This window comes from Lates calcarifer, linkage group LG20, assembly GCF_001640805.2.
Source record: "Lates calcarifer isolate ASB-BC8 linkage group LG20, TLL_Latcal_v3, whole genome shotgun sequence".
Classification (NCBI taxonomy): domain Eukaryota; kingdom Metazoa; phylum Chordata; class Actinopteri; family Centropomidae; genus Lates; species Lates calcarifer.
The window spans coordinates 6,858,380-6,980,275 of record NC_066852.1 but is presented as its reverse complement, the minus strand read 5'-3'; the positions used below and the strand labels follow the sequence as shown (position 1 = coordinate 6,980,275).

The 121,896-nt window shown below is 40.4% G+C and overlaps 2 protein-coding genes across 2 annotated transcripts; both read left to right on the top strand.

The window, feature by feature from the left end:
* Positions 1–467: 467 nt before the first annotated feature.
* On the top strand, positions 468–10,977 carry dgat2 (diacylglycerol O-acyltransferase 2). The gene is made up of 8 exons (XM_018692148.2): positions 468–782; positions 2,328–2,456; positions 2,689–2,796; positions 3,697–3,767; positions 6,394–6,598; positions 7,193–7,367; positions 9,019–9,221; positions 9,517–10,977. The coding sequence occupies exons 1-8, from the start codon at positions 743–745 to the stop codon at positions 9,669–9,671; spliced, it is 1,086 nt and encodes a 361-aa protein (XP_018547664.1). The 5' UTR covers positions 468–742; the 3' UTR covers positions 9,672–10,977.
* A 2,311-nt stretch (positions 10,978–13,288) lies between these two features.
* On the top strand, positions 13,289–94,762 carry uvrag (UV radiation resistance associated gene). The gene is made up of 15 exons (XM_018692092.2): positions 13,289–13,461; positions 18,034–18,151; positions 18,644–18,678; positions 19,924–20,085; positions 21,256–21,330; positions 21,456–21,529; positions 28,643–28,760; positions 32,557–32,683; positions 39,544–39,628; positions 42,500–42,587; positions 42,920–42,980; positions 45,848–46,013; positions 59,964–60,039; positions 83,893–83,984; positions 92,087–94,762. The coding sequence occupies exons 1-15, from the start codon at positions 13,357–13,359 to the stop codon at positions 92,904–92,906; spliced, it is 2,202 nt and encodes a 733-aa protein (XP_018547608.1). The 5' UTR covers positions 13,289–13,356; the 3' UTR covers positions 92,907–94,762.
* The last annotated feature ends 27,134 nt before the right edge of the window (positions 94,763–121,896 follow it).

The following is a 121,896-nucleotide window of genomic DNA, read 5'->3' as shown; positions in this document are numbered from 1 at the left end:
GTATATTTAGGTATTATCGGATCAATGGGAACATACTGTACCACAGGCAAAGGATGCAGCAACAACATACAGAATAATAACAAATAAATATATAATATATAATAAATAAATAAATACCAGCTGTTGTATACCTGACCTGACCATGTCCTCATAGGAAGCAAATGATTTTCATGGTGATGAAACAGATAAAGTATCAGAGTAACCTGCATCCTGAATATTACATTTAGCAAATCAGGGAAAACTGACTTCTCATCCAGAGATATGACAGAGTAATATAGAACAGTATACAACATTACAGACTGCCCAAATCTGACACTGCATGTTTGAAACACAGTGAGACTTCTCCTCCAACTCAAAGACTCAGGTGTTCACCTGGTGCAGAGGTGAACTAGAGATGGTCAATACACGCTTCATGTTTTTCACTGTTGACCCACGTGACAGTCCCAATAAATAAAAGGGGAGAGGCGCATGACCCTCAGTGTTGCAGGCCTGCGTGTTGCTGAACAGGGAGTACGTCCTCACCTCCACAGGTTCCCCGGCTGCTGAGACAGTCTCCTTCACTGTGTCCGGATCTCTTGGCTCCTCCCCGCACTGATTAAATGCCCGCTGTGCGCCTCAGCCTGCTGCAGATGACGGCAGTCATGACTGAGAAGCAGTAGGTTGGACTTTTATCATCCTGACAGCAAGCGAACATCAGAGTGTTTTTTCTTCTCCGGCACCCTCAACCATCCAACGAGCCGCCATGAAGACCATCCTTGCTGCTTACTCTGGTGTCCTCAAAGGTAAGACGGCTCGGGATTGAAGAGTGTAACAGGGCAGCTGCAGGCAAACAAACACCAAATACAGGTAGTTAAACAAATGAAGAGTATTTCGTGGAAGAGGTCAGCGAGACATGAGACACACGGCACGCGCCAGTTTGGATCTGACAGGGTGTGTTTGGAAAACACTTTTTTACTGAGTTTAGAGGGAAACTGTAGAACTGTAGAAATGGCACAAAAACCCTTTAAAACATAGCATGCTGTTAAAGATTCAAATGTCATTCATTTTCAGAAGCAACCCCCCCCCCCGCCCCAAAGATTTAAAAAGCGGGGTGAATAACATATTCTTTATTTTATTTGCAACTTATTATGTCTACAAAGACACAACATTATACGACAGAAGATAAGTTAGCACTGTTTTCTCCATCTGATATCATTATTGCAGTTTATCATCAAAGCAAACTGAGGATTTATTTTTCATTGTCAAATGTGAACAAATAGAGGTTTTCTAATGCAAAGCAGCCCCTCTTCTGCTCTGTGTCAGAAACCCAGACTTTTAATTTGAAAGTGAAGCGTAAGTGAATTGATTTCAGGATCAGCCCAGAGACTGTCACAATGGAAGTTAAAATGATGGAGTCACATTTTAATACAGCACATTAGAACTGATATGCTTGGAAAAAGGTGAATTTATCCTTTAAGTTGATTCTACAACAGTAGATGAGTGTGTCAGTGCAGTTACAGAATCACTGAGGCTGTTATATTGACAAGCACATGGTCTGCTTCGGCTACAGGACCTGACAGTTTTAGTTTACCTCTGTGTTTGGTGACCAGTTTGATTTGGCTCACAGCAGGACTTTGAGCATGTACTGTAAATTGGCAGATTGAGCCATGAACTGGTCTCCAAGTGTATCCTGGCCAGCTCTCTCCGTCAGCTACTGGCTCACACTCAAGCAGTGACAGTCTTAAACAGTCATAGCTTCATAGTTTACAGGTATTACCACCATCAGCTCGGTGCTGGGTTATTTTCAGTGTGCACAGATGGGATTAGACGACGGCGTTTTCCTGGAGGGGGGATCTTCTTCTTACTGGCTCTCAGTGGTACGAGCTTGACTAGCTTTAGTCTCTCTTAATGTGTCCCGTTACTGGATGCTCCATCTTTGCACACTGTCTCCTCACATGTACTGTGGCTGTGTGGCTTCGCTTTTATGGGCTGGTGACTGGAAAGAGCTGGTGAGTTGCTGAGGCTCTCTCTCTCTGTGTGTGTGTGTGTGTGTGTGTGTGTGTCTGTGGCTTAAGTGTGCATCAAGTTTGCATGGTTTGACACAGTTTTCTAGGAAATCATTAATCTCTTTGTTGTGTTTGCTGTTCGCGTACAGGTTGGTTTAACACAAACCAGGACTAGGAAAATATTACTACTATGAGTGTGTTACCTTTTCAGTTTGATTTCTGACCAAGTGATTTTCTTCCTCATCTACTTAAGCTTCTGTAACTGTCTCTAATCCACTGGTGAGCTTCAATAAAACTTTCCTTTTCTGATCATGTTTCTCCTCTTGCTCATGTTGTCTCCAGGCACAGGCTCCAGCATCCTCTCTGCCCTGCAGGACCTGCCGGTGGCGTTCTGGCCCTGCAGATCCAAGATGGAAAAACATCTGCAGGTTATCTCTGTGCTGCAGTGGGTCATCAGCTTCTTAGCCATGGGTAAGTGACAGTGTTTGTGTGTGTGGGCGCCCCTATGCATTTCACTTAAGCTGTAAAGACGGCAAAGAAACCTAGAAGAGTTAGTCTCATTAGTCTCATAATAAGGAGGTCAAGGCACTAAGCTGCACACCCACTGGTTCATGACTTCTGGGTGTTGTTAAATCCTCCAGCCTTTAACAGAATATTTAGCCTTTAGATGATTTTAGATAAATTATTTTTCTTTCCTCTCCAGGTGCTGCCTGCACTGTGTTGTTGATCTACATGTTCTGCACTGATTGCTGGCTGATTGCTGCCATTTACACTGCCTGGCTCATCATCGACTGGAACACCCCAAAACAAGGTAGCACACTGAAGATGTCAAAAATAGCTGTTACTTAAGAAGTGATTTTTCTCAAAACTTAAATTGGAAGAAGCATTTTTGAGTCTAAAAATGTTTAAATAATAATAATGCTTTTATCAGCAGTGTTTGTAGTCTATCTATCTATCTATCTATCTATCTATCTATCTATCTATCTATCTATCTATCTATCTATCAGCGTGACAGCATATAAGACTAACTACTGGTTTTTAGGCCAATAAAAGGAGCCATTTGAAGATGTTAATTGATTACAATTGTTAATTGATTATACATTATATACAGGAATGTAAATGGGAATGTTGGCCCTCACTCTTTAAAAATGAACTGGTGGGGGGGGGGGGGTGTTTACTGCACCTTTGTCTCAAGATTTATGGACTTCTCAGACCCATTTAGCAGCTTTTTTGTTCCTAAAAGCACCTAGTGGCAATGACGTGACAAATATACTAATTAGAGTATTACATTATCCATCAAGTTTTCAGTTATGTCTTCAATTTCACACACTGACCCTGCACCATTCAGCCATATACAAGGTTTTTACTTAGTCTTGTTGATTTTAAGGATGGAAGCTCTTTGCAGCCAATATAGATAACAGGAACAATTACAGCAACCACAACCTGATTCAGTGTGTCCTAAGATTGATTTTTTTTAAATTTAAATTTATTTAAATGTCAAATGGCTTAAAATTATTTCAGTATAATACTAAGAAAAGCAGCAAATCCTTACACTGGAGATGTTTGAATGATTACAGTCACAGTGACAAAAGACGCAAATGTGACAGACTTAAAGAAACTTGAACCTGTCCTTTAATCAAAGATGTACACTGGAGTGATTTTGGTTTTTTTTTGTTTGTTTTTTCTTTTAAATCTGTGATGTTGTCCTCAGGTGGAAGAAGGTCTTCTTGGGTGAGGGGCTGGACAGTGTGGACATATTTCCGAGACTACTTCCCGATCAGGGTAAGTTAGTTAGTCAGTTTCTTGGTCTATCAGAACAGAGGAATGGAGGGACGGGGATTGCAGTCATTCAACAAATGAACCATGAACCTGCTTGACTCTTAGGTAAATGTCTCTGTCCATGAATACATGTAAAAATGGACTGTATAATTAAGCTAGTTCATCAGTTTTGCAGCCATGCACAGGTCTGACATTATAGATAACCTTATCAGGGGTGGATCAGGTATCAGCTGTCTGCTCCATGCTGTTCCTTGTCCTGTGTTGATTATGATGAGGGACTGACGCTGGTTGGGACTTTTAGACTTTGTTCTACGTGATAGGCTAAAGAGCAGTGCTAAGCTTGTTGTGTTTCAGGTATTCCCCCTGAGCATCTTTAGATCTTTGGTTCAGGCCAAAAAGTGTTTTCACAAAGGCAAACGAGCACACACACACTGGTACAGAACAGTAGCTGTGCATGCCTCAAATGTCACTGCAGAAGTCAAGGTTAGTGTGTTTAAAGGGAGGAGATGTGTCATTGGATATATTCAGCATGATTCATTCAGTAGTCACAGGAATCCCCACTTTTATACAGACTAGAGCAGCAACTAGTCAACTAATCAATCACCAACAAATAATCAATAACAATTTTTTTTATAATTTATCAATTAACAGTGATTTTATTGATTTTCTAACCAAAAATGCCAAACACTGTCTGGATTCAGCTTCTCCAGTGAGATGATTTGCTGCTTTTATTTTATTATAAACTTGAATATCTGTGGGCTTTTGTTGGTCGAACAAAATAATACATTTGATGACTTCGCTTAGCACCTTGGGATAATGTGATGGAAATTTTTTCCAATATTTTATGACTGATTGATTACTCAAAAATAATCAACAGATTAATCAATGATGAAGATAACTATTAGTTTCAGCTCTAGTATAAACAGATCTGGCAGTTCTTGCATTATTGCCTGTCATTGCAGTCACCTACAATAAGGTTGATCCATGTAACAAATGTCACATTTAGTATTTGTACAGATCACATTGTGTGATATCAAGGAAAATCTTAACCACTGACTGTGTTTAAATGTATGAAGTCACTTCAGTTGAAGGAGAAGTAGTCCCTGTATTCAGGAACTGATGAGTTTATTGACTGCACTGAGAGCAGAAGCTAAAGAAGGCTGCAGGCTGAATTTGAAATCCTACTCATTGCAGCTGAACTTTGTTCGTCACATTGATCTGTACTGTGTGTACCATGTAGCTTCTTGTCTCTGTGAGTTGATGAGATCATTCTTTTATTACCCAGAGGCTTGATGCCCACTGGCTCTCCATGTTTCTCTCATTAAAAAAAAAAAATCTCAGTGTTGCAAAATTTTAGCTCTCTGTCAGTGTGGAAATGATAGTTATTAGCTAACATGTGCCGAGGTGTGTAGATGAAAGTTCATCTATTGTGACAGTGTTGAACAAGTCACTTAAAAGTGCATTCAGTGACGTTTTTACTGTCTCATAGCTCAGAATGACCAGAATATATCTACAGGGACATTAGCTGTCTGTAGGGCAGGAATTCTCTATCTATCATCAACCTATGACTATTCTTTATATGAGTTGGCAGCCAACTGGTCAAAGTCTGAACCAGCCTTAAAATCAAAACGATGACTGCAAGTCTGGACTGTGACTGTTCGTGAACAAGTGTGTAGATCTGCTTCAACACCAGATACAAAGACTCCTCTGGGCTTTTTTTTTAGCCGCAACCAGTGAATCTTGTCGAGTCTCCATCTCTTTACCATCTCCTACAGACAAAGTGATAAATGCAGCAGTCTCCCTGATCCCACTGTAACCCTCCACATCTGCCAACAACAGCCAGCCAGGTGTTGTCCTCTGATACTATGGGGATCTTTAATGTGATCTCCTTTGCTAATGTGGTTATGCAACTGTTGTTTGACTAGCTACCAAGGGAACTTTGTGTACACTTTGTTACACGGTTAAAATGTTGCAGTTTCACAGACTCAACATGAAACCAAGTGGTTAAAAAAATGCTGGCTGGTTTGAACTGTACTTTATTGCTGCCAGCCTGAACAGGTGTCTATTGTGTATGGACAGAGGAGTTGTGTCTGGTTTGAGCTGATAAGGATGTCCTATTTCTACACAAACCCAAGCGGTGTCCCAAATCCATTCTGCATACTAACAAATAAAACAAATTGTGGATGGTGGTGAATCAAGTATGAATGCCTCAGTAAACCAAACTTAAAAAAACATTTTACCCTAATACGTTTAATTATAAGTGTCATTCTAAAATTGCAGTTTGATTATATTTGTACAGAGCATGTATAGCATCATTTTAGAGCTTAAACAACCAGCCACCGATTAATGGATCAGTATTCAACAGAGTTTTTCAAGCAGAAATGATCTAGTTGTAAAGATGTACTTATACTATTTTTCTCCTTTTATAAAAAACAACAACAACAACAAAAAAACACTGTAAATTGAATTAAAGTTGTACATTGTATACAGTGTGTATTTGCTATGGATAGGACACTGCTTCTGTCCTCAAGCCTTTTCCCCCCTCTGAGATGTTCCTGGTGTGTGTGCACTGTGTTCCTCATATTGAAATCAGCCTCTCACTGGTCGTCTTTGTGCTATTGTCCCTCAGCTAATTAAAACCCACAACCTGCTGCCCAGCCGGAACTACATATTTGGCTACCACCCCCATGGCATCTTCTGTTTTGGTGCTTTCTGCAACTTTGGGACTGAAGCCACCGGCTTCTCCAAGAAATTCCCGGGCATCAAGCCCTCCCTGGCGACCCTGGCAGGCAACTTCCGCTTGCCCGTGCTTCGAGACTACCTGATGTCTGGAGGTGAGGGGATTAGAGAAGCCGTGAGGTCTTGTTTGAGCTCTTGAAATGTCTGATAACAATGATAACTGTATCTGAAGAGACCAGACCTTTGTCCTATTGCACAGCTGATACAGCTTCTGTTTACTTGGAAGTCCTGATTTTACTGATTTATGGAGCTTTAGCTGTTCTGTTGTAAGTGGCTGTTTGCCTATACATACTGTACTTACTTACACAGGTTACTGTAGGATATTGTACATGTTATTTCAAGATGGCCCTCATTGGTTTTTCTCTGTGCAACAATCTCAGCAAAACGTTTTGAGACAACAATTTTAGTTTTTGGCTGCAGTGAGTCAGATGTTTGTTGTTTTTTCATGTTTAACATGCTTTGACAAATGATGCTTTTTTAAGCTGAAACACTCATAATATTTGCAGCCAGCTTTTGACAAGGTCTGACAGGGAAAATGTCAAAATATTCTTTATAGATGTATATAAAAAGACAACATTGCACTTGTGTAGTATTGCAGATGTTGACAGGTCTAACAACTTAATAAATTTGCCTCTGGAGCACTGCTTATCAACTATAATTTTAAGTATCATTCCTATTTTCCCCCTCAGGTATCTGTCCAGTGAACAAGAACTCTATCGACTACCTGCTATCTTGTAACGGGACGGGAAATGCTGTGGTCATTGTTGTCGGAGGTGCGGCGGAGTCTCTGCATTGCGCGCCAGGCATGAATGCTGTCACCCTGAAGAATCGCAAAGGCTTCGTGAAGCTGGCCCTGCAGAAAGGGTGAGCTGGCTGCACATCATTCAGACACAAGGACACGTGCAGCGGCAGCGACTAAACATAGCCTTGACTAAATCTGTTTTTAACACGTAAATGTCATTTTCAGGGCTGTAGTGACTCATTGGAATGATTAAACCCCTTAATTATTACTCCCAGAAAGGTTGAAATTGACCTCACAAAGAGCATTACCAAATCTTTTATGAATGTGTAGTGTTGTCCCTCATGAAGCTTGGCGCTCCTTGTGGCATGCCGTTCCCATTTGGACGGGTCAGACTGTGTGAGCTGGCATCAGGCTGTACACAGCGGGGCGTTAATCACTATAAAGGGACACAGCCGCTGGTCTGTGTTGCGAACCCAAACAAACCTGAACCCTCTCAGATATTCTGTGGATTATCATGGTATGCACCTTGTCCAAAGAAGCTTAGAGCCTGTTAGAAAAGACATGCAGTTATGCACAACATATTCAGAACAACCACTTTAGCTTTAGAAATAAGCCTAGACTGTGAATTGAGGTCACTTTGGGTCCACTTGAGGAACTATTACAGCTTTGTTTTAATGCTTATAGAATCAAAGCCAGTTGTGTAACGAGTGACACTCATTTTATTTTATAAATGAAATAGAGTAGTTGTATGCTTTATATTCACAATGTATCAAACATAAGCCTTTCACCTTGCCAACATAGATATGTTTACAGTGTACCTGTATTCACAGGTCGCTATCTTTAAATCCATGTTTCAGATGGTAAACATTACAGAATAATGGTTCCTGACTCAGGAGTTTTAAGATGATCAACAAGTCAGGAAAGAAGAACAAAAACCTTTTCTGCTTCATAAAATTATTTGTATTTTTTTTATGATTATTGTTGAGGCTTAACTTCTCTTAACTTCTCATGCTTTATATGATACTGGACAGTTTTTGTTTTTTTTTGGCTTTAAATAAGAAGAGAAGGTAAAGATCACTCTCTGCAGTGCTCACGGCTCACAGAAATATCTAACCTTTGATAAGGGGTTGTCAACTTTATATTGTTTCAAAGGGCCAAAAAGCCAAAAGCCAAAAAAGGTTTGGAATCCCTGGTGTTGATGATGCTCCATGCAAGAACTGGTCAATGAAAAAGTACATAAAACATCCTCAAGTGGTGATATAGAGGAAATGTTTTCTAGGTAAAAAAAAATGTAATTTTTTTTCTAGGTCAAAAAATGTTTTAAGCCACTGATCAAATGTTAAATTTCAGGATTGGCTACAGATGCAGGTAGATTTAGAACAATCCACAGTGTTTCCAGAATACATAATACATTTTCATACTTGCTGGCCACAAGAAAAACTTGGCTACTCACCAACAGTAACAGTAATTATAGATCCACACAAAAATGAGTCATGTCTGCTTTCACAAATGGGAACTCCCATAATCTGTGTACGTGACCAGTAACCTGAACTGGTTCATGATGATTGGCACGTTGCCTCCATAAAACAGTGACGTAACAGGTCTGCAGAGTTTATGTTACAGTGATGAGTTGTTAAAAAAAAAAGAAGGTTTGTTAAATAGGCTTTTTGCAAACAGGGGTATTATCCTTATTCATTTCTTTTTAATCTCCACCATTAAAAACCACTTGTTTTGCTGACTGATGTTTGACTGACCTCCTCTGTGTCCCCTCAGGTCTGACCTGGTTCCTGTGTATTCCTTTGGAGAGAACGATGCCTACAAACAGGTGATCTTTGAGGAGGGAACCTGGTGGAGATCTCTCCAAAAGAGATTACAGAAGATCTTAGGCTTCGCCCCATGCCTTTTCCATGGATGTGGTCTCTTCTTTGGCAACTCCTGGGGCATTGTGCCTTTTTGCAACCCTATCACCACCATAGGCAAGTTTGTCTGCTGATGTTTATTTTGATTGTGTGATTAGATCTAAAGAGGTACAGATTAGAGTTAGGTTTAAAATGTCAATACTCCTCAAAGACTCTGCTGTATCAGTACAGGTTATCACAGGACAGTGATGAACACACTTAGCAGAACAGACAAGTTCAGTGTTTGATTCTTCCTGCCTCAAGAGTGTACTAATGGTCAACACTTGACACTGGTGCTAGCGAATTTCAATTCAGGGTTTGTTTGATTGGTTCTTTCTTTTAACCCCCTCCTGTTTTTTTATTGTTATTATAGTTGGGGAACCAATCACAGTGCCAAAAATTGAGGATCCAACTGAAGAGATGGTGGATCTGTACCATGCAATGTATATCAAGTCTCTCCGGTGCCTTTTTGACAAGTACAAGACCCGCTTTGGCCTAAAAGAGAGCGATGTCCTGTACATCCAGTGAAAGGACGAAGGAAGCCCTGTTGAAGCTCTGAACTGTGGCAGCATCTTCAGACCCCTCCGCTCCCTTCCGCCCTCCCCCAATTTTGGTGCCTGGGGTTGGATTATCTCTCTGGACTGCAAACTCTACTCACGAGCATGTTTGCTACAGAAATCTTTACTCTCTACATTTGTCCCTCTTATAATCATATTTCCTTTTCAGGAAATGGCAGGTATGAAGAATAGTACAGTTGGACAAAGTTGCACAAAAGATGTGCCTTTCTTGTTTCTATTTCCATTTTCTCAGTGAAGGCATCAAGTTTGGGGGCTGGAAGGTAACATGCAGGACTTTAAAGAAGTGCCAATGTTTTCTTTCATTCATACATTCATATAATTTTCCCTAAGCTCTTTAAGATCCTGTTAATATGCTAAACGCACAAACAATGCAAATGGAAGGTACCACTTTATTACTGGGATAATAAGCCTAAAGGTTAATTGAGCCAAAGACCTATGTTGTCCCCCCACACACATGTATTTCTACTGTATGAAAGGAATTCTACACAGTGGATTCACATTATGAATGCACACCTGTGCCTTTTGATTGTATAATGCCATAAAGTATTAATTGTATTCTGTAGAGAGGAAAAAGCCTTATTTTAGTGCTTGTCTCTCAATGAATATCTCTGATGCACTTTTTGTATTGCCGATTACCTTCTGAGGTTTTTGTCTCAAGAAAAATGCCTTTGATATGAGAATTTTTCCAAGACCATCAGTGTGCTGGTTGGCTTGGTTTCCTTTTCTTGTCCCACAGATGTCCAGGTCTGGATGGGTGTGTTCTGACTATGCAGTAAAAACTACAGCAAAGTCTTGTATGTTCAGGTGGTGTTAGCCAACTATCTTAAGTTTTGAGCAGCAGTTGAAGATGATAAAGTAGTTTTGTGGGTGAAAATGATTCCAGTGTTGAGTGCATCATGGGTGATTGCTGAATAAGAAGGAATCACACTGGGTAATGCCTTATTACTGGGAATATGTTGTATTTGAGGGTGTCACTAGTACTTATGTAAAGAAAGAGTATGAGAATAGATGAGGTATCCTTGGAATCATCAAAATAAGTGAGTTTGTGTCATGTTGGAGATAGGCAGTAAATTATAGGATTGTCATTTGAAGAGCAATTTTCCTCTGTTCTCAGCAATGTGATGTCTTACAAAAAGCAGTGTAATCCCTGTGCAGTAAATTTGCAAGCAATAAACACAGTGAGACCTGTCTATATAATGAATGGCATCATCTGTCTGCCAATATTTAAATTAAACTTTTGTATGTTTTCAGAAGGACTTGTGTGTGTTGTGTCTTGTCTTTGGACACTTCTCCAATGTGTCATCTTTGTCACAAATTGAATAATAACACCTGTGAAGCCACTGTAACACAAAAAAGTTCAGGCTTCTCCAACAATATATATATATATATATATATATATATATATATATATATAATCACTGCATTGTCAGTATTAACCTACAAATTTACCCATGTAGTCACAAAACACTGGTTTTATGCCCATTGTACTTAAGTACAGTTTTGAAAAACACTGGTTTTATGACTACGTCATTCTGTTAAATAGAAATGCTCCAGATGATTTCAGCTAAATCTAACTGCAGCTAGCTTTTGCCTAAAATTCAGTCTGTAATATTTGGTATCTATTGAAACTAAATATTGTACAATATTGTTTGGATTTGAGGACCAGCTGCACAGCATGAGTTTTTGACCTTAACAATTCTAAAACTGGCTGTAGCGAATGAAGTACCCAGATTCTTTACCTAAGAAAAATAATAGTATCATGAAGTACAAATACTTTTGCATGTACTTTTTTCATTCAAAATTTTACTTTAAAGCAGAGAAATATTACAGGTGAAATGTATTAGTGTTATAGACAGGTGACCTGTTTAAGGTGTACCCCGCTTCTCGCCCAATGTCAACTGGGATTGGCTCCAGCCACCCGTGATCCTTAAGGATAAGTGGCATAGATAATGGATGGACGGATGAATGAATATATTAGGATGTGTGTGATGTCGACTGGCCCCTCACAGTGTTATTGTGTTATGCTTGGGTTGGAGACAATTTATAATTATCATTATAGAGTGATGTATAATTTTATCTATGACGCATCATATTTTGGAGGTTGGTGATGTTTGGGACGAAAAATCTTAATTTGCAAAGTAGCCAGTAGCTGTAGCTGTATGTTAACTGTGGGGCATAAAAAGTACAATATTTCTGAAATAGTGGAGGAGAAGAGTAAATTTGTGGAACAAAATGTTGAAATAAATTACAAGCACCTCAAAACTGTACTTAAGTAAATGTACTTAGTTACTCTCCTCTGTTGGAAACTAGTCAACATTGGAACTGATCCATAAAGAAAGAAAAAATTCAGTTTAATATAAATATATATATGACAGTTTGGCCATCTCAGATTAAGTATTTTTGAAATTCTTATTTTGTAGGTCAATAGGTCTGTTACCAGGCATGACATGTTTTAAATACACACGACAGCCAAAAAGCTTAAAATAATCCATTCTTTTTTTAATGTGCAGTGGTCCTGTGGACTCAGATCTCCTGTATTTGGCGGATCATGCCCCCTTGTGGTTTTATTTATATTCTGCAGTCAGGATATCAAAGACTCACAAATCATTCATTAACTAGGGTAAGCAGAAAATCCAACAGTGGCAGAAAATAAAGTACAATTACTGAGATAATGTACTTATGTTCAATTCTGAGGTATTAAAGTACTTGTATTCTGAGTTATTCTGTGGTACTTGAACTTAAGTATTTTCACATCATACCATTCAATACGATGGAAACAATACGATTATATTGCGCTAGATTTATTGATATCTGTAGTTAAAAATACATTGCAGATTCATTGCAGATTTTCATACTAAACACACAATCATCTTACAAAATACGACACATTGTTATGTATATAAAGTAGTTATGGCCTAACCATTACTTAGACTGCAATTATAATAATCAAATAGTATAACGGAATGCGTCTTGTGCACAGAAAATATTCCAGAGAGCGCAGTTTGGTAACTATCGATCAGATGTCTCACTAGTGTCACTAAGGCCGCATCTTCTATTTGCTCTCGCTGTATAGTCTATTGTTTGTGTACTTTAAGGTCAGAGGTTCACGAGAGCCCCTGATACACCAGAACAATAAAAGTTTGAATTGTTTTTGTCACTTTTTGTACTGGCTCTAATGGAGATTGTTAGTGAGAAATTACTTGTACATTACTGTCACCTGCATGTCACGCTGTGCTAAGCAACTTCCTTATATTTTGCAGCTTTGACAGATTTCAACGAACTCCCGCCTCATCCGAAAAGATAAACAGATAAGAAAACCAATAGCAATGTGAATTTTAAGTAGTAGGGACCGCCTCCAGGTGACGGACGTTAGTTTAAGCCAATAAGAAGCCTAACTGTCGCGCCTCCCGACCGGAGACGGATTTCCGAACCAAGTGTAGCAAATAGCCTGTACTTTGTTTACGTCCCGTTGGTTAGCTGACAGCTGTTGTAGCGCTTTCTCTATACAAACAGTCCGTGTCTGCATGTCTCTGGATGGTTGTTCCGAGCTTCGTAAAATTTAAAGCGATTATCCTGGATGCCGAGGATGGGATGTTTTGTTGAATGAGGGGGACCCATTAGATGCCGACAGGAGGATGAACTCCATCACCGGTCGGGTTCTTGCCATCCCCGCCGCCTCTGTCACCAACTCTGGAGCTTCATCCTCTCGAGCCTTACATGTAGAGCTCACATCCCAGCAGGTAAATTTAAAGCCTCTGAGACCATGTTGATACCAACTGCATCCAAACGAACCCAGGAGAACGTGGACCGGTGGCGTCAATGTGTTATATACTAGTTTACAACGTCAGGAACAACTGCTGCACACGGCAGGCCTGTCAGGCTAGCTAGTTAGCTAACAACTGCTAACTAATAGTTAGCTAGCTGAAAAATAATGTAGCCAACTAGACTGACAGCCCAGACAGATTGAAACCAGTTAGGCTGGTGTTGGTCATTTCAGAGCCCGACTTTTTCAACGTGTTGCCTTCTTTTGCGATAGTATCTATCATTCTACACGAGTAATTGTGTACGAAGCTAGTGTGCTGATGCTAATGGTAACCTAACTTGGTTTTGTGTCAGCACTCAGGTGACAGCTAAGTTGAAGGGAATCAGTAGCATATGTTATTACAGTTCTCACAGCTGTTTTACTGTGATTTGAAAAATGTCTAAATCATGTACTAATTTCATTTATGCTTAGTTAAGCCGGGGAATTCGTTGGACACCTGAAAAATGAATCTCATATCCATTCATTCATTCATTTTGACACTACATGTAAAATGCTAACAGTTAACTTCAGCCCACTCCAGGAAACAAAATGTCTACAGCAGAGAATTGCTGTCCAGTCAAACTGTGAGTGCAGCTGTCAAATGAACAAGATTAAAAAAATCTTATGTTCATGCAAGAACATGTTTTCATCAAGCTGTCCTGCTGGAGTTTGCATCCTGTTGGGGTTACAGTGTGGATCTCAGTGACACAGCATGAGCTTCAGCTTTCCAGCCTTCTCTGCTCTACATGACCTACTCCCTATATTGAACATTATAAGGGAGACAAAATGAAAAGTTATATCAACACTTTAATTTCCTCTTGCACTAAAAAATCTAACCCTTTGACCCTTGTCCATCGTTTAAGTGTGTGATTGCATTAGATGGACATTTAGATAATGTAGTTAGTGTGAACGTGTGTCACTGTAAACTGTGTCAACAGTTCTGTTCAATAAACAAAGTTAGCACATTTAATTCTTATTCAGATTAAAACAAGATAACTTATATATAAATATGAATGGTTTTCCACCATGAGTTATTTTCAGAGGTAAAGTATGAAAGTTTGACATGCTGTTTTTAGTAGTATTGTTGTATTAACTAAGGTAAAATAGCTTTATTTTCTGTCACCATTACAACCTCTTTTGCTCTTTAAGTAATCAGTTTCCCCCAAAACACAATGTTTTGCCACTTACTCTTAGTGGTGTCTAGCCATGCAAATAATTTCAGTGTTGTGTTGAGGTTTCAAGATAAATTATATGCTTCTGATCTTCTGGAGCCACCCAATGACAATGGAGATGAATTTTCTTTTGTTTGTGATCCCCAAAGCATTGAAAATGTGCATTTGAAAAACTTATTTGCAGTGAAATTCCAATTATCTCCACTGTGTTGGCTGTGAAAAACAATTTGCATCTCTAAATATTGTTATTATTAAAAAGCAGAAAATACTGCATGTTCATTTAGTTATTCCTTTAAAAATTACTCTGCATTTTAGCTCTTGTTTTGTTTCATGTGCTCTCTCCCATGATTAATCGGTCACCATGAATATTACAGAAGCATAAGACTGATGACCAGTGCAGGTCATTACAGGTTGCATTTTGGTGATATGAGAAATCTTACAGCTGTACTACTTGGAAATATCTGTGGACACACACATCAGCTAAATGCTTAAATATAGATGTAGAACTATAATAGATCAAGTTTGATTGTATATTTTTCTACACCCCTCAGTACAAGATCTCTAACTCTATGGTAAAACAGAGTCCCAGCAGCACAGCACTACTGGCCCTTTGGCTAACAGTACAGATACACTGAGACCTAAAAAAAAAAAAAAAAAAAGATACAAGCAATACCTTCAAAGATGCAGCACTACAGATATACCCAACCCTCAACAATACTCAATAAAACTCAATCAGTACTCAATGCAGTACTGATGCTGTGCACTGAGAGTGCTTGCTCTGGTGAAGGTCAGTGCGATATGGACAGAATCTCAAAAAAAAAAAAAAATAAATAAATATCATGAACTGTTGACCAGATGTGTATATGTATATACACGACTGGATGACCAGATGTAAAGGTAAACCAATATAAAAACTCCAGAGCAGCTTCAATGGCAAAGATTCTACAAGTGTCTTAAGCTCTACTGGAGGGTTGAACATTGTTCTTCTAAAAGATATTCCTTCATTTGGTGTTAAGTGATGTTGGAGAATACTGTCTAACACCGTTAGTAAAAAATCTCCCATAGGTGTTCAGCTGAGAGATCTGGTGACTGCAAAGGCCATATGATTCACACAATTCTCATACTCAAATCGATTATCACACCACATGCTCTGTCTAAAATTATCTGCATTTGTTAGGTTAATCCACTCTTTTAACCTTTTTCACGCATCTTATATCGCTGTAATGTGAGTGCATTTGGGGATATGTGTGGTGCTCTCAGAGGCCATGCACATATAACAAATATGACCCCAGATCATATAAACCTTTTTTCAGTCATCAATAATGAATCAGTATTATTCCTCTATATCAACCAGCTCTGCTTTGCTGTAGTGTTAATTTATCAGAAGTAAACTTGCTAACCAATCACAAGTTGATTCACTGGTCTCAACCTCAGGAAAGACCTTTTAATTCTAAAGAGATCAGTTCTCTTCATGTGTTCTTATTTTTTGTGGAAACAGTCTTAGATTCTGAGATGTGTACCTATGTGGTTGAAAAGGATTAAACTTAAAGTTTAATTAATAGTATTTGTGCAATACAAAAATGAAAGTGGTTGTCTGTTGTTTATTTTATTCCAAAAGATGAAAGATGTATGACTCAATTGATAGTATGCAGTGATAAATACAAGTGTGAATCTTGAACAAAATCACAGTCACAGTTAGTCAAGTTAGCCATAATTGTGTAACCTGTGCTAGTGGATCACACAGTCAAATAATTCGTCACTATCATAATCCAGTTATGTAAATTGCTAAAATGCACAATTAAGAAGCCCATGCAGAATTAAGTTTTTCATTTTGTCTCCCTGAGACAGCCAAAAATGGTGACACTCAGTGTTCCAATAATATGTTTTTGTGTTGACATATACTGTATATTATTTTATTTAAAGAGGCACTTTGAGACAGCATCTGCCAAATTTGACACAAAGTTGAAAGACTTTAGTGGAGTTGGAGAGATTTATTAAATTAGTAATGCTAAGTTATGCACAATGACAGCAATACTGTACACTTAGCTAATAGCTTTTTTTAGTTAAGCAGATTTAATTTATTTCAGGCCTGTTCTGACTGCATTAGTTTTAGCTAGGTGACACTGATAAACTGGAATTAATATTCATATCAGTTCTACTCACTTAAAATGCAGCTCTGTGTTGCTAACTGCTTGTCCAGTTTCTATGGAAATGGGATGTCTGCATGTTCAGCACAAGGTTTGTGACCAACTAATCACTTTGTCACACTAATCACTATGTCACATACCGCCATCTTGATCAATTTATGACACGCGATCAACTAATACTGATCCTAACTTTAATCTTTGTCTGAGCTTGCAGTTTACAGTAAGGGCTCTGATATGTGTGTAGTTTTTCTGGATAGGCTGACCTGCCACAGTATTTTTATTCTACACATATATTCACAACCATTTCTCTCTGCCTGTGGTCCACATTATCCCATTCAGAAATGTACGCTGACATTTAAAAGGGGGGAGGAGGTTAAAAGTCCCCTGTGGAACAATCAGTGTTTTTGTTTCTGGGGCCCTTAATCTTATAGGGAATCCCATGACTCAGATTTAGTCTCAGTATGGCTGCAGGAGAGGGGCCAGGCCTGCTGGTCAAGAGAGAAACTGTGCTGTGTTGACGTGTTTGCCTGAAGCGGGAACTTGTGCCTCTTGTGTGTCCATGCACATGCTGCTTTTCCAGGCATCATTTATTTGACATCAGTGTTTCCTATTAAATATTAGATTTTTTGTAGTTGACAGTAGTAGACACCACCTTCTACACAGAGGGAAGTATTGGTGGAATGTCTTAACTGTGCATTACTGGTGTGGTATGCTTTAAGATGAACTGATAAACTGAGTTCTGTTTTGCATGGACAGTCACATATTTATAAATGATGGCTTTTCTGCAGTTGCCTCATTGTAATTAGTAGATTCTGGGACAAATCATTTGAGAGGTAAAAACGTTGATACATTTCTCATGTGACTGTCATGACTCACCATGCCTGCCGAGTTAACTTACCACTTAGCTCTACCATGAAAATGTCAGACGTCTATTATTTGACCTGCTGATGTCTAGCAGGCTGTCACAGCTGGTGTTGTCTCTATGTATGAGAACTGCTGTTTTTGGCCCCTTATACATGTGATGGGGTATGTGAATCTTCATTGATCTCTTTTCACTTATCTAGTCACCCAGCCAGGGTTCTGTGTCTTCAGAGTAGCATAAATAGTATTCATCCTCAGTTGTCCCATGATCCGAATAAAAATGAACAGCTCTGATCTCCATCTCTTTCTCTACTTTCCCCTGCTAAACAGAGACGATTGCGTCATCTCCGGAGCATAGCAGCCAGAAACATTGTCAACAAGAATGGTTCTCCACTGCTGGACACATACTTCACCCTCCACCTCTGTATAGGAGACCGCATATCAAGAGGTCAGTGTGGTCACCCCTCCCACACACACACACACACACACCTCTCCATGTGTAATTTGACAGTGATTACGTCCGTTATTTACAGACTCAACTTTTTATACGTACAGTGTCCATTACGTTATACTTCTCTGAACTAATGCAGCTCCTTCGTGGTCAAGAAAGCTAAGGTGATCATGACAAATATGAAAATGCAGAAAGCTTTAATTGTTTTAAATGTATGACTCTCAGCTGTGAATCAGAAAATCAGCATGGGTGCTGCCATAATGTCTTCATTGTGTATGGACAAGCTTCAAGACTGAACTCTAGATGACATTATCACTAAAGTCATCTAGACTTTAATGATAATGTATGTATCTGCTATCCAGCAGGAAATTACTTTAAATTCAAAATTAAATCTCTTTTTAAATTCTATTTTAGGGGAGATTTAACCCATTTGGTTGTGCATGAGTGTATTTTCCTGGTTTTAATCAGCATTCTCTGATGTCTTTTTAGGTTTTTACAAGAGTGAAGTCATACGAGACTCACTGGTGAGTAAACTTACATAAATCTTCAAACTCTTCATTTCTGCCTCCTGGGAATGTTATCTTGAGCTGCAGCTTGCTGTTGCAGTGTGTGTTAGTGCACTGGTCACCATGCAGTGCCACAATGAAAGATTTATTCTCACCTTACCAATGCTAAGGCTGGCATTTATACCTGCTGCCTATCTGCCTGTCCCATATTCAGCCACCTTTGGACTTCTTGTTTCACTTTAACCTCACTTGAACTTAAAAGTTGTCAAACATCAAAGTAACAGTGATGTGCTGTGCATGAATAAAATGTCAGATCTGAATTAAATATGATATGTGCTGTGTCATTTACATTACATGTGAATTGCATAAATGACCTCACTGTATATTACTATGATTTTTGGCTGTTCCCACTTGTCTTTGTGTGGCAGATGCAGCTCCACTTGAAGCTATAGAAGCAGCCAGGGATAGTAAGCCATTACTGTCAGGCTTGGTGCCTAGTCAAGAGCTGACCTAAGCTTCTCTCCAGGCATACTGTTGAGTTCTGTGACTGTGAAATAGACTGCAGCAGTCAGGACTTCTGTCATCTCTCAGCCCAACTTCCTCCTGTTGAATTTAACATCCTTGCTGACATTCGTTGTCTAGTATTCTGTCTCCTTCCTGTCATCGTTCTTCCAGGGAAATGTTTCTTGTCTGTCTTCCTGTTTTCTTTGCTGCTATACCCCCAGCTTCCGCTACTGACTCTCACTAGTTCTGCAACCCCCTGTGGGTTGTACTTCTGCTTTTGACGTTCCTCTCCAAGCTGTCCTTGAAAGTGACCCAGAGAGCAAGAGATTTTCTCTCTGATGGAGGGAAATGGTACATAATTGAATGATGTAAATGGCTACAGTAGAAACAGTACTCACTGCTGTCAGTCTGGAAGTTCAAGGGCAGAGAACAAACTGTAGTAGGGATCAGACTTTAGGGTTAATGTAGAACAGGATGATTCAATTACTTTAGAATGGATAGAGGTCACATTATGGCATTGAATTTGTCAGAGGCACTCCACAGTTCTGTGTTCATATTTTGAGCCAAACTCTTCAGCATACACATTAAAAAGACTCCTGGTTATATTGCCTTTACTTGTCTGACATAAAATTGTTAGACTGTGAAGGATGTTTTATTCTCACTAAATTAAATAAACCGCCTATTGTTCTGATCAGTTGTTATGTCAGGTATAATGTACTCTTATTGCTATCCTCATGTGTATATGTGTGTATTTTTCAGAATCCGACTTGGCGGAGCCTGGACTTTGGCATGCTGCCAGACCTTCTGGATACCTCAGTGTCTTGCTTCGTGGTGAGGATCTGGGGAGGACAGGAGGAACAGTATCAGCTCCTCATAGAATGGAAGGTCAATCTGGATGGCCTCAGATACACGGGGCAGCAGGTCAGCTACCACACAATATACAATTTTGTCACAAGGATTTCTGTGTGGGAGGAACTGTGTACAGGCTAAATACAGAGATGCTGTGTAAGTGGTTAGAGGAAAAAACCTGTGAATACAGTTGTACACTTGGTCCATTTTACAGTATTTTGCTGAGTTTCAATTTGAAAAACACAAAACACAAAATACTATATTTTTAATTTTGTGCCCAAATCTAACAAAACACACAAAATGGAAACAAATTAGGTTATATATCACACAATAAGAGAAAAACAACATTGTATAGTAATAAAAAATCAATAGAAAAAAATCAATAGAAATATAACAAATGGTTGGTAAATGTTCAGTAGAATTAATTTCCATGCTTTGATAGCATGCACAGAAATAAATCACGAACTGCCAATCATACACACCACAATTAACTATCTGGTTTCTTCAACTTTCTCTCAGGGGCAAAAAATCTGCCTTGAAACCTAAAAGAAATAATGATTTCATATTTATCGTGATTATCATCAGTATTGGCTGACATAAAAATATTTATCATGATTACATTTTTGACCATATCACCCAGCCCTACAACATTGTTTATGTTTACTACTGAATTTTGAAAAATGTTTTAAAGTAAAATAGTCTTAAGGCAGTCAAACCTTTTTTCTGTCACCTGTAAGTCATAAGAATTTAAAATATAGTGAGCTGATATGCTGTACAACATAGAGCATTTCTTTTTCTTTCTTTTTTTCAAATATATGGAAGTTGTGGTGAAGTAATTAGCATTTATGTTGCAGTGCTGAGTAATCATGTTCAAATTAGAAAAAATTTAGCTGCACAGTAACAGACACTGATACTTCCTCTAATATAAGGTGTCTATATTCTGAGAACTGAATGTATGATTAAAAATTTTAATTATCAATGTAATTTCAGCAATTTGTGTTTAATGGTAAGAACTTTGCTTGAACAGGTTTGCACATTGAAACTCTGTGGTGAGAACTGAGTCAAAGCACTTGTAAAGTACAGTAAAAGAAGTCAGTGTTATTGCCTTTCTTTCACAGTTAGACTATTTTCAAACCTCATAAACAGATAGCTTAGTCTCATTCACATCCAGATGCCTGCTGTCCTTTGTTCTTTTCAACTCAGTCTGCACAATAAGCCTCAACTGCCTCGCTCTGTCCACAGATTCGATCCAGGAATCCAAATGAGATCATATTTGGATTGAATGATGGCTACTATGCAGCTGACTTTGATCATAAGGTACAGCCTTTTGTCCATTTTCCAGAGCTTCTGCATCATAATGGAATACCCAGTCCTAATCTTGTTAGCTTTACTTGGACACTATTTGGCTTCTGCACTGAAACACTGACATGTGGCTGTTGCAGGATCAGTCAGAGCGGAAGAAAAACAGTCTGCTTCAGGTCGACCAGAGTTCAGTCAGGAACTCCTACAGTGTTTTTCTCTTTGCTCAGGTAAGATTCATGCCATACAGCAGTATTACATCATAGTAACATTTCAGTAAGCTTCAAGTTTTCATCCATTTCCTCTAGAGTCTTTTCTCTCGTGTGTAGTGGATTTCAACTACTGAGAATGTTTACCGTGTTTGATTTATTTCAAACCACATCTAGTCTTTCTTCAGCTAGATCTTTTATCTACTTCTTTGCATAATTGGTCATGTGATTAGACTTCCTGTTATGTGTGAGAGAATTATGTCTTTAACATTCGTTGTCCAGCAGGTGGTGCTACAGGAATGCCAACATTTTGATCCACTATCAGGGACGCTCTACTGGCCTCTAGCTTTATTTAAAGCTGCACAGCCTGCAGCCTACATTGTATTTCATGGACAGAATGATGCAAGTAGTTTATAAATATGAAACATTTTAAGGGGTTTGTCCCAATTAAGGACCACAATCAACAGGCCAATGTCACACTTGGGATTGTGTTTTTTGTTCAGATTTAGGTATTTGATAATGGTGAGTGTAATGGCTGCAGTACAAAGTTACACCACAGGAAGGAGACAGAGATTTGTTGAGTAAGTTGTTTGTTAGTAAGGGAACCCGGGTACAGTAATTAGGAAATTTAGATGACACAGAGGCCGTGCTGGCATCTGTTTACAAACATACACTTGTTGTTCTATGTTTATATTTATATGTGGTAGAATATAAACACTACTTTCAGAGTCAGCAGGGCTTCCCCAAGGAAAACCCTCTGTTAACCACAGCCTGATCACATAACAACATAATGACACCCAGTTTTGTCTAAATAAATGTATATCTGGAAGGTTCAACTTAGACACTTCCAAAATAAGATAAGGATCCTGTCATTAGGAGCATTATGAAGGCTTCAACTAACATTTTCCATCCATAAGGATTAAACAGGGGGATATAAATGCGTCACAGGCCTTTGCAGTGTCAAGAAAAAGGAGTAATGCCAAATCGGGCTGTACGGTGCTTCCTCATCTAGAAGTGGTTATGGTGTATGTTTATATGAGAGGAGACTATTACCTCCCCAGCAGCTTGCAGCAAAAAAAGCCCAGTTTGAATCATAACTTTTATGACCCCTGCTCTTACTTCTTCTATTATTGCAGCCTTCTTCCACATCCTCTTCTTCTGTCCACACCCAGTGGGACTCTGTGGAGTTTAACACACTTACATTGATCCCCCTCTTCCCTCACGCTGCTCTGCCTGCAGCTCCTCACCCCTGTCAGAGTTTTTTCTTGGCTTAGTGAACTCATATGCACATGGTTTATGATTATGGACTGTACAATGGTTCATCAGATACTGAACACTCTGACAGGGATTATCCTCCCACCCCCCATGGTATAGAACCATATACCTATATATATATATATGTACTACTCAGTTTCTGACCTGCAGGGCTCTGAGCTCCCTTTTTCTAAGTGCATTAACTTTTATGAGTATTGAGTGCTGCTAATAGATCATTGTTGCACGTGGAAATCTCTGCTTTTATTATTGCCTCCCCTGCTTGGTTGCATACACTATGTACTATAAACTATATACAGCATTCATGTTTATATGTCAGTGGCACTGCACCATGCTTGATGCATCATCATGTGGTGGTGTGACAAATAGTGTTCTTTTTTGGTGGCCTGAGTCTTATTGTGCCTTGTCCAGAAAATTTAGAGTAAATGTCTTTTTTTTTCTCCAAGAACAGTGACAGATGTCCACAGGAGACACCCACAGTGTCAAATGTTCTCACCCAGCTCTCTCCCATTCTGCCTTGGCCCAGTGCAAAGCGTCTTTCTCAGCACAGTGCTTTAATGGCAAAGGATGAGAGCTGCTTTGCTAAGAATGCACTGATCTTGATTAATGACGGTAATTTGTCAGCAGATTCACGGTCAGCTTTTCTGCCTGGCTTCAGTTGACAACACCCCTGGCTTGTGTGAGTAGCATGGTGATGTGGGCTAGCAAACACAACACGTCTCAGATGGAGAGATGAAGAGTGAGCGTACATATCATCAATCAGCAAACTCTTGTCTCTTCCAGAGAGGCTGAGATAGAAGTTGAGCCACATCTTACAGAGAGCTGGGCCCCTGTCTAAGTAGAAAAAAGCCAAGAGGACATTGGTGAAGACAATCCAGCTGTTCAGCAAAGTTATTTTTTTCCTTTTTGCAGAGACAAACACAGACTCAGATATTCCTCAACCTCCTTAATATGTTTCTTCATCTTACCAGGGAAGGACTTGATGTGTAAGCAGTAAGAGAGGAGGGAGGACCTGATAGGACTGGTGGTAGAATCAACTTCCTGTCATCATGTGACACAACTGCATGTTGGACTAGTTGGATATTAACAAAAAGAAGAGGCAGAGCGATTGACAGAGTGGGCTTCTCTTCCAGTTTATAATGGTTAGAGGCCATTTTTATGGCCTAATGTGTTTTTCAATGTCACATTGAAGTGGTGGGTAAGTGTAAGTACTTAAGTGGCCCTTCACTTCTTACACACAGCTTTCAGATACCAGAGAGTTATGCAGTTACTTGTAGATGTTAGTGTTTATAATAAAAACAAAACTATTGTGGATGCTTAATATTGGAACTTTCAGGTCTATTGTGACAGTGGCCCATGTGACACGTGTTAAACATCATTCTTGGGCACAACTTTCACAGTTCAGCGCTGTGACATTGCAGATTAAACCTGACTCAAACTCTTTGAGCCCAAAGGGGAAACTTTCTTTCCCCCCCTCTGATCAGAGCCATATGTTGCCTATGTTTCCTGATTTTCTTGTGTATGCTCCTATGTGGAGTTTGCCTGTACGTACACTATGTGTCAACAGAAGCTATGTGCTGTGATTCTGAAGCTCTGTGTGGGGTCTTTCATGCCCTAGAGACCATTGAGGTGGTAATGCTTTCCTTCAGGCAACCCCTGAGGTCTGCTTGCCTGCTGATTGGACGTTGTGGCCACAGCTCAGCCACAGGACCTTGTTGTGGTCCTGTGTTAAACAGGCAGATATACTGGAGTCTATAGCTGACCCTGGGGTCCAAACCAGCAGCAACCTGACTACAGAAACAAGCTGCCTAAGCTTTAAATCTCTGTGGAGATACTGATGTAAATGCTCTTGTTTTCATTTCACACCTCTGGAGTGGACACATGCAGAATCAGAGTAACCCCCAAATATATATGTAACTTAGAGGTTGTTTTTTCAGTTTAGGCAGTGGGCTTACAAAACACCCTATCTAATATTTTCCCTACAGTTTGCCCTACAAAAGTGATATTTTACACATTTTTTCAATCTAAGATTACATTCTCTCATGCTTGAGACCTTAGACATGTATTTTTTCCAGCTTGCCTGCCTTTAATTCTCAACCCACCAAACATTTTCTTATTCTCTCTCTCCAGCCTCTTTTACTTGCTTAGCAGTTCTGTCTCTGTGTTTTGTGGCTTCTCAAACATAACACAGTAGGCTTTGACTAATAGAAATTTATAATAGGTTTTTGTACATAAAACACGATTTTGAAGCTAAGCCCTGTCATAGTTTATTATTTGGCTGACTACACAAGGCAGCTTAAACAAATGTGATTAACAGTTAGAGATTTTTAGTTTAAGACGAGGACAAGGAGCTTATGCTGAGGATCCAAACTTCTTTAATCTACAGTGTGTGACCCCTTTTTGACCCTTTGAAGACCAGAATATCTTTCCTAAAGATCTCTTTGGCTTTCCGACATCTCTGTTGTAGTTGTCATGTAAACATGACTTATAGGACTCAGTAGGTCCCCACAAAAAACCAAACAAAAAAAAAAAACATCTGCCTGGAGGAGTGTATATGCAGGCTCACCAAAGAAACTTCACGTCAGTAATCTTATCTTCCATTCCCTGTAGATGGAGACAATGGTGAAGTGAGGTGAATAGCAAGTGGTTAAATGTGTTGACATTCTTTGGCAATGAGATGCAGACACTATTTAGAGACACTGTTTTTGTGTGCTTTTCCCACTGTGGTGCTGTCTGTTTTGTCCTTTGTGGAGGTGTTATAGAGGGACATTATCCTTAATTTGTTGTCACAGAATGTCTCAGTGCTTGTTTTGAATTGGTTAATTGGCTGCCCTGTTCACCCCGTGCTGTTTGAAAAATGGTTACTGGAAATGAATTCAGTACAGTCATTAGTTCTTGGACTTGTTTCCTCTGACCTGGGTTTGTTTGACAAGGGCATTGGGCACACTTGCATGTGATGAACAGCTGGAAGACTGGCCAGCCCACATGATGTTTAATATATGCAGAATCCTGGTTTGGAAAGACCATTATACTGAGTATGTCTACTGAATTTGAATCAGTTGATCAATTTCCTGATTTGATTCCTGATTTCTGACACGGGAGCACCTCTGCTGTTTTGCTAAATCCTACTATCGCTTGCACGTCATTCCCTCCTTTTTTTACACACAGAGGATTTTATAGTTGAGTTGAGAACAAAAAGCTCTGGAGGATTGTCGGCAAATAAGAAAGACAAAGGTTCCACATGACCAAATTCAGCTGTAGTCATGTGAATTGGCATCTTGTCATTCAAACCTCCCTGTTCAAAAAACAGTGCTACATAAGGCATTTAAACATGTACAATTGGCCTACCTCTTATTTTGTCTCATAAAAAGAACTGTGTGTTCCCAGGTGTCTCCCTCAGATCCTGGGTCTTTCTCTTGCTTATCTCTGTAAGCCAGATGACACATCTGCATTTGCTGATTCCTGCTCAGCACTGATTGCAATAGTGCAGATGCTGGACTGCAACACAACATGTAAACCATGGCAAATATTTATTTTAAGATAATCAGTAAAGGTAAATGAACAGGAAACAGGAGACCTGCACTGGAGAGGCTCTCATGTTCACTCCTGTCCAACTGTTCTGAAAGGAAAAAGACTGGAGGGTCAATTGTTTTTCTTTTTTTTCACACTTTTATTTACTTGATATTTAAAACACATTTACAGATTTACTGATAGTACTGTACCTATAATCCTGTATTCAAGATTTTCTACAGTGTTTTCTGTTTATCAAAGTATCTGGAAGTTTCAAAAGCACTGGCTTCATCTGACACCCCTGCAGGATGTAGTGCCACAGTCAAAGGAGCAAATGTTATTGTTTTTCTGATGTTTATCGCCATCAGGGGTTGAGTGCACAGCCTCAGTCATAACTTTCTGCAAATCCCTTGTGGCAGAGTTGTTAAGTACCTCTCATGCCTTGAATCAGGAAAGTTGTCATGGCTTGTGAGAAGGTGTTTTCTGGACAGCTGAAGATTAAACTGTTGTCCTGTTGAGGGTGTACAGTGGGACACGCCTTCCCTGGCTGTTCCATAGGTTGTGATAGAGCTTGATGGGCAGGCGTTAGGCCAAGACTCAGGTAATGATAAGGGGGCAGACATGCGTGAAAAGCAGAGAGGAGATAGCTTTTCTCACCTGGGGGAAAATGCCATATCAGATTCTCCCACTGCAATCACCTAAACAGATGAAGCTGTCAAAACAGATTCGCCCTGATGTTCCAAAGCACTATCTACGACTGCTATCACTGTCACCTCAGACAGATTAAAAATGTGCGCAGAAAACATGAAATGATTTTCCTGCAGGTCTCCTCCCCAAAGATCTATTTACAGTGCCATAGAAACATTTTTTTTTCTGGGTTGGTTACCAGAAAGAGGCAGTAATATCCAGAGATGACTGTGTGAATTTCATAACAAAAAAGCCCCCTAGGATTTGTAAGATGACCCCACCAAACTGGAAGCCTGTTTAAAAGAGCCTCTCGCACTAAACCCACTCAAGAGGCAATTTCTTTTAAGACTCAAAGCAAGCGCATACGTAAGGAAAGCCCTATTCACATCACCCTCAAGACCCAAGCCACAATCTCCTCTTTCTGTCTGCTATAATCACTGTCTCCAGTTTCTGCTTGTATCTTATGAACTCAAGTGGTTCAGTTATTGTATCACAGGCTAATAAGTGAACACTGTTTACCGTCAGTAGAAACAAATAAAGCAAGGAGCAGACGTATCTTAATGTTTAATAAAGCTTTCTTAAAGTGAGCTTTCCATGTCTGGCTTGCAAATACCAGTGTCTCCCTTTAAATTGGATAGAATTTGTCATCAAAGTTCATCACTAGAGCAAAAAACCACTAATATTTACAAGTGTTTTAAATTGCAACAAAGCATCAGCACTCAGTAATATTGTTGCATATTGTTGCAGGCTGATATGGTTTGCACACACCCTGTGGTGATGTATATCTGGTGACATATGGATGGCATTGAGACATTTAGCAAGAAGTGGATGATCTACCACCAGTCTGACAGCTCCCCTCTTTGTCTGTCCTCTGTAACTCATTCCCAGCATGTGGGATTGTTGTTTTTTTTGATGACTTGTTGGTGTCACTTGGGTTGTGTTGAGGAAGGACTTGTCCCTCTGGACTGGAAGAAAACATATTTAGAAGTTAATTGGCCCTGTGATTGATGGTCTAAATAATATGCTGTCTTGTCCTTTGTGTACTGATGTTGCTGTCCCCAGTTTCAGTAATGACAGCGCCACAGCATTTGAAAACAGGCCTCTGTCTTTGTGGCTACGGTTAATTAGCTGAAGGTTTGAGGGTTGTCTTCGCTTTCTTCTGGACAGCTTTTGATCTCATACTGTGGTTTGATTATTAGAAAATATTAGTGATTAAACTTTTGATGTGATATCTGTGGTTTGTGGTATTTAAGAATTTGATCTGTCTAGTCTAATGAATTGTAGACTTTTATTATTAGGAATGTTCTGAATATTGTTTTTGTCCTTTTGTTTAATGTCAGAATTCATCATTAACTTGCAGACTTAGCAGTCGGGCCGGAACAATGAATATCAATCATAGTAAATCAGAATAGGAAACAAGGAAGGATAACAAAGACACTGCACAATGCTTTACCACATGAGGACAATTGTAAACAGTCGCTGTAAATATCCAAGCTAAATGAAATGAATGGCCGGTGTAGTCATAACTCTGACGTTCCGTTTTTATTCAGCCAATTTGGTGGCCTCTTGGAAAGAGGGTTTCAACAGGCGGTTGTTCTTGTGGTCCGGTGTGTGGTTAAAAACAATGATGTGGATAATGACTTTGTGTTCTCCTCCTCCTGCAGGCTTCACACAGCCCAGAGAGCCATCAAGCAGACCCAAGTGACGGTGCAGAAGATTGGGAAGGAGATTGAGGAAAAGCTACGGACGACGGCGACCTGCACTGAACGGGTGAGCACAGTCACTCACTGGAAGCAAATTTTAACTCATCAGCACCTTCAGGTTATCATCAATGTTGAGGCAGCTTACTCCTGTATCTTCAGGAGGGGATGTTGTTTCTTCAGCTTATGCAATAGTGAAAATATGTAAAGATAAAGGGAATTTTGTGTTTTTTGAAAATATACAAAGATGAGGTACAATTTGAGATTTGATGTCAAAGAACATTTGTTAACACCAGAGAGAAGTAATTGCGGTGATCAGCGATAACAGGCCTATTGGCTTCTACACTAATAATAAACATCAGCACACTATATTGTGCTAAATATTTAACAGGATTAAGGAACGTGTATCACCCAAATCCCCAGATGTAATTGTAATGTAGTGTAATGTGAGATGTAATTATACCTTTCGGGCCACTATTGTATCTTTTTGTTTTGATAGCTCAACTGAAAAGTGGAGAAAGAGCAACATGCCGCCTGCCTCCTAAATGATAACACTTTGACCAAAATCCACTGTTTATGTTTCCACCTCATGTCATATCCTCCACTGTGATCCAAAGCAAAAGCACAAAAACATATTTAACATTTTTGGAATTGGCAGCCACACAGCTGTGAAAACGGAGCACTGATCCCAGGTTTGACATTGTGTTTATTGTAAACATTCACTTCAAAAGCATCCTCTCTCCTCTGCTGTTGTAAAAGCCCCTAGGCAGTGACACTTTGGTGTTTTCATCCTCCAGTTAGACTCATCTTTGTAAAAGGCATTTTTCTGGTCACAGGATTACATACCTTACATGCCAAAAAATTCATTTTGGGCATGTGTTTGTGTCCACATAAAATCTATGGGAGCGTATATATTTTTTTGCACTGATACCAAAGTTAAAGGTTTACAGCTGTTGCTTTCCATCATGCTCTCTGTCGGCTTTTGATATGGCAAATTTTTTTGAATCCTTTCCCCAGACTTCACCCCACCTATTGAAGCAGTTCCACTATAGCCTACTTTAGCCTTCCCATAAAAACATTGAGGCTCCATTCTTTTGCCACAAAGGATCTCTTTCAAAAACTTGTCTCTGATATTTCCCCTTCAGTGAAACATTCATTAAAACCCCTTTCAGAGCTCACATCAGCTAATAAATCACATAATCCTCGTCCTCCACCTTTCTGTAAAAACCCAGCAACTTGAAGTGAGTGGCGCATTGTGTAGCTCTTCTAAGGGTTTCCCTCATTGCCTTTGGAGGGTTCTGTACGATCCTTCTGTGCGCTTCATAGTGATCAAGGATCAAAGGAGAACAGAGTGGAGGCCACCAACCCCAGCGCATGGCCCTTTCACCCCCTCACCCACACTATGCCATTAATCTGCTGGGTTATAACATGCTCCCCCTACGCCTGCTGCTTATTTACTCAGCTGACCCACTGCTGTTTGATGTTCAGTAGGAGTCAGACGGGTCCTGGTGGTGGGTTACAGTTTCTCTCACACACAGACTCACATGGCTGTGACCCACTTGTCAACTATGCCGCTCAGTGAAAGTGTAGGAGGCTCCTGGTTCGTGCCAAAGCCAGTGGTGGTTAACATGCAAGCATCAGGGTGCGACACATTGGAGAGATGGAGGCTCTATCAGTCTTCTCTCGGCGACTGATGCCCCTCTCTGTTTTCGCCACAAAACCCTCAGAAGTCTTCAAGAAGAAGCATATCTGTGTTTCCTCAGATCCTGGCCACGATCACTATCTATGCGTGTGCGCGTGAGAGATGCCACAGTCCCTGCTTGTAAGCTACAGGGTGAATAACAAGCCTGAAGCTTTGTTATCCTGTGAGCAAGTACACCCCCTCACATCTCTCCATTAACTATGTCATTCTCTACTGCGTTGCCATGTTCCAGCTCAGTCAACTTTATGTCATCATCCACACAGTCCTTAAATGTCAACTCTTAAAGCTCTCTTTGCATGTTTTGAAGTTGCTTTATCTGTTCATCCTAACTTATCATTTTTCATTTTATGGTTCTGTTAACCTCCAATCTCTCCCCCTCATCTACTGTATACCACATTCACATCCATCAGTTCATGAATCCCTTGTGCTGTTCCTCATTACATGGTTAGCTCACTGCAGGCTCCCTCTCTGCCAGATAGAGACATGAAGCCTGATGAAGGGACACCCCATAGAGAGGGCAAGATGTTGACTAATGACCTGCACTCTGATGCTGCTGCTGGTCTGGAGTCATGTGGTGAGAGAGATGTCTGTTGAAAGTTGTGGATACATAGAGATAAAAACAGATACGCATCTGGAGTTGATGGACTTTATTGTGGTCTCTAACTTGGGTTTGTGTGTCCATATGTCTGAAGTACAAATAAACATGCTCACACCCCACATAACCCTGGGGGAAGGTGCCACACTGCTGGATTTTGAATGAATGCAGCTGAAGCTCATCCCCACCCTTGGTAAAAGAGACACAGACCTGAAGCTCTTTATATATATCCATGATGACCAACAGAGAGCAGAGCAGAGAGATGATGACAGCGATGTAAAATGGTCACTACAATTCCCTCACAACCTGCGCACTGTTACTGGCTGGGGGCTACACACCCACTGCAGCCCAGAAACGTCCTGCACGTACAAGACAGAAAACATGCAGCAAATGTTATTAAATTAATAAACGCATATTCCCCAAAATGTCAAACTGTTGCTTTCAATAACATTCATAGTGACTGTGTTCCTTGTATATGACCCAATAAGACATGTCAGTGAGCCAGCATGCACAATATCAGAGCTGAAAGTGCAACACAGAAAAGGAATGCAGCCATCATTAATGTTATTAATTACACATTTGCCTTCAGTGCTGTGATAAGTCAAAATGTCTGTGGTGAAATAGGCTTTTAATGGTGTAAGAGCTGAGCAGTTAGCTGCTTGACGCTAACTCTGCTTTGTAGCTCCTTTTTGCTGGTAAAAATTCAGCTGGCAGACTTTGAGTTGTACCTGCTAGTGCTTGGACTGGCAGGCTCTTCTTGTGTTGCTACCAAGGTTCACGGCAGGCCACCTCAAGCAGGCAGGGAGCCGGTGAGAAACTTTGTTCCTACAGCTGTGGTATGGTGATGAGAAAGAGGAGCAATTCCTGCTTGCTCTTGAAGAGCAACAGAGAAGAGAGTGAGAGGAGAATACTAGGATTTTGTTGGTCTGGTGACATCATCTTTGTTAGGCCACACAGTGACCTATGGTAGCAGGAGTTGGGTGGATTTTACCCCTAGCTAAAATAAAATAAAATAAAAATTATTAGCTTCAGCGTTGTTATGAACTGACTAAATTTAAAAACATGTGCTTAAAAATATAGTCATGCTGCCCCCGACCAAATCTGTGGACTCATTGCCACTGTTAGTCCAGGTCTGACCCTCCACCTCATCTCCTCACATTTTATCAGAGCCGCTGCTTGCATGCTAACAGCCAGAACTCCATACCAGTTAGCTCAAAACCCACCATTCCCATGACTTGGGCTCATTACTGAACCTTTTCACCACCAACACGGATCTCAGGGCTCAGCTGGATGTTTTGAATAGTTAAATCATTCTCCATCTTCCTTGTCATTAGTTGTTGACAGTGGATTCTGGTTTAGTGATGGCGATTATTGGCTTAGTATATGTATATTAAATCAATGTGACATGGGATGAACCTGCGAAAACATGGTTTGTTTTTGGGGGAGCCGTTAAGAATTTGAGGGTCTTTATAAAGCGTAATAAACACTGAAATTGCTGAATATTTTTCCTTCATCCTCTTTTTCTGTTTTCTTTCCACCTCTGTCTTGTCCTCTGTTTGCTCTGAGCAGAAGAAAGAACGAGAGTGCATGCAGCTGCGTATAGCCGTGCTGCGCAGTGAGCTGCAGCGGCAGAGGAAGGCGCTTGGCAGGGAGATTGACCTGCGGCAGAAGGAGAGGGCACAGCTTCAGAAGAAAGGTAAATCAAAGGGGATTACGTACAACAGGTACACATGGACCTACGTGCCTGTTAACACCACACTACAAGTCTTACTGTTGTACACATTTGCCCAATGAAATGGAGGGTGGAGCATGGACTGATTGCTTCAGTGATCTTCTGCAGCACACATAATACTTTTAATGGTTGAAGTTTTGAAGATGATTCGGCACAATGCCAGCTGATAAGAATATTTCAAAAGGTGCAGTCCAGTGAATGATGGGTATTGACCACTCTATAGATTAGTTTAAAGTAAAATAATCTTCTTCAGCCTTCAGCCTTAGAAATTAAATTTACTGCCTTGAGAAGTGAACATTGATCTTCTCCTCCAGTCTAAAATAATACACAATGTCATGATGCTGAATCAGAAAAGAAATGGCATCCAACCACAGGCAACTGAGCCAACAATGTAAATATTGTATACACATAAAAGCACATCTTGATCTATGTGGTCAGTACACTAAATTAGTGTTCTTACCCCCTAAATCATTGCTAGAGCTAACACGAACACACTGGGGGTAATAGAAATGTAAGGCAGTGAGCATTTAGTGTTGCATAAGAATCACATGAGATGATCAGTAACTCCCACTGCAACTCATTTTGTTGTCTCTTATGTTGCTGCATAACTCTTATGTAAGAGGACTTCATATAATGGTTGAAACACATGCAGCGAATGTCGCCAAAATTCCCAGTCCTTTCATGATTAACCACAAAAGGCTGTTTCAGCTACTAATTGTAAAGAGAATAGAGTGTTAGAATAATAAAGAGTAAATCCGTCTGGTTATAACTTATTGAAATAAGTAGATTAACTAAATTCCTTCATTATACCCTTTATAATATTGCTCCAAAATAAATTTCCTAATCAAACCTTTGTCAGTTTTCCATGTTATCCAGTTATAAAATCACCTGTTATAGAAAAGACTGGTTAATGACAAGGCCATTAGAAAGCTGGTGCACACATATTGTGCCACAAATTCAGCTTTTGAAAGAGTGTAAATCTACAAGACATACCATGTCAATTTCAACATGTGACATGGTTGTTCAAAAAATTTTTAACACCTTGGTCAAGATTTCAGTGCTGCCTGACAGCAGCAGGTAGACTTTGTGTGTCTTTTGTTACCTGTTCATTATGGAGTACAGTAGAAAGTGTTGTCACGTACAGGAAACCTCAGTCACACCCCCAGTCAGAGGATTGGAGTCACTCAACACGCACACACACACATATGCACACATATGTACACATATGTACAGTGTATAGAGCCATTCCTGTGGTTTGTGCAGCCTGTGCCAGGCCGCTAAAAGAGCAGTGTTTGTGCAGTCAGTGGTGTCATTTAGTTAACCCTGTGAAGTCTGCAGCTCTTGACTCTGATGTCTGAGAGCTGAGGAGTGTTTTACTGCTGCCTCTTACTGTTCAGAGGGAAATAAAAGGCCTATGAAAAGGCAGTGGTAGTGAAGCTTGGGTTGGCAGATATGTATACACACACATAAACCTGAACACATATGCAGGTGTACACAGGAATGCTTTCACCTTAATACTTGTGTGGCTTTTATGATTGGAAGTACAAACAGGCTGGTGTATTGTATTTTCAGTGTGTTTAGGATGACTGTGGCACAAGAGCTCTTTTTTTTCAGTTCCCTCTTTTTCCAATTTGGTTTTGTGCTTCTCATGGTGCTCATTAAAATACAGGATTAATAGTCAGAAAAGCTCATGATGAGCTTAGCAGCAGCATAGTCCTACTATATTGTACCTGTACCTGTAGCCTGTTCCCATGTAGCCCTCCAGAATACCTTGTATACACTGATAGATATATCTTGATACATCTACCACCATCAGCAGTGGTTTTTGTCTTAAAGCAGGCCAGGTGCTCTCTATATGAACCCTTTGTCTGTAAGATGAGCTTGCTGTTTGGCCAAAGGGCAAGGCACCTTACTGAACCACCAAACTGAGGTGGGGATTGTCCGCGATTAGCATGAAGTCTGCACATGCATGCAGACATCCACACTCAGTCAGAGACACAGCACTCAGAGGGTTGGAGGGAGAAATTTCCTTTGTGCTGCAGTTCTGAAAAATGGCTGTTAATCCTCTGCCTCTTTACTTGTCACCACTCCGTCTACAGCCAAAACAAAAGAACTTGCTGCTCTCCCTCTCTGCAGCTCTTTCATGGCTTTTTTTCCAGACTGGACAGGTGCTTATTAAGAAACAGAAGAAAAAAATCCCTTCAGCTGGTTAAAGAGGGAAAAGGTATTTTAGGATAAATTGAAGTGCTTTAACTGAACAGGGCTATGCTGAAATCCCCCCCACCCTCCGACTCATAACTCAAAAGCCCAAAAACCATATGTTGTGGAGCTTTTCTGTATTTCCAGCTTGTTGTTTAACTTTTCTAATCAGCCTGCACATATTCATTTGTCTCACAATCGGAAAAAATCCTGCATTAATTATAGACAGGATACTCTTGAAGACAGGTGTTTATAGTATCTCATACAGCAGCTGATTTTGTGTCTGATTATATTTAGGTTGGCACTGAAATGTGTTTGTTTCATCTGATCTCATCTTTCATTTTGGAGACACCTATGATTTTATCAGTTGTAGCTTTAATTTCCTTTCCAACCTTTCCTTTCCCACACAAGCTTGAGGAGGGAAATTAGTCCCATTCATTTAATACAGATTGCTAAACAGGCAAACTAGTGGCTGAGGACTGATGATTTATAACTCACTTTAATGTCAATGTTGATTCAATTAGAAGCAAGTGTTTAATATGCTGAATTTTCACACATGCCAGTGCTTATGAGACACAGGTTTCTTTCTAAGTTTTATTGACAGTTTAACAGTATGTTTAAGTCCATTGCTATGCAATATATCCCCAGAGGGCATCTCATATGGACTTTATCTATTCTCTTAGTCATACTCTTTAGGATCTCATCTGTACCTGTCTGTGTGGTCTTCCCATCTCTCACAGTCATATGGCCCATTAGCAAATAACTCTTATCAACCTGTGATTCCCAGAGAAACTGGCCTTTCTCAAAACAAATGGTCCTGAAAACTCAAGCAACAGTAGGGGTGCTTCAGGTGTGTGCGTCTACATGTGAACTAGCAGATAAAGAAGAGATGAAAGTTAGGTGTCTGTATTTTTGTAAAGTAACTATTAGAATGATTTGCTGATACCTGTCCTATGTTCATCTTTTTCACGCCTATGTGCTCCGTCTTTACCATCCTGGACAGTGTTAGTATAATAAGCACTGAAAAAACATCATCAGTCGTTATCATCGTGATGACAGGTTAATGACTAGCTGTTCAATGCCCGCTGATTTACAGTAATGGCAATGAAATCATAGCGCAGTGTAGAAAAGCTGTTGTTTTTCCCTTCTGCACATGCACATATACTCACGCTAAGTGTGCTGCACGTCTTACACACAAACTGTAACAGAAGACATATGAGCATGACGGCCATTTTTTCTTTTTTTTTTTTTTTTTTTTTTACAGCTGTGAATTTAAAATAAAAGTCTGTCTCTCCTGCCCCCAGAATGAATGGGTTTGGTTTTGCTGGGGTCACACTCTTGTCACAATTTCCTCCTGTCTAATTTCCCTCTTTCCACCTTGAGCAGACGACATAAATCAGGTTTGTGAACGGCGTTTATTGTACTTAGTAACGGTAGTTATTCTCACGCTCTGTAACAGAGCCAGGGCTCCCGACCAATAAATGTCAGTGGTTGGGTTTCTCAAGTGTAAGGAACACAGTTATGTGAAGGTAGGGTGTGTGGAGGTATTTGTCACCTCAGAGAAAAGGTCTCATATTGAAGCTATCATCATTAGGATGCCTTTAGCAGCAGCTTTACACATTTACATCCTTCTGCTGGCTGCCGTCTTGACTCAGGATAAGGGTTGACAGGTACTGCAGTCCAGGACTCTGCCTAATGACTCACTAGGATGTCTTTTTACCTGTTTCCTGTCTTTTTCGTCAACCCCCCTGCTCAGTCTCTATGCCACAGTCAAACATTTTCCTATTATAGCATGAAGAGCCTTGGTTTAAAAACAAGGCCGTTCTAATTATTTTTAGATATGCACTTTACAGTTGTTTTTCCACATTCAGTATGACTTCTTAAACGTTTTCATCGTTCTTATACTCCCATAATGCATTTTTTCCTCAGACACTAGTATAATATATTCCTTTGAAGCTGTTTAACAGTAATCTTTAGCTCACTTCATGGGTTGTGATTTTCATTTGAGTTGATGGAATGCACTCTATATCACAGCCATCTTTATTTTCACCACTTTCCACAGCTGCATGTTGCATGGCTTAAATGTCACTTGATAATGATGTCACAAAGTGACACTTCACAACTTAACTGTGATCTTTTACAGTTTATAATGTGAATCAGATTGTATGTGCCTTTTTAAGGATTTTCTTTGTGGATTTTTATCATGGACATTTCGCTGTGTAATTCATGACGACAACTGTTTCTCAACAGCAGTGCCGTTTTATTTTATTTAATTCTTTTAAGCCAGTGTTACTCACAATCACACAGGGAAAAAAGTGAAAAAAGAAACCCCCAAAAGCGGACAGCTCATTAGGGCCACAGACATTTTGACATATCTCCCTTGAGCTTTTAATGTCCTGTTACCAGAGTGGTTGTTCATTTTGCAGTTGGATTTCCTTTAGAATCCCACAAAGCTCACTGTCAGCTGTCAGAGGAATCTTACTGCATATTGTCTTTTCTGAAATTGGAAATATATAATTTTCTCCCTGACTTGTTTATTGCCAGATTATAATTTTCCAACATTAAATTCAACAGCCATTATAAAGCCTGTCCACATTTTGGATCCTAAATCCACCACTCGTGTTTACTGTATAATGTGCCAACACACACAGAGTCAGAATGTCTCATATATGCTGCTGTGTTATATGCTGTAGTTTGTGATGATACCGCCATGCAAACTGGAACAGGTCAGAGGGATGACAGGATGAAAAAAATGGATGGATAGAACAGATAGGACATAGCTGGGCATTACATGAAAGCAAGACTGCAAAACAGGCCCACGCAGCCAGTGTTAAAATATGTTTTCATGTCATCACTCACAGCAGAGGGATAGTCTGCCTGATCTCTGTCTGACTCTATCTGTCTTCTGTGTTAATCTGATGGAGATACCTCTGAGTACCTCTATTTTCTCCTTCGCTCTGTCTTTAGAACTCTCCCTCTCTTTTCACCCTTACCATGCCAGTTTGAGCAGCATGGATGTGAGTGGAAATATGTGATAAAATGCAGGTCCTGAGATCCATCTGATGACACGATTTGACAGTTGAATTTCTCAGGGCTCACTTTTCTGCCAGCTGCATTCATCCATCTACTGTTGCTTGCTGCTTGCGCACAAATTTCAATGCACATTCCCAGTTTTAATGATATGGTAGACCAGTGCCAATGTTTAAAAGTGTGGTTTTCAATGCAACAGAAATGGTAAAATCTGCTTCTTTGTGCAATTACTATTGTAATGGTGCTTGATTGTTAATGGAGATTAGTGGACACTTAAAGTTTAAGGAGACACTGAAGAATCACAGAGTACCTCATCTCGTCTGTCTATTGTTTCTTGCTTAAATAATATGCCAAGTGTCAAAACCAGTAATCAGTAGGAATCAAATATATCGTCACTTCCTGACTTCCTCTCCCCGAGGTTCTGTAGCCTCATCAGTTTAAGCCTAAATATGTAGCATTTTCAATGGAGTCACTTGAAAAGCATCCTTATGATCATGTGACTGTGGAGCAGCAGTGACTTGACTCCAAGGTCCTCCTACATGGCTGTGCTCTTCTAAATGTCACAGAGCGTGAGGCTAGTCTCCTTGGGGAGAAACCTCATTACAGATGTTTATATTCATAGTCGGAACATAAAGCATATGTGAGTTTTGGCATGAAGAGCTTTACTTTGTGGCTCTGCTCTCTCTTCATCACCGCAGTCTGATACAACAGCAACAGTCCCTGAGCTGTTGCACCTGATGATCAGCTTCATAATCCTTTGAGCTCTTATTTAGGACAGCAATCCAAATATTTTAATAATTATCACAAGTCACAAGTCAAGGATTATGAGTCCATGTGCCTTTTCCTTTTTCAGCTTCCAACCAAGATAGAGCAATAAATAAGCAAACACTCTCCTCTGTTTATTCTGCAGTGTTGGGGAAAAATGCAGGAAAGAAATGTGAAGCAACATGTGGTTTGGTTATTCTGAATCTCTGCTTTGTCTCTTTATTTACTTGTAATGGGGATCGTATGGAATAACTGTTGCAAAACAAAAGCCGTTAGACATTTTCAAAACTGAGAACAAAATCATACAATTCTTTTCAATTGATGTTTTTTGTGTTAATTTGCATGAAACAGTGTGACCCCTCCTTATTAAAATCATGTTGAAATGTAAGTCATGCCTCCCGTTCCACCAAATGTGATGCTGCATGAACTCAGATTAGAGAAATATTCTGTTACAACCCTAAACTATACTCTGCTTCTTTCTGGTTTTATGCTACACTGAGTTATTGTGAGCTTGCCAGTATTGCGGTTACACAACTTCCACAAGCTGTATCATTGCTGTCCCTTATCTGTCTGACTTTATTTATTTGCCCAGGTCTGTATTTACAGTGTCTGACAAATCCTGTAATTTGCATACAGATGTTGTTTAGTTTTATGTGGTGTCAAAAAGGAAATGGTTTAGGCCTGATCAAAGGGGCTGTTTGATCTTGCTCAAGTTTTAACAGTGGATGGCAGCCAACCAAACACAAGCCCACCTGGCTGTTCAGAAGTAGTAGAACAGAGGACATACACACCTGATAATTTCCTTTTTTTTCTCTTTCTGTCTCTATCAGAGGAAGCATTCTCCGCTCAGCACGATAGTCTGAAGGAGGAGAAAGAATCCTTAACCAAGCTGCAGAAGGAATGCACTGCCAAGAGGTATGTGTGAACCTGTTATTAGCTATTGCTTTATTTCTGCACAGAAAACACACTTTTTATATGCATCTATCCCCCCACCAGCTAGACATTGCCTGGGGCCCGCTGAATGATGTGCCCCAGTGTGTTGCTCAGTTGTTTTGAAATGTGATGAGATTACACCCTGCACCTTGCCTCCCACCTTGCTCTTTCAAAACAAGGGGATGTTTTTGCGGCCGGCGCTGCCTATTTATGTGTTCTCAGAGTTCGCACATTGTGCTAAAAACCCTATCAGCCTGTGTTTGCCTTGGCCCGTGGGGAGACGTGTGCAGAGGGTGCCGACCCTGGGTACAGCTTTGTTTATCTGAGAAGTACCTGGCAGTCACAGATGGTAAACCAGAGCCCCAGGAAGGCCAGCAGGGGCCAAGAGACCCAGCAAACAGGAAATTAATACAGACAGTTGTACATCTGCCTAACATCCATTCCTTGGAAATATCTGTGTCGTTGATGTTTTTCATGGAAATGTCTCTTTTTATTTAACTTCTTTTTCTAACTTTCGGTTAGGGAAAGGTTATGCACATGCACAATTTTTCTTAGCCTTTCCCTATCCCTGTTTAATATTTCACTGCTGCCGTTGAACAGCTTATCTCACAACAGTGAAGTATAAAGGAATCAGTCACATTATCTTTAGCAGGGATATTTTTAGCTATAGTAGCTGCATTTATTCATTTCAGTGCATTTTTTGAAAACACTTCACTTAGTCTTTTCAAATTGCTGTAGCCTACCTGACATGTTAAACCATTTTGTCTTTGGTCACCAGTGGCAGAAAGTAATGAAGTACATTCACTGTACTTTCCCTACATTTACAAGTACTGTGTAAGTGTAAAATTTTGATGTACTTGTACTTTACTTGTGTTTTTCTATGATACTACTTTCTACTTGTAATCTACTATTTCAGAGGCAAGTATTTAGTTTTTTACTCTTGCAGATAAAGGTTAAAAGTTAAAGACATGATTCAGTTAGAAAATGCAGTGTGCTGTTTACCAACCTTTTTGGCTCACGGACACTTTCATTGAAGCAGTGTCTAGCTGGGGCTCCATGTCATGGTTCAGATGTCTATGAGTTGTTAACAGTCCCACCAAAGAGACATTTCTTCTTTAAACTTCTCAGATGGTTTCGTTTAAATAATTGTTCCAGGCCAAAACATGTCAAATTATTCAACATTTTGCAGAGAAAATGAAAACAAGGATCAGAGAAAAGTCCAAAAAAGTGAATACAAATTAGAGTAGCAAAATGTTTTCCCAGTAATCATCACAACCCTCTCAGATTTACATTTGTGTGCACCCCTGGGCAACTAAGATATTGTGTTGATTTTTGAAGTGAAAAGAAGTAAATACACTCATACACGAAACAGACAAAACATGAAATTTTCTTCAAATGTAGTGTAACTTTTATTTTATTAACTTTAAGAAAGAAAAAGATACAGTAGTTATGTCCAGTGGAAAAGTTTTGGCACCACCTCTCCCTAACTATAACATTAAAATGCTGGTTTATAAATCATTATTAACAATTCATTTTCCTACACATTGAGAACTCTAAATACTTTAAGGCACAAATACACTGATTAGCTTTCTAGCAGAAATGAAAATACGGCTACAGTCAGTAGGTTAGCATAGCTTAGCAGCTAGCCTGGCTCTATCAGATGGGAACAAAATCATAGTAACAAAATAGATTGTTATGTCGATACTTTTATTTTTGTAAAGAATCTGAATACTTCTTCCACAACTGTTCGGTGCTTAATTATGCCAGTTATTATGTAGGTTAACACTAACATTACTTTGCATGTAGTAAGAGAAGGACTTGTAAAGGCTGTGCACCATGGCTTAAACGGTTAGAAATGGCAGAGTCTGCTGGACAGATGTGTTATATCTGCTCAAACTGTCATTGCACACCAATCTGTCTCCTCTCTGACTTATCCAATGCAGCCACACACAAGGAAGTGTAAGGATAAGAGACTGCTAACCACAAAGCCAAATAGGAAAGGTGAGGAGCAAGGATGGGAAAATGCATCACATTCAATAACCATTTTTCCCCAAAATGTCTTTTCATCTCAGTGAAATGATGGACTATTACCCACAAGTAGTGGTACAATTATTGTACAGGACAGCCAAAGAGAGATACTCTCTTTTCCACACACGCACACACGCGCACACACATGTCAAAAAATGTCAAAACATATTTAGCATTTTTTAGATCTCACTGTTGCATAAGGTTGTTCAAACAGAATATTTGACCACATTAAAAACAACATAAACTCTCACACAGTATCATTCAACTCAACTCAGGTCAAACCACGGTTGACACTGACAACTACACTGAGACTTCTCCACTTTTCACAGGTCGTAATTAGCGAGTGTCTTCCAGCCTGTTCTGATAATGTGACAAGCTGGAAATGATGGACGAAGCAAAGCCAATTGGGACTGTCCTGTTAAGGATATAAAATGGCCAGTAATTTGGCAGCTGTACTTGTTTTTTTTAACAGTTGAGATTAATATAATTTACTGCTGACTCAGTTAGCTCACTTCCATTCAAGGCTTCGACAAAAAGCAGACTGGCCTTTGAGTGACATCGACCGCACATGATTATGCAGCATATATAAACTGTCCTCTTTGTTCATCATTAATCTTTGATATTTTCAGCAACTTTGATTATCTTTACAGTGGGTCCCAGTGGAGCAGTAACTAGCCTGGATGATTTCTGCTGCTTATTTCCACCTCTTCCCATCTCTGCGCCTTCTCTAGTCTTTCTTTTGCCTCACCACTCCCTGTGTCCACCACTCTTAAGTGCAGCTTTTGTCTCACTTTGTCGTCCTTGTGTCTGGTTTTGTCTCCCCAGAGAGCAGTTTCTAAAGTCCAACGCCCAGCTCACCTTCCGCTGTCGTCAGCTCCTCTCTGAGCTTTCCTACATCTATCCCATTGATGTGGTGAGTTGGACCTGATGGTACATGGCTGCATAACGTGTTGTTGACAGGGCAACTGCAAAGTATTATGTGGTTACACAGCCAAGGCTTTGATAAAGCAGAAATGGTGCAGATAGTTTTGTAACCTTTTTTATTCTAAAATAATGTCTAATTCTGAATGTCAGTGCCACTTAAGAAGATCATTGAAAGTCGTCACCTCTCTGTTAAACTTGTTTCTTTGATAAACATTATAGTTAGTCAGCTGCAAGCTGGTGTTTTGTCCCACGCAGGTTTTCATCTTGTCTGGGTCTGTTTCTGCTGTCTGATCATCTTTAACATTTTACTTAAATTCACAGGCTAATCAGTCAGATTATGTCATCTGCGGAGTGAAGCTGCCAAACTCTGAAGACTTTCAAGGTAATTCATGATGTGTCTGCTTGTGTGTTTCAGGGTTACAGGAGGATAAGCTGTGGCAAGGCATGCAGAACAAATGTTTTGTCTTAGTTGTAATGCCTGTGGTTATATAGAGATGTTTGGCAAAGCAGAGCAATCTTTTACAGTTTGAAGGCAGATGATCTCATAGATACAGTATTCATGATATCATAATTTTGGCTACTACAGATGGCAATTACAGTATTACAGTCTTTATCATGCATAAATAACATGGTTTTATAATTACTGGTATGTAATTTTAATGCATAAAAGACTTAATGACATAATTGTGTCATCAATAGTGAGTCACTAGTTTTACTACCTGAGAGAGGTTGACACCCTTCTTTACAACTGGCTAGTTCTATACAATCAAAATCACAATTTATCCTCACATGACAGCATGTCTTTTCTCAAATATGTGAGCTGAGTCACATGCACACATGCACAAACCTTGCTGGGTGTATTTTTGTTTCTTTCATTCTTTTTTCTTCTTCTGATATTATCATTAATCACTTTTCTTCTCAGCACAGTAAAATAAGAGACAGATTCATTAAATAAAATTTACTGTCAAGTGTTGCTGTGATACAAAACACCAACAAAGAGGAGGGAGATTGCTCCATACTGATTGACCAAAAAAATGGAATAAGAGAAAGAATCTGGGAAAGTTTGGAGCCCTGTGTGAAGATTGGGTAGAGAGGGAACTAGGTTGAGTTGCATTCTTCTGGTTTTCAAACACTTAGCCTTTCTGATCTCTTGCTGGCTGCTGATGGAGGAGTTGTTCAGCACTACCACAGTCTCATAGAGTCTTGTCAAAAGATGCTTTTGAATCTGGTTCCACCACCCCAGTGAGACAGCCACAAGAACCACATGGTTTAATATCAGAGACTCAGTATTTGGCAACAGAACATTAAAAAAAAAGTTTTGTCAGCAGGCAGTCAGAGCCACAAAGCCCTTGTTATCATGTTGGTGGGTAAGGTTAGAGTAAGGGTCACGCTGTATGTGTCGTGATAAATGGGATTTGCTGTCACAGCAAGGGAAACTTGATGATTTCATGACTTCTCAGTTGCTCAGATGAATTGAAGGGGGGGGGGTGACTGAATGGGTAATGAATGATTAGCTTTGGTCTGCACTACTTGTCTAATACTGAGAACACACCCACCACTGTCCACTCAACATTCTCTAGCTCCCCTTCCTCACAGCTGGTGAGACCAAGCAGGCCCCTGAACCCATAATTCAAAAATACCGCTCCCAATCTCCTCCGCTCCCTGCTGTCACCCTCCACCTGTTAACATCTTTTAAGAGTGCACACAACTGCACAGTAGTGACAGCCAGCCCGTTTGCTTTTTCAGTGATCACTTGTTCCCATAAGGTGGTGAGCTGTGTCTGCCTGCCAGTCCTGCATAGGTGGACACCCGGCAGTGAGTAAACTACTGAGCATGTGCTGTGGCAGAAGATAAAAGGACTAACAGAGAACATCCTAATGCATTTACTGCCAACTACCCTTATTCAAATGCACTCCCATCTGGTCAAGTGGCTTGTGGTTTGTGAAATGCAATCCCACTTAATATTCACACTCTAACAGCTGTGACCATTAGACATCTTGCAAAGACCTGTGCAACATGTAGAGACCTTGGATAGAGAAGCATGTTTTACCCCTCCATTATACCCCTTTGCTGACCCCTACTCTCATTTGTGTGAGGTCTAGCCCGAGACAACCTGCTCAAGTCCAGAACTGTCTGGATGGGTGTTGAAGTCAGTTTAAAAAGGGCTACAGGGGACAATGTTCCACATTAGAGACCAGGGTCAGAGTTAGTTGGAGTCCTAATCCCACTAGGGGTTAAAGTGGAACGGGATGGCACCGAAGCCTGTTTGTGTTTTACATTTAACTAAGCCCATCTTGTCAGCTCAGCCTGACCCAGGAATCAGCTGTCTCCAGTTGCACCCTAAGGTGTCACTTATGGTGGCATGTACTTAAGTTGACCTAATATTCCCGTCAGTATGACGCATCACCCAAAAGCGCCAGAGGCCAGGAAGGTGTTTACTCCAGGTACTTTAGTTGCTGTGGAGTAAAAAAATGCAGGAAAAAGTTTGATATAAAGCAGGCTTTTTGTGTTGAATTGAAAAACACACAGAATGAGCCATGGAGTCGACCACTCACTATTACCATAGTCTATTATTTCAAAGCATTAAGATAAAAACCACTGTGATTTAAAATCTTTGCCTCAAGCCGTGTCCTGCTGCTGTTTGAAAATGTGAAACCACTTAGCGTGTTGTCTTGAAACTGTTTCTTGTGCTTTAAGTGAGATAGTTTGCTGTTTCTTTTCCCCGTCAGAAAATGTTCAGAGGCATCCAGTTTTCCATCCTTAAAGTTATTTGGGCTCAGAGGGGATAGTTATACGTGATGCTTCTGCCTTTTAAGCACATATCTCAGAGAAATTGGGTATCCCACTGCAGCCAATGTTTTTCAATACTGTGTGTGCTGTGCCACATTCTGTATCACTTTCAAAACACTTTCCCACATGAATGCAACTGCTCTTCCTCCTGTGAATACTTGGCTACCAAGCTATCTCTGGTTGGATGTTTATACATTTTTGTTTGGATTCACAAGATGTGGACATGGTTTATGTAAACACAATTTTCCCATGTAATGAAAGCATATTCCAAACAAAACATGCTTTGAAGAGTTTGATATAATAAGATACTGACTTGGGGTGATTAAATGCTGCCATTTTGAATTTGATTTGCTTATAATAGGCTTTGTGGTTTTTGTGTGTTGATGTTGATCACCTTAAAAATATTTAATTTCTGCTGAACAAAGTGTTTTTTTTTTTTTCTTACTTTGTGTCCCACAGCAAAGGATGATGGGAGCGTGGCAGTCGCCCTGGGTTACACAGCACACCTGGTCCTGATGATCTCGTGCTTCCTGCAGATCCCTCTTAGGTATCCGGTGATCCACAAGGGTTCACGCTCCTCCATCAAGGACACCATCACTGACAGACTCACCGAGAAGGAGAGAGAGTAAGTAGGCTGAGACATGGAAACACCAAACATCTAATCCTCAGAAATTAACATGCATCTCTTTTATCAAAAATGTTGATCTACAAGTTTCTAAGTTTTCCTTGCTGTACAAATAGTACATAGTAATCCTCAATAATAATCAAAGTGTAGATGTGTGTGTGTGTGTGTGTGTGTGGTTTTAATTAATGATGCTCGCTTGTGGCTGATATTTGGGCATGCTGTAGCTCTTATCTAGCCTTGTGTGGACTGTATGATTAGTTCCAATTTCCCAAAATATTTGGATCACATTGCACTGATGTTCAGATTAGCTGCTCTATTTTCACGGCTGTGAAGTGTTGTGGGCATGAAACAAGCCTTGCAATTCATTTACTGTTAAGACCACATGTGTTCTTAACACAGCACTGACCTTTTTATAACAGGGTGATTCTGCCAGCGAGTGCAAACTACATGCATGGGGGAAATGCATACAGAAAGATACTGTGAATAAGTGCTTTTATACAGTCTTAAAATGAATTTTTGATTGCAGTGAAGACAGACCTTGCCTGATAGAGTATAACCATGACTGTAATAGTTTTGGCTAGATTTGATGATGGTCAGGAAACAAGTCATTTGTTTAAAAAAGCGTTTCTACAAAAATAGGATTATTATGAGTAATTATCAGTTAATACAAACATGTGAAGGGTTCAAACAGACTGTTGCTGCACCCAACAGTTTTGGCAACAGTGGTGTCTTTATTATTGCATATAGAGATTGTAAACCTACAGTAATTGAAATAATAAAGCAAAATATTTTATATTCACTTTTACTCCCCATTGTTTTATAGTACACAGTTAGTCAGATATACAATGAATTTTCATGGCAGTTTGTGACCATTTCCTAATGGGACGATACAATTTTATCACCTTTACACCATTATCAATACTCACATACAGTAGAGGTGCGATATGTGTGAGCCATTATATTTTAAAATAAACCATGTGTCAGTATGTATAGAAAAATGGTCACCAAACATTTGCAACACTGTAACTGAAAAATATAAATGCCAATTTAGGCATAACATGTTATATAGTTATACCATTTTATTAAAGGTAGTGTTCTACACTGTTGCACCATCTTAGTCCCTATGTGAAAATAATCGTATTCATCCCACATTTTGACCATAAGGTTTTCATCAAGGTGCAGATGTAATCACCTCAAATGTTGGATAAATAAATACATTTTCACCTTGGTACTATGATTGTGCAACACTCTAGAATGTTCCCTTTGAAAAATGTTTTAACGATATTAGATTTAGAAAAAGTACAAAGCCTCGAGCCCAAAGTACATTTTTCAGTCACAGTATTGCGAATCTTTGGGAAGCAGAAATCGCAGAACAACTTTTGGCTCAGCACCTGGGCGAGAAAGATGTGCGTATTTTTCACACTGATTCCTAAGATTGTGCAACCCATTTCACTTGATTCCAACCTCTCCCTCATTGCCAGCATCTCTCAAGTGTTGGTAATGTGCTCTGTCTCGTTCCATTATCTGAGTTTTAGTATCTTGACATAACTGGAATAAATATAAAAACATGCATCAACTTGAACTCATATTTGTTTTGTATCAAAACATTTACCGTCATGATCACTCCCAGAACTTGTTTTTCTCTTCCCAAACCTGTTTCTGCATACTTTCAAATCTTTACTTGGAGATTGAAGAGCTCTAAAATTTGTTTTATATTTATTCAGTAGTCTTGTCTTTATGTAGTCAGATGCTATATTATCACTTTGATTTGGTAGTAAATGCCTATATTTTTATATTTTTCACCACAACACCGCAATATTTTTTTTCAGTTTTACAAACTGCTGCATACTATCTGACAATAGGGAAAATTTGCATTGTTGTATCTGTTGAAAAGACAAAACAGTTAAATACTCTCTGGAAAAGATGGCCCATGAGATGAAAGAGCCACTAATCAGACATTTCAGATGGTAGTCATATCTGATACCCACAGTTGAGATTCAGAAAGCATTTAACATTTTTTACATTGCTAACAAGAAAGCACATATGGCAAAATCTTGAATACTTGCTGGGAGTTTGTTTCATCACTTAATGATCATACCGTTCTTTTATTTCCACTTAGTTTATTACTTTTAGTGATCTGCAAAACCATAGGAACCACATCAAATAACGCTGCTGCCAGATTTCAAGGACGTGGAAGATTGTCGTCAGTGAGCTGCCTGCCTCATTGTATTTTATCCTCTTCAAGGCCCTATATTTAAGATTTCAACAGGTCATAAATTCAGCTATTACTGCACAGAGCAATAACTTAGAGAGTTTCACACTGTTTACCTAATCTAAGCATTTTAGGTCAGAGCATCAGTAGTGGAATCCATGTTAGGAAGGGTGGAAATGGCCAAAGCAGCCCTAAAACCTACAGAATGCACCATGAGATTTTCAAAAACCTCTTGAAAATTGTTATCAAAAGCTTTCCAAAAATAAATGTAGGGCAGCTCTATGAATGGGGTATTTCAGTTAAGATGGAATGAATTGTATGTATGAAGTGCATATATTTAGCAGCACACACTGACCTTACTATGTGCTAAGTAACATCTGGAAAACACAATTCTTAATCTGCTGTGAAAGTGTTTCAGAGTTGTCTGGATATTTTTTTATGTTGGATCTCTACTGTTTGTTCATATATCAGCAGAGACGGTAACAGCGAAGTGTGACCTGATGTGCTACCTGTCCAACTGTTCAAGTGTTTTTCAGCTACATGTTTTGGTCAGGGTGACAGCCATCTTTGGTAAACTAGATTACAGTCACTGCAGTAACAGTAGTTTGCTTCCTTTGCATTGCAGAGTACAACAGGGATTATATTTGTCTTCATCACACCCCTCCATTGCAGCCTATCCTGTCCTCTATCAACTGTTGGTAGCTGCAGTATTCTGTCTATAAGCAAAAACAGACACATTCCAAGAGGATTTGAATAGGATTGGGTAAAATATCAAAAATATGGGCCTCTCTTGAGCACATTTCTTTAAAAGCCTACTGTGCATTATTTGGAAACTGTTTTGGAACCCACCATCTTAATTCACTTTTCCAGATCTGTTTCTTACTAACATAATTATTTTAGATGCAGTGTCCCATTCTTCCTTGTGTCTTTTGAATGTACAGTTTTGAAGGGGAAACAGTTTAGCTTTGAGGTCCTACAGTCACTGAACTTCTCACCTTGTCATGAAACACAAGGCCACTAGAGATAAGTTTAATCTTTAGTATTGAGAAATTGTTCTCTCAGCATACAACTACAGTCCAAAGGAAAAAGAAAGGTTTTCAGTACATAACCAGAACCAGATATATAGTAGTGACATACAGTATTTAGAGCATTGTCAAGTTTTGATTTGAGACTTGCTCTGGTGTTTTGGGTAATTTGTTTCTTTTTTCTTATTAGGCATCTTTTACAGTGATGTTTTAGGACCAGTGTTTTTGCAATCTTTGACTCATTTACTACATTTGATGTAAGACATCAGCTGTGTTACACTCTGGCACATCTATGTGATGTGGAAACCTCCAACTTCTCTCACCTAGTCAGGTAATGGATATTTAAATTAAATATCTGATGAAAGCAATTACTTCCCTTTGGAAATTGTTGAGATTTTGTTATTGTTTCCCTGGTTTTAGTTTTCTTTGAATGCAGATGTGTTGTTGGTGTGTCTTCACTTGGGCTAGGCTTCTGGATTCAGAGGCACATCCAAATATGAGGTGATCAGGTTGGGCGTACCAACTGCATTGCAGAGACACCTCAATACAGATGCTTGTTTTTGCATCTACAGACCTGCAGAGCTTGGACAGGAGGTGCTGTCTTCTTAAGCTGTTTTGTTTTGCCCATGGTAACAACGTGAATTTCCCTTTTTCAATTTACTCAGGTGTTCAGAGAGTGAATAATGAAGCTCTGCTGAGACTTAATCACAGTGCCCATTATGTACCTATATCTCTATCACACGACAGGGCTGCAACCACTTTTCTTCCTATCTCCACAGCATGACATCATTTTTGTTAAGCACTATTAACGATCGAAAAATACTATGTTGACATAGAAAGCAGCAAATTATAAACTGAGAATCTAACTTCACCTGGGGCTTTGCCACGGTCATTTGTGTAAGTCATGAACTGTACAGGCACTGTAATTACAGCACGGGCCAATGTAATAAAATTATTATTTGTATGTGTTATGGTTGTGTAACTATGCATCAACTCAGAATGAAAAAGTTATGATAATTGCACACTTGGGGCACACATGCTCAGGTATGTATATCTACATTCCACACATGCAAGACCCCCTTCAATAAGTGAGGGGGGGGGGGGGGGGGGGGGGGGGTCAAGAGGAATATTATACTGTGTTCAGCAGTGTTGCTTTGTGGATGTGGGTGGATATGATTGCCCCCCTCGGTGAATACAGTGTATACTGTAGGTTCAAAGCAACTGGAAGAGGTGAATTTAGCTGAAACTCTAGAGTCATGCTTGCACACGTTAGCTCTTCACATCATGGTCTTGTTTTCAGTATCTGCATCTACTATTTTATTTTGAAAGAATATTTATAAGAAGAATTTTCACACATTTTATATGAAGTGTTTATTGGTTGGAAACTGAACAAATATGGCCACTTTGAAGCACTTTTGAGCTTTTTGAATTTTGGGTGCTGTGTTTTTCAGAGGACTTTAAAGGAGTGACTTTGGGGTTATTTGAAACCTGGATAGTGAAGTATTTCAATCGGTAAGAGAGGAAATGCAGACCACAAGTGGATGTTTAATTAGCAGCCAGAAATCTTCACCACTCTCTTGTTTCTGTTCTCACCTTTTAATGTTCTTTGTTGCAGTTGCTCACAGTGTAGCCAACCATGAGTGTTACCCTATATGGGTCAACAACTCCTGTGTTTACCAGTGCCGCTGTGTGCTGTACTCTCAGTCCAAAACAAGTCACTCCTTATCCTCAGTTAAGGCACATGGGAGTGGTGTGTGAATAAGCCGTGACACTTTCACATCCCCATTTGTCATACTAAGAAGACAAACAGCTGGGAGAAAGTGTGTGAGAAAAAGAGACATTATCAGACAGACAGCACAGTGAGTGAGTGGCCATCTTTCTGTGTGGGTGATTATGTCATGACAACAGCTGGAGTGGCTCACTGGGAGTCACTTTACACATTTCCAGTCCTACCATGCAGGATATTTACGCCAGCGTTCACTAACAAAAAATAAACCTGTAGGCTGTGTGGCTGTTGAACACCACAATCCAGCAGCGCCCTGATGTGTTCCTGAGTGGGGCCAAACACTCCAGCAAACTTTTAACCCCCCTCCACATGTTTATGACCCCTGAGGCCCCAGTGGGCTGCAGACACACAGCAAAATGATGTGTGGGGAGACGGAAAGCAACTAGCTGAGCTCTAAAAGTGTACAAAAAAGGGGTGATTAAAGTGTCGGAAAGAGGCAGCCAGTGGTGATAAGTGAGGTGGCTCAGGATCAGTTTCTCAAAGTGTGGTAGGATTAGCAAGCAGTCAGTCAGTTATAATGGCATGCACATAGGAACCTTATGCTGTTTTAGTTGTGTGCTGCAATGTAGGCCCCTTTTGAGCGGTAATTGTCCTAACCCTGCTTTTGCAATGAGACAAATCCTTGTGCTCGTTTTAGATCTGCACATCCTTTTAAGTAAGGCTCACTATCTCTATTTTGTTGCTCTACTACTGTACCTAGTATGGATCCAGATTTCAGTAGATATTTATTGTTTAGTCTTGTTTATCTTTATGAGCACTGGCTACATTTGAGAAAGAAAAACGTGTCATTCTTAGCCTGTATTGCAGTGTTACATTTTACCTTTTGAGTTTGGATCACTTAATTCCTCTTCAGCTGGGGGGGTTGAATAAGGCTGCCTTATTTCATATAGTTTGATATTTTACCACAGGAGAGAAAAAGAGTCAAGGCATATGTCTGAACTGTGTGACCCTCCAGCACTTGGGCACAGACCAGAGTTTAAAACTGGCTCTGAAAGAATATTTGAAAGTGAGGTGTGGAAGACGACTGGTCTGTTTGGCACTCAGTATGATGTAGCCTTTTTGGGATCTCCAAGTCATCCTCCTCCCCGTCAGAGATATTTTCTGAAATCAGTGGACTCTTAACGACATGTTGCTCCCACATTTTGTCCCATGGAGAGCACAGTTCCAGTGTTTCTGATTGCATGGGGGAGAAGCAGGGAGATGCGATCCAGATGTCCAGTGTTTGATTGAGTCCAGAACCCAGCCATTAAAAGCAAGCTCTGCCTCATATAGTCTTTCGCCCAAAGCTTTGAGGCAAATCACCTTTTTTAAAAATTTACTTTCTTTATCATTCGCTAAGGGAAAAAACGGATGTGGGATTTACACATCAGTCTTTGGTTCAGTCACAAAAGAAACTTGGTGGAGGTAGTGAATGTGAATGCCAGGAGAGGGAGGCCAGCTTAAGACGAGAGGAACCTGTGAGCTCCAAGAAAAGAGGTTATTGTTTCGGGGCTTCAGCGGTTTCATGTCTCTTAACATGGACCATGTGCACAGAGGGAGAGGGGGAATTACACCCAAACTACCCTGTCCTGCCTTAGGTTGCACAGCAGTGACAGGGGAAAGCACTGTGAAACTGCAGGGCAGGTTAGACATCCTTCACAACCTACATTATAGGCTAGAATTTGGCTTTGTAGTCCTTTAGCATTAGTAGTTAAACAGTCAATTCACCCAAGTTAGAAAAAGGCACACTTTCTATTTGTGTATTCTAGTGTTGAGCCATTCAGATTGGTTTGATTTCATCTGCAGAAGTTTTGAAATGTGTGTCCTGAGATTTCTGCTGCCAATACTGTACAATACGTACCAGCTGAAAAAGATTGAATTCCATTGATAACTTCTCTTCCTTTAAATGTGGCTTCTTTATTGTCTCCATGCACTTAGTCCTACAGTACAGACAAATGTTACAACAGTATATCAAGTGTCTGCTTTAACTGAAATCAGAGACCTTTGTGGTTTTGGTGCAATATTCATCTCCTGTGTTTTTCCCCTCTATTAACAAATATGATATAATGTAAATATAATGTATAGTATAAAATGAGAATTTGAATTACATACCACTGGGTTCAAGACTGCACATTGTCTGGCATTGCTGTATAAACCCTGTTATCTAAGCAGTGTCATATGCATGTTTGGTGGTGGTTCAGTTGCATAGTTACTGTATTCTTCATAGAAGAGATGACGGAGGCAATCAACTTGAGAGCCAGAGAGCTTAAATCAAATTTGGAACAAATAAGCTCATTATTTAGGTCTGTGTGTCAACTACAAAGACACCCTGGGACTGGACGGAATGTCTAGTTGTCTTTTGAGGTTTTCTGCCAAATCACTCAAGGACAATGGCAGGAACGGTATGTTTATAATAGCTCTGAAGAAGTCAAGGAGTCTCCTCTTGGTTGGCAGGTTAGTTGCATGAGCAGCCCTTCATCTTGGAGCCCTGCTGTTGTGCAGCCCATTCGAGCAGTCTTTGTCCATACTTCATTAAAAAGATAACAAGAAGCATCTGTGCTGAACGGCTTTCTGAAGGATGCTGTAGGTTGAAAGGAATGGCCCAGCCAGCTGAGAACAGTCCATAGTATTGTATATTTGTTCATACATTGAGAATATACATGTAACAGTCTTTACGTCAGTGTCAGCTCTTGCCCTCTTTTTAGAATAGCAGCATGGCTGTAGAGAAGGCGATGTTGGTCTGCTGGTCCATCTGTCTTTCCGTCCACATAGTTCCCAGTGACTGCTGACTTTGGTGATCCTGACCTTTCTTCTTTCAAATTTCACTTTTACAAATTATAGGAACTTCCTTGAACTTCCTTGATTTTTTTACGTAGCACTATTATCAAGTCCAAATGTTGATTGGTTTATGACCGAATACCTGCAAAACTAAAGACATTACCATCAGCCTCAGCTGTAATTTTTGTTTAATGCTAATTAGCAAACACTGGAATGCTGACATTGTTAACTAAGATGGTGAACTTGGAAAACATCAAACCTGCTTAGCATCAGCACGTTAGCGTTGTCACTGTGAGCATGGCAAAATTACCATTTAGCTCAAGGCACTGCTGTGATTATACACATTCTCACAGCTGTAGGGATGACTGTAAACTCTTTTATACCTCTGTGTTGAATTAACGCAAGTTGAAGGGAATGCAGCTACATAGTATCTACGTCGTAACCTGATGTGCACCTCCCTACATATCATTGCGATGCAGACTGTGATGGGTCTGCATGTTTGGCTTATACATATCTCGCAGTGGCCGAACAAGCATCAGAAACCTATCCTGCATCAGCTCTTGCATAGGCTGCGTTGTAGGCTCTGCATCGATCCTATGCAGAAATATGACCCAAGCTTAAGTGTTAGTAACACAATGGTCATGGAAAGTGTTCACCTGAGGCTGCTGTGAGGTTGGAATATTAATTCTAAATAGGTGTTAATATAATAATCTTTTGATTAAGGGTCAGATGCATGTCATTTTTAAAGACCGCCACTGGGTTGAAGTGATGATCTGCTTTGACTAAGGTTTTGGCTCATGAACACTGTGGGGTGATGGTCGGACTGAGCCGCTCATCTGCATCTCTGCTTGTGATTAAAACAATGGAGGAAAACAAAAGGAACGGAAAGAGAAATTGAGAGTGTGGGGGTTGGGAACTGGGGTCAGCAGACCCCTGGATATTCTTAAGAGCAGTGATGAAAACCCAGTGTGACAGAGCGAGCAACCGCCACATCACTCAGGAGACACTTTAACGGCATAGACCAAGATGGCGAAACGGTTATACTGGGGTCTTAAGTGCAGCAGCGGTCATTAAAATAGCATTCACTGACAGATGCTCAGTGTAATCATTTCTCAGATATTGAAAATTACAGCTCGCTGTGATTTATATAGTAACCACTGCCATTAGAGCTTTGACAGTTGCAAGGCAGGTGTTTTTTTAAAAAGCAGGCTCAGATGATTTATGATCCTGCGCCATTTGAAATTGCACATTAAAGACATTGTGAAACTCACAAGAACACCCCCCCCCCTCTCTCCATACCACCACCACCAACATTAAAACAGGGCTTAAGTACTGGCCAAGCTTTGTCTCCACCATGTGCAGAACTGTTGTTTTGCACATTTGGAGTATTAATTAGGACGTCTAAACAGGCAAGCCAACATATGTGGAGACCTCAGCCTGTGTATACATTACAGCAGGTCAGCCAGTCACTAGGAGTCTTCCCACCATATTCTCATGAACCTTGGTATAGCTAAACGCGACCACCCACCTGCAGGTCTGTGTCCTCCTTTACACTCCTCCGTTTAATACAATGGCACCCAAGAGGTAAGAGAGACCAGTCTAATATACTCAGGATGCTTAAACATACATGCTCTCTAGTTTGCGTAAGAAGCACCCACTGACCTTGTGGCCTTGTTTTTCTAATAGATTGCTTTTAACAGGGCTGCCTGGAGAGACAATAACCAATTTAACTCAAAAAACAGAGCCAAAATGGAGGGCGCTGAATCCAGCTCAGCTTTGTCATTGCTGTATTGTAAAACTTCAGAAAGAAATGCCAGTTTCAAACAGACAAGGTGTACAAAGAAAAATGCATATACAAAGTTTTAACTACAGTCTAGTCCACAAATATGGCCACTTTAACCGGAGGCTATAAAAGATGGCATGTGCTGCTGACACCTCGTAGGAGGCCTCCTGGGTGCAGTCCAAAGAGACAGTGTAGACACTGGTGGTGGTGGATCACTCAAAGATGAAAGAAATATAACTCTGCCCTGATATTAAAAGATCCTTCAACCGGGCAAAAGACAGGGCAAGGAGCGGTTTTTAAAAGATTTGGACAGGAACTATTGCTTCATCTCATCATTGTAGCTGTATGTTTATTGGTTGTTTCCTTCTTTTAACAAGAGTCCCTGCTTTATATTTGAAGGTTGTCTGTGTGGAGAATGTGTGTCTAGACCCTGCAGTTAAAGAGCTGGCAGACCGGGGGTGTACATATTCTCACTCATAAAGACAGGGGACTTTCCTGTGAGATGTAGCTTTTGTCTTTTTACAATTTCATGGCTCCACACTTATTAATTACATATTTTTGTGTCTATAGACAGAGCCAGCCATCGCATGTTAACTATCCTGTGGTGTGATTGCCCTGAAGTGTAGAAGAAAAGAGAGGGGCGATTTTTTTATGACAGAAAAAAAAAGTGACAGATTTACTTCTGCTCTTAACTCACTGTCATTTCTTTTTCATCTTTTTGTTGAGTGCATGCAGAGTTGAATATTAGCTAAATGAAAGCAGCCTTCATGTCTCAGTAATCAGTCTTTTAAATGGACGCTAAAGTGAGTGGGTGTGTTGATTATGGTGCCTGTCATATTCAGTTTGCTGTGCTAGTTTTGCAGACATGACCCTTCAACAGAGCTGCCACTGAGGGGAGTGGGAGAGGGATGTGCTGACGGAAGAAACGGCTTGATTAAGGAAAGTGAGGAAATACGAGGAGGCCTGCTGAGATAGAGATGATTTGATTTGATGTAAATGTACAACAGAATTAAACAAAAGACCCAAAACGCATTGTTCACAAGGTGTAAGAGGTGAAGTAAGCCTGACCTCATTTAAAAACAACACGCAAACAAATTGTTTTGCGTCAGTGGGAAAGCACAATTAGTGCCACAAACAGTACTTCTCCAGCATGTGTGCAAATCTTTCTGGTTTGTGTCTGTTTATTCTGGACCCGCCATCCTGCTGGACTGACAGGGTACTGATTTTGGCCTGCATATTCCGTCAGGACTGTAATTTATTTTATTCTGTTTAGTGTAGAGGACTGCTTCAGTTTATGCCGCTGCTGATGGCTGAGTGATTAAAGATGGCGTTCTGCCTTCTCTTTCTTTACTTCCTTATGTCTCTCCCATACACACACCACTTACATTCCTACTGTCAAAGCAAAAAATGATAGGAATGGCTATTTGTCCCCAAGGTTGATCCCAAAGATCTCCAGAGTGGAGTTAGGTGAAAACTGAGAAAGAAGAAGGAAAAGTAACTTTAAAAGTGCTTTATGTTTTATTCTAACTTTTATACTTATTTTCATGCTTTCTTGGTAAGGTCTCTTTTAAAATGTCTAAATCTTAATGGGCTAAACCTGGTCAAATTAGATAATACGTAAAATAATAAAATGTACTCACGTGATTCGCCTGCTCCTTTGGTACCTTCTCCCTTCCCCCCATCATCAGACTTCCTCCCTTGTTTCTCCCCACTGCTGTGTAATAATATATTTGCCTTTACTGGACGTCCCCGGGAGGAATTCCTGGTGTTTGGTGAACCGGAGTCACTCTAGTGTGATTTCAGACACAGTGGACAGCAGTCATTAATCACTTCACTGTGACAGAGCCTGTGTGTGTATTCATGTGTTTGTGTGTGTGTGTGTTGGAAGTGGCTCTGTTTTCCTTTTCATGCATGTTCATCAGCAAACAAATCCTATCTGTTCATGGGGAAATGATATTGGAAATGCCAGCGGTGTGAGGGGAATGCTTGTTGTGTTGTTCTTCCTCTCTCTGTAAGTTATTTCCTAGTGCTGAGATATGACCTCTGGCATGTCGCTTTCTCCGTGGGGCCCTGGCTGCATGTCGGGGATATGGAGGACCAGCAACCGGCTGGCTGTGTGGCCCTCGGGCCACAGCGTCTCACTTTTTGCTTGCCGGCGTTTGCAGCAACATCCTGTTAGAATTCATTCTACAGCTAGAATGATCGCCATCTGTTAAGAGTTTACTTCAGAGTTGCAATGTAATGTGTGAGTGAGGAGGTGTTTAGAGTGAGCACCAGGTCAGAAAGTTTCTGAGATCTCCAGACAGGCTCAGATATAAATAGGACAAACCAAACTTGCAAGCAATTGATTAAAGCCAAATAAAAGAAACAAAGACCTCATGTTGAAAATAACTTAATGTCATGTTAGTCAAGTTCATGTTATCAAGGGCAAATGCTTTGCAGCCGAAATGCTGAAACATAGGTGTCATCACAGCACTAAGATCTGAGTAAAATATGGCCTTCAACTTGCCACAGGCACATCTAAATCAGTACAGGAACCTGTAGGGTTGTAGTGTCATTAACATGATCTGAAGTGCCTGCACCAACGAAGTGTATTTTCTGCTGTATTCTCCCTTTGCCTCAGGCACCTAAAGGTCACAGAAAGAGGGGGTGAAGAGCCCCATGTCTACACTCACGCAGGATTAAGAAAAGACCATGACCCAGTCCCCAGGGGGCACACACACAGGAAGGAGTTATGCTGGATGCACATATTCACCAGTACACACTCGTATACACACACAGCATGCAATACACAGCAATCAACATGTCTGGACATACTATACAGTATACACATCAGAATGCATCTTCTGCTTCTGGTAACACTGTTATAGAATAACAGAAGCACAGATCTTATGGTATTGGTCGTACTTATATTTTTGTCACTAAGGATATAGCTTTTTTGGTATTCTTAGATGAAGCTGATGTGATAGTTTCCCATTTCTCCATGTCTTTATAACATAAAATTTTATTTGGCTACTTTATCAAAATAGTTGATTATCAAAGTAGTATTTTTTTCAATACAGATCTAACTCCAGTAGTAAATGAAAATGTGGTCACATGAAAGACCAAAAGCTCATTTAAAAGAGATGGTGCTTTTTTTATCATTTGTGGAAGTTTCTGCAAAACAGATGCATTGAGATTCTGCTCTGCACAATTCTGTGCTGCTGACATCAACAGTGACACAGGGCTTATTGCAGTTTTCAGATGGAAAGGCTTATCTTTGCAATAATATTTCCTCTGCCCGTTGTTATTTAACATGGCCTTTTGGCAGCATCAGCTGTTGCAAAAAAGCAACAGCTGTTTATTTGACTACCTGCATGGATGCTGTATCTACAGTGTGTACATTTATGCTTGTGACAGTACTTGACCTTGATGTTTGTTGTTGGATTTTTGCTCATGCAAAGACCAGATGTCAACTTCATGTGACCACTGTTTCAGTGTTTGACTGAGAGCTTTAGAGTGGGATTAGGTTTAAGTTACTCTGAAGGTTAAGGTGAAGCATTTAGAGATGGAGTTTAGATATGAATGTAGATAACCAATTGATGCAAACAGGTGTGTGTGTGTGTGTGTGTGTCTGTATGAGTTTTGTCAGACCAAAGCCCTGCACACTGTGTTCCCAATATACTATATCCTCCTCAGTGGGAGACCAGCAGACGTAAGCACATAACGACAGGAAGGGATGAGTCCAGCCTTAAGTTCCTGGTAGCAGGGATAATTTTCCCACTCTGGATGTCAGCACACTCCCCTCTCTACCCTGCCCCAACACCCAGGGCTATCACCCCCCATCCTTCATGAGCACTCTCTGTGCAGTCCTAACTAAGACATCTGACTGGCACTGATGGGACTTTCCCACCATGCTGAAAGGAAAAGTTCTCTTTGTTCCCACTGAGAGGCGGATGGACAGCCTGTTTGGACGCCTCTGCCCTGTTTGATATTTCAGTTTAACAAGATATGGAGGTGGCGTCTGTGGGATGGGATCATAGACCCAGACCAAGCTTCTTCAACCATCTGCAAGTGTTACCCACTGTAAATGCCAGTGGCTACATGAACAAGCACTTTCAATAACGGGAAGAATTCAGTGCCTGTTGCAGAGCCAAAAAGCAACAGCTGTTAAATGAATAAACAATGAACCCCCTTTTAATTTCACCATTCTTTATTGATTTAGTCACATGAATGGACCTATGGTATATTATGATATCCAGTATGGAAGTAGTGCTGTTATAGAACTGACTATGCTTTGTTGGCTGGTGTGTGTTTGCACAAAGGCTCTCAACACCTTTGTTTTCCTCTTGGTAATCACTTGTTCCTGTTTAATGCTAACTTTTTCTTTTTCTCCTATCTTTCATAGATTTCCCTTGTACCCTAGAGGAGAGCGGTTTCATTTTGAATATGGGGTCTACTTGCTCAACAAGAACATTGCTCAGGTAATACATGAACACACATTCCCGTTTTATTTAAGAATGGAAAAGTGTCCAGGCTGCCATATTCAACAATTATCAGATGTATGCCATGGAATTTTATACAGACATTGAAAATAAAGTTATATGATATGATGGGGAAATGTCTTGACAGCTGTTGGATGGAATGTCGTAAATTTGGTTCAGACATTCGCGTCTCCTTCAATATGAATTGTAATCATAACTAACTTAAAATCCCTTACTGTTGCATTTAGAGCCATAATCAGGTCAATAGTTCAGTTTGTCCAATACTTTTTATGACCAAATAACTGCAATTATTATGATTATTATCATTCACATTATAATCAGCCTCAGCTGTGTTTTGTTTTATGCTAATGATCCATTTTATACCAACTTTACATTAGCCTATTAGTATAGTCAATGCGACCATGTTAGCATGCTGATATTAGTATGTAGCTCAAATCATTGTTGTGCTTTACACAGCCTCACAGAGATGTTAGTGTGGCTGTTAAGTCTTGTTAATACTTTTTGGACACCAGTATGCTCAGAACTTCTTGTCAGATGAACAGAAATTGAATTTTGGGGGTTCTTCTTCCATTTCTGTAACTTTCCGAAACTGACGATCTGATATTCACACCTACCTCACACCTTCATTGGACAGGTATGGGAATTGAGAAAGTACACTCAATTTGAATTTCTCTCTCTAGCTCTTTGGTTTCATTTGTGACACTATTTCTGTCACTTTTAATGTTTGGCACATTAGTTGAATTAATGCTCTGAATTGGTGTCTTTTTGTCTCTCCATCTGTCACAAACACATACACCTCATGGGAGAGCTGAGCTCTTGGACAGTCTGTGCTTATTAAAGTTCACCTAATGTGTTGACCTTGGTGACTCCTTCCATTCATCCCTCAGACATTTAGCACTGACTTTTAACAATTTGCATTCCATTCCCTGTTTTCCTCCTGGTCCACCCGGGAGTGAAGGGCCTCTCTGCTGAATAAGACTGGGCAATTAGCACTAGCAGGTGGTTGACTTCAACCCACTGCACATTGGGAGGTTTTAGTTCTAATTCCAGACCACAAGCTGCTAGCCAGTATTCAAGTCTGCCATCTTCCCACCAAGAAGAGAGTCCAAGAATAAGAAAATAGGCCAGATAACAAAACACTTTAGGCAGCAAATGAAAATAAGCGCTGTCTGAAACCACCAAAGGGAACAACAAAACGGCCAGTTGTGTTTTGAAACAGTCTCTCTGGATATAGTTTGTCATGTTTCTGTATAATGATTTTAGTGTAATGAACCAAAATGAAGCCATTACTGAAGGCTGGTACTTTGTTAGCTCATTCCATCACTGCTTGTCAATCCAAACGCTCTCAACTCAGAGGTCAAATATTAGCTGGACTGAGCTACTGAGGTCTGTAACATTTAATTGAATTTACTGTCAAGACCCAGCACACACATGCACTTGATTGCTCACATATGCACAGGGATGTGCATTTGCAGCACTGTTACTTATCTAAGAATTGTGCTGTGAAGCTCGAAGGAGAATTTTCATACAGCTCATATCACATGTGATTGTGTAATATATATGTAAGAATTCAGCAGTTTTGATTCATGCATTGGAGAGAAAGATTTGAATGTGCCTGATACCCAATCTGCAATCTCTCTGCATATTTCTACTTATCAATTCACATAATCCCTACCCATAAGCCTTTTTATCAAAGCCACACATCATTATCTGAGATTTCTCTTTGATGAATCTTAACCATGTGGTGTCATCAGATGCACCGCATGCTCACTCTTGCTGAAAGTTTAATTTGGCTACTGATAGAAAGCACATGTAAGGGGCTTAAGGAGAACTATTCTGCACCTAAATCAGCTTGCTAGCAATAAAATCTAAAATATTGCTGAATTGAAATGTTAGAATGGTGCAGTACTGCATGGAGAGAGGTCTTTTTCTGGTTATCTAGGATAGATGTTCTTCAAGTCACATTAAAACCCAGGGTGTATATGGTGCTTCAAAGGAATCTAGTCCAATGCAGATGAAAAATGAGCTCCAGCCAGCAGGACGTTTTCACCTGTATCCATGAAACCAGTGCAGAGAGATTCAATTTTAAGCTTTTGAAACCAGATGTAAACCATCAGCTGGAACACAGGTGGGCACATACTGTATGAGGAGTGCATGATAACTTTGTAAGAGCAGTCTGTGGTATGATGAATTAATAAACTGAGAATGTACTTCTCTCTATTATTTGTCAATATGTAACTTCTGTGGAGGCTTGTTTTTGTAAATCTCAGTGACTGTCAGTGTGCACAGCAAACTGGGTGTAACACCATGCCTATAGTGGTCTTCAACTTAAGGTCACCTACAGGAAAACGCTTCTTTTTCCTGTTTTTACTAAAGCTACAGTAACACGTCCTGCTTAGTAGAGCATCAGTATTTTTACAGGATGAAATTTCAGCTTTCATTCAAAGGCCTGTCTTATGCATTCCATGTGTGCCTGGTTTCGTCCAAGTTAAGGATGAGTTATCAGGTTGACTCCAAAACAGTATAATTGTGCCACATGAGTAGTCCAGCTCCATATGATAGTGATAATACACCATTGTCTCAAAACTGAACAAGTGGTAAACATGTCACAGTCGATTAAGTAGAACCCACCACAAACAAAGCTTCCCTATCCTAGTTTGGTTGATTTCTGCTCACCGCATTAAACTGTGTACTCCTGTGAGTCTGATCTTTCACTTTCTTGGATCTCACATCACACATGTCCAGATTTTGGGAGCAAAGCCTGGGAAAAGCATCAGTCAACAGAACTCTTTCATGATACATGTAATTTCTCCTTTTAATCTAATTAAGATTCCTTAACCTTGTCATTCTCAACCATTTTATCTGTGACTTTTTTCTCTCCTGTTCTGCCATGTTTCCTGTTTATTTATAGGGGATTTCATTAGGAACTGGCTGACCCTTACATACTGAGCAGCAGGATTGTCCACTGCTGATATGATTTATTAACTTTTTTTTTTTTTTGGGTTGGTGGATGGTTTTTGAATCCTCCTTCTTTCTGTCTTTAATAGCCTCCCTTGGTTGAGCCATGCATGTTATTCAGCCATTGCTCAGCGTGTCTGATGTCTGGCTCCATGATATAAAGCAGAGGTCTGGTTTCACAGCAGACCCGGCTGACTGGCTGACTGGCTGACTGGTTGATTGGCTGGTTTGCTGACTGACTGGAGCCTGGGTGGGAGACATTAGCTGTCCATCTCTTATTAAATTTCCCTGTGTGGCTGTGTTTGAAAGTGATACAGGGAAGCTGGCGAAGGATCAGGGCCACAGCAGGTCGACCCAGCTTTGATGTGGCAGAGGGAGAAGTTTGCTTTTATTAGGCCACATGTCATGAGTCCAGGGGTAAGGATAAGGAGGCTGCTTGGAGCACCCTGGATGTCAGGTGGTAACGCATTCCCATGTTGCCACTTTAGGTTAATTTGTTTGACACAGAGAAGTTAAGAAAGGCTTTAAGGAATTTCTGGTCCAAAGCCCAGAGATTGTTCAACTCCTTGTTTGTTGTGCAATCAGAAAATAAAATTGCAAAATCTACAATGCCTGAGTGAGTCATTCAGATCTATGTGGAAGCATTGCCATTTTTGTTAATACATATATTTTACCAGTTGAACCATTACCAAAACATGAACATAATTTACATAAAATGTGACCTGAGTCTCTCAGCTTAGCTGTTAAATGAATGGCATCTGGCTGCTGTTTTCCTTTAAGTAGTCAAAGGTATGTTACTGGGCCTGAAGTGCCCATCCACAGGGGGGCATTAATGCCAAACCTGCCATTTCTCCATTCACAGAGACAAATTATCCAAGTTAGTGTAGCTGACTCCAAAGGAAAACCAGCAGCCTTTTGTCTGGAGGCCAGCCATGTGCAGCATTTACCTACTCCCTGTGTTATCCACCAGGCTACATTGTTGTGAAACAGGCATGTGGAGCTGATTACATGGCAGCTGATGCTACACAAAATCTCTGGGTTTTAAGGAAGAGGGGGTAGGCACAACAATTAGTTCTCAGTCACTAAGCTTGGTGTATCATATTTTGTGGTCCTCAGGCACAGGAAACCAAGTGTTGGGAATTAAAACACACTAAATCTGTTGTGGCCCAGACAGGTCACCTCTGGATTCACCTTCATTTCTTTCAACTGGGGAAAGTTGCCTGCAGTCTCTCACCTTCCAAGTCTCTGGGCAATTTTACACCATGATATACAGGCAGAGTGCCATACTGGTGGTCTGGAGCGTACGTCAGAGCGCCTATTGCCATTAAGAGTGGCAACTGTGGCTCCATAAAACACGGCTATGACTCATAGGGGAGCCTACTGTGTTTAGTGGTTAGTGGAGGTGGCAGCAAGCGGAACAGGAGCTGGTTGGCTAGAGGTATTCTTGGTGTAGGTACTTGGAAAGGTTGTAGGTACTCCAGCAAGAATAACCTCCGCTTAAAAATGACAATAATAGCAAACAAGAAACAGGGTTTCTGACAGGGTGATGATTTAGTCATGGAAATGGTAGATAGCATGGTGTTTTCCAGACACTTTATGCATTGCTCAGTATTGACATGTATGAGCCTTATAATTACTGACTATGTCCATTTTATCATATCACAACCTGTTGTGCATTATACATTATTTACTCATTCCCACCTGCAGTGAGTTCACTTGCTCACTGAAATATTTTAATTTACGGGGGGCATTTTTGCATTACATTCATGTTAAGTCTTAAACTGTGTTAAACATCAAGATTAATTTAAAAAATGTAAAAAGTTACACACCGGTCCTGTGTCAGATTTGGACTCTGAATGTGGTGGTTATGTCGTATGATCCACAGGCCACTGAGCCAAAATTGTAAAAATGTTACTTTCACTAATCTCAAACTTACAAGGAGATTTTGTTGGTTTGGATACCATACAACAAGAAAAATTGTTTTTTTCCCACTGCTGTTAAACAAAAGTCTGACTAATCTGCAAATAAAAAGTGAGCTGGTGGCAGAGCAGTCTCTGTTTGCTATCTTAAAAAAGGATATGGAAATACACTGTATGTGTCATCAGGTTTGGTGAGGGGGACTGCAAGCAAACTTATTCACTCCCTCCTCTCTTCTGTTCTCTCTTGCTCCTCTCTCATCCATTTCATCTTTGTTAAGTCTACATACTGTATTCCCAACTAGGTTTACTTTCTTCAGTTCCTCACCTCTGTGACAAAGCTCTCAACCCCAGTCAAAAGAGATACAACATAGTCTTGGCATAGCCCTTTGCGATCATTAGCTCATGTGATTGTGTTTCGATAAAAACCATATGACCAGAGCAAAGTCATACAAAAAGTGAACATTACACAGCTCCCTTCCACCTCATAACTCCCCTCCACCTCAGACTGAGTTGTCAAGACTGTTAAAATTCCCCAATGAAAGCTATCTCCAGCTATTACCTTATTTCCTTTAATGCGGATGTTGGAGATGGTACAGGGTCTACAACTGGGTTTTGTGAAAAGAGTCCCAAGAGTGGAACAAAGGGCGTACCGTATTTGCACATGAACTCAGATTTTCCACAGTTGACATTCCTGTAAGCAGTTGTGTGTTTACTCTTTGTCAGTCCACAAGCCTGTGAATCAGAAATGGCTGTGTACAATGAGCAATTGTGTAATCTAGGTAATCAAAATATGTGCTTCCTTCTCACTTATGTGATATATTTATACTGTATACTGTAAATGCACAGGATTCTAATCTTGATTTCTCTGGTCACATGTTTCCTTCAATTATATTCAGGTTTTTTTTTACATAACTGTATGAAACAGGATTCAGTGTGAGAACAGTGATAGCTACAGTGTGTCTAAGCCCAAATCCTTAACCTTCTTAACAGTCTTTTATGGAAAAAAAAAGAATTCTTTGTTTGATCTCAGAGGCATTGCTCCCAGGAGAAAAGTTCTCCCTTATCTGGTGATATCTGCAGTATTTTTCACCTCTCCATCACTTAAATTCCCTTGAATGAGAGCAAAAACTGGATCGTCAGCCTGTTTCTCAGCATGATCTTTCTGAGAATTGGAACACTTTTAGACCGAACTATTCCAGGTTTCCCTCAGAAGCCTGTTGGTCTTTCTCCCCTTGTCCAGCTGAGGCTTGTGGTTCGTGACTCAATTCTCACTGCGTTCCAGAGAACGTTCCAGAAAACAAAAAGGAAGAAAAACAGGCGATTACATCTCCACTGTCCCCCTTGAACAACAGCAGTCATTCATCTGTCCAGCCGCCTCTGCAGAAACCTCATCTCAACAAACAGACTCCTCAATGTTCAGAAATCATAGTGCAGCCCACTGTACGCTGTTTGTTTACCTGAACCCTGGACCACGGTTCCCTAGGCTCTGCCACCATCTTTACCCCTAGACAGACGGGGCCTGGAAGTAATCAGGCCATTTCAACCGCCTGCTGCCACTCATTGTCTTCATCCTTCCATAACAGCCACATCCGTTTTCTATTTTACAGGGATTGATATGATAAAACACATAATGGGCGGGACAGGCACCAGAAAAAGCAGTGCCAAGTCAACGCAGTATACCTCACTTTCCCCCTTAACAGGAAAGAGGGAAGAAGAAATGAGATACCTTGTGAAGTTCCCTTTTAGGCCGAGCCATAAACATGTCTGTTTTTGCTTTAGCCTGGTGAAGAATAGCTTGAATCTGTATGCTCTGAGCGTCATTCCCCACATGGCCACATGCTGTACAAATGTTGGATAATCATCCCTTATGTCTAATAGAAGATAAGTTATAGAGCCTGTGTCTGACAATGTGTTTTGCATTTGAACGCTATTAAGGTGCCACTTCTAACAAGATCTCTGTGCTCTGCTGACAGTAAAAAGCACTTCATTAGTGTACCTTATTTATCACATTTCAAGCAAGAAATTATTTTTGGCAGTCTGTAAGTGGCTTAAACTGAGAGAAGTGTGGGTTGTAATGTGAAATTGTTAACAGCCTGACGTGAGCAGAGACAGTAGGCTGATGGCCATATGTGATGACTGATGCAAAGAGGATGGAGAGAAGAGTGAAGTTGCTGTTTGCTTGACTTGTGATTAGATCTGTGAAAAGGTTGTAGTCCGAAGCTTTCAGTACTGTTATCCGCTTTGGATTGTGCACTCTATGTATTGGACACTATTTGAATTATTATGATAATAAGTGAGTATGTTGTATTAAACAGTGCAGATTATTGGTGAATTATCCTCATAGTTTTTTCCATCTGCCCTTGAATCGCAGTATAATTATGTATATGTATCTTCAAATTAATCATAATATGCAAGAAGTAGCAGTAATTACTGCTGCCAGATTGTGCCTAACTGAACTGATAAATGTTTTGAGACATGAATTGGGAGTAACCTGTGGTCTATGTGTCTTGGCTGAGGCTGAGCTGGGGATGTGTCAGGAGAAACTTGAGAAACAGCTCAGTGCGTTGTTGCAGAATAGGAAGGATTGATAGTGAGAAGTTGCACTTCTTGTTCAGGCTATCTATTAACCAAACCCAGGCCTTAACATACACCTCTGTATGCATATGGGTTTTCATAGCCTCACTGTGTGGTCTCTGTTTTCCATCACAAACTTTTGTTGTTAGCTACAACCTGCATCCACTGCCACTTACTGGCCAGGGAGGATTGTTGGTGGGACCGTTTTTACTACCAGGAGTAGGAGTGCCTTTTTCCATAAACAGATATTTACCATACATTGTTGCATCAGGACAGTGTGGAAAGTAGTGCATCTGTGGTGTTCTGCTTACAAAGCCTTAACCACCCTGCCCCAGGTTCTGTTTTTGATAAGAAGAGTGGGGTGAATGGATGCTGCAGAACAGACCAGCACAATAAAGAGAATGGTCTTTGTAGTCTGTCAGCTCTCTACTCACTGTCAACCAGAAGTTGCGATTTATAAGCAGGTCTCAGACCGCAGTTGTAAGTGTATGTCACTGTTCTGTGGTTTCCAGTTTTGGGCGTGTGTACGTAGTGAGGCCATCAGTACGCTGCGATTATGCCAGAGCTCCAGTATTTTATGGGAATTCCTCTGGACAGCCACCTATGACTTTATGAAACACTTAAATTCGTCTAATTGAATTTCCACATTTTGTGGTTGGTAGTTCCAGGTTTGTCCACCACCGCAAAGAGGTACCAGAGGAGCTAGTTCCACTAAATATAAGGGTAAAAGTAAATGTTAATCCTGTGTCTGTGTGTAGATGTGTGTGTGTCTAAGGGAGAGAGAGAGAGAGTGAGTGATTGGATGGAATTTTGTATGTTCAAAAGTATTCACTTTTTGTTGGTTATTTAAACCTTGACCAGTGTTCAGTGTCTTAAGCAAGTCAAGTCAAGCCAAAATGTTATGTTATTTGCAGAGATTGATGAGAGTGAAGATGTCATTGGACAGAGAGAGACCAAATACTGGTAGTATAATTTATCTCACAACATTGGTATGATTACATCAAGATCCAGAGATGATACATAAAGAGACATGTTTGATTTGCTGTTATATTTGGTCGTGTATAATCAATCAGTGCAATCATGGTATGATCATCATCTTAGAGCATCTTATTCCCACAGGTCAGGCTGTGGATTTTACTGGCAAAATGTTTGCTGTGATTCTGGGTGTTTGGAAAGTGTTGGCTGCTCTGCTCCATCATTTACTTAATAGTGCGTCTGCAGTTTCCAGCTGGTTGGAATTTTCTAACTTAGGCCTGTTTGTTTGGAGTCTGTTCTCCTGTTGTCTTACTGCATGCTACACTGTACCACTCTCCTTTAGCACCAAAGTCCCTTCACATCCGAATAACTCCTCTCTCTCAACTCTGCTTCAACAGCCATGTTTCTGTGGTAATATCTAAAAATGGCTTTGGTTAGAAGAAAACAAACTGCTCAATAGATAAAAGGAAATAGAAAAGCCCCTCAGACAGTACACTGCAAGTTAAGTGAGTTCTTTTTTCTTCACAGGAGGTCATATCTCTTTCTTTCATCATAGTTATGTCATAGTGTGTTAAAATCATGTCATTAAAATCAGGAGTTTTTGAGGTCCATTCTGTTCTTCTCTGAGTAAAGTGAAGGGAAACTGACCCAAGGCACACAAACAAAAGAATTCTCTCTGCTTGTGGGCTTTTTTTGGCCGGCCAAGCTTAGCTCCTGGGGCCCCCACCAACCTGTCATAAGAATGGAGAGGGCAGAGACCAAGTATATTTTATGTCAGCAAGTTTAGAAAAACTTGTTTTTCTTGTTAATTCATCAAACCCTGTGTGCTGTCATATGGGTGTTTGGGAGTAGAGGTATTCCATCATGAGCTCAGGGCTTCTTGCAGCTCAATGACATTAAACAGTTCTAAGCATAAAACAATGCTGGCCCCATCTGGTCAGTATTTGAAAAAATATCATCCATGCTGGCTCTGTGTTAGTCCCTCTATCCAGTGCCGTTCCTGCTTCCATGTGGATTTCATTACAGCCCTCTGACTCTGGCCAATCGGCAGCTTTTTATCTGAATCAACGCAGCGGCTCTGGACCACAGGATTCTTTCAATGGCACTCATCGTGGAGTTAAGAGTCTCTTTCTTCTAATTTTGTTTTGTCAACTTAATCTCAGTATTAGCCTTTTCCTCTGAATATCAGTCGCTCTGACACTCCTCTCCATCAAACACAGCCTCACCTCATTAGGGTGGTGTCTCTCTATCACCCCTGATGTCAGCCTCCATTACTCTGCCAGGATGGAGATGATATAGGGGGGCTGTCCTGTCACTGTCATGTCATCCTCTCTGCCATCCAGCCACAACTTTCTCATTATTAATGAAGTGTCTGTGATGAACCCAGGCCTGTTGCCCCACAGGACACATAATCGTTTTACAGTTATTGGAGAAAAGGGGCTAAGTGGCTAATGAAAGTAGCTGTTAAATAAACACCATCTCAGGTTTAAAAAGGAGGCTGTTAGGTGTTTTTTTCTTTTCCTTTAAAAATAATTAGTATAAGCTGTTTTCTTTGAATCCAAATAGCTTTTTATTTTCTTAGGTAATAGCTGCTTGAAGAATATTACTTTCCTCATGTGGTCAAGTAAAAAAAAAAAAATATCATAGCATGTACTGATTCCTACAGTATGGGATTTAGTGACACAAAGACATACAAACTTTAATAGAGCAAGAACAGATTTTTATTTTTTATATACATATTCAGTACCAACATCAGCATAGAAAGATGCCTTGGCCAGTGATAAAATATTATACTAAATATACAGTTTAATTTTAATGAGGTAGTAGTTATGTTTCACAGGAAATTCATTGCTGGGTGTGTGAATTCATACTACTAAAAGGTTAATTCCAGTTATACACAAGCTTACATCATATATTTAGATTCAGTTTGATTGCATCTCAACTGTTTTGTTTGTTGTCACCCTCCAGGTTGTTACTTACCCATTATGACGCCAAACAGCCATCCCTAAAGTTTTAGTGGACAAATTATTGCCAATACTGTTGTTGTCTCCATGGAAACAGACCCTTTTTTAAGTTAAAACATGTCTCAGCCAAATCGTTGGCTTGTGCTTCTCAGAGCAATTATGCCGTCCACAGAAACTGCACCCTGCTTGAGTATGTTTCCAACTACAAATATAAACACAAATGCACATGTTGTAATTATATTATGTCAGTGCACGTGTTTGGCTTTTTATGTGTTTGGAGCCTTAGCCATTACAAGAGTTAGAGTGAGGCAGTTTAGTGCAAATTTATTCTTGAGAGTAGGAGAGTATTGCTCCATCCCGTGGCTCTGAGAAACAAGCAGCCGGCAGCAATATCATAATTCATCTCCTCCATCCCTGTTGACAAGGCTGTCTCCACCTGACAGCCTCAGCCAGCCTGCAACAATTGGGAGTCTGTAGACCTCAGACTTATGATCGATAAATCCCACTGATGAGAAGTGCTTTGTGAAAAGTTGTTCTCTCAATTGACTTTAGTTTTATTTTGTCATATTTCATTAAAGCATTGAATATATTTTTCAGCCTTACGTTTTTAAGTTATTGTCAAGTGGACAAATGATATATTACTGCAATTTCTTTTTGTAAGTGGTCGGTTTTTATGAATTGGCTGTTGTGAGAGAGCTGGATTGACCCGTACTTCACTTAAACCTTCAGTTAAATTCAGCAGTGGCCTTCTTCCAGCTCATTAGAAAGTTAGAAACCACACATTCAACCTCACACTCTTTCCCTCATGCTGAATTAATGGAACAGTCTACATAGTTGGCCACCAAAAGTGTGGTGGAAAAAAAAAAAAAACTTCACCACACAATAGCTATTTGTTTCTTGTTCATCGTTCTGTCTCTGCCTCTCTCTTCAAGTCCTAATAGGATTTGTTTCTTTGAGAATTAGGTCACATTTAAAAAAAAAAAAAAAAAAATCCACGTAGCTATTTATGTTTGTTTATTTATTATGGAAAACTCTGTTGTTTTTTGGATAAGAGCAAGAACTACAGTGGATCTTCATAAATACAACAAACAATATTAGGGGGAAGCAATATCATGGGTTGTTATCATTTGACTGTGCAGGGATTTTGAACTCTGAGCAGCACTCAGTCTGAGGACATTCTGATTTTGAATCAGCCAGTCTAATCACAGATTACATTCTTAATTCTTCTAATTTTAAACAAATAATGCAGTAAACACCCCACATGGATTTTGCACTGCATTGCGTCACAGGTAAAATTAAATATTGCATACAGTAGATTGTGTCTCAGTAATCTGCCATGGATTACAAAGACCAGCCCTTGATTCTAATCAGCCATTCATTATGAGAAAATCTGTATTTGTCTATGACTTTTTAAATTCCAAACACTGCAACCCATTGGCAGAGAAAAAAAAGTTTTAACATCCTTAACACTGTGCAGGGTCATAGTTGAACAAACCCAGATGACCAGAGAATGCTCCAGGCTCTCCAAAGTAAACCGGACACAGCCTATATGCTTTGCATACTGTGGCAGGTTTTAATTTGATACTTGGAGCCAATAAAATAGAGAGCCAAAGGCTTTTCTTTTCTTTTGTTTATTCTACCATTATTCTGCTTTTGAATTTTTATCCCTGTCTCAAAATTATTTTCATGCACTTCTGTATTTGCTGAACCGGCGCATAGCATTTTACAGCGTAATTTGTTTACAGTCAAATTTGTGACTCTGAGTCAGTCACTGGCCATGGGGAATTTACTTGACTTAATGTGTCTTTTACCCAAGCTCAGTCATTACTATTACTTCCTTTTTGATCGCAGCGCCAAACCGCTCTCAAATCCCAATATATGTTAACACAGTTTGGTCTTTAGTTCTGTCAAGTGTGACTAAAATCAATGTGAAATCCTGCTTACCTTTTAAACCATATTTTACATAAGCTGTACTTTTTCCTTTTAATTTTCTCATATAAGCGTTTTTCTGAAACATAGTGTGGACTTTGTCTTTGCCAGTGGCTTTTAGAAAGCTGACAGCAATCTCAGATCTGTTTTGCGAGAGCTCAGGAATGTTTGATCTGTTGGCTTACGACTAGGAACCCTGCTAATAAATAATATGTTCATAACCCTCTCCTGATGGCTCTGTTTGGCTTAAACGCAAACATGAATTTACACAGATGCACACAAAAACAAAAAACGATAAATCTTATAAATCTGTAGTATTGCATGTACAGTCTGTTGCATGTGATACATGTAGCTAAATCCTTTTCCATGTGAATGTATGAAAGACCTCATGCTCTCCAATTTATACTTTCATCCTCTTCAATGCAAATTCCTCCACACAGCAGTTTGATGCTACATATTTTATCCTGGTAAAATAGCTGCAGGATCTGGCTAAAAATCCCTTTGAACTCTGTGAAATATTGGAAGTCTGAGCTTTAATCTAGGGCTCTTTGGTTACTGTTTTGATAGAGCATGTAGTTGGCCAGTCAGTTGTACTGTAGGCCAGACATGGTCATTTTACTGTCATCAAGGTTGTATTCATACTTGACAAACTGCTTGTGTGCAGTAGTACGCTGAGAGAGGTTTATAATGTTATTTGCCAGACGCAAATGTTTGCTATTTTTGTGTAGTGAGGAATAGTGAAAAACAACCAAACTGACTCCCACATTGCTAATTATTCATTCTTCATTTCTTGTTATTGCTCACTCACACTTTCAACTTCTTAAAATAAGCAGACATTTGGATAAGTAGCTCTCAGCAACCATCACTTTGAAAGCAATACATCTGAAAGCTGGTAAGTCAGACAGATGTGGAAGAATGTACACAGTTTGCCAACCCAGGCTCTCCCTGTGACCTCCAATCCAGCGGTAATACTAATAGAAAATCTCAGTCGTAAAGCCATCCGCAAAGTAAAGAGGAAAGAAAATAACATGCCCATTCACAAGGAGTGGAACGGAGTTAGAGAGAAATTGTGGGCAGCATGAAGCCAGGATAGACACCTGCCCACAAACCATATATTCATCCTCTCCTCTCTGGCCCTCTATTTTCCTAGGGGCCTTGTGGAAATACAACACACATATAAAAAAGATTTCCCTTGTAAAATACCACAACACTTTTATTCCAAATAATAAAATGAGTGTGATCAGACTCTGGCTAAAATTAAAATTATGTTTTAATGACTATATTTGGCAGTGTTTTTTAAAAGGCATGCTACAACTGGGGCAAAGTTTGTTGTGTTTGTTCGGAACACTTTCCTCTGTTAATGTATCTTTCCATGTTAAAAAAGAAGACATTAGGCCTGTGCTGAGCTAAGGCTGTTCTCCATTTCCATCTCCAGTCAGTCATCACACATCTAGCACCCTTCACAGTTTGGCACCATTTGCTGTTCAGACCACAAACTTCACTCAAGAACAAGCTCTGTGTGCTTTGAGTTTGAAACTACAAAGTAGTGAATTAGCATATTCTCCTAGGTGTGACTCATCCAGGAACTAGGAGGTCTTGTGAGAGTTGCCATTGTCGATGGACCTGCATGTCAATACTGCTAACAGGAAGTTGACCTCAGGGTTGTGACTTCACAAACAGGGTCAGTCTTTGTGGGTGTTGGGTTACTTAGTTGGTTCCAGTGTTACAGTTTCGAGGGTCATTAGCCCTGAGGAGCAGAGCAATATCAAGGATGGTGGCTCTTCCAATAGATGTCACTGTAGCACACAGCACTCATTGGCCTCTTCACTGACCAGCACATACACAGACTAAATAACCACATCATGAAGGTATCTCATTAAGACTGTGGGCATGGCAGTGCCCACCTCCAACCCTTCCTGCAGTGATTGGGGTCAGAGGAGACTACCATTGGTCTCTTGTCACTGGTGGTCTCTCTAACTGAATTTCCTATTCATCTCACACAGCCTTTCCTGTAATTATGTAAATCTGTTGACTGAATTTGGCGGCAATATGATACTCAGCAAAGTGTAACAACAAGTAATGCGACGGAAGAATCTGGTTTGAATTAGGGCTGCTTTAGAATCGGACTCGGGCACAGTGAGTACACCACACCTGTATTACATTAGCACAGTGTGGAAGAGACAGAAAGGAGGGGAGAGTAAAAGGAGAAAGCCAGCGGAGTTGAAGGATGTTAAATGAAGTGGAAGAACTTTGAGCATGCAATATTAAAAACTGTTTTATTACATGCTTTTTTGAAATGGCAACAGAGAGAGGAAGTACAAAGAATATTACATTTCATCTGTTAGGGAAATTCTAACACAATATAGTATGAACTATGCAGTCAGGCAGTTCCCATGGACACTTGAGTGTTGGGTTTGCTTTGGTTCTTAAACATCTTACTGCGATAAGGTCACTGCCAAAGTCAATAACTTAGTCAAACACCTTAATCTCAAACATTCCTCTCCACCATATACTATCTAATCTTGAGAGAGGTGTGGATATGTTTATGAAAGTGAAAGGCTTTAGACCTTGCACATCTTGAAGAGACTCTAAAAGATAAAAGAACACTACTGATATAGCATTGCACTCCTATAACATTGTAACTCACAGTGGACAGTTTAAAATGGGTAAAAAGTTATGTTTTATTCCACAGTCTCTATTCTGTGGCACTGCCCACAACTCCACCACCTGTTGGAGATTCAGATGTGTTATGCTAGTAGGCTAATGTAGCCTCAAGCTATTAGCCTCAGGCAGAGATGAGGAACAGACTACAGAGGTTTGTTAAACTTACTACACACCCCAGCATTTTTTTCTTCCATTTTTAATCTTCAGACTTAGACTTCAGCCCCAGCCACTGCTGACTCAAATGACGTCACTTGAAGACATTTACATAGCTCCTCTGGAGACACAGAAGGCTTTATACAACTTTTTTCCACATAATCAGTAGCTCATAATCAGCTGTGTAAAATCAGCTGAGTTCCCCTTTAATGTCAAAGTTGCAATGAGTACAGTTTTTCGACCTGTAGCGTCAAGCTTTGACAGGATCTTTGACCAGCAGTTTCACCTCATTTCAGGCTTTTAGAACTCCCCATCCAACTTGAAACAAAAACCAAATGACACCTTTTCACTAGATATTTAATTTTAGCTCTGATTATCCTGTTCACATTCTTGTGTTGTGAATATTAAACTTAATGTGCAGTAGATCAGTTACAGACCACTGTAGGCTACAGACCTATAGATGACAGAGGCTGATAAAAGACATAAATTATTAACCCATAACTGTTCTGTTAAATCTCTTCAAAAAGCTGTTTACAGTTAACTGTGAAACCAACAATCCAACAGTCACACAAGCTTCACGCCATGATTGTCCAGCTGTGTGGAGGTGAGAAAGAAACCAGGGATCGCACTTCTAAATCCAGTGCTCTTTTTTTCTTTCTTGGCGTGACGATGGCGCACCAAGATTACACTGTTGATCTCTGACGTGACCAAGCAACACATCATACAAATCACGTCTTTCTTAGTACAACCCTGCCCTTAGTCTCTTTGAAAAGTGTTGCTCATTCACTTCCTTGTTTACATTGAGAGCTGCTCAGCAGAAGAATGGGCTTTGATTTTGCTTTTGCTACAACCTGAAAGTGTTTTTTTTTCTGTTTACCAACAACCACTGAAGGCTCGTATCTAACAATCTTTCTATGTTTAAATTTAGAATCCATCCTAAACAAACTTGGGGCAGGTTTTTGTTGTTATCAGGATGGTTGATTTAATTAGTGTGAGTGTAGCTGTAATTTATTATTTTTAAATTGTTGACTGCCGACATCTGTTTTTCTTATTTATCACTTATGTTGACTCATTCCTGGAATTAACAGGAGCAGTTTATCAACTGGTCAACGTTTAATATTGACATAAAATCTGATAATGACTTGAAAGGCTTGATCCGACTTCTGTCCAGTCAGCGCAAAAAGCATGCGTTTGTGGCAGTGGAAATCTTGTGTCGCAGTTCACTCTACAGCTTCAGCTCTGTTCGTTTTGTTTCTCTGAATATTTTATTTTAGAGAGTGTGTCTATATAGTGTAGCTGCTTGTGTGATTTTTACTTCCTTGGACCAGTTTTATAAAAATAAACTCCAGCCATAGAAGAAGTAAAAATGTGATACTTTGTTGATCCTTCTTTTCTCTTTTTGTTTGCCCTTTGGAAAGTTTGAAGCTAGGCCATTTGGATGAGCAATAATTTCTCTAACCATTACGACACTCCCCTACCCATTACATTGAAGTGTCAGCATTTCAGTATGGCATTTTCTGCCCATTCATAGAGTCTAAATCTAATGTAACTAAGTGGGAATGCTATAATAATTTCAATCTTAACTAAACATGTAGCATGGAAAGTAAAGAAATCCTTCAAAGTCAAGTATGAGACAGCAGGGATTCTTCACACTAAATATGTGGGAAGATATTTTCTGTGGTAAGCAAGCGGCTGTGGTGTTTATGAATCCTGATTCCCAGTTTGGCTTGAAGACTGGATGATGATGACCGTGGCATGTATTCAAGGCCAGAAAACTGTTCAAGTTTAAGGGAAGTGAATTTCTGCTGTGAATGAATTATATGACTGCAGCCAGACTCAAACAACTCTTCAGCCACGCTCTGTATATTTATTGAGACACATGAAAGGCTGCAGTAATTAATCAAGTTGGATTTCATATTCCATGCTGTACCACATGATTGTTGGGGTTTTGAACCTCCACTGCACCATGTGAGGTTTTACCTATCATTGTCCAATACAAAGCTGCAAATGTGAAACCGAAAAAACAGCAGGTCAGCGAATAAAGGCAAAGTATAACTGTTAACACACATCAAATATTTACAGTAAAAACACAAAAAATGTGTGTATTATTCTCTCATTTTCATTCTCCCATCTGTAGCCATTTTGTATACATCCTACTCAACATTTCAGTGTAATTTATTTAGTGGATAAGTGAAGGCTGTACAGAGTGAGTTTCTTTATGTGCCCAGGATAATCCAGATGGCTGGAATCATAGAAGCACCGCACTGTAGCAAACATAATCGACCGTTTCAAATCCACCAGTGAGCTAGAAAGAGCTTCCCAGAAGGGGGAATATGCTTAATAGAAATTTGAAAGAAAAAACAAACAAACAACAAAAAAAAAAAAAAAACAGGGAAGGCGAAGCACATTGAAGGAAATGCCAAGACTAGAGAGTACAAACCTACACCATATATCTTTGGTGTGAACAACTTAGTGGTTCCAAGAAGTAGTTTTGTATTTGTTTCTCCACCTTAACATCTCTCCCCCAAAACATTTCAGCCTCCATGTGTCCAGGTAAAAGTTTCAGTATATATCTAAATTCTCAGCCTCTGTGTTTACATGTAAAGTTTTTGCAGTTGGCTCCTGGTATTTCTGTTCTAGCTGCCAGAGAGACGCCATGGGCCAAACTATTCCAAATCACAAATCATGTTGCCTACATGGAGCAAATTCTAGGCCAGTTTGAATGTAGAGGCTGTGGGGAAATTATTTTATTTTATTTTGTGCCATTGTTCAAGGCTACAAACACTGCAAAGGGGAAAGTACATTTCATGCAAGATGTTAAAGAGCCACTGCCTTAGTAACTAGGCAGTTTTCATTTTCTGGTTCACCTGCAAGGTGTGAAATCAAAAATAATTTATTGTTTCCTTCCCCACATTCAAACCAATGGTCAAGCATAGTTCTGCTATATTGTGTTGTAGATTTGATTTAAGATAAATATACTGTATAATCCAAAAACTGGCTTTACCGCTTGGCCACAAAAGACAACGGCAGGATTGTAATTCTTCTGGACGAGTCAAACTGTTTATTGAAACGTCAAAACAATAGATCAGACAGAAATCTGTTAGTATGTAAATAGTGTTTTGCACCATATCAGCCCACTGAGGTGAATGAGCTGTTTATTTTCTCAAAGCTGGGCTCAGCCTTTAGTTGGCAACAAGAGATCTGTTGGCCAACAGAAAAAAGATATCGATCAAAAGATCCTGAGCTGTAAACATAAGCAAAAAATAATTAGACTGACATGCCACTGTGTGAACCACTTTCAAAAATGAGACATGGTGAGAGGATTAAAACAAGAACATGCATACACAAAATTAATGACAACTATAATGAGCAGAGTAAAACTTCACCTGCTGTTATGAGTAATGTTGGAACTTGTAGGCAGTGTAGTGTGAAGGAGTCTTCTACAGACAAAGTCTTGGCTGGAGTTGATCGCTCCTTGAGCTTAATCATGAACAAAACACCGTGTGTGGGGCATGTGGTTTACATACTCCAGCCAAACGACTCCAGAGGACACTATAGATGCCCCAAAAGCTGCTCTCACAAGCCAAGGAAGTTGGTTATTGGCCATTTTATTGCACGTCTCACTTGAATTTACATGTATTAAACTTTGAGGAATGGCCCATATACACCACCACCCATATCAGTCCAAACAGACGTGGACGCAACTTTATCCAAAAGTCTTTACACAGTTTTCACTATTTCATTGGTCACATTAGAATAATAACTTGCCAGATTGTAATAGTAAGCAAGCAGCAGTTTGACTGTTTTAACTACAGTAACTGTTTGGCTTTCCAAAAACTAGCAACCACTTGTTTGGTATACAGGTCACTGAAACACTCTTAGCTTAATATTTAACAGCACAGCATGTGTATTTTATAGCACTTCCTGGCAGGATCAGTAGAAATAATGATAGAAGTGACAGGAACTGTTTCATTACTCTGTAACAAATTAGTCCACACTAATGTTCCTGATTTATTGCAGGATACTGCTGCACTACAGCATCATTCAGCTCTTAAATTATTATTTGTTTTTACATCTTTTTTTTTTCATTCACTGGTATGTAAGCTCTTCATGAATTAACCAGGGGAGGTACAGTCCTGGAATATTATTGTCAGTGGCAGGTTATCTCCCCTAGCTCCACTTCTCTATATATGAGGTCTATGTATGGAGAATAATGTCTGTGTTAACCTCATGGTCTCTGCTGAACTATCCAGTCCACAGATTGACCAGAGGGATGGTGGAGGGAGGAACACCTGGTCAGCTCCTATATAACAAGCTGTCATAGGACCTAATGAGCTCCCTGATTATCTTCCCCAGGGAGTTTGTAAAACCTATGTATTATGTTAAAAAACATTTCTATTTTTACCCCAGTGGGTAAAAGCATGCTGATCATAAATCACAGGGTAATTGTCCATGATACAATTTGATTTGGAGACTTTTAACCTCTTGACACATGAAATGCATCGCTCTTGATGAAAATATCCTGCGTCCCAGATTTCCTCCCATCTCCACTGACGATGGAAAACCTCTTGTCAAATGATGCTAATAATGTGCACCAGCTGAACTGTTGTGATGTCTGCGCTGACAAGCAGCTTCTACGTTGACCTCATAAAAGAAGTGGAGAGGCGGGTGGGGTGCTCTGTTACCTGGGCCACCCTCCTACACCACATCGTCAGCAATCAACCTCAAAATTCTCTGCAGCCCGCCCACATTCGGGGTCTGATCTGAAGGTGATTAGTACTGACAAACTCAGGGAAACAGTAATATGTGGCATAAGCCAGACTGTGTTTGTTTAGCCGCTTTACAGAGCTCAGGGCAAACAAGCAGCTTTTGCCAAATGATGGGTGGCATGTACTGTAAACTGACTGGTTCCCGCCAGCTCTACTCAGTTTGAGTGTGTTTATGTGTGGTCGTGGCTCCAGTGGATTGGCAGGCTGGGGCTGTATACACTGCTGCATTCTTGTTGCCTTATCTTTGTGATGGATAAGGATGTGTCCCCAAATCCTCACATGTGATGGATCAGTTGTGCTCATCCTCTAAACTCTCACACACACTCATACCAAACTCTACAGTCATGCCAACTCATTTCCCACTACACATGCTGCAGTGTTTCCAAAGCCCTGAGTGGGTATTGTTGAAAAGGTAAACAAGGAAGGGAGTGTCCAGACACAAAGGTGTGAGCAATGTCGAGGAGACCTGGCTGGATCTGTTTCACTATGTCATCATGTGAAAGAACCCCCAGTGGGTGCCCCCAGTCCACCCCCTCTGCACATAGGTCCTCTCGCCTTTCAGCCGTCCTCAATGGGCCATGGGAATTTCTCACCACGATCTGGTTAGCCCCATTACAAAGAGCCCTGTGGCCAGCTTGAAAGCACTTCCATACACATACGCACAAGCACGCAAAGAACTCCACGAGCATTCATCACAAGGATATATGAAAGGGAAACTGGAAATGACAAGCTGTCTCAAGTGGACTGATTCTGAGCAATTTGTATGATCTGGTCTGTTATTGTTGACATAGGAACACTCTGAGATTGTTTCTTGATGCTGTGTTTGTACAGAAATTCTCCAAGATAGTCATTTTTTTGGCTCTTGGAGTCAGAAATTCTGCATACATTTTCATTCCTGTTGTGTGCAACAGAGATCAATCTGTTTTTTACCTTGTGTCCATTACAACACATTGCTTCATAACAGTTACAACACACTCCCAAGGTGCAGCTTGGGTTTACAGACCCGAATCTAAACCTTCCCTCAGCTGTTTGTTTCCATCCTACAGTCAAAGCTTTCATGGTACGACAATTGGAAATGACACCCAGCTTCAAGTCATTAAGCTGCCCCCTAAATTTCTTTCTCTTTTAGATTCTCTGTTTTCTTTTCCTCCAGATGACACAGCCAGGTCACTAATGTTTTTCTGTTTGTCTCTGGTGAGCAGAGAAAAAGGGAGGGGGACTGATGTTTGCATATTCGACAGCCAGCGTCCAGGATGTATGCCTTCCCAGGACTAAGTTCATAAGGAACACACATACATACACATACAGTCCAGTCTGAGGAGAAACTTAATGCGGTTTCCACCAGGGAGGGCCAGACCAGTTTATGAATATTGATAGAGTCTGGCTGGCTGAGCGCTGGGTCAGCTGTAGGGTTGCAGTATTCCATCTTCCAACCTGTCTGAATGTGTTTAACACACCTCGTTGCAGAGACAGTGTGAAGCAGCAGTCACCCAGCGCTGGTGGCTCTGCGTTGCTGCCAACCAGACACTTAGCTCAAGTGTTGTTGGTGCACACTGGCAGACATTTGACAAAAAGCCTGAGTGAAAATGTGTTCAGGTGGAGTTTAGAAATCTTCTGTGTTGGCTTGTCCGAGGCATACATTATGAAGAATCTTGAACCAACCGCATTCCTCACAGAAATATAAAGCATCTACACATGTGCTTCCAGTAACATCCTGTTATTTTTTTAATCCTCTCACAACAAGCTTCATAATAGTGAAGCGCGCTCGGAGCAAGCCAGTGATGTCACCCATCACTCTCTTGTCTTCACCCGTATCCAGTTTCTGTATGCTGCACGATCTCCACGCATAAGGAAAACAATAGGAGGCACACATACAAATGCACGCTCATGCTCTTTCTCTCTCCCACACACACTCAGACATACAGGCATGTAATTTGACAAAGGGCTCCTGTCAGACACGCAGTGTGGTTATTACACACACCACAGAGCTCAGGCCAAGTAATGGGATTTAAAGATAGCATTTTGTTACACCTTCTAACTGAGTGTCAAAGAAAGCACACAGCATATCCGACAAATGCTGTTTACCTTTGCTGAAGCCATAATATTTATTCTTTTCTTATATCTGATTCATGATTTCTAATTCATACTTTCTAGACCATAACTTTAAGATTTCCATTAGATTGGGACTTTCCTTTTTTTAGTGTTTGGCCACAGAACAAGCAAGCCCCCCTGCCCGATGTTGCTATGCTCTTTCTGTTTCTAAACTGGTGGTGTTATTGATCTTGGCCTACTGTTTCAAACCCAATTCCGTTCAGCCGGCCCTGTGGACAGCGCAGTGCCGTCATTTGGTCAGACCCTGAGGTTTACTCTGAGCCATGAATGGATCTCTGTGTTGTTCTCGTAGGTTTTGGACCACTCCATCACCAGCTGGGTTTCAAGGCGACACCCTTCCCTTGTCTGACTCCCTCAGTGTGAGCTGCTTTTGATAAAAACCCTCCTCTGATATTGTCAGAGCTGTTGTTTCTTTAGCTCCCCCAACCGACACGGACCATTTGAGGCCAGATCACACACAACACACTGTAACACTGATGCAGACACATGAACACATTGGTACATGTCCTCCACATACCGTACCACTCATTCCATACAGTTTACACATGATTCTGGCAACTGTTCAGACAGAATGGGATTTAGCCATTTTATGTTGAGGAGAAATTTGACACACATGCACATGTGGCCTGTGTGTACTCTGTCAGCATGACCTTTTGTGTTAATGCTTTTATACCACTCCCCTGACCATTAATCAAGCTTTACAAGAGCCACTATGTATTGCAGCAGTGCCCTGACTGAATACTACGGCATTTGCCACAAGTAAACTGGTATGGATGTGTGTGGAGAGCTGCTGATACCCTGAAAACAATTTGTCTCCTGAACTGTAAAACCAAACTCAACTCAGGCTCAAACTAAAAACGAGGAAATGTGATCTTTTGGCCTTTGAGGCTAAAACATTTATTTCTCTGTAATTCCATTATTATCATGCCACTCATTTGTTATGTGGTCATATATAAATGAGTAGCATGTTATCCTGGGTGAGGGGTGTGTGAGAGTCATGTGCACTTCACCAGAAGTGTGTATGTGTAAAAAGTAGAGTGGTTGTCGTGGCACCCAAGTGGAAACAAAACAGATGTCAGCTGGTGCAGGCAGTGTGTGTGTGTATGTGTGTGTGTGACAGAGGGGCCTCAGAGATAATACACTGGACGTGCGGTGTGATGCTCCTCTGCTGTTCAGTAATATAGGTTAAATAAACTCTCCCAGACAAGAGTTGGCTTGCTGTGACATCTCTCAACTGTTGGAGGAGATATTTCTGGCAGACAGAGTCAGAGTTTCAAGGTGGCCTTGTTGATTTTTTTTTTCTCTGGATTTGATTCTATCATCATGAAATAAAGCACTGTGGTACAAGGGAAGGAACATTCAAGGCCAAATTTAGAAGTAGGTGTATTGAAGACAGAGGGAGAGATCATGGAAGAATTTTTCCAAAGTGAGCTCCTTGCCCCATTTTGTCCAGGTGTATAACAGCAAGGTTTTCTGGGGTTTTTTGCCACCCGCATCTCATCCTCTGTCCTTTCACACACCTTACATATTAGCGCACATCGCTGGCATCAGCAAGGGATGCCCATTTTGTGTCCAGATGAGTAATAGTCTGATGGGGAGAGTAGAAGTGTGTCATGCTGAAAGTATGTAGACTTCAGACCTCTCCTGTAGGTGGTATTTCTTTCTTCTCTAAACTACGTCCAAACATGGAGAATGTGCATACGTGTCTAAGTGATATGTGGTAGTGCTGGGCCACCACACACATATCTGTAGTTCAGTATGATGATGTAGGCTGTTTGAGGTTAATGATACAGTATGTGTTCCCTTTTCTTGCAGCTGAGATATCAACATGGCTTGACCACCCCAGATCTGCAACAGACATTACCCAACCTGAAGAACTTCCTGGAACATGGCCTGCTGGTCCGATGGTAAGAATCAGAAAGACACAATTATTTCATCATAAGTCACTGAAGCATGAGAGAGTTTGTATAAAAGTGATGTGTCTGTATTCACAGGTTTTTTCTTTAATCAAACACAAGGACAAACCACTCTTTGAAATAATCAGAATTGGTTTCAGTTTTTTTTCATCAGTTAAGCATTTATTATTTCATTGTTTAATTTATTAAGACTCCCATAAACTTAATCAAAATAGAGCCTATTCTTCTCACCAGCCACTTTAACAGACAACATAAAATCACACTCTTAACACACAATAACAACAACCCACAACATACAATACTAGACAAACTGAAAGACAAAATTATAATAGATATATAAACAACACAACAAATACCTCAACAAGTGGGACTGAAAGGTGGTGAATAAGCATAAAGAGTTCCATGAAATCATGGCTCTGTACATAATGGTATTTTTCTGTGTAGTTTTGGCCCATACCTTTAGTTTATTTTTATTAAGTGCAGCGACATTATTTGTTAATCAGTCCACTACTGAATGCATTAATGGTAAATCATCTGTTAAAAAAAATAAAATAAAATAATGATCGTTCTACACAGCTTACTTGAGATATCTGCACCTAGTCAGATTTACACTTGAAAATCTGTCTGCTCTTTATTATGTTATGCATGTAATGTATAGAGCAGATTAATGGATTTTATGTGGAAGGATTTATATTTTATATTAGATTGTAGTATATTATATTGCTATCTGTTTCAGATTGTTCAACTAGATAATTAGTTTTTCAAATAGGATTAGTTGTTTTGACAACAGAATATTGGCCTGACACAGCACAGCATTGCCTAAAATCATATGGATGTCTCAGGTAAAAGTTAAGAATGTTATACTTTGACTTTGTAACGATGTGCCGTCTCTGCACATCATTAGTACATCCACATTTTAAAAAAGCATTAGTTAATGAGATTTACAGCAGTCACTTTGTCTGGTGAAGTGGAATGCTTAGATCTCTGCCTCTCTCCTTCTACAGTCTTATGGCCTGTGTGTAACCCTTCACTAAAACCTGGGAGTCGGTCTGTGTCAGGCCTCAGCTCCACTGCCCTATAAAAGAGAAGGCTGTCTTTGATCTCCTCTCCTCTCCCAGGGTCAGCAAAGGGGAAAATGTGTATTACACACATTAATTGAATAATCTTTTGTTTTGAAAGGAAAGAAGCCATGAAAAGCCTGAGCTCTCAAATCAGCCCCCCATCGCCCCGCCTTCCTTAATGGGAAGTGGAAGGGCCCAAAGATAGATGAGATAAAAGCATGGGCCCGCCAACCCTTAAGCTGTGTGCATGTGTATATGTGTGTACGCATGGATGGAAGTTTTTAAAGAAGTGGAGGTAGAAGTGTAACTGCTCCACAGTGGCTCGCCACAGCCACACTTCCTGTGTGACAATGAGACCTCAGGGACAGGAACAAAAGCTGCTCTATGCTGGATCAAGATACTGCTTCTCTCATCAGGCCACAGCAGCACTGAGCTAAAAACACGTTTACATCAGTCATTCACATTGTCATACGATACAGAGCTCTGCTGCTGAGGCGATAAGAGTTAGAAATACCTTGAAGGCATGACTCAACATTTATGGAAGGTTAGCAGAGAGTTAGATGAGAAGATTAATATCACTCTCATCTCTGTACTGTAAATATGAAACAGCCAGCAGCCAATTAGCTCAGTTTAGCAGAAAAACTGAAGCGGGAGAAGAAAGTTTATCTGGCTCTGTCCAAAGGTAACATTCCCCCACTGGAACCTCTAAACTACTGAACACATGTAAAACACGTCTTTGTGTTTGTTCATTCAGTTATAAACTGAAAAGCCACACTCAGACAAGCAAGACATACTGCACTGTAAATACAGTCTGCAATGATGCAGTGGAGGACAGTGGTACTTTTCAGTTTGTAAAATAGTATAATTTAGGCATAAAAGAGCTTGATAGGAAAATAATGTCAAACTTTGGGGAAAAAAAGGTAAAAATATATATAAAACGTATGCTCAAATTTAAGCAGAGCCACAGCTGTTAAAGCTGCCCCACTCTCATCGTAAGACCATGCATAATGCACCTTCAGCCTAACTGAGGATGAGGAGGTGACTGTTTCACAATGCCTGTAATACGGAGGATATGCACTGATTTTTCTTCACACACTGTTGCACCATTTCCTTCCCATATCAGTTCCAGTCTTCTTTTTGCCTGTTTGAAAAAGCCTAAATTCAGATACAGTTTCCAGCGCCGGGACCCAGCTTATGAAACATGAATATAAAAAAGCTGCATGGCAGCTGCAGGTAATTATCCTATATAGACTGTGTGAGAGAGGCTAATCTCTTTCTTCTATCCCTCCTTGCCACCTCTTTCTTTCTTCCACGCATCCAAACAGGGATGATGTGATGAAGGATATGAAAGAGGGAACTGTTTCCAGAACAGATTAGGGAATGGTTCCTCCCTCCATATAGAACTAATTCAGCATGCATCCAGTCTGCAGGGAGGGCCTTTCCCAAAGTGCCAAGACCCACACCATGGGAGCAGAATTGCAGAATCATTTATACAAAAGGGATGGAAAATCTGAGGAAAAGCAGAGTGCGTGTAAGAATAGAAGAGAGCGCACTATAGAGTCTATCTGTTTTGTACAGTGGGCTATATGATGCTTGTCTGGCAAGCTGCTGATCATATCTTCATACATCTCCTAACAGTACCTTCTCAGAAACACATCATAACATGTCATAATATATACAGTCAGGCTCTGGTGAAAAATGGGCAGTATAGGTTTTTTTAATCTCGCTGAAGGATGAGAAACAGCGGAAAAATGGTGAATCTATTACCGTGAGGGAGACAGAGACAGTACCAGAAACCAGTTCTTTGTAAACTGCACAGTCTGCTGAGATCAAAGCAAACGCATTCAACATGCTCCCATTTGCCGCTCCACATCCGCTGAGGGCCTGGCAGAGGTTCAGAGGGCCCTAATCCCACTCCGGTGCCTGGAAGCAGGGCTACGTACACGGGGGGAGGCAAGGTGTGGCAGAGCGCCTGGCCAGGCAGATTCAACACTGCAGCTGGAGGATGTGAACCTCCCCAAAGACCCCATAATGAGTGAAAAGTTAGCAAAACCGTGGTAGTCCCCTTGTGTTACATGATGTGCACAAAGGGTTAGAACATTTAGACAGCTGCAGTCTCATCAATGACAGATAAAAGGATATGATCTAAAATTTATATACCTAAAATTTGCAAGGTACATTAAACCTGACATGCACCCTATTAATTCACTGTATTTACAGTAATGAAAGATGATTTGGAAGGATAAATCAAGAATATTTCCTTTTTCTCTGTTCATGTGATATTCTACAAAGGTACTCTGGTTCCTCAAACACAATTTCCTCCTTGCCCTTCAGGAATAATAATGCCATTACCAATCCATTTTTTCTCCCTCTGTCACATAAACCATTATTTTAATGAACCACATGTTTACATTTCATTTCTTAAAGGAAGTCACCAGAACATGATAGCATATGATTTTTAAAATAAGGCCTTTAAATCCTCCAAACCTTGAAAAAAATTGGTCATGGATGTCAGAACTTAAACTGTAAAGTATAAAGTATCAGTGTGTCCAGTTAATATAACCTAAACCTAATGTGTCCATTTTAAGTTCATCATAGACAGTGGCAGATATTTTTAAAAACTTTTTTGACAGAGCCAGGCTCATTGTTTCCGCATTCCCAGCCTTTATTATAAGCTATGCTAACTGTAGAGCGGTACCAAACATATCTTCATATCCAAAATCAATAGGCACATTTTCCACATTTTCTTGAAATTTAATTCCAATATCGTTTTGCATTCAAACTGCCAAACCTACAGTAGATTAAATTTAATCGCATAATTTAGTTCCCCATTGGCTTTTGACATATTCAGCCAGACAGCAGCTACATTCAGATCTTGATATTTTGAATAAAATAATAATAGTAATAATAAAACATTGTTTAAAATTGTAAGAAATTGTTTTTAAAATAATACATTTACATTTGCACTTACTTGTTGTTTCAGTGTATTGTCTATGTAATATGACATAAGTACTAAACTGATGTATGACATACATCAGTAATTGACCATTGAGCAGTGTGAGGGTGTTGTTGATCGTGTTGCTCATGCTGTGCTGTGGTGACTCCCCATCTTCAAAAGCCAGACAGTCAATAAGTCCTGCCCTATTACAGCAAAAAGAAAACTTAGCTTCCACCATAGTGCATTATAGTTTCACAGGGATTTCCCTAAACCACATCAAAAAACCATATCTTATCTGCCATTATTTGTTTTGGCCCAAAATCATGGCTCCGTAGCAGGATTTGGATATGAACAGGGACATGTTGTGAAGCCTGCTGGGGGATTGGACAGTGGAAAGGTCTGGCTTCCCGAATTCCTCAGTCAGCCTGAAATATGCCAGGTTTGACATCAGCAGTGGAAAGGAAGGGATCAGGCAAAAAGCTTTGGAGGAGTGAAGGCTATTTCTGGCTCTGCATGTCAAGTTTTCTGCATGATGATTTAGCCAGAGGCCTCTTAGCTGCATTTACAGTGTGCAGTCAGGTTGTTGTCAGAGTAATGCAGGAGAGAATGAGGCCCAGTGAAACTTAGACTTACTGTAGGTGGGTAGCTTGGGCTACTGGTGGAGGGAACCTATCACTACACAGCTGCGCATCATACATTAGAGGTGAGCAACAGGCTTTTTTCCCATCAGTCTGGTATGTTGAACTATCATGAATTCACTTTGCTTGTCATGAAGTCGAAGCTGCACAGACAGTCTGAGACCTTGATTATTCAACTCCATTTTCACCCATAGAGGAAATATGGAGGGTAATTTCTTCTTTATGCACATTTTATTTATTATTATTATTATTATTATTATTGTTGTTGTTGTTGTTGTTGTTGTTATTATTATTATTATTATTATTATTATTATTATTATTATTATTATTATTATTATTAATAATAATAATAATAATAATAATAATAATAGTAGTAGTAGAAGTTGTAGTATCGATACAGTTATTGTTGGTGAGGTCATGGCATCAGAAGATACTGAAAGCAAAACTTCCCCAAACTTCCATCCATTTGCAGAGGGAAGTTGAAGCATTGAACATATTTATTAGATGAGTAATGCTGGATGTGCCCAGCAACATCATTACATGCTAAATAACAACTTGTAGTGGACCGCAGCATCTACCAGAATGGGTATCAGTCAATATCTGTCATGACTCAGGCATGCCTGGCAACTCATCAGGGGTAAATACTGTCTCCACAGAACTGATGCAGTGAATATTTAAACCCAACTATGTCCACTCTCGCTAGGAGCTCTAAGAGTGTTGCATGGATCATTAACTGTCAACCTCATGGTGGTTCTAGAGGAAAAGTCAGATCACCAGAGTTATAACGATTCATCCTCTGGGAACCATGAATGTATACTCTGGCCGTTTATTAGGTCATCTAGCTGAAACTAATACTGTCTAATACAACAATCCTGCAATAAGTCCTAATAATCACTTTTTATTGATGCTTTTGTAGAGGTCTTGATTCACCTGTATGATCATTAGGACTGTTTTATTAAACTGCATTAGTGTCAGCTAGATGACCTAATAAACTGCTAACTTAGTGTGTGTTATAAAGACAGTCTATCCAATAACAGTTGAGATATTTCAACCCAGCAACTACTTGTACGCATGATTTATACAAGGGGAAGAACATTTCAGAAAGGAAACAGAGAGAGTAAATGTTTATTAAGAATATGAAAAATCTCACGCAGTGCACCAAGAATGTCAACACGAGACACAGTTAGTTCATGCAACAGGAGTATTTGGCCTTACTCTGAAATGATGCTGTATGAGTTCCAACTTTTCCAAACAACTTGAAAAAGTGTTTTTCAGCAGTTTTGTCTTCCCAGCACCCTTAATAGGCACATATGCTTGCTGTGGCTATACATGCATAGCCTAATTGCCGCATTAAAAAACATGTCCTCAGTATAAGAGTTAAAATGTTTCAAGAAAAAATGTTATGACTGCCCAGACGTTTGCTTGGCTGAAGTACTCACTTACACGACACACCCATTTTCCTCTGTTACTCATATGCTGCAGCATAATTTGACACAAATACTAGAACTAATGTAGCCCCAACCAAGACACAGAGTGGAACAAAATAATGTGGTCCAAATACGAAAAAAGACTTTGTGTGATGCTCATGTGATTTTTTTGCCAGTGTCAATATCACATCTGTTCTAAAATCAGAGCAATGGATTATACAAGAGAGTCAGCTGGAGGAAGGAACGGAAAAATATGGCTGATGATAATTAAAATCAAAGCTGTTGCTGTCGTAAGGACATCACTCAGTCAAGCCAAAACAACATAGTAGTCGCTTATTAGCTTGTTATAAATGATGCACTGAAACCTTAAACTTTACTCCGTACCAGCTGTGTCCGGTTTCCAAGCCTGTATTGTGTTTCAAAGGGTCTGAACCACATTTTCCACTTACTTAAATGATAATTGACTTCTCATGACATCTGTCGTTATTCCTTTCCACCAAATCAGGTTTTGAATTTTTGGACTGGCTTCCAAAGAGCCCATGATGGTTTCATTTGGAAATTCAGAGATAAGTGTTTGAGATGGCGAATCAATCAACTACTATATATATATATACTTTCTTTTCCATTTGTCTCCCCAGTAAATTTGGTGTTAAAGAGCACATTGTTTCCATTTTGCCTGAAAATGGTTTGCTGTAGAATTAACCATGTGCTTATTAGGGGAGCAGGCTAAAGCCATTTATATGAAATGATGTGTTTTGATGGACGTGTGCTGCCAAGTAAAGCACAGCCCATCTCCTGCTCTGCACACTAAAGATGAACACTCTCACGGGGTCAGGTCATTACTGCTTGCCTTTATTTTCTTAACCCTGACCCCAGTTGACCATCCAACATTTACATCTATGCGCCTCCAATTAGATGAAATGTTAACCGTGAGGTGCCTGTATTTACAGGTTGTTACCACAAGCAGTTACATACTGTACTTGAGACTGTAGATGGTTCTCATTTACTGTATAACAGGCACTTTGAAGTTTGACAAGTTTCTCTTAAAACTAGACAGGCTTCTGCTCTCTTCTCAGCAGGGTCCTGTCTGTGAACCCTGTCAGACCACCTCGGCAGGGTGCCTGCAGCGGTCAAGGTCAGGGCCCTTTTTACAAGCCATCATGTGTTTGGTGCTGAAGCTGTCCATCAGACTGGAAGCTAGTACACAATAAACACATATGTCAACCAGTGCTCTCATCACTGATGTGTAAGTGCCACTGTTTTAAGCAAGACTTCTTTTGCAAGTGCCAAGCAACAGGAGAAAATTTACGAGGACATCTATTATGGATGGACGTCCAACTGAACGAACAAAGATTTGTCTTTAACTCATTAACCAACAGATGTGAATCTCCAAAGAGCATGGGGAGGCCCTGCTTCACCTTTAACCTCCAACAGTACAGAGCCTCAGCTCCTGAGATAGCAGACTGGTCACGTTAAACTGACTGCTAAGTAGTCCAGTGAATTATGCATGGCCTTGGCTATCGGAAGAGGTGGTGAGGCCCCCATTTAAGTAAATTTATGGTTCTAGTACTGGGGTGGGGCGGGGTGTCCCAGATCCCAGAGTCTGTTATCTGTTATGGAGGAAAATGTCTGACATACTTGAGTGGACGCCTGTTGCGCTCTTCCACTCAGCAGATCTGGAGTCCAGTCTCACAGGCTGTACAAATGTTTTCTGAATGTTGTAAGGTGAAGTGATTTACAAAGCGCTGCAGCTGTCTTTCTCCTGGATCAGGGGAAAGGAGGTTGGTGCTTTGGGTGGAGGGGTGCTGATGAGATCAATGGAGAACCAGGTCCAAAAAAAACTGGGTGTCTCATTCCCCTCTTAGGACGTCTCAGTCATGTTGGCTGTAGAGATTAAGGCTTACTGTAATATGGAAGAGAGTCAAATCTTAACTTGAATTTGATTAGATACTGTTCATAGAATTTCTAATGTCATTTGCTGTTTTTAATGTTCCTGCTCATTAAGCTTCTTTCTCTTCCTTCCTCACAGTGACCGACACCATGTTTCTAGCTCCATCCCAGTGCCCTCCAAGTCCCAGCTCGGTGTGTCTGCTGCCTCGGAGATAGGCTACCCCTGCCACACCAGCTCCCCAGACCGAGGCCTGAGGAAAAGGGCGAGCTCAGAGGCAGATAAATACAAGCCTACTCCTCCACCCAGCTACAATACAGCCATGGGCGAAGAGCAGCCCCCGGTTGGCCTGGCACCACCCTCGCCTTCACCCAAACACCTATCCTCCTCCCTTGATGCCGGCATGGCCTCACTTAATCTGACCAAGACTATGGAGGCCAACGAGGAGGGAGAGCAGAGGGAGGAGAAGCAGCAGGGTGGGAAGACAGCAGTGGAGGTGGAGACATGCAGACGTGCTGACAGAGAGATTGAAGTAGATAAAGAAGAAGAGACTGAAGAACAACCGCCCAGCAGCACAGGGGCGCCTAACTCTGGTGAGGAAACAGTGGCCACTGTTCAGCACACGAGCACAATGAACGGCTCTTTGGTACCAGGACAGGCGCCCCTCAGCCTGGTCCCAGAGCTGCGCTGCTCTGTGGAGCAGGCTGAGGAAATCATGGGCACAGAGGCCACTGGCTTAGGCCTGGGGTTGGGGGTGGGAATGGGGTTAGGGCTAGCGGATGAGGCCCGGTTGGAAGACTACCGCTGCATCCCTGTGGACCACGCAGTAGCCGTGGAGTGTGACGAACAGGTTCTGGGTGAGCTGGACGAGGCTGGCTTTGAGGAGTTCTCCAGGCGCATCTATGCACTAAATGAGAACATGTCCAGCTTCCGCAGACCGCGCAAGAACTCTGATAAGTGAGGCAGAGGACCTAAGGAGAGAGAGAGGCATGAAAAAAACTTGCACAGGGGCTTTGGACGAATACAAGGCAGGGAGAAAGGTGTGGTCCTCACTCCCTAAACGCAGCATCAAAAATCATATGAGCTATTCTGGAATAACGACCAATTTGCACTTATTGTAAACATTTCCATAGTAATCTTTTAAAAGGAATACAGTTAAAAGTGGAAGTACTGGAACAGTGAGCTTAGCTTTTATTTTTATTAATATATTTTTTAACAATGGATACAAAACAATAACTGTCTTTTTTATCCACAAAATGATTTGGCCTTGTGTTAAAAAATCACCCTCTAGGATGTAGTGTCAATGTCATCAGCTGATGTTCCATACCAGGGACCATTGATGTAAAATAATGCACAAACAATGTGCTCACTCACACTTTGTTTTCAAACCCTTTCTGCAATAAAAACACTGAGCTTCTTGTGCAAAACATCATCACCTCTAAACACATGAATCAGTACACCAGGGTATAAACATGTTATAAGAGAAGTTTTATCAACTACAGACTCATCAACACAGCCAATAGATGCACACACTGATGGGAGTTTTATCATGGTGGACCATCCTCTATCACAGAGCCTGCTGTCCCAGTACTTACACCTCTGACTGTTCAAGCAAACATTGAGATGCTTCCCGAGCCTTCATTCAGGGTACATGGCAGTGGGTGTGTGCTGGAGTGAGGACACGGGCATGTGTACGCGTGTGTGTGTCAGGGCTTCACATTAGCATGCAACCACAGTCACAGTTAGATTTTAAGTAATCTCACCAATGACCTTTGAGCATGGCAGGATTTTTTTGCTATTGCGATTTTTTATTTTTATTTTTTTTTTTTTGCTAATCCCAAAGTGAGGTGGGAGCTGGAAGCTGTAGCCCAATCAGAGACTCCCTAACTGTGACACACTACATCTCCTCCTCAGTTCAACCCACCGGTCGTTCTCCTCAGGAGGGGTCGAGTTTCTCCTTCAGGGTTTTAAGATGAGGATCACAAGAGTGGCAGGTTGGAGCTCACAGCACATGGCAGGGATACAGTGCAATTGTTTTTCTGTCCATCTCCATGTCCTCTTTTTTTTTTTTCTCTTTTTTTCAATTTTAATGTACCCCATCAATATTAACTTCAATGTTAATGTTAAGTCCACTGATTCTCATATTCAGTAGACCAAAAATTAAATTCTGTGTCTGTGTTCTGTTGGAATTTCTCACTCAGGCTCTATTGTAATTGTTAGTAGCAAGTGTCTCAATCCCATTGTCTGTGATTTTGACCCTTGTCTCCCTGTTCTGAATGCTTTCTTGCACTGGTATTCAATTATTGCATTATTTATGTCTCTCCACAGTTGTGTGTGCTTTGTGTCAAAGGAAATCAATATTTAGTTTTATTTTCCCCAGTCAAATGGGGTGTCATGCATAATACTGTCAAATATTAGACTGATCATAACTGGTTTGTGAGTCCTGATGTGGACAGCTGCTTTGCATCGCCTGCCATGACAAAGATGGACTCTCCACCGGCAGCCCACTTTGTGTTTCAGATCCAGTACTGTGGTTGCTGAATGTTGAGAAGTATTGTATTTAAAATTAAAAGATGAACCATGTTAGATCATTTCCATAAACTGCTATACACTTCGGTAAGTGACCATGTACATATACTTTTGTATGGAGGATTTTTTTCTTTTTTTTTTTGGGTTATTAAAGACTTGCAGTCCCATGGCATGGATGTATGTAGCCCCCTTTAAAAGACTGGTCTGCCTGCATCTCTATTGGCGCGGGTGTGCTCAAGCTTGAATGTACAGTGGTTTTAGAAGTGAAATTATAATGTATGAAACATGGAGGCTATGATGATTTCAAAATAGTATGAAAATGGACAAAATTCTATCTCCTGAAAACAGTTAAATGAAAACTACAGCCATTGTACAGCTCTGTGAGGCAGCACTTTGAGCTAAATGCTAATGTCAGCATGACAACATAACTTGTTGGGATATCTCACTCAAATTATTTAGTTCTACCAAATGTCATAGAAATCCATCCAACAGTTGTTGATATATTTCAGCCTGGACCAAAGTGTTTTAACTGATGACAAATACCTCTCCATCATTAAAGGTCAGAATGACATAAAGGTAGAAAACAATGAGGATGTTTTTAGCATTTTACAAGAGTAATCAGATGCCTCTTTTTTAAGATTAATTTTCATCTCTTTGCCAAATCCTCTGAGCAGCTGATAGTTGTGTGACGTACCTAATGACCATTCAGGCCATGATAAAAATCCACAGGAGGTATCACCAACCCATAGTGATGAACCAAACGTGGTGTGTTTTTAGAAGCTGTGTTTGTTTCATTAAAGGGTAGAAGTATTGGAATGCCACCTGTGCACGCCCACACAGGTGTTCTCACTAATTCTAGACCTCATTAAGGTTGGGTACATGAGGTCACCAAACACCATATAAAAGCTACACCTAACAGTTATTTTCATCACAGATTAATTGGGCCATTTCTTAATAAACTTATTACATGTCTGGTTCATAAAATGATACAAAATAGTGAAAAATAACCATCGATATGTCCTAAATCCCCTGGAAGCTGAAACTGCAATCATTTGTATTTTTCTTAAAAATGAATGAATTATCAAATACTTGCAGATTAATTTTCTGTTCTGTACTCAGTTAATCAGCTAAACGTTTTAGCTCTGCCCATGTACTAATAAAACAAAGGGGCTTTTCACTGCAGATATTGTTGACTTTATAGGAAAAGTAACTAATAACATTAGCAGTGGCTGTTTCCCCGTAAGAACAACACAACAAGGGCCCTGGAACTGGCACACCTAAATGGAAAGCAGCCATTTTTCACTGTTAATTAATTCACCATTAATTACACCTCTGCTTCCCCTGCTGTGTCAAGTCAAAATGAAAAATTCCTGTAAAGGTGCATTCTGTGTTGTTTGTACACACTAAGACTGTAATGATAAAAAAGGTCTAATCAGGACAAATCAGAAAAGCACCTGCAAGGTTGGACCACTAACTGCATTTCATGATTTGATATGTTAATCTTTGCCGTAGCTGATATGTTTATGGGCTATTATAACACTATTTCATCAGAGTCATCTCAGGATAGGGGAAAGAATCCAGGTGCATCCTCCTTTAAATCGCCTGTAACACATAAATCTGGCAGGTATTGCTTTTATATGTTTTTTATCTATCTGGAAAACATCCCATCTGACATATTTTACATGTAACTCAATTTAGTTTTGTCAGATAAAGTCTTTTGTTCTTTATTTAGGCTTTTCGAGACATGCTGCACCTTGTATCCCTGCTCATTATTATGGAAACGAGAAAATGGAAACATTTTGAAATATTGTACTGAGCTCAGAAAAACATTGTAGTGCTACAGGGGTGAATAATGTCTTGTTTTACTCTTGATCTGTTTTTACTGTCTCTGCAATTATTTGTACTCTAGCCAGAACAGATAAGAGGAGTAGCTGTTGCATCTTTTGTATTTTGGTTAGTTATAGCACATTTTTTTTATTCTTTTGACTTGATGAAAAATCGTCATAGTGCAGCCACTTTTTTCAGATTCTTAACATTATTTTCCTTTACTAGAGCATCTTCAGTCAGTTGTTAAGAACAAATTCAAGCCTTTGGCCTTCATTCACGTTGACACTGTGAGCACCACAGACCTAACATACATATAAACATGTGGTTGTGCAGTTCAGTCTTACTTGAAGTAAGCTCTTTTCTAATGAAATAAGCCCATCTGCATTCCTTTACCTCATTATGCACTTAACTGAGTAAAACCCAACCTTTCTGGTGGTATTACTGTGCCACTTTGTTGTTAGGGCTCCAGGTAATGTATCAATTTGTTCACTTTAGGCACCGGAAAACAGTAACTTAAAGCATTTGAAGCACACCGTGTGCTACTAATTCACATCCCTTGGTTGTTTCCTCTTGGAGGATTGCTATCAATATATTTTAGCCCAATACTCACAGAAATCTAGAATCACCTGTTGGACTTTTCATAGTTTTTCCCCTGAAGAATTTCAATAATGCAGATGATTGCTGAATTGTCCTTTCTGCTTCCAGATATACATAAAGCAGTTTCCTGCTCCTCGATCCTATAAGCACCATGTGTCACTCTGCTGACTGTCTGCTCGTATAGCTAAGCCCCTGCAGGTGTCTGAAGGCTTCAACACTAAGCCCTCTGGGAATGACATTTCATCCAGGCAGAAACAGGACATTTGTGCCATCATGGAAGGCAGACCCGCTTGAAGCATTACATGTCAGCCCGTGTGCCTTTGCACAGGTGCGTGGCTTAAAACGTTGATAGTTTGCAGGTTATTATTGTAGTTTTAAGTTTATGAGAACAAGAACCGAGGCATTGAGAGTGAGAGTAAGCAGGCCTTATTTCCTTACTCACAAAGCCATCTTCATATTTTTGAGCTGAGTACTCAGTTTAAAGAGTTCAGCACTGCTGCAGTGTATAGTCTGCTGCACTGTTCATCATCACAGGCACCTCACAAAATACACACCAGACAAACCAGCACTGCCTGCTGTCTAAGCCCAGGCCTCTGGGCTTTACACCACGATGTGTGTATGTGTATGTGTGTATGTGACAGTAATGAATGAACTCTTACTCTCTGTCTTAACCCCGCGGCAGTGTCCTCATTTACTATGATTATTGATTTAAATATTCACTGGCCAAATTGTCCAATCCATCTAATCCCTCTGACTGTCCTGTGGTAGACCAGAATCCATCTCAGCAGATATCAGAAGTAGGATAAATAGTGAGCACGGGGAGGAGAATAGCTGCAGTCCATCAACACCTCATTTATACTGCAGGCATATCATCTGTCACACCGTCAGTCCCAGGTCAAAGTCATTCACAGTATCCTTGTCATTCTTAGGTCTTAGTGATACTCTATACCCTTGTCATTACCTGGTCTCCACACACAGTAGATCCCTTGTCATTATTTCTCTGGATATCACTCATGCACTGTAATCCTGTCATTACTTACATGTCAGGCATAACAGCGAGAACTGCATGTTTATTTTTGGAAATCTGTGAACAAATGGGAGTAAAAAAAAAAGTCAAAAATATTTGATAGCTGTTCCATATACAGTTACATAATATTTTGTGGATTAATGACTGTCATGCGTCTCTTCAGAATAACATCAGAGTAGAGGCGATATATAAATCTTCATTTTAGTCAGTTAATTTCTTGTTGTTTTATGACTGTTACAAAGTGAATTCTTCTGATGATCAGTTACATCTGGGAAATACGCTTATTTGTTTTCTTGCTGAGAGAAATATGAAGATCAATAGCATTATCATGTCTGTGCTTTAAAATGAAATGCTTTTAACTTTGAACAACACATTCCTCGTCTCAGACATGAAACTGAATTCATGAGAAATGAAATGTGATTTCTTGTGACCTTGTGATAGAACCAAACAAGCTGCTTGCTCCTGTTTCTAGTCTTTATCATCCTGAGCTAACCTCATCTTGATTGTATAATTCACTTTGTATTCGATGTATCACTAAATAGCCTGGCCAGCTAGAAAATGTATGTTCTCAGAATGTTCTGAGAACGTCCCTGTTTGTGTGAAGGATGTTGCTTGTAATGTTCCTGGAGGTCAATGTTAGGGACCATTCCAGCAGAGATTGTACATTCCCTAAATGTTCGGACAATGTCCCACCAATGTAAGGACATTGTAGAGTTCCGGGATGTTCTGAGAATGTCCCGCTGGTGTAAAGGATGTTGCTTTTACGTTGCCAGAACACTCCTGGACAATCACAATGTGGGTTCTTTAAAGGTAGGGTGAAGTTGTTTGGCAGACTTCCAGGGAACATTCAGAAAGTTCTTGGAACATATAGGGACCATTGCTATAGGATGTTCTTCTTCTTCCTTCAACACCTTTTGAGTGCTTTTAGGAAGGTTACGCAAGGTCCCCAGAACATCTCCTCCTACATGGGTTTGTCCTAAAGTGAATGCCCCACATTTAAGTATCAACACTGGGGACAGGAGTAGGGCAGGATTCAGGTATGAGTCTTGGCCAGCGTTCAGCTCTGTGGTATTAAGTCAACATGAAGACACAAAGTACTTTCTCATTCATTAGCGAGTTGAGACCTCATACAGCAACTATAACTCTTTATTGCCGGATTATGGTCACAATACAGGGATTGGGGGACTATGTTACAAGCGTGGAGGGAGACGCAGCAGCTCCGGTGTCCTGTCTGAGAGTGTAGACCAGGCCCTGGTGTATCCGCTCACTTCGACCTGTCCTCATCCTGGACTTGGTTGGTCAACGTTGTGCTGTGACCTGGCTCAGCTGTTTAAGCTATCTCAGAAACAATACTATCTGCTTGGATAAAATCCCAGTCACCTCTCCAGTTTTTCAGCAGTAAAATCTTGCTCCTCGCTATCCCTCTGAGTGTTTCCCTTTCTTAAAACATGAGCCCCAACCTTTCCCGGCCATTCACCAGACCCAGACTTTTATTGGGCTGACTTATTCTCTCCACATGCTCCAGTTGCACAGCCTAATGAAATGCAGTGATGTCCAGCTGATTTCATTGCCACAATATCAATATTAGGATTGGAGTGTTGTGAGTGCAGAATTCTGTGTAAAAAATAATATCACAATCACCATGACAGTTTTATTACAGGCCTTGTGAAATTAAAACCAATTTCTGAAGACTGATGTCATTGCACTCATATGAGGATTTCATGGTAAATTGGTGCTTGAGGACATTGTGGCTTTCTATGATTACCTTTAGAAAGTTTGAATGACGTAATTGACACCTGACATACAGACGAAGGTGGAATACTCCCCAAACACACAATGGACCTGAACAACAGTCCCCCTACAGCTAACAATGGGAAACAATAAGAAAAGCCATATCACAGCACCAAGGGAAAGATTAGATTTTGGTCGGCTGTTCATTTTGCTTTTGTACAGTAGGCCTTGTGCTGTATTTGGTGTACATGTTTTGAAGTAGATGTACTTTCATGGATAACATCATGCTTTCTCCTCTCTTATTTCTGAGAATGATTCCCTCTGTGTGTGTGTGTGTGTGTGTGTGTGTGTGTGTGTGTGTTTGCCTTTGAGGTACAGCCATGCATTGATTCATGGTCCTGATCTCGTGACTAAAGCACTGGCTGAACATCAGTCTTCCCAAACAACAACGGCATCCTGCTGAGCTGCTACCAAGGATTACATACCACTGCATGGCAACTGATGAGAAGAAACTGCAAGGAGTAAAAAGAAATACTGTTGGTGTCTGCTTGTTGTTTGCACATATTGAACCGTTACTGCTATATTGTTTCAGTATGATTTTGCTCTTCTTCTGATTCATCACAGTCCTACCATTCCCGTTTACAGTGTCCTTTATCTAATACCCAGTGTATTCAGGTGTGATGCAAATGGAATTACTTTTCCACGTGCAAATTTGGCAAATGGTATTCTGTAAAAAAAAAACCAAAAAAACAAAACAGTTTAATTTTTAATTTTGCCTCGCTTATTTGAAGTGCGTATAAAAAAGAATACAACTTAAGTGCTCAAGTGAAGTGAATCGTTGGATCAATGAATATGGTTTGGGTGAGTCCTAAATAGGTTTACAATGATATTTTAATAATGTGGACATGTATGAAAAACCTGGGTCGTTAAACAAGATCTACTGATTTGCAGACTTTACCTCTAGAACCACCATGAAATTGATAATTGTAGTTTTGAGTGATATGTCTCAATAACTTGAATGGATTAACATGAAGTTTTGTACTTATAATCATGTTCCCCTATGCTAGACATCATCATGCTGACATAAACATTTAGCTCAAAGCACTGCTGTGTCTAAGTGGCCCCATAGAACTACCAGAATGGCTGAGGACTGTCTTGTCAATTGTGAAATACTCAAGAATTCTAAAACTGTTGGAATGAAAGAGAACATTACTCTCTGATGACCTGCTCACAACTCAACCTCTGACCAAGGGATGTCCAAGTTCAGTTTATAAGGTCAAGAGCCATAAAGGTTGGGAACCACTGCCACCAGGAGTACAATATTTACCTCCACTAATGGACAACAACACTTTAAATTTTCTTGACTTTTTTAATAGGGTTTGGTTTACTGTCAAAATGAACAACTGAGGGTCAGCTTCTACAGGTTACTCAGGTCAGGCAGCTTTATAGACTTAATTCCTATAGCAACCATTCCAAACATAAGTCATACACAGGTGATACAGTGTTACCACATCTGTGTACTGTAGCTTTTTGCAATAGCTACAGTAGTTGATAATTTGTTATTAACATGTTAAGTAAATTATCTTTTTGACATTTTTTGAGTTCATCATATGTCAAGTGTGCTTTTAAATTCAGAATGTCCAGCATGGGAAAGAAGATACTATTTTGACTCAAACCAAGACCAAATCCACATCTTAGCTGTGCAAACTCAGTCATCTGATAATGGGACACACATGGCAACTGTCACTGATAATCACTGCTATATCAGTGTTTTATGGGGAAATCTTCAAGGTTGCTAAATTGACTTGATGTTCTCCCTGCTAATTACCTTGTCATGTGTGTAATTCTCTCATCTTATACATCACAGGTGCATCCAGGCCTTTAATCCCTGCAGCAATTACACACATCTGATGTTCATTGTCTACTGGTGAGAGCAGTTACACAAAGGGGCAAGAGGAAGTGTGATTTGTGTGTGTGTGTGTGTGTGTGTGTGTGTGTGTGTGTGTGTGTGTGTGTGTGTGTGTGTGTGTGTGTGTGTGTGTGTGTGTGAAGGAGAGCCACTCAATTGTTAAGCAGAGGAGGTGAGATTCCCTGGGAGGAGTTTGGGGCCACATCCACCCAGCAGGTAGGACACTCCTGCCCATGGATTTACCAAAGCCAGGCTGGCTGCATCAGGGAATAAAAGCTTTCTTCTGTGAAAAAGGAAGAATGTCCTCCTGGCTCCACCAACAGCTTTGATATACCTGGAAATAATGACTGATTTACTCAGAACAGAGTCTGAGATCGTTTTCTTCCTTCCTGCTCTACACTGGATAGCATTCAGCATTCACAGTCTAACCCCTTAAGTATAAAATCTGTGTTCATAGACAGTGTTATCCGACCACCATCACTTCCCAAAGCTGAAAGGTGGTTTAAGAAATGTATCTGGCGGGTCATCAGAACGTTCATCAACATGTCAAGCTAATTTCTGACAAATTGTCTCTGGTCTTCCTCTTGAACTTGCCAAAGCTCCATGTGGAAACACAGATCCTCATCTTAAGTCATTCTGGGAGAACTCCCAGTATTTCACCTTGGCCTGAAAACTCCTCCAACAGTTCATGCAGCCAGTGGGGAATATTAAAACCTACTGGTGATGAAACTTTATCAACAGGGCTGAACGCTTAACACCCTCTTCAACATTTTCACAGCGCTAAAACGATCAAACACATTTTAGATCTGTTTATTAAGAGCTTCACTGTTCATTACCTCATAGCTTCGATGGCTAATGCTCAAGAGTCTGTGCTGCTCACAGTCAGATCTTAACACCGTGAGGATGTGAGTGAATGGGAACTTTTCATGTCTCCTTTTCATTTTTTTTTTATCCTGAAACAAAGTGAGCTTTAACTGTTTTATTTTTTGTTTTACCCCAGGGAAAAAATTCAGTTCACATTAGGAATCCTACTGAATGGATACATCACATGACATCAGTAAGTTCCATTCACAACTTTCTGCCAAGATTAGAAAACAGAGGAAAAAGATTTTTCATCAAATCAAAGTTTGCTTCATGTCTATTTGTTGTAAATATATACAGTGACAATGTACATACATCACCTAATATACAGTGATGTTTTCTCTCAGGAATCAAAGCAAACTGGGACCCAAACCCACACAGACACATGGAAAACACACAGAGCGGCCCCCAGCCAGCCAGAAAGATCAAACCCTGATCAAAGGGTGAGGCAACACAGCTAATCACTGCACCACTGTGAAACCCTATGATTAAAACTAATTATCAAGTAATCAGATGTAGTAACTGTCACCTTAAAACTGAATGGACAGAGATGAAGTGACCTGAATTATTTTCAAACAAGCTTAATAATTTCTTTTCTTCATTCCGTGCATTTCATGTGTTGTAAATAGATATGCAATGGACACTGGGAAGTGAGATGAGAGACATTGTAGCCAATGAACTGCAATTGTCTGGTGAGAAATAAAGCTAAAACTTGCAAAATAGGATTTTTTAAAGATCCTCCACAGCAAGACAAATGTTTTGAAATCAATCAGTGACATCAGTTGCTGTATTTTTGTAAGATAAGTTAGCTGGCAGTGATGTAGTTCTGTCACAATACACAAAAAATGTGAGCATTAAACTTGCAGTGTTTCCAAATAAGTTTGACTAACCTGAAGGTTTGCTTAAAACCAGTCTGATCATCTGACCTCTCATATGTAATTATTATTATTTTTTTTTTGGTAATTATTTTTTGGGGGCTTTTTCGTCTTTATTCAGATATGACAGTGGAGAGACACAGGAAACAGGGAGAGAGAGTAGGGGAATGACATGCAGTAAAGATCCAGCCAGACTGGGAGTCAATCCGGGGACCAGCTGTTCAGGGCACTAAAGCCCGTGTGGTATGCGCCCTAGCCATTTGGCTATCAGGGTGCCCCCTTTCTAACAATTTTAATTTTATCTTATTTATTTATGTTCAGCAAAGTTGCTGCATTTCTGTACCTTTTCAATAAAAGGTAAAACAAAACAACAACAACAAAAAAATAATCCTTAAACCCTTTAGAAAATTTCCTGCCCTGACAACAATGTTATGATCTATTTAGATTCATGTGTGCCACATGAGGGTTTGCAGAAAAAAATCCTTTTTTATTGGTTTAAGGAGAGAGTTTGGTTCATACAGTGGCATAGGAATAACATAAATCCCAACATGCACCAGTCTGGAGCAGGCATCCTTTGGCCGACCCACAGAAACATGCTGCTAATTGATGCCATTGGCCAACTCCTGTTGTGCTCAGGCTCTGGTTGGCCTGCTTCACATCCATCTTGGCATTTCCCTCTCTCCCCATTTGTCATATTAGAGGTGGATTCAGTCTGCTTGTTTTCTCCCTCTAAAAATTTAGCCTCACTTTTAATGAATGCATAAAAATCTTGGAACCAATTTGGATTCTATAAAGACATCACTAAACTGAACACACACTATTCATTTTACGTACGTAGAGAGGGAGAAACACATTACACACGGCATTCCAAATGAATCACTTAGCTTTGAGTGAAATTCATAACAATAAATCATGAGGTGGATTTGTAGACAATAAAACAGAATGTCATGTTTCATGGCTGTACAAGTTTGTCTATTTGGGTGTATGGTGGAATAAGTCTCATTATTCTCTCTTTGCTTTCACATCAGTTTATCCAACACAGAAATCACTCTGCTTAACATCACACACACACACAACTTTATGACTCCATCATTTTCAGTTAATCAGAATGTGCCATGTCTGCTTCCAGTTTAAGTATTGTTCAATTCTGATGAAAATTCTGTTCATCTGTTGTCCTTGGGTGCTTGTCTCCTGCTCCCAGAGTCAGGTGTGGAAAACTTGGCCTTGCCAGTACATGTCTGTGTGCCTACTGGAGCACATAACACGTGCTGTGGAGGAAAACCTTTTTATAATTCCATGACTTTGACGACAAGCTCTGTCCAAATGTTCCACTGTCCAGCCCTGTACGTGGTCACTCACTGACATATGTTACATATTACTATAGGTTTCGTTAAAGTGAAACAGGGCCACAATACAGGCTGCAGTCTGAGAAAACCAAGTCAAATAAACTAATGGATTTAGACTTAGTTTGTTAGTAAAATATCCAGCAGGTTATATAATCAAAGCAACAAATGTTAATGTGTAATGTGTGTGACTAATAGTTTCTATCTTTGTTCAGCTGACCAGATGCTTCAATCAAGCTGAAGTGATCAGACGTGGGAGCACATCAATCTGTTGTGAAGAAGCCAGCATCAGTCAGGAGAGAGTGAGTGAGGTGTTGTTTTTGATCATCTATTCAGGTGTACTTCCAGAGATAGAGCAAGCTGTTCACAGCTATAGAACGTGACAGTTTATAATTGGAACTCTTTATTTGAGACATTGGTTTATCAACTAGATTTAGATTTTTTTTTTTTTTACCCAGAGGGCTTTTATTTTGTGCATAAGATCTGTAGTTCATATAAGACAAGAATATTTACATTTTGTTTCTGCACAATGTTTCAGTTCTGTTGAGATGATCTTGTCGAGCTTGTAATCAGAGCTAGCCCTCTGTTCTGGTCAGAAATGCCATTGTTCATTCATCATCATCAAAAATGAATTGTATTATTTGTGCAGTTTAAGATTTTTCATTGGAGAGTTTGACCCAATTCTAATTTGAATGGAATCAAGTTGGCAGTGGAGGACAGATACTAAATCCTAACTGGAGTCATTCTAAGCCTCCCAGAATGCACCAGGGCAACACACTCATGAACATAATTCTTATTTATGTGTGTTTCATCATGCTCTTTGTTTAACATTGTTTCAACAATGCCACTGTTGAATAAATGCAGTCTCTAAGCTACGCACATCACAAATCAAATGCATAGTACATACACTTCATCATTCATAATGCTGTTTCTGACTGTCCTCACTTTAGAAGTTCCTTCTGCAAGCTGTTGCATTCAGTTTCATTCAGAGAGGAGCTCCACTGCTAAAAGCTACTAATTCAGTAACAATGGCAAGTCAAGTGTAGTCAGTTCAGTTTGAAGATCTGAGGACAAAGATTCCTGAACTCCTCTAGAGCCAAGGTTGAAATGTTTTCAGTGCAGATGAAGATAAACTTTCAACATACAGTATCTCCAGTGTTTGATGTACACACTGCTTACATTTATCTATCAGTAAAATAGGCACCTTGCATTCAACATCGGTGTTACTAAGATCCCAGGAACTTTTGGAACTTGGTCCCTGGGGCCCTTCCCTCGTTTTTCATCACCCAAACATGTTCCATTTTCTCTCTGGGCTGACTTCCATGAAAGTGATGACAAAATAATCCAGACTTTGGGGACCCTCCAAAACCATAAGGCAACATTTTCAACAACTATTTTCACATTTACCATTTCACCTCTTGATTATTTGAATTAAAATGTCTGTCAGTGTGCTAAGAGGCAGGGTTTTATTGGTGTACCTGTTCCAAGGTACTTTATGGGCTTATTAATTAAGTGGAGAAAGCCATAGTATTCCTGTACAGTCTCCATGCTGTTCTATGGTCAGTGGTGTAGTTCCAGATTGTCTCTATTTATTACTAGGGTTTGATCCATATTCACTAGTAAGGATGAGATACTCAAAGTGATTTTAGACACTGTACACTCAATCTGTTATCAACGGGTAATCACAAGCACCTGAGGGAGACACATTCAGCCAGTATGAAGTAGCCTAAGTCTTTCAATACCTTAGAGGAAGGATAGCTGGGAAAAATCTAACAAGGGTTTCTGTTGAGCCTTTAACACTGTGCATTTAAATTCTATTTCAGTGTATTTCATGTGTTCTCCTTTTAAACATGTTGTTGAACAGGAGATTTGGCTGCCATTTGTCGGCTGGGTTGGCCAATGAGAACATTGTTGCATAATTAGCCTGACAGCTTTTTCTTTAGATCATCTTTATTGGCCTTGTTTGTTAGAAGTATATAATATATGTGATATATATGTATGTATATGTAATAGTTTCAAATATCATAGATGCACAATATACCGTGAAAACGAATGGTCTGTCCTGTATATTATTTTTCTAAAAAAAAAAAAAAAATCTTGCAAAAGGAACGAGTTTGCACACCACCATCACACTGTTATCATCATGCTGTAATAAGTTGTTATTCATTTGACTGTCCATGCAAAATGATCAGCCACCAGGACAACTTGTCCACTGTGCCTGGTACATATAATTGCTGCTCAGAACAGAGTATGGTTTCATTTACCTCTTCACGTGTGTGATGAATGCAGCAAAAGTCATGACTGCCAGTAAGTCAGATGGATAGTTTGGTAAGCCTTCTCAGGAAAACCTGTATCCTTGTTTTTTATGATAAAGAGGTCAGTGTTCTTATCAATCTGCACATTCTTCTGAGCTGCGCTAGAGACAAAATCCACATACTCCCCTATTGTATGATATGGGGAGGATTATTTTTGCTCTAGGCATTCCCTGTTATTCTAGAGGGCCTCATGGTCTAGTTTTTCAACGGGGGGAAGAAACATGGCAGGCCCCTGTTTTGAAGAACCTTCCAGAAATCTGTTCCAGGGCTCCAGCTCTGTAGCCACACTGACAAACAGCCGTAACCACCCTGACCTTCCCCACCAATTTCCTCTGGAGAGGAACCCAAACAAATGCTGTTATTCAAGGCCTAATAATATTCTGGTATAAATAGGGAAAAGCAAGTTTGCAGCAGGGGAATGACATGACTTCGAAGGTTTGAGCTCCAACTAATGTGAAGAAAGAAATGCCCTGGTACCATATGTTTAAAATTCTTTCTTAATTGGTGTCAGATCCAAACAGGGTTCTAAAATGCTAAGATCAACCCAGCAGTTCCCAGGGGTTTACTTAAAAGCAGTTCCTTTAAGTAAATTCCTGTAGAAATCAATCAATATAAACTCAACTAACTGAACTCTAACTAACTCTAGCTAATGTACCAGTCACAGAACTTTGGAACAATATTGTATTACTTTAATACATTTTCTCTACATAGTACCAGATTCTCTTTCCAGTAAATTATCAGGAAATTACAGACCTGCAAAACTGGCCAGGAAATAAATTCTACTGGAGAAATATGGAGTGCTTTATATGTTGATTTTGAAAGTGGTTATTTTAATGTACCAAGTTAAAAGTGCTGGAACCAGAATAAACAAGACTCACCATGTGTAAAGTTTCAACTCTAGAATGGCTATTAACTCCCCCTGTAACTTCCCAGAAAAAAATTCAGAGGACAAGACCTTAGTGTCCTCCAAGGTAGCAACGACCCTGGGGCCAACAATGTGTTGGACTTGATTCTTATAATCCAGACAAGAATCAAAATACCTCCCAAGCTTCTAACAGCCTGTGCAGTGTTTAGATGCATGGTTGCCAAAGATTTCTCATAAAATATGAAGGTCGAACAACTGTAATAGCTTCAGATGGACTGTAATTAAGTTCAAGACATTTCTGAGGCATATTATACTAAATAGTTTGTTCAGTGTGACTAAGAATGAACAAAGTTAGTAACAAAGGAAGTAGTGCAGAGTGACTTTTGCTGCCAGAGCTTCCTCACAGACACCAACAGACAGTCCACAGTAGATTACAGAACTCCAACTGCTTTCAAATTATTATCAATTCTGACTGGGATCATTTTGCATGTGTATACTCTTTTACTGGGCAATAGAAATATTTGTATTTTCTACAACCATGAAGACCACAACTGTCAGTATATCTACTGTTCAGTGGCTGTGTGTTTCTGTCTTGTGTTTGTAAAAGGAGATCTAGAACATTCCACAGCTTCTTCTGTCACACCAGTAGTCCATTACTGGCCCTTGAAATGGATACCCAGCCTCTCTTTAATAAAATGGTGGTATTATGCCATTAACATTGCTCTTGTTACCGGTTTAACACTGAAATCAGACACACTATCAAAGTCTTTCATAATTTAAAGAATGACATATTAGACAATATCATCTTGACTAAGCTTAAGAAAGCACATAACAAGTCCTTTTAAGGTATTATTATATTATTGTAGTTTTCGTTAAAGATGTCTGGTGACTTTAATCTGTGTAATCATCCAACCCTCCAGGGGAAAATGATTGTATTTTTTGGAGACTGCTGTGTTCTGGAAATATTTTGCATTTGCCCTCTGGTGTTCATTATTGTTGGCACTGTCCATACAAAAAATTACCTTGACAACATAAAGTATGCAAAACATCCAAACATTTGATACAGCATATTCAAAGGAATGCTCACACTTTTAGGGAATTTGGTTTCCCCTACCTGACTGGAGGACTGACAACATAATTCTCCTAGAATATGTTTAGCGATGTGGTTCTAGGGATGGTAATGTTGGCCGGTCAGTCCACCACTTTTGTCCAGATTGAAATATCTTAACAACTATTAGGTGGTTTGCCATGGACACTTGGAGCCATTCGTGGTCCCCAGAGGATAAGCCCTACTGACTTTGGTGATCTCTTGACTTTGCTTAAATCACCACCATGAGGCTCACGTTTGTGGCTCTGACTGAAATCTCTCTTGGCTCTGACGATATCCTTCTCAGGATGACTTGTATTAACTTTGATGATCCTCTTACTTTTTCTCAAGTGACATCATCAGGTCAGTTTAAGTTTGTCCTAAACTTTGGTTTATGACCAAAATCCTGCATGCAGAATGACATTCCCATCAGCCTCAGCTGTACTTTGAGTTTAATGCTCATTAGCATTCTGAATGTTAGCATACTAACACTAACACTCACATAACATCATACTATGGTGTTGAACATGGATTAAATTATACCTGCTAAATAACAACATGTTTTCACTGTGAACATGTTAGCTGGCTAATGTTAGCATTTATCTCAGAGCACCACAGTACATCCTCACAGAGCTGATAGCATGGCTGTAGACCCTTAGTCTTGGTGGATACTTTGGCATACATGCTACTCTTTTACAATATAGCGACTGCAGCTGTGAAGCAGGATAGTGAGTCAATAACAGCACATATCTCACAGATACAGAATGATACAGAACAGAATAGACTGGTAAGTTGCCTATCACTGGCAGCAGGGAGGGGAAGGAAGAGATAAGCTGTGTAAGGCAATGCCAACGGGCAGTATTGTACTTCTTGTGTAACAATGGTTAGGCTCAATTCTGTATCAGGGATTTCCTAAACAATATTAGACTTAGGCCAAGAATTGCAGACTGGATGAGACTACACTTGAGCCAGCAGCACATGGACGGACAGCATGTGTCAACAAGTGGTACATGTAGCAGGCAGCATGCAATGTCAGAAAGTGCGCTGAGAAAACATGCGTTGCCTGTGGCTAACCCAAAGGTATACTTTTCAGTTATAAATGGCCAAATCTGAAATAGTGCACAGCATGCCAGCATGCCATGCAGCTGTTACAAAGCTCTTATTCAGTGGTGATAAACCAGAGTTCATGTAACACATACTGAACTAGCTGGCAGAGGAATAACATTTTTCAAACCTTGAAATTCACTCATATCCCTCATAAATATTCTAAGCATCTTATTTCAGTGACAAGGTCTGTCCCAGTCATAAGTTGGATAAACGCCTCTTTAATTTGTACCAGCAGTGCACCAGGTTTCATCGTCTGAATGTATTAACTCCATATATGACCTGCAAATAGAGATTGATGCATTTAATCAAATGTTCCCTCGGCCTTTGCCATTCCAAGGATTTTGTCCTGGTTATCATAACAATAATGTCTAATGACACTGAAATGGCAAGCAGCGGAGCAAGGGGCGAAATCATTTCAATCTATCAAGAGTACATTAAAGTAAGTGTACACTGATTAACTGACTAGTCACACATAAGTCACACATGCACTGTAAAACAACACTGAGCCATATTAAAGCCTGATTAGAGTCTAATGAGGAGAGCGATTCAAGTGGTTGAAGTGCAGATTGCTTGTCCATTAGTCTACATGCAATGTACTGCACAGTGCACTGAGCATTCATGCTTTAGCTGCATGACAAATGTACTGTAGACACTGGCTGCAGAAACATCAGCAAATGTGCTTATTTTCATGCTGCAGAAGGTAACTCATTTTAGATGAAAGGAATACTTTACTCATTTTCAACTTTATTTCCATATGTCATAGTTACTGTACAGACGGATCATGTTCTAGTAGATTTCTCTGGATCGTTGTTGCCAGCTGTTGCTCGTTCACTTCCACCATATTCTGACATCAGGGGATGGCAGAGTCATTACAGTAAATGTTCTTGTATGAGCTTCTAGGAAGTGCAACAGAGAGTCTCAGGCTGCTGCTTTGACTGTGCAGCAGTGATGGTTGCTGGGATGGTAATGGCTGAGCCTGCAGCAGTTGACTTCTACTTTAACCATGATAATACAGATTCTTGGTTTTTTCCTCCTATCCTGCAGATATCTGAGGCAGTTCAGATCCTGAATGCTGCTAAAGATATGATGATTAATGTTCAGTGTGTAGCGTGTAAATATGGTAGACAAGGAGTGACCTCTGGAGAAGGGGAAATTAACAGGTTATATGAGTTTGAGGGAAACCACAAAGAAAAAAAGATTAATCCAGCAAATCCTCCCACCTAGATGAGATAAAGGGCTCTGAGGTGATAACAGGCATGTGTGAGGAGTGCTGCTCTCTCTGCTAAAGCTCCGGTTGTCCACCATTCTGGGGATTATGTCACTGTTAACTGTTTTGTAGGACTGTCAGATTTAGTCAATGTCTAGCTGACTAGTTATGTCTCTGCTGATGTGGATTACCTAAGTGCAGCACTTGCTAACATTGGCTACTGTAATATGGGAATGTTTATTTTGTTGTTTGGCCCTTCCTGCAACAAGAGCAGCCCTTAACAGCACCGTGTACTTTTGTAAGGTGCATTTTGAGGTCGAGCAGAAACATTTGGAAAACACACCTCCCACATAATACACACTGACAACTGTAAGCACTGGCATATGGCATTCTGTGTCTGGTTCTCTGTCAATTTAAGTGCTTCCAAGGATTAGCAGCAGTTGTTTTAATTCCAAAGAGAGACATAATTTGTGAGTGTGCTTGTCAGCTTGTATTGTGTGTATTGTGCAATAGAAATTTTAATTTCAAATCTAAGTCAGCCAGTCAGGACATACTCTAACTAGAGTGTGTGTCCTGAGGATCTTCACTGGGGAGATGATCATCTTTTAGTGGAACTGCTGGGGAAGCAGTTTTAACTGTACAGTACATTTTTTACTGTACTCTGATTAATCTGTAGTCTGAGTACAGGAGCTCTCTGTTTGGTTAGTAATTCTCTGAGCTGATGAGACCTTCTACTGTGAACATGTAAAACATGACCCAGAGTTGCTCCTGTATCTGTAAACCTGACCATCAGTGAGAATTTAAGGTTTTGGATGCAGCTTAAGAAACATATAAAAACATCAAAACTTTGGACCCATTTGGAGCTTGGAGCTTTGGGAGTAGGACTAATAAATAAAGACATTTTTTCAGACTTCCCAGCAGGTTTATAGTAAGAAGGGCATATTGTGAAATCAGCCATTCATTTTAATGTTATGGCAGACTTGGAGAAAAGCCTGGATTACTCCAGACCTGCTCCTTTAACCAATACCTTCGACAGGATCTATACGTGTGTGCAGTACTGTTATTTCCATCATGATATAAACTCTGTTATGCGTCCATTGACGTTAAGCTGTCACTAACACTACAGACAAGATGAAAGCTTCCATCTTAGGTTTCACAGTGAGTAATCCATCAGCTGAGGTAAGTTATTTGTTGTTTGTGGACTGAATGGGATTTGACAGGGGAGGGGGAGCGGAGAAAAAAAAGGTGGTATGTGGATTCCTGAGCAGACAGCTGGGCGAGCGGGAGCAGCCTCACAGGACTGGTGCAGATGAGATGGATGAGATAGAGGCTGGAGTGCAGGCACAGTTAAAGAGAGAAGGGATGAGGGTGGGGCAGGGTGGCAGGGTCCTCTTTAAAAGCCCCAAGGGCCATTGCATTGATCTAGAGATGTCTCCTTCAAAGTCCCTATATCTCCAATCTGACTAATATTGACTTTGCCAGATTTATATCTCTGTCTTCTGATGTTTTGTCAGCCTTAGCAATGTCAACTTTGACCCCCATTTCCCGCCACCTCTTATTGGAGGCATATGTGGATACATTATCAGAATTGGTAGTCCTTCCTCATAGGAAACAATGCAGCTGTTTCTGTTGTTTTCTTTGCTGGTTCAAGGCTAACTCAATTAGCATGAAGACACAGGACTTTGTCCTGGATGGACTGAACTTTTACCTGTATTTCTTCAGTATAGCCACAACATGAATTACATCTGAGAAAACATCAAAATATTGTTTGAAGTCTTATTAGTTACACAGGGATTCCCTGGTGGAGAGGATGGATAAAACATTACATAAATAACACTGTCAGCACATGTCTATAAAAGAAAAAAATCATCTCCTTGTACGTACAACTGTCCTCCAAAGAAAAAGAAAACTGTACATACTTTTAAAAATCATACTGATCCCAACATACAGCGTCACAGATACATATGGTTTATGGCCACAGCCTGCAAAAACATACAATTTTTCATGTGTCTGAGCATACACACAAACTCCCTGAGAATTCCTTGGAATAGTTTTGCTGTGCGCGATTGCGCAGGCACGCAGCTTAGAGGGAACACTGATGTTAAAGGTAATGGGGGACAGGCAACTTTGAAATAACATTTTTCTCAGGCAAGTGAAAGACAGCAGCAATGGGGCAAAAAAATCTAACTCCCAATGCAATTAAACCTTTTCCTCAGTATATCACTTTTAACCTGCTGTATTCTGTGTTCCAACAGATTTACGCTTATTTAAAGTAAAGTAAGAATGTAATCACAGTTAAAACCCCTGCTTGCAGACAAAAACATTGTTTAATGATTTCTGGTTCTAGTGCAGTTCTGACTTATTGCACAATCAAGGACCTTTAACCAAAACAGGAAGACAAATGCCTCTCATGTTTGTTGTATAGAAGGATTATATTACAGGTGTACAAATACACAGGCAGTCCAGATGGCATGCTGTAGGGGACTGCTCTGGAGTTTGAAAATATCCCACCTGATCACCCCGGTGAGGATCACTGCAGTGAGGCAACATTGTTTAATTGACAGACTGTACTGACTGTCATGATCTAACTTTCCCTCTTAAAGACAAGTGTATCACACATCCAGTGTTCAGTTTACAGTTTTTTCCTCATCTGTCCTGTCATGTACAGTACAGGCAGGTGGGGGCTTTTTTTTGCAACAGCTGTCATATACATCCAGCACAAGGAATTCAAGAGGTCACTAAGGTATCACACTCCATTACAATACCACCTTTACCAAACCATATAAAACAAGACAAATAGTTTGGTTTCTATTTTATATATTATATCTACATTATAATTTGCTGTGTATAGTTTGGTGATAACAGAGATGCTGGAGCTCATACGTAAACTGAAACTTGATCTAAGCATGATACGTCATATTTCATGCTCATTGTTACCTCTGAGAGGGCAAAATCTTTTCTGTTCCTCTGCACTCACATCTGACACACAGTGTTTCCATATATTTTCAGCATTAACTCTTTAACCATAGATGTTCAGTAAAACACAGAACACAGAGTGATGTGTCTTGACCAGCAACACAAGATTTATCGGTTCAATAGTGACACAATAGTGACACATCAGTTACAGACCCAGTTTTTCATAGTGACTGTGACTGTTACACAGCTTATTGTAAAGTTTGGTTAGTTAGATAAGAAAATATAAAGCTACACCTCAACAGCCAATTATCTTAGCTTAGCAAAGCACAAAGACTGTAAACAGGTGGAAACAGTTAGCCTTGGCTGTTCTTTGTGCCATGACTTGACAAGAAGACTCCAGGAGGTCACAGAGCAGCATATTTTCCAAAATGTGAATCTGTTCCTTCAAGCATCAACTATTTTCAGCTGTTATAAATATCCTTATTCAAAGGTGTTTTGTCAGCTAATGCCGGAAATCTCCCCTCCCCTAATTGTGAGAAAACTTCATCAAACCAACATGTCACCTTATCCCTGTAACTTATACTGACTGACCTGTGGCTGTCCTGCAGCAACAGATGCTGTAGCTGCTGTAAGAGCCACAATAGACAACATGTCACCATAATCCTAGGTACAATAGAGCTAAGAATAGAAGCCAAGTGGATACAGGAGATGGGGATGAACAATGGTGAAGGAGGGAGAAAATACCCCTTCAATAGGGACAATGGTGTATTTTAAGCCTCGACAAGGCTTTGACATCCTGATTGCTAACCTTTGCTGTTCACTGTAATGGCTCTTACAGATTTGTAGCCTCCAGTCACAGCCAGGTTCTCTAGTGATTCAGTAACAGAGATCTGATGACTGTACAATGACTGGTTGTTCCCAGTCCTCAGAGTTAACCTAACAGTTTCTCAGTTGTTGGTGCACATATTCTGCCTGAGTGCTGGGATGGTTGTTAGCTTGACAGCTTGCCAGCTGTTGGCACTTGAGTTGAACCTTCCTTGCTTGTTAAGCAGCACAAAGAACCTTTAAGGTTCAACATGTACAACAACTGATATGTAAGCTGTGGCCGGCAGACTTGGCTGATTGTAGGGTCAAATATTCTTTCTGACCCCTTTGGACCCTTAACAAATGACTCCCAAGGCATCAGGGGCAGCAGTCATATCCGATGTGCTGCTCTGTCCATGTGAGACACATGTGCTACAACTTAAGTCAGAGGAATAAATCATCCTGTATGAGGGGAATAAGGAGGATTTCACATTAACCCCTGAATGCCTTGTACTCACATGGGATCTCCCTCTGGCTACAGGGATAAATAACATCCAGGGAGCCCTATAAACTCTTACACAGCCAAGGATTTATTCTTCTTGAATTCCGTCTGCTGAATGGTAACGAGATCAGTCGTTTTAGCAGGGTATGAGGTAGGTATGAATGTCAAGTGACGTCAGGGCAGGAGGACAACAATGCAAACTGCAAGGGCCTGTGGTGTAACTCCACACTACCTGCCACCCCCCCCAGTGCCACACATCCTTCAAGGTGGGACTCCCTTTTGCACCTAATGGAAATAAATCAGCTGTCAGGGTGGCAGCTCAGAGGTGTCAAATACTGGGCTGAGAAAGAAAAAAAAACAAAAGGAAAAGACAAATGATGAAGGAAGTGGAGTGGATGGTTCAAAATTCACCCAGGTGCAATGTGGGAAAGCTATGAGCCTCCATCTCCTTGTTGCCCAGGATGTGTTTGAGCAGAAGATATATGTGGCCCTGTGCTTTTAATACCTTGCCATATATATGCTGCTGCTACACAAAGGCAGGGGGCATGTGAAGTAGCTCTGAATGCCTCTCTGTAATACTTTTCCATCTGCTGCTGTAACTTTAACTGTGTCCCATCAACCACAGCGTTCAGCAGCCTGTCACTACAGAGGCAGCAGCGTTTAAGAGTCGTCACAGGGTACACACAGAGCTCAGTGTAAACTGTAGCTCCCTCCTCTCAGTGTCTGTCTGTCACTTTATCAGACAGGTACAAAGACACAGGGTCTGAGGTGCTCAGGGGTAGAGCAAAGAAGGAGGGAAGGGAGGAAGAAAGAAAGAGGGAAGAGGGGACTGAGGATAGGAGAAAGCTAGGAAGAGTGAAAGAAAGAGGAGAAGCCAGGAGGAAATACAGAGCAAAGGGGAAATGAAGAGAAGAAAGAAGTTACAAAAGGACAAAAAAGTGATGACAGAAAGGTGGACAGAAAGTGACACAGGCATACCTAGAAAAAAGAAGAAAAGCAGAAGAATGAGGAAAAAAGGTGTAAGAGCAGAAATGGAGAAAGAAGGGAATCTGGGAGAAAGGTGTTGAGGAAAGAATGGAGGGAAGAGTAAATGTGGGAACAGGAGAGGGGGAGTGAAGTGATGACAGAAAGAATGCATGACAGTACAAAGAGGGGAAAGAAAGAAAAAAGATAAAGGGAGAAATGGGGGGAAAAGTGGAGAGGAAGAAGAAAAAATAAAGATTTAATAAAAGAAGGGAATCTAGGTGAGAGAAGGAAAAAATGGAGGGAAAAAGTGGAGAGGTAAAAAAAGAAGCTGAACAAATACTGGAAAGAGAAGAAAAAAATGAGAAGAAAGGAGAGAAAAAGTGCATGGGAAGAAGGAATGAATATCAGAGAGGTTGTAAGAATGAAAGAAGGGATGATGACCTTTTTGTGTAAGCAGGTATCGCTGCATTGTTAATCCAGGCTCTCTTTACCTTTATTGATTTAATGTCCTCCTGTTCAATTAAAAGCTGACATGTAGACATGTCTCTTCACTGTGTGTTGAGAGTCTGGCTGGAGCACTTCCTTGTATAGAAGAACCCTCATCTTCCCTCCCTCCTGTTTAAGTGGAGCGAGCTGAGCGAGAGAACACTGCTGCTCAGACTAACAGCTTCTGGCATCTCCAGACAGGAATTCGTTCTTGCCCCTGTGATCGCAGCAGGCTGGGATTTTGACACGGAGGGAGCTACAAAGAAGCATGTTATTATTATTTTTGTAGACGCAGAGTTCTGGGCCTCCCCATCCCTCATCCCTCTGTGCAGCGGGTTAGGGTTGTACACACACTATCTTGAAATTTTTTGGCCTCGGGCACCTCAGTGTCAAATCATACAGAGAGTAAAAACACACACTATCAGATCATATATCAGTATCAGCGTGAGGAGGATCAGCTATCTGAGCTCTTTAGCCCTCCCAGGTGGTGCTGTACAGGCCAATATATCTGACCGCTAACGCTATATCCCAACCAGACCGTTCTTGTGCCTCTGACTGTAATCCATACAGCTGAGGATGAAACCGTGGGACATAAACATTGAAGCCACGTATGAGGTGTGTGTGGCCTGGCTCACTTTCACACCCCACCCAGCCATCACTGGTTGCTAAGCCCAGGAAGGTGACCATGAACTAATAACAGCATTCACCCTCATGCAAACATACACGCACACACTCATCCCAGGTGGGTCACAGCTGTTGAAGGAACCGCTCCGCACTCGCTCTAAAAATACCAGCGTTGACACAGGGAGGAAAACAAAAAAAGCAAATTAATGAAGCCTCCTCTGTCTTGATTTAGTGCTGCCCGCCTCGGCTGGAGGTTTCACATCCTGTGAGATTTCACTCAAAGAATATCTCATGTTCTTCTTTCAAACCATTTTCTCAATATTATGAGTTGAGCTGCTCCTGCTGTGAACAATGAGATGAGGCCCTCCAGGCCCGTAGCACCCCTGGTTCATTGCTCATATATTGTAGGAACACCATCCGCGCAGCTGGTATCTCACCATCCCAGGGAGTTCACACCGGTTTTATGAACATCAGGAATGGGAGATTATATGAGCATAAGATGGGGGAGGAGGAATTAATGGTTTTCCAGCTATACCTTGAAAACAGCAGGATTTTCCACTGTGGGAACACATGGTGGGCTTAGCTGTAATACACTGTAATGAGATCTGAGAAGGACCCTTGAGTGTGAAGGGGCTGTCCACACTGCAGGCTTCCTTTATGGGCTGCTAGAAAGACGAGATCAGGCTGGCACCGTAGGTCAGCAAGTGGAAGGCATGTGGGGACAGGCATGTGTGTGTGTGTGTGTGTGTGTGTGTGTGTGTCCACCCACAGCCAGTGTGTGGGAGGGCAGAACATCCCATCCTTAATTAAAACAGTATTCTCTCCTTTTTGGTTACAGGTGGGAAAATGTTGCACCTTTTTTTACTTACTCTGTTGTAAACACCAATAAAGCTGCCTTTTTCTGCCACACACACACATAGACACAGACACATACACAACCAGGCACAAAGGCATGCAAATAGTGTGTACACATATGCATGCCCACACACACGCAAACACACACCAACAGCCAGCAGCAGTGTTCCTTGATCAGAATTGCTACTACATGCTGGAGGGTATTTACTTGGTTATGGAGAGAGTTGGAACACACACATAAACACACACCCACTCACAAGGACATTAAAGCCTGGAGCTCAGTGATAATTAGAGGTCATTCCAGTGACAGCTGGCACAGGGCATACCACAGGGTTGCAGCTAGAGGAGGGGGATCAAACCTAGAGCAGGCATTGCTGTCTGAATGTGGAGAATGTTGAGAAAAGGCTGCAAAGTAAGTAAGCACCTCGCCATAACGAATGGCTTTCTAAACAGGATCTTCACTGTAACAAGTGTGGTATGCTGTAAAACCTCCTGTCAATATGCAACTTCATTTGCTCTCTGGTATGAAAGGGAATGGTGTGTGTGTGGGGGGGCGTGGGGGTGAAAATTCCTTGATGGCTATCTACTGGTTTGTTATAGCATGTTGTCCGAGTGTATCTGAACATGGGGAGGTGCAAAGGCTTTTCAGTCTGTGGGATGCTCAAGTACAAACATAGGATGCTTATAAAAAAATCACCTCAAATAGTCATGTCCCCCAGTCATTAAGAGCTGCTCCCAATCCATGCTGTGTATAAACATTAATCACATCTGGTCAGCATATAGGAACAATTCTTTTTTTCAACTCATTAAGGGGAGTATAAATTTCGCTCACTGTCAAACATTAGCTTTCTAAGTGGAGTGTCAGAGCCTATAAAATGTGAATGCCTTTTCAACAGCTCATCCATTGGCACTACGTTTTATAGTCTTCTTCCTGCTCCAAATTTTCACAGCCAATTCCTGTCTACTTCATTACACCTCATTTGTGCTCCCTTGTATTTAGTCTTTACTGTGAGAAAAACTATTGACACAGGATTTCTATTGTTCAGGATTTGTATTGCATGCTGAGATTAGTAATATAATTAGACACTTTCAAGTCTAAGCGAGAATAATGGCACATTGATGTGAAAGAACTGTTCCGAATAGGACATCCAGGCTATCTACCATCCATGTGAAATTGGACTCACAATGACTGGACACCAGGTGCAAATTAAACCATCAAAATATATTTAAAAATTAAAAATTATATTTAAAAAAAACCTTGGTTGTGGTACTTGACATATTGTAAACTTTTAATAGCTATTTTTTTGGCCACTTGGAGGCAGCAGAGACCAGCTGTGGAGCAAACACTGACATATTATTGCCTTATAAAGTCAATATAGTGACAGAACTGGTGAGAATTCTCAGTGAGTTCGTAGCATGGGATCCATTGTTAAAGTGAAAATATTGATAACTGAGTTAAAGCATAGCAGTGGTCCCAAAATTTGTTGAAGAAGCATATCAAGAGGACACTGCAGTAAACTGGAACACTTGCTTTGCCCTCTGAATGGGTGGTATGATGGAGGTAATGAGGTTGTGTTTGGGTGCTTAGAGCTTCTTGCTGTACTTTCACCAGAGTAGTTTCAAAAGATTTTGTTCAGAGGATTTCAGAACTCATACCTACCTTTCAACTCCTACATGAAATAGATCTTACAAATTCAACGAAGAGGCTTGATTGCCTTATGTCATATCTGAGCAGTGAGGGTCATGGAGAAGAGTATTCTTGATATATTGTGTAAGTGTTATAAGTGTTTTTGTTTTGTTTTAACCTAGTTCCAGATCTTGCCTCTAACTCGCCATCCACATCTTGAATTTCAAACAATTCAAGAAATGTGCATTCACTTTGAATATCAGATTTGGTCGGCATCAGTTTTGAACTGTAATTCCAAGGGATCATGAACACTGGATATCTTGGAAACCTTTTGAATATTTTAGGAACATTTCTGGCAATTTCTCCTCACTTAGAAATCCAGTCGGCTCAAATTGGAGTTGGAACTGGAAAGATGACAGCTATTGGTACCATATGTGGTTTTAGACCTGCAGTCAGTTTAAGGGTGTTATAAAGGTAATAATTTCATAATACTAGATTTTATGGTGGGAGCTCAGACATTGTGATAAATTATGGACATTTTTATTGAAAATATCAACTTCTATGGTGATAGTAGTTTATGGTTTGACAAATTGGTTTTTGACAGGAAGGTCTCTGCTTCGAAGTCCTGAACTATCTTTCTAAGTCGATGTGGGGAACTATTTCCTTTCACAGTGAGTACTGAACATAGTGCCCCCAAGCAAGACATTTAACCCAAACCTCTCCTGTCCACCTTGGCAGTTTCCATATGTGAACATGTGCAGCTGTATGAAAGTGAAGCATTGTGAAGTGCTGAGGAAAGAGCTGGTGTGCTCAGAAAAGATGCACCTGGATAAATGGAGGTACAAAACTTCTCATCTCCCTTTTCCCAACAGTACTTTTGAGAATTTATACACAACCTGCAACATTACTAGTCCCAATATCTAAGATACATGAGAGCACCCCTCGGAAAGGAAACAAAAAAAGGTTGTGTGTAGCAACATTTTTACAATCTGTAAAAACGGCTTCCCTCTAACCTACCTCAGAGCCCCCCTGAAGCTGTTCTCCAAGATTTTTTTTCTTCCGTTTGTATTTTCTTCTTCAGCAGAAAGAGGTATCATCTAACGCCTGACATGGTGTTTGGGGGACCAGCAACAGGAAAGAGAAGAGGTCATGTCTGGATGTGACCTGCAGCAGCGGCTGAGATAGACCAGATCTGCCATTGTATGGTTGAAGAGGGGTGTGGTGTCTCTCTTTGAAACCCCCAGTGAATTCTGGGTAGAGAGGAGAAGTTTGGTATTTTCAAGACAGTGGTGAAATCCGTCCTCCTGTCCCCTCAGTTATTAAAGTTCCTCTCCAGACAGTTAAGAGTGACATCAGATTCTTTCTTGATCTCCTTGGTACCACAGTCAGAGACAGAAATAAACTGACCTCAAGTAGTCCAAAAACAACACTGGGGAAATACAGAGTAAGAGGTGCCCTGGTGGCTTAGGAGTCAATGTACTGCAATGTTAAATGTGCTGTACCTCATTCCCTCATTTACTGTCATCTCTCCACACTGACTGTCCTGTAAAGATGTGAAATGACTATAAAATGAGAGAAGAACCCTGGAAGAGGAGAACTGGTTGTGATGGGGACAGCTTTTGCTCACAGTATAGAAAGTGTTAGCTCATCTGGGAATATGAATACCACAGGCCTGCTGAACAGCTTAGGTGACGTATAGCCATCAGTGTTTCCAGATCAGTGCTTCCAGTGTTTCATGCTAACATAATGATACATTCTGAATAATTGCATGTGACAAGTAGTTAGTCAGGTCCACTTAGCTTAAACTAATACAGTCTATTCCAACAATCCTCCAATATATCCACATTTCATCAAGGTTATAATGTTCAGTTTTACTTGAAACTGTTTTAGA

What these genes read in the sequence shown, in the direction of transcription:
- dgat2 (XM_018692148.2), top strand. Translation starts at nt 743, where the DNA reads ATGAAGACCATCCTTGCTGCTTACTCTGGTGTCCTCAAAG. An exon ending in AGACTACCTGATGTCTGGAG is followed by an intron (nt 6,599 to 7,192) that starts GTGAGGGGATTA and finishes TTTCCCCCTCAG; the next exon opens with GTATCTGTCCAGTGAACAAG. An exon ending in CAACCCTATCACCACCATAG is followed by an intron (nt 9,222 to 9,516) that starts GCAAGTTTGTCT and finishes TTGTTATTATAG; the next exon opens with TTGGGGAACCAATCACAGTG.
- uvrag (XM_018692092.2), top strand. Translation starts at nt 13,357, where the DNA reads ATGAACTCCATCACCGGTCGGGTTCTTGCCATCCCCGCCGCCTCTGTC. An exon ending in CAGCTGACTTTGATCATAAG is followed by an intron (nt 21,331 to 21,455) that starts GTACAGCCTTTT and finishes TGGCTGTTGCAG; the next exon opens with GATCAGTCAGAGCGGAAGAA. An exon ending in CTCACCGAGAAGGAGAGAGA is followed by an intron (nt 46,014 to 59,963) that starts GTAAGTAGGCTG and finishes TATCTTTCATAG; the next exon opens with ATTTCCCTTGTACCCTAGAG.